We start from the raw sequence: 144,179 nt of genomic DNA, 5'->3' as shown, positions 1-144,179 counted from the left end.
TTTATGATCCAGCAGTGAGGACAGTGTTTTTAATCGTTCTCCATTAAACCGTTCTGCTGGAGGTTTCTTTCTGTTAAAACAGAGTTTTTCCTTCCCGCTGTCATCAAAGTTATTGCCCATAGACAGTCATGTGATTGTTGGGCTTTTCTCTGTATGTATTATTGTAGGGTCTACCTTACAAAATAAAGTGCCTTGAGGCAACTGTTCTTGTAATTTGGCATTGTATAAATAAAACTGAATTGAATTGAAACTGAAACAGTGTTTCCTGAAAACCCTCTCTTGTTTAGTGGGAAATAGATTTCATCAAAGTAGATGTCTTTTTGAAAGTGCTGTAATTAGGTTTAAGAATATAATTCACCCACTTTTATCATCTTCAATACCCTGTACCAGAAGAGAGAAGAGCAGGTACCTGAAGGCTACTCCAACAGAGGTCGATTATCTTGTTAATAGTTTTAACTTTTCACTATGTACGACTCTGGATACTGTAGCTCCTGTGAAAAAGAGAGCCTCAAATCAGAAGTACTTGACCTCCTGGTATAATTCTCAAACACGTAGCCTAAAGTAGATAACTCTTAAGCTGGAGAAGAAAAGGAATCCCAAATTTAGAAGATCCTCATTTAGCGTGGAGAAATCGTTTGGTGCTTTATACAGTGGCTTGCAAAAGTATTCGGCCCCCTTGAACTTTCCCACATTTTGTCACATTACAGCCACAAACATGAATCAATTTTATTGGAATTCCACATGACAGACCAATACAAAGTGATGTACACGTGAGAAATGGAACAAAAATCATACATGATTCCAAACATTTTCTACAAATAAATAACTGAAAAGTGGGGTGTGCGTAATTATTCAGCCCCCTGAGTCAATACTTTGTAGAACCACCTTTTGCTGCAATTACAGCTGCCAGTCTTTTAGGGTATGTCTCTACCAGCTTTGCACATCTAGAGACTGAAATTCTTGCCCATTCTTCTTTGCAAAACAGATCCACAACTGCTCTGTGACGGCCTCAGAGGTTGTCTAAGAGAATATTGGGAGCAACAACACCATGAAGTCCAAAGAACACACCGGACAGGTCAGGGATAAAGTTATTGAGAAATGTAAAGCAGGCTTAGGCTACAAAAAGATTTCCCAAGCCTTGAACATCCCACGGAGCACTGTTCAAGCCATCATTCAGAAATGGAAGGAGTATGGCACAACTGTAAACCTACCAAGACAAGGCCGTCCACCTAAACTCACAGGCCGAACAAGGAGAGCGCTGATCAGAAATGCAGCCAAGAGGCCCATGGTGACTCTGGACGAGCTGCAGAGATCTACAGCTCAGGTGGGGGAATCTGTCCATAGGACAACTATTAGTGGTGCACTGCACAAAGTTGGCCTTTATGGAAGAGTGGCAAGAAGAAAGCCATTGTTAACAGAAAACCATAAGAAGTCCCGTTTGCAGTTTGCCACAAGCCATGTGGGGGACACAGCAAACATGTGGAAGAAGGTGCTCTGGTCAGATGAGACCAAAATGGAACTTTTTGGCCAAAATGCAAAACGCTATGTGTGGCGGAAACTAACACTGCACATCAACCTGAACACACCATCCCCACTGTCAAATATGGTGGTGGCAGCATCATGCTCTGGGGGTGCTTCTCTTCAGCAGGGACAGGGAAGCTGGTCAGAGTTGATGGGAAGATGGATGGAGCCAAATACAGGGCAATCTTGGAAGAAAACCTCTTGGAGTCTGCAAAAGACTTGAGACTGGGGCGGAGGTTCACCTTCCAGCAGGACAACGACCCTAAACATAAAGCCAGGGCAACAATGGAATGGTTTCAAACAAAACATATCCATGTGTTAGAATGGCCCAGTCAAAGTCCAGATCTAAATCCAATCGAGAATCTGTGGCAAGATCTGAAAACTGCTGTTCACAAACGCTGTCCATCTAATCTGACTGAGCTGGAGCTGTTTTGCAAAGAAGAATGGGCAAGGATTTCAGTCTGTAGATGTGCAAAGCTGGTAGAGACATACCCTAAAAGACTGGCAGCTGGAATTGCAGCAAAAGGTGGTTCTACAAAGTATTGACTCAGGGGGCTGAATAATTACGCACACCCCACTTTGCAGTTATTTATTTGTAGAAAATGTTTGGAATCATGTATGATTTTCATTCCATTTCTCACGTGTACACCACTTTGTATTGGTCTTTCACGTGGAATTCCAATAAAATTGATTCATGTTTGTGGCTGTCATGTGACAAAATGTGGGAAAGTTCAAGGGGGCCGAATACTTTTGCAAGCCACTGTAAAAAAGCCCTCTGTAAAGCTAGAAGATCTTACTATTCATCACTGATTGAAGAAAATAAGAACAACCCCAGGTTTCTCTTCAGCACTGTAGCCAGGCTGACAAACAGTCAGAGCTCTGTTGAGCCAACCATCCCTTTAACGTTAAGTAGTAATGACTTCATGAACTTCTTCATAAATAAAATTGTAACCATTAGAGAAAAAATTACTCATGATCATCTCACAGATGTAACAATATGTACCGCTGCTTTCAGTACCATTTAGTCTTTTTCTCCAATTGATCTTTCTGAGTTAATTTCAGTAATGTCTTCCTCCAAACCATCAACGTGTCTTTTAGACCCCATTCCTACAAGACTGAGCAAAGAATTCCTGCCATTAATTAATGCTTCAATCTTAAATATGATCAACCTATCTATAATAATCGCTATGTGCCATCCCTTGACCCAGCTAATTATAGGCCAATCTCCAACGTTCCTTTTATCTCAGAGTAGCTGTCAAACAGCTAACTGATCATCTGCAGAGCAATGATTCAAGATTCTTTATTTGTCATGTGCATGGTTATACAGATATAACACGCAGTGAAATGTGACCTGATACGCTCCTCGACTGTGCAAAAAGGAGAGACAGAACTTTATGGCTTATTTGAAGAGTTTCAGTCAGGTTTCAGAGCTCATCACAGCACAGAAACAGCTTTAGTGAAGGTTACAAATGATCTTCTTATGGCCTCTGACAGTGGACTCATCTCTGTGCTTGTCCTGCTAGACCTCAGTGCAGCGTTCGATACTGTTGACCATAATATCCTATTAGAGCGATTAGAGCACACTGTAGGTATTACAGGTACTGCACTGCAGTGGTTTGTATCATATCTATCTTATCTAGTTCATGTAAATGGAGAGTCCTCTTCACACACTAAGGTTAATTATGGAATTCCACAGGCTTCCAAGTTAGGATGAATAACTTGGGTTATTGTACTTGGCCATGAAAATCTTAGAAATATGGTATCTAACTAGATTCTTACTCTGGATGGCATTACCTTGGCCTCCAGTAACACTGTGAGGAACCTTGGAGTCATTTTTGACCAGGACATGTCCTTCAATAATTATTTTTGATGTATTTTAATTAAACAAATATGTAGGACTGCTTTCATCCAATTGCACAATATCCTGTCTCAGAGAGATGCTGAAAAACTAGTTCATGCATTTATTAGTACTGACAGGGACTAGAAAGAGAGAGCATATTTCTCCTGTATTGGCTTCCCTTCACTGGCTTCCTGTTAAATCCAGAACTGAATTCAAAATCCTGCTCCTCACATACAAGGTCTTAAATAATCAGGCCCATCTTATCTTAATGACCTTGTAGTATCGTATCACCCATTAGAGCACTTCGCTCTCACACTGCAGGCTTACTTGTTGTTCCTAGAGTATTTAAAAGTAGAATGGGAGGCAGAGCCTTCAGTTTTCAGGCTGTGATTGTACTCATGGTCATTGATCAATGATCAATAGTTTTTGATTATTGTTTCTTGATCAATGGTCATGAAAATTTGTATATTTGTACATTTGTTTCATTCAGTCGGCTAATTTCACTTATTGTGCAAAGGTACAGTTTAAAAGGTTCCTGACCACCTCTCCAGCCGCTCTGTGCTGGGGGAGGTTTTATTGTAGATACATCTTATCTGAAAGATCTGTTTCTTGTGTTGTAAGCTTCCTGTTTTTATGATCCTTTTGGTGAGCAGGAGAACACACACACACACACACACACACACACACACACACACACACACACACACACACACACACACACACACACACACACACACAGTGCCTTGTCTTAGAACCATTGGGGGGTATTACGTTGGGAGGTGCTTGTGTTGTGTTGTATTGTGTAAACTGTAACTATCATGGGAATAAATAGCTGCGAGGAGACCAAGCTCTCCCTCGTTAGCGAGTAAAAGACCGGTTGAAGATGTTCTGTCTTGTTTTCGTTCTTCATGAGGAATAAGTCTCTAAACTAGTGGGGCCTGTGGAAACACAGACTCAACAGTTAGCCTGTTTGGCATTTTGTTTTATGTACAGGTTCTTTGGGATTATTAGATTGCATCATGTCATCATCATGTTTATTTGACAAGGTTTTAGCCGTTAAAATGATGTAGACTTGATTTAGTTATTAAATACATATAAAACCAAAAGCAACATCAATTTATTCAATACAAGTGTCGGGCCCCGGGCCACTTTGTAGTGGAAACGTTAGACCCTGAGGTAAAAAAGGTTAAGAACCCCTGATATAGAAAACACATTTTCTACACACATCTTTGCGTGGGAGTTACATTAAATCTCGCAGAGCGGTATAATTCTGTACTGCTTCATGTAAGTGGGAAGATGAGCTTTGTTGTAAAACATTTCAGGGTACATTTATTGCACAATTTAATATGAAAAAGTTGCTTACAAATGTAAATTATGTTTGGATAAGTGGAGTAGGATGGATGATTCTGTTTTGTTGTAGTCAATTTAGAGAAATGTAGATGACCCAGATTTGTTTTTTACATGTGGACAGAAGATAAGATGGTAAGAGTCATTCATGTTATTCTAGTACATTCATAAGATACTTTCACCTAGAGTACTTTCTCTAACTCTAAATTCTGGAGTATTTGTTGTTAAGATTAACATTTCTTTTACATTTATACTACAGGAACAGCAATACTGCTTCAAGCAGCAAGCATTAAGATGTAAGCTCTAAATCTTAAAAAAAAGGGAGAGAAAAGTTTAAGTTTAAGTTTGGTAAATTCACTTCTTCAAGAAAAACCTATGACAATACACTACCAGTCAAAAGTTTGGACACTCCTTCTCATTCAATGTTTTATATATTTTTACTACTTTCTACATTGTAGATATATATAAAGAAATATATATGGGGTTATACAGCAAAGAAAAATTTGATAAATAACTCTAAATATATCTTATATTATAGATTCCTCAAAGTAGAAGAAACCACTACTAAGGAAAAGCAACAAGCAGAAATTTGTTTGGGCAATCCGATCCGGTTAGTTGGACCATCATTTATTTTTTAACAGGACAATGACCACAAACACACCTCCAGGCTCTGTAAAGGCTATTTGACCAAGAGAGAGAGTAACAGAGTGCTGTGCCAGATGGCCGGGCCTCCACAGTCAGCATCTCTGGGAATTCCTTCAAGACTGTTGGAAAACCATTTCAGGTGATGACCTAATGAATCTCATCGAGAGAATGCCAAGAATGTGCAAAGCAGTAATCAAAGCAAACGGTGGCTATTTTGAAGAATCGAAAATATAAAACACGTTTTGAGTCATTTCACACTTTTTTGTTTACTACATAATTCCGTATGTGTTCATTCATAGTTTTGATGCCTTCAGTGAGAATTTAAAATGTAAATAGTCATGAAACTAAAGAAAAGCCATTAAATGAGGAAGTCTGTCCAAACTAATACCCGTTACAGTGGCTTGCAAAAGTATTCGGCCCCCTTGAACTTTCCCACATTTTGTCACATTACAGCCACAAACATGAATCAATTTTATTGGAATTCCACGTGAAAGACCAATACAAAGTGGTGTACACGTAAGAAGTGGAACAAAAATCATACATGATTCCAAACATTTTCTACAAATAAATAACTGCAAAGTGGGGTGTGCGTAATTATTCAGCCCCCTGAGTCAATACTTTGTAGAACCACCTTTTGCTGCAATTACAGCTGCCAGTCTTTTAGGGTATGTCTCTACCAGCTTTGCACATCTAGAGACTGAAATTCTTGCCCATTCTTCTTTGCAAAACAGATCCACAACTGCCCTGTGACGGCCTCAGAGGTTGTCTAAGAGAATATTGGGAGCAACAACACCATGAAGTCCAAAGAACACACCGGACAGGTCAGGGATAAAGTTATTGAGAAATTTAAAGCAGGCTTAGGCTACAAAAAGATTTCCCAAGCCTTGAACATCCCACGGAGCACTGTTCAAGCCATCATTCAGAAATGGAAGGAGTATGGCACAACTGTAAACCTACCAAGACAAGGCCGTCCACCTAAACTCACAGGCCGAACAAGGAGAGCGCTGATCAGAAATGCAGCCAAGAGGCCCATGGTGACTCTGGACGAGCTGCAGAGATCTACAGCTCAGGTGGGGGAATCTGTCCATAGGACAACTATTAGTGGTGCACTGCACAAAGTTGGCCTTTATGGAAGAGTGGCAAGAAGAAAGCCATTGTTAACAGAAAACCATAAGAAGTCCCGTTTGCAGTTTGCCACAAGCCATGTGGGGGACACAGCAAACATGTGGAAGAAGGTGCTCTGGTCAGATGAGACCAAAATGGAACTTTTTGGCCAAAATGCAAAACGCTATGTGTGGCGGAAACTAACACTGCACATCAACCTGAACACACCATCCCCACTGTCAAATATGGTGGTGGCAGCATCATGCTCTGGGGGTGCTTCTCTTCAGCAGGGACAGGGAAGCTGGTCAGAGTTGATGGGAAGATGGATGGAGCCAAATACAGGGCAATCTTGGAAGAAAACCTCTTGGAGTCTGCAAAAGACTTGAGACTGGGGCGGAGGTTCACCTTCCAGCAGGACAACGACCCTAAACATAAAGCCAGGGCAACAATGGAATGGTTTCAAACAAAACATATCCATGTGTTAGAATGGCCCAGTCAAAGTCCAGATCTAAATCCAATCGAGAATCTGTGGCAAGATCTGAAAACTGCTGTTCACAAACGCTGTCCATCTAATCTGACTGAGCTGGAGCTGTTTTGCAAAGAAGAATGGGCAAGGATTTCAGTCTGTAGATGTGCAAAGCTGGTAGAGACATACCCTAAAAGACTGGCAGCTGGAATTGCAGCAAAAGGTGGTTCTACAAAGTATTGACTCAGGGGGCTGAATAATTACGCACACCCCACTTTGCAGTTATTTATTTGTAGAAAATGTTTGGAATCATGTATGATTTTCGTTCCATTTCTTACGTGTACACCACTTTGTATTGGTCTGTCATGTGGAATTCCAATAAAATTGATTCATGTTTGTGGCTGTCATGTGACAAAATGTGGGAAAGTTCAAGGGGGCCGAATACTTTTGCAAGCCACTGTATATGTCAGGTCGGGTATCAGACGCCACCTCTCTAGGGACATCTCAGACCCTTCTAGGTATGGAGGCCTATCTCCCCCCACCACTCCCCCTGCCAGTGGCAGACGCCCTCAGACATCGGTGCGTTGGTGGTTCTTGGTGTCCGGGGATGCACCGGCTCACTCCCGGTGGCTGCTTGTCAGGGCCTGGCGCCTGTGGCTCGGTCGGGCCCCTTTGGGGAGTGGAGTGCCTTCGGCCTCTGGGCCTGGGGCTCGGTCCACTCTGGCACAGCTGGATGCCGGCGGAGCTCACGGGCACATCACTGCAACCCCCTCTGGCTTCTAGCTCCGCGGCTGCTGGGTGACCCCTCATCTGGGGCTCTCCTCAGCTCTTTCTGGGAGAGTGGCATGGTTGCCCCTCTGTTGGTCTTCCTTGGTCTCTTGTGCTCTGGGGGTCTCTGGATGTCTGGAGCCTGGATCTCCTCCATACCCGCTTCATGCCCTGGAGGACGGGGCTATGGCTCCCCGCACCCTCTAGCACAGTGGTTCCCAAACTTTTTTTGCTGGGCCCCCCTTTGTTTATAAGAAAAATGTTTGCGCCCCCCCCCCCCTCGCGCGCATGCGCACACGCACGCACGCGCACATCCTCCAACCACACACACCCATATTTTGCTCCATTGCGGTTTATTTCACACCTCAAACATTTAGTAAACAATTAAGCAAATACAAGTAATCTGCAATAAATTACAGGTAGTAAGAAAATAAACTACTAACTCTTTTATGCTACGTCCACACCTACACGGGTATTTTTGAAAACGCAGCTGTTTCGTCCACACATAAACGGCGTTTCAAATCACCGAAAACGGAGATTTTTTTAAATCACGCAACATCAAAGGTATGTGCCTTTTTTCACGTCACGCTGTGCACACGTTATTGTTTACATGAGATGAATTGCAGAATACCAGGTAGAGACAAAATACTGTTAATCTGACTATCTGCAGGTTTCACACGCTTACACACACGCAGTTACTGTCCCTCCATTTAGAAAGGCAGAGGCGTCACGGTGTGATTATTTTACATGTAGTTGTTTTTTTTCCTGTGTAATAATATTCAACATTGCTATCAATACATTTTTCAATCCCTCTGGAAAATGGGTTCAAAAACATAAACAACTGTTGGATGTTGTTTGCCCGTGATTTGAACCGGGGGAACAAATCGTGGCAGGATCAGCCTGATATTATTTGTATCCCACTGTAACTTTACTGTATAAAGAGCTAACATCTCCAAAATGTCAGGAGTAGTTAGTCATTACAAGAAGTGTTTGTGAACTAAAAATCAAGAATGTGGGATACTGTTTGTCCGTGATTTGAAGAACCCAGCGCGTGCTCCCGACGAAGGGAAAACCAATTCTGCAGGGGAGACCTACCTCAGCACTTGTGCAGGTGAAACCAAAGGGAAGATATGCTTCACCATATTTTCTAGTCTTTGGCTTAGAATGAAGTTAGTTTGGAAACATATTCAGCGATGCTTCATCAACTGATTTGCGTTTGTGGATGCGCCCCATGCTAGCAGTGTCCAAGCGTTTTGTTTTTTTTGTTTTGTTTTGTTTTTTCCTTTTCATGTCGCGCCCCCCCTGCAATGGCTTTGCGCCCCCCCTAGGGGGCGGGCCCCACACTTTGGGAAGGTCTGCTCTAGCAGATCATTAAATGAAGGAACCTTTTGAATACAAGCGCGCTCACGCTCACAGGTTTACACACGGGTGCTCACAGATACAAACTACACCCTTTTTGGCTGCTACCTCAAAGCACACTGTGTGCTGTCGATCTTACATGCTGCACAATAATATTCAATATTTAGTATTTACTGTTATATACACATAGATTATCGCGATAATGTTGTTTATTATTCAGTGTTGGGCAAGTTACTTTGAAAATGTAATTAATTATAGTTACTAGTTACTTCTTCAAAAAAGTAACTGAGTTAGTAACTGAGTTACAAGATTCTAAAAGTAATTAATAACTTGAAAAGTAACTATTGCGTTACTTAAAAAAAAAAAGTTTAACCCTCTGGGGTCCAGGGTGTAATTGGCCATTTTTAACTACTTTTGATTTTCCCTCTACATTTCACCTTTAAAAACTATTTACTTTGCCTTGTTTGGTAACATTGTTTTCAGCACAACCTCACGTGTCTGAATTTACAGTTATGTTTTCATTTTGACATACTGTATCAACACAATTGATCTAAAATCAGACAAAAAACATAAAATTCAAGTAGAAAAAAAGTTATATTTTTTACTGTAACAACCACAAACATGTTTAATGAATCATATTTCATAACTTTAAATGCAAATATAAATTGTCAATTTTAAAATCCTATGCACAAGTTATGCAAACAACAAGGTTTTTGCAGCCATTTACCTTTTACCCCCTTTTTTTTAATAACCATTTCAAACTATTTACAGAACAATCAGCTGTTCTGCATTCAATAAGATGCCACACAAATTATTTGTGCCACTCCAAATATTTCTGTCCACTATGAAGGAAAACATCACAGCCTGATACCTGCAGGTCTGACAGCAGCAGGTGTATCACTCCTGTTTCTACCTGGAGACAGCAGTCGCCTCATTGTTCTGACACACAACACAAAACTATCCACAACACTACACACTAACTACACAAGACAACACATTAACTACACACTCCAAACACGCTAAACGTCACAAATCTCTCACATCTCAAAACTCGCTCTCTCTCTTTTTCTGCTCTCTCTCTCTCTCTCTCTCTCGCCGTCACTCCTAAAACTTCCCCCTCTTCCTAAACAACCTAATGTCATGTTGCCATATCATTTTTTGATTGGTCGACATGCTGTATTTTCCCACCAACACGAAGGGGCAGGTTTTCTTTTTGTTTTTTTTGGGGTTTTTTTTTGGGGGGGGGGGGGGGGGGGGGGGGGTTGTCATAAGCAGAGAGTGCTTGCTGCGCTGTCCTTAGACAGTAAACGTGACGAAACTATTCAGGAAAAAAAACGCGTATATATTGTTTATCATGACTCTGGTTTTACGTGACCTATCAACACAATTTAAAAACTGGTATATATCACCTTGTTGCTTTGTCATCTTGAAGTGGTCATGTGATTGGCTTACCACAACTACTTTATTCTTCCTCAGTCAAACAGCAGCACTCGTGCGATTGTTTTGCTCCCTTAGCTCCAGGTGTTGTGCCAAAAAGCGATCGTCTTCCAGATAGCGATTGCCGCCCGAGGGAGCGCGCACAGCTGCTTAAAGCTGTAATGCCCAGATTACTTACAGCTACTTCCGTGCAACTGATATAAGATGCTGTAAGCTGAAGACAGCGTCAACCGTCTGTTTGTTGAAAAATAGTAACGCGACCGCACCGCATTTTCTTGTTAGTAACGGTAACGGCGTTGTAACGATAGCAATATAAATTAGTTAGATTACTCGTTACTGAAAAAAGTAACGCCGTTAGTAACGCCGTTATTCCCATCACTGACTATATTGCTCTCTTTTTTGCTTGTTTTCTCTTCCTTTTTTTTCTCTGTCAACAGGTGATCCAGGTGATTGATATATATGTATGTTTTGTCCCCCCCACCTCTTTCCACTTGGTAAAGTAAATCCGTTGGGCATCTTTCTTGGCCTTTAGACAATAATTCTGATGGCAAAAGAACCAAACGGGACAGGCGAAAAATAAATAAATAAAAATAAAAAACTGATACAGACCTTGAACTTAAATTTGCCAATGAACTGGTATCAGAGCCTCTTAGCCTAGCTACTAAATTAAATGATTTTTTCCAAAGTACCATTAATGAAATTGCACAATTATTTTCTAATTCTTATGACCCTCAACAAAATATTGGGAATACCGACACCAAAGAGGATGTTTCTTCTCCAGATTCAAAGTTCAATATTCAGAAAATTACAGAAAATGAAGTAGAAAATATAATCTCTAAATTAAGAAGTTCTAAAGCAAGGGATGAGTTTGGATTTGATACCAATTTCTTGAAGCATTATAAATCTTGTCTTTTGGTGCCTGTGACCCATCTTATTAATTTATCAATCACGCAGGCAGTCGTTCCTCTGAGTTGGAAGGTGGCAAAAGTTACACCAATTTATAAATCGGGTGATAAAACAGACCCTGCTAATTATCGACCTATTAGCATACTCCCTATCTTCTCAAAGATAGCAGAAAAGTGGGTTGCTAATTCTATCATCAAACATCTTAATGACTCCAATCCGGGTTTGCACCCTATGCAATTCAGATTTCGCACTCTTCATTCAACTGAAACGGCTGTCTGTGTTTTTGTTGAGAGAGTGAAATCTTACTTAGACAAGAGCAGTTGTGTTGCGGCTGTTTTTCTTGATTTCAAGCGTGCGTTTGACACTGTGAATCATCTTAAGCTCTTGTCTAGACTGTCGACATTTAACTTTAGTAATCACACTGTTAAATGGATAGAGTCTTATCTATCAGATAGAAAACAATGTGTGCAAATAAAGAATAGCAAGTCACCCTATCTTTACTGTACGCAAGGTGTCCCCCAGGGTTCAATTCTAGGCCCCCTGTTATTTTCACTTTATGTAAATGACTTGCCTAATGTGTGCAAAAATGTGGACACGATTATTCAATTCAATTCAATTCAATTCAATTTTATTTATATAGCGCCAAATCACAACAAAAGTCGCCTCAAGGCGCTTTATATTGTACAGTAGATAGCACAATAATAAATGTATGCTGATTATGTATGCTGATGATACGGTAATTTTTACGCAAGCCAAAACTGCTGATGATGCAGCCCATCAGCTTTCACTGGCATTACATGATTTACAAAAATGGCTGAATGACTCATGCCTGTGCCTTAATTTTAAAAAGACCGTATCAATGTTTTTTAGTAAACCTAAAACAACCGTGGCTGCAGTAAAAGTTTGCTTGGGTGCACAAGAATTAATTAATGTTGAGGAATTTAAGTATTTGGGAGTGCTACTAGACTCTAAATTATCCTTTAAAAAACACATTAGAAAAGTAGTGAAAACTGTAAATGTTAATATACAGAACTTTAGACATATCCGCACATCATTAACAGACACAGCAGCGATTACATTCCTGCATTCTATGATACTGGCTCATATTGAATATTGTATCACAAGTTGGTCCTATATGAGCTCTGCTGCTATTGGGCCAATCGAAGTATGCTACAAAAGAGCATTGAAAATATTAGATAAAAAACCTTTTTCATATCACCATTGTCAAATTTTAGATAAATACAAGTTTTTAAATTTTACTAATTTCAAATTATTTAAATCTGCCTGTCTAATATACAAAGTTATACATGGTCTGGCGCCTCCACCAATGAGTGATTTTATTAAACAAAAGTCTAGCAGTGTTGCCGGGTCTCGACTGACTCGAGCCACTGTTAGAGGTGATTGTGAACTGACATTCAGGCGGACCACCTTTTCACAGAATGCTCTGTCATACCAGGGAGTGAGCTTCTGGAATAGTCTTCCACTGTCAGTGAGGGAAAGTACAAGTCTACCCATCTTTAAGAGTCACTTAAAAGGGCGGCTGAGGGACACACAAACATGTGATCATGTTTAATAATCATGCTTTATATTGGACGGGAAAAAAGAGTTAGTGTATTACAAAAAGGGAAACAACTGTTAGTGTAATGGGTGAGCGCAATGTCACGACAGTCAGGGCATATGCAATACTGGGGTTTGTGCAATATAATTGATGTGTTTCCGTTATTGTTATCTGTACTGTCCTCTGTGTCCACTCTTCTTGTCATTTGTTTGTTCTAGTATAATGTGATGACTGTTTTTGTCCTTTTCACATGACCTGTAAATAGTGTCTCTGTATGTTTTTACTAACTTGTGTTTAACACCAACCTGCCAGAGGGTCTGCAGATGGAAATTAGCCCAAGGCTATAATCTGGCATATTTACATTTATTAAAATGTTCATTAATATGTATTGCCCCTCTTTCTAAAAAAAAATAATAAAAAAAAAAATAAAATAAAATAAAAAAATAAAACACAAATATTTTAATTCAATTCAGTTTTATTTATATAGGGCCAAATAACAACATCTGTTGCCTCAAGGAACTTTATATTGTTAGATAAAGATCCTACAATAATACAGAGAACACACGGAAAACCCAGTCGCTTGACCCCTATGAGCAACTACTTTGGTGAGAGTGGGAAGAAAACCCCCCGTTTTAACAGGAAGAAACCTCCAGCAGAACCAGGTTCAGGGAGGGCAGTCATCTGCTGCGACTGGTTGGGGGTAAGGGGACTTTATGACCCTTTTCTGTGTGCAAAATAAATACATACACCTTACATAAAAAGATAAAAATAGCAGTAAACTTATTTATTTTTATGCTTGTGGAGTAGATGCACACCACTTACACATCGGTTTCATGTCTGATGTAGCCTCTCTCACTGATTATACTGGAAATGTAATGTTGCTGCATCCACTCTGAAAATTGTCTGCAAACAATAAGGAGCCATGGTGTAAGACAAATGATGACACACCATCTACTGCAAAAATAGCAACTATTTGGAAATCCAGGAAAAATGGTTTGGAGAGATGTTCTTTGTTATGTGGATCTGGATCTTGTTTTGTTTTTTTTTTGTTGGTTATATACCTTTTTTAGTTCCACGTTACTTTTTGTGTTTATGTTAAAAATGCATAATTACATTGGCGAAAGTAAAGTTAATCATTTTACCATTTTAATGCTATAAAGTCTTTGCTGTGAAGCTGAATGCAAATCATTATGTAAAAAAGAAACACACCCCGGTTCCTGCAGCGTGGAGGACGTGTGCGTTTGGTGTGGATGCCCAGAGTCATCAGGAAGGTTGTGAGCTCAATGTGCGAGATGAAACACAGCTGTGTGAGGTCACGTGACGACAGGTCGCCTGCACAGCTAAGACCCTGAGAGGGAGAGATAGATGCAAACTGCACACACACACACACACACACACACACACACACACACACACACACACACACACACACACACACACACACTCTTTTTTGCATCCGCTAGCAGCCTCCTGTGTTCTAAGCAATCAGATTTGACTGGAAGACCTCTCTCAGTATGCAGCAGGTCAAACTCACCTGCAGCTCACTGTTGTTGTCTCTATGGAAACGTAAACAGTCCCAACAAGCCTTGCCCCTTTTGTGCTCAGCCACACCCTCTGAGTATGGAGAGTCCCGCAGCACCCAGTCAGGTTGCATCAATTGACTGACGGGGGGCGAGTGTGTGTGAGGAGGGGAAGAGGTATATTTGTGAGAGTCAGCGTGTGTTGGAGAATGTGTGTGTGTCAGAACATTTGTGTCGATGACATGTGTCGGAGAGCATTTGTTTCCTGGAGAGTTTGCGTGATGCAGAGAGTCTGTGTTTGAGGGGGGTGAGGGGTGCTCCGGTAGTCGATCTTCAACAGCCAACACGGGTAGAGTTGGTCGTACTGTAAAAAACACAAAGCATACAGCTCTCAGCAGGTGCAGAGAAAAAACAAACAAAATCTCTTGCAGAAATAGAATCCTGTTTCCGAAAACACTGGGATGCTCGGATGTCAAAAGCACATAAAAATAGCAAATTGCAAATCATTTAAAGCCTTTTTCAGATCTGTTCAATTCACACAGCTAGAGTTATTTATATAGTGCATTGACACAACAGCCATCTCGAGGATGATGAAGAGATGGTGAGAAGGAAGATTCTTTTTTAACAAGAACAACCAGGCTTAGTGACAGACAGCCATCTGCTGTGACCGACCGACCTGGGGCGTGTGAGGAAGAGGAGAGCATTGAAAGACGAGGACAGAACACATGCTATGTGAGAGAAGACAAAAGTTAATGACATGCAAAAGTGAAATGTAAACACAACAGAACACAAAAACAAAATGTTCACTGCATCATAGAAGGTCCCCCAGAAGCCCGTGGCAATAGCAGCATAACTAAGGGATGCTTTAGTCACCTGATCCAATGAAAGTTGAATGAAAGTTTCAATTGCCTGGTGGCAAGCATGAATGTAGAGTCCCACTTACTATGGAACTTCTTTTATAAATAATATAAAATTTGTTGAGGAAAACAAAGAATATATACATACAAAAAAATGAGTAGTCCTATTTTTCTTGACAGCTTTTTATACAGTAACAGACATGTTTCCATGCTAGACGACATCATACAATATATAAAATGACTCTTCCTGTCCAGCTTACATGCTATAATTCACGTGTGAATTATACCAGGGAGTCAAATGTCTCTGAAGTGTTTCACAGCACTATTAATGTAAGTGACCTCTGTGGGAGTAAGTGTAAGCAGCTACTCTGCATGTTGGGACTAGGCACTGAATGAAATAGTAGTGAAATTATAATTAGTTACATTAGTTACAGTTATTTTTCAGAGACACTCTGACGCAATGTCATCCATTATTGTAAATTTGCATGTAATTAAGAAACTGTGAGACAAAAGATGTTTTTCAGGAGATCTTCCTAAATATTCAGTTATATGACAGGATAAGAACAGGAGTCCATTTGTTTCTGACATCTATTTACATGAATGTAAATAATTATTTTATCTGAACTGTGCATTAGGGCCTAAGAGTCCAAATAAAAACTCATAGTAAGAGGCAGGTGGACAATAGATAATATATACATATATATATACATATATGTATATATATATATTGCATTTTTCAGTTAGAGTGTGAATGGGTAGGTCTTTGGCTAGTGTGAAATATTGCTGCCACTCAGCTTCTAAGATGGCTGCTTCAAGACGTCTCTTGCTGCAATCAGGTGTCTTTCTGCCACAACTGGTTGTGGAATAGAGCCAGAGATTAATAATAAGTATAATTCAATGCAGAGAGGTCTATTAACACATAGTGAGTGAGAAAGGTGACTGAAGAAGAAACACTGAATGCATCATGGGAATCCACCAGCAGCCTACACCTAGTGCAGCATAACTAAGGGAGGATTCAGGGTCACCTGATCCAGCCCTAACTATATGCTTTAGCAAAAAGGAAAGTTTTAAGTCTAATCTTAAAAGTAGAGATAGTGTCTGTCTCCTGAATCCAAACTGGAAGCTGGTTCCACAGAAGAGAGGCCTGAAAACTGAAAGCTCTGCCTCCCATTCTACTTTTAACCTAATGAACCTAACATTCTTCAGGTTGCTCTGTATTCATACTGTTTAGAAATGTGACTAAATAGACCAAACCCACACACAACAGTGCAGTGTCTATCAGAGGTACCAAGGACCATAAAACCATAAATCATCTGCATCAAGACTATGCCTAAAGGACCCTTAGCCTTTAACCTGGGTGGCATCTAGCATACATAAAGATATATAAAGAACCACCCTCTGCAAAGGACCACAGGAATCACTTATAGGTGAGCAGACACGCACCTCTGGAAGTATTTCGGCGAATGGTCTTGGTGGTGGTGTGGTATCGACTTGGTGGTGGTTCAGCATGATGGGAGTGGGGGTACACACATCTGTCTGCTGGGTCGTCAGGCTGGAACAAAAAGTTGGGGAAAAAATGCAGATCACAGCCTTTTTCTATTGCCCCTACATTTCCCAGGAATTATTTTAAGACACACAGCCTCTTACAATGACTATAATCTAAATTGCTGTGATATTCTAAAACATAATTTATTGTATGGTTGACTATACAATTTCATAAAATATCTCTACATCTGTGTTGCACATTTGTTTTGCATTTGTATACAATGCAAAATGCGTTTGTATGTTTGTGTCCGACCTCAGTGAAGATATCCCGGACATCTCTGATTGGCTGTCTGTTTCTCTTCTTCAGTGTCTCGTTATAGTTATCCAGCCTCTTCCTCACAGTGGTTGCTTGTTGATGTGTCAAAGTGGACAGCAGCACCTCAGCTGGCGGTGGCACCTCATCTGCCAATGGCAAGCCCGTCACCAGGGAAGCCAACCCTGCATCTGTCAGCCACGCCTCCTCAAGCTCCACCTCTAAAAGGAACAAATCAAGTAGGATCCGAACAGTAAGATGACATCTGACTCTGCTGTCAGTTTGACATACCATCCATACTCTTTCTCTCATCTTCCTCCTCTTCTTCTTCCCCATCCTTCTCCTCCTCAATGCTGTGTACTTCCCTCCAGTAGGTCTCCATGGCAACATGTTTGGGGTCAGAGGTGGTGGAGTTAGAGGTGGTAGATGAAGACAACATCTTGTAAAAAAAAAAGTGCCAGCCAGACAGAGATAATTTTTTATTTTACTACTATTAGAATTTCAGAATATGACATAAATAAAGTATTATCTTATTAAAAGCTTATGAAAGCTTTATCGCTCCAACTTTCCCACACTGTCAACAGAGAATTTATTGACATGTTCCAAAACCCAGTTTGAGATATTTTAAGTTTTGTGATTATGGTATGTTGTCCTGCTGAAAAGCAGTGATCAGAAGAACGCCACATAAAGGGATGGAAACAATGCTCAGATAGCCTGTGATCATTGTTGGTCAATTTACTTGAACATAGTAATTAGTTACTAATTACTGATTACTTCTCCAAGAAAGTAATCTTGTTACTTTACTGATTACTTATTTTCAAAAGTAATTAGTTGCTTTCTTACTTAGTTACTTTATAAAAACATGATACACAACCTGAACACGTAATAAAGCAATAGACCTTTCAGCCCAATTCTATTTTTTGAATTGAATCAAATGAAAAAGTTGCTTCTTAAAAATTGTTTTATTAGTTTTAATCTTTCAACTTTATGCACATTGCATCAAGCAAAAATTAAATTATATGCAGCAGTCTCTGACTTGAAGAAATTTGTTTAACATTTAACACTGAATTTTCTGTATATTCCAGCTATACAATAAAATATTCTTTTGTCTTTACACTCACTCTTTCAAATAGATGCAAGTAAAACAGAAAAAAATAAATAAAATCAAACAACAGCACTAAGTCCTGTCGCTCTTAGTCTATTTTCACCTGTTTAGCAGAAGTGGGGCTGTCGGAGTTTTGCCTGGTGCTGCAGCGGTCATGTCAGTCGGGGGGATCCGTGGGTTTCTCTGTGAATTTCACATTCCCATGTTGTGCCAAAAAGTGATCGTCTGCCAAAAACTGATTGCTTGTATTTAAGCTACTATAAATAAGTTGTTAGTCTATAATATGCGAAACATATGTCAAATGCATCCCTCATGAGTGATATTAAGTCGTATTGAGCTGCAAACAACATTCCTGTCACAAGGTAGAAACCGCAATCAAAACATCAACCAAGACATCTTGGCCAAATTCTAGAGTAATCTGGCCATGGGCCAGCAGAAAAAATGCAACAAATATAACAATAGTTTTGTTAACATATTTTAAGTGGCCAAAAACCCGACTGGTTATAATGTAGGTACAATAACACAGAGTTTTAAAGATACTTGGTAATTTTATATATTACCCTTTGTAAATCCTTTTTAAAGTCTATTTACCAATATGAGTAAAGACATTACACATAAAAAACACATGGAAATAGTGGAAATCAGTTTTTGGCAGATGACCGGCATGCTAGGTGCTTGCTCAGATTTGAAGTTTAATTTTTATGCTGTAAAAAGAAATTTTCTTCCCCAGTGGACACTAATGTTTGTCATTTTTTACGGACTCTACTCAAAGTAATGTCAGTACTTCCAAGCTTATTATATTATATTATCTATTGTTGATCTGCACACGTCTGTTGCTGCCACGGACGTCGCAAGCTCGTAAGTCATTGTCATGAGACACTCTCACAAACAAAATCACCGTTTAGTAACGCAGTAACGCAGCGTGCCTATGGGAAAGTAACAGTAATCAAATTACTTTTTTGCAATAGTAATCCCTTACTTTACTCATTACTTGAAAAAAGTAATCACATGGCGGGACATTTAAATCATACTTGATTCGACATCAAGTGTGCTCTGAAAATATTGCCCACAACATGACGCCACAATCACCAGCCTCAACTGTTGATACAAGGCAGGACGGATCAGTGCTTTCATGTGTTTTCACCAGATTCTTATCATATCATCTGAATGTCCCAGCGGAAATCAAGACTCATCCAGGCAACATTTCTCCAATCTTCTGATATTTGATTTTGGTGAGCCCGTGTTATGGCTGTCAGACGTCAGACAATGTGGCCTTCTGCTGCTGTACCCAGTCTGCTTTAAGGTTTGGCATGTTGTCCCCATTAACCCTAGAGATTGTGTGAAAAAAATCCTATAGCAGATCAGATGTATCTGAAGTTCTCAAATCAGTATATCCTGCACCGACAACCATTAAGTGACAATGAGAGCCACTTAAATCCCCTTTCTTCCTCATTTTGATCCTTAGTTTTTTATTTTCTGCAGGTTTTTCACGACTTTGTGACTAAATGCATTGAGCTACTGCCACGTGATTGATTGTTTAGTTATTTGCACTGAAGAACAGCTGAACAAGTATACTTGACAAAAAGACCTGTGACTGTATTTTCTCTCTATGTAACAGAATTTGTAACAACACACATTTTATAGTTTAGTAAGTTTATTTTAGTTAATTATAAGACATATATAACATAAGACAGTTATATATGTTATATCTCTATTTATATGATATCAGAGTTTGTGGCTGCTGGTGGAATGAAGCTGAGCTCACATTATATATTTATGAAGTGTATGAAGAAAGGAAGAAGGAAGTCAGCCTCTTTCCATATATTGATCTGTGTGTGTGTGTGTGTGTGTGTGTGTGTGTGTGTGTGTGTGTGTGTGTGTGTGTGTGTGTGTGTGTGTGCGTGCGTGTGATGGGGGTGGGGGGCCTTCATTGTGTGTCAGGGGAACCTTGGGCTAATGGTTTTGGTTCTCGAGGGACAACAGGGTGGGGTGCTAAAGCTAAAACTGTTGTGTGTCCATTAGGACAGAGGAAATGGATGCTGCTGGCCAATCACAGCATCAAGAACTAAGTGTTTTCACTCAGGTCATAAGACAATTTGACCTGATTACTCCCCGTGCAGAGTGATGAAAAATATGGACTTCGATGGGTTGAGTACAAGCTAGTGCAGTTTGCTGTCATTTGTTCTCAGTTTCGACTCAGTTTCGATTATGACTTCTGTCATAGCTTTGATGATAATAATAATATAAATAGGCCCAGAGTCCAAAACACTCACCAGAGTTCCACTTTCTATCTATTTCAATATTTCTAAATTTCAAGTGGCTCCAGAACTGAAGTGGAACTGTTCCTCAGACTGAATCTGTTTTATATCAGGCCGACTAGCTTTAATAACCAGTACATTTTCTATCAATAATCACACCATTCTCTATCACTGTCAGGCATCGAGAGCAAAAACAGGAAAAAAAGTGACTCACCTCGGATTAGTATGCTTGCCGATCCTCTCTGTGTGGAGACATGAGAAGAGGCGATAGGAGGGGCCACGCTGTGCTTGGTAAGAGCTTGGGAATATGGGCGGGCTGGAGCTTCCCAGTTTAGACCAGCTGCTGGACGCCAACTCGGACTATTATGATGGTATCACAACTTTATAGTACCGGTATAAGAGTAAATATGTTGATTTTTCTTTGTTATAAGAGACACTGGGCTGAGCTGTCCTGGGCTGACTAACTTATCACAGAATAGAATAGCCTTTATTAAAAGAAAACACGGTCAGCTAGTGAATTAGTACAGGGCGACCTGAAGGGTAATTTTATGCTATAATCTTTCACCAGAGGGTCTACATGGTTTTCTAATGCCAGCTAAATAATAATAACAAGCCATCTGTGCCTACAGGGTTACTAGAATTACCATTACTTTCTTATGACTGGTTGAAACTGGTTTTCAGTCATTCCTGTTATTGCAGCAATTCTTACATATATAAAAAGAGACATCTTATTTGGTAAACAAGAGGTAATAGCTTACTAAGTGTAGTAAGAAATAACATATGACATGTCCATTTTTCCAAGGGTGCAAAATAAAAGAACATTATATTCTGCTAGACAGATGTACTGCATTGTAGAGAGTCAGTGGATGAGATATGAGAGATTTTCTGTGTCTGTCCTTGTGACAGTGGGGCTGAATCAGTCTGTTAGAGAAGATCCTCAGAAGCTGCACCTTGCTGAGGCTTTTAAACTCCATCATTAAGCTGTTACCCTGTGTTTATTGCTGTTGCCAGTACAAGAGAAGTGAGCCACTGCAGTTGTGTGCAGCAAATATAAACCTCACTTCCATGGGATTTTGCGAAGAACTTGACCAGAGTCCACATTTAAATGTTATTGGGTTTGAGGCCTTTACACTGAGGCAACAAGGAATCTGATGAGTTATTCTTAAAATAACAAAACATTTCTCCTTATAACAATGATACAATAATACAATAAACATGAAATAAATAATGCTTATATATGTATAGCCAGTCCCACTGGAACCCCTGAAGTTTTTAACTCCTTCAGAGTGGTCATAGCTGTGTTGGTGGCCCTACCTCACCAATATTTTTCTTACTCTTCTCACTCAGTTTATGAGGATGGCCAGCTCTAGGTAGATTCAGACAAGTGCCGCAGTGCTTCCATTCCATTTTTTAATAATGGATTTACCTGAACTCTGTGGGATGTCCAGTGAGTTGGAAATCTTTTGTAGCCATCTGTTGACGTATATTTTTCATTGATCCGTTCTCTGTGATGCTTGGGATGTTCTTTTGTCGCCATGTTGCAATTGTGGCAGGAATACTGATGAACGAGAGACTGGACCTCACATACACGTGTTTTTATACTAAAATCATTTGACAAACATCAACTGCACTCAGGTGATCTCTTATTACTAATATGACACTGCAGGAATCAGCTATCTGGACCTCTGTTGAATTGTTGTTGTTGTTGTTGTTGAATTATGTCGTTGACTTTAAAGGGGGGGGGGGGATATTTATGCAAAGTGTGCCTGGTTACACAAACTCAATGTTTAATGTGTTTATTTCAAATTAAAAGCTCTCAACCAATTTCATGGACAAAACCCTTTGTTTCTTAATCATGTGCTTATACTGGAACATTCTTTCCTCCGTGGTGTAGAGGTTAACACATTTACCTTATATGCAAAACGTCCCTGGTTTGAGATCAGGAGAAGACACAAACCCAACCTCAGAGGGTCACAAGCTTGTGTATTTTTAGTGGTGGTCTTGGCCAAATCAAATGTGTAGAACTATCCACTGTGGCAGCTCCTTGGGGAAATAAAGAAGGAGCTAAAAGTACCTTGTAGGAACTTGTTGTGGAGAACACAAACTCAAAAAACACAAAACAACACATCTGGCTCTGGCATTCACCATCTGACAACCGTTTATTAATTCACACATTATTCTAGGTGGGAGAGAGAGAAGGCAACCCCACAGGGAGAGAACAGGAAAGAGAGTGAGATGACACATCAAAGAAGCAAAGTAGAAAAATATGAGGACTTTAACGAAGGGTCTAATGAAGATGTTCTGATCTGTGGTTGGCACCAGAACATATGAACCAGACAAGCACAACAAATGTAAAGGTAAGGAATGTAAAAGCTAAGCACTAGGCTAATACGTGTGTGTGTGTGTGTGTGTGTGTGTGTGTGCCTTGTATGTGTCTTGGTCACAAAGCAGCCCCCCAAGAGCCAGAGGCAGACAGAGAATCAAGGAGATCCCCGTTATCTGCAGCCCCCAAAAGTACTGACGACTCGAGACTACACATCTCAATGACAACTGTGTGCTCACCCCAGCAGAACAGGGAGGGAGGCCCCAGGTGTGTTTTCTAATTACAAGTAAAAACTAAACAAAGCGTACTTTTTTTCCACCACCACCAAGCGCCCACTCTTGGGAGTGATCATCTGATTGTTGGGGGTTTTCTGTCTATTAGTACTCCACAGATTGAGCTCTCTGCTCAGTTCAGCTACAATTCCCACACCGCTCTACAACGTCAGCAACCCAGCTGGTTCTCCATCCATTTGGTCACACACTTCCATGCTCTGCCCCGGCTCAACGATCCACCCGTGACCCATTCAGCCCTGCAAAAACTATTCATCTTTTATCTAACGACATATTTATCTGTCAATTACTTATCAATCTAGCTTGCTTTGGCTCGTGTTATAGCAGCCTCAATACCAAAATGTGAGTACTCACCTCTTTAAAACAAAAAGTACAAAATGCTTCACATTTTTAATAAAACTGCACATTAAAGATTAATGTACTGTATTTTAACATTCAGAGACATGTGGTCTTATAATGGGAAAAAGATTAAGGAAAAGTTAACCTATAAATTTTTTTTTCAGCTGTGGGTTAAAATAAACTGATTCAGTCGACCTAATAGATGGAGGAAGGCTGTTCCAAAGTTTAACACTTTAATCTCAAAAAGCCAGGTCGCCTCTGTATTTAAAATAAAAGCTTGGAACAGTTAAGAGACCCTGATCAGATAATCAGAAAGGCCAACAGTTGGTTAAAGGTTTCAATGGCTCTGTTCTACAGGCTGTACAGAGCCAGGCCAAGTTGAGCTTTATATGTTATTAATAAACTTTTAAAATGGATTCTGAAATTCACTGGAAGCCAACAAAGGGAAGCAAGAATGGGGTTGATGTGTGAAAGTCAGCTAGGTTTTATAAACAGCCTAGCTGTTGTGCTCTGGACCACCTGAATATGGGCTGAAAAGGACAGAGACATGCACATGAGAAGTGATTTACAATAATCAAGGCAGGAGAAAATTAAAGTGCATACTTAAACTTCCAAATTATTGGAAGACAATAAAGGTTTGACTTTTTGCAACGATTCTTAGATGAAAGAAATAAGACTGGCTTGAGTTTTGAGATTCAAACTTCAAGTGCTAATAATACCACGGTTCTTAGCAGAGCATATGATATTGCCAGCTGATATAATAACTGACCTCTTTACAGAAGCTGTAAGGGCTGAACAGAAGGATTGTGTAAGGAGTGGTAAGACAGGCTGTAATAGAAATACAAGTTACAGCTGTGTATCATCAGCATAGCAATGGAAGAAGGTAACTTTGAAGCTGTGAAGTAGATGACCCAGTGGTAACATGTAAAATGAAAACAGAATTAGTCCAAGGATTGAGCCCTGGAGGACTCCATGTACTTGTGGCACACATAAGGAGATATGAATTGCGAAATATCCATCAGATAAGTATGATGAAAACCATTTGAGAGTTCTTCCGGTGATGCCAGCCCAACTACCAAGGGGTCAAAAAGACCCCTTGGTAGTTCTCTAAGCAGCCAAAAATATTGGGCCAGTTTGTCCGCCATGGAAAACTAAACCTGTGCTGATGTTAATGTCAGAGGAGGTTTGGAACTTTAAACTATAAGTCTGGACTTAATTTAAGCTGTAGAAGTGTATCAGTAGAATTCAGCTGATGGGGCACAGTAACCACAGTAATGGGCTTGGACCCCCGAGACTCCATAACAATGATGCTGAGACAGATGAAAATGAAACTATTCACAGTTGGCTTTCTGATCCATTTATGAAATCTTTCTAATATTCGATCTTCTAATAATAGCTCTCTAATGTACTCAAACTGTCACTTTGGATACATTACATCACTTGTGTGATCAGTGTGATCAGTGTTTAAGCATAAATTAATAGCACTACACCTCTTACATGCATGAAATACTGCTGCTTGCTAATCAGTTTCTTCACTTCACTTCACTTCTTAACTTCCAGTTTTTATTCCCTTAATAATGCTATAGTGAGAAAAAGCAAAGCCAAAATTCCTTCCATCCTCTTAGCCCTCTGGGTTTGTTCAAAATCACCACCCTTTCAGCTTGTTTGTGGCCAAAAGTGTCCAACAACAGATTAGGTCTGTAATTTTTTTATTATCTTTATGTTTTTTTTGCCATTTTTTTTCTGCATAAAGCTTTTAACTAACTTCAGTTCTTTTCATAAATATAAAATAGTTATTACTTTTTACATTTTTAATCCTATAAACACCAGTTGGTTTGTCCACTGCACTAGCTAGAAGACAACCTCAAATCTCACAATTTTATATATTTGCAGTGCTACTGAAATTTCTTGTATTATTAATAGCAGAGTCTGGGACATGTAATTGATTCACATCAGCATTGATTATAATGCATTGTTATTTTTGTGCAGGGAGAGCAAAAACATAAAAACTCCCTCTCAGTTTGTTTGTGGAAAAAATGGCCATCCCTTGTTTATGTTTAAAAAATGCTTTGAAATTAATACATATTAAAAAAAATTCCACTTTCATTGACTTGATTTTTTTAAATTGGCATCAGTGCTGGTCATGAAAATCCAAATGTCATTCAAATTCAGAATTTTAACCCTTTAAATACCAGTTAGATCAGCGGTCCCCAACCTTTTTTGCGCCACGGACCGGTTTATGCCCGACAATATTTTCACGGACCGGTCTTTAAGGTGTTGCGGATAAATACAACAAAATAAAACTAGTACCGGTACCGAAAAAAGAAGGTTTATTCATAACACACGTGAAAAGACCCAGGAAAACCGAGTTAACGATAAAAACGATAACAAAATAACGCTGAAAACCGATAAAAACCCTGAAAACCATACATTTCACACCTGAGACTCAACTCTCGCGGCCCGGTACCAAACGACTCACGGACCGGTACCGGTCCGAGGCCCGGGGGTTGGGGACCGCTGAGTTAGATCACATAATCCTAAGAACTCATAATTGGAGAAAATCATAAAATTCCTTTTTTTTCCCCAAATAATACATGCCATCTGATTTATTTCCTAACCATGATGGAGGTTAGATGTATAGCAATAATTAACAGTATCAATGACTTTTATGCATCTTTGTTTTTTGTGCAGTGACAGAAAAACAAAAAAACTCCCTCTCAGCTTGTTCGTGGCCAAAAATGGCCACCTCCTGTTTACGTTCACAAAATGCTATAAAATTAATATATATTAAAACATTTTTCTACTTTCATTGACTTGATTTTTTAAATGAGCACCAGTCCTAGTCATGAAAACCAAAATATAATTCAAATTCAGAAATTATACCCTTTGAATACCAGTCAAATTATATATTACTACTACTTTTTGGGGGAAAATAAAGTTCTAATTTTTTCAGCATATGAATGATGAAACCCAATATTTTTTTAATCATCATTGCAGGTCAGTACCAGTACCAGTAACAATTATTTATTTTTACTTTACTTTATTTATTTATTAATTTTTTTGGATGAATGGCCAAAAAGAAAATCGCACATGGTGTGTTAGTGACCAGAAAGGCCATTTAATAACCAAATGACCACTAAAGTGATCAAAATTTATATTTCAGTGTGTGTGCCTTTGTGTCCATCCTCATTAGCAGCAGGATGTGCTAACCACAGTAGAGTGGTTTTTGTAGGCACACTTTCTACACTTGGTGCAAGGGGCTGCTGTTCCAATCCTGGAGGTGCGCCTTTTGCACCTTCTTCTCATTTCTGACCAGATCATATAGACAGTGCTTGAAGCAGTGATGCCCTTCTTGCCATATTGCCAGAAAAAATGATCTGGAAGCTGTTAGGCTTACTTACAGAAGTAGCACTGTCTGCACCTGCATAAACTCCAGGACACGTTTACAAACAGTGTTTGTTGTTGTTTATTTGAATTCTGCAAAATGTCCTATGATTGTTTCTTTTACTTTTTTGAGAGTTAATATTTTGGGTATGGTATCTTTTTTGGTTGTTGAAAAATACAAGAGTAAACGTGCTTTTAGCATGTGCTTCAAAGCTAAGTTTGACAGGGAGCCTCAAAGCTCAATAGCCTGCATCAACAGAAATTCACTGCAGCCTATGTAATATTTGATGCGTCATTATTTATTCCAGTCTATCTTGCAAATACATATTTGTGCTGCAATGTCATGCACAAACACAAACTAGTAGATCCTTAAGATCAAACCTATGTCAAAATAGTGTCATTCTTTTGGTCCATTGGTGTGTGGTAAGCCATCAAACGCCCCTATTGGAAACTAAGACTATAAGATGAAATTGCTTGTTTGGCCAAAAATGGGTAAATTATGTAATTTGGTAAAAAACCATTAAAAACTACAATTTTCATGTGCTGAGTTTAGAATAAAAGCAATTTTACCTAAATTGCATGATTTAGTACTGTCAATAACAAGAAATCAAAAAGGTCGTTATGGGTTTCAACTGGCCAAAAATGTCCACGATAGAGCCAAGAGGAACAATTTGATGTACAGTGTAGATTATTAATATATTTAAGGAGCTGAAGTTAAAAATTAAAAAATCTGAAAAAAATCTAGACCCTTGGGAAGTTTCATTCCATTTGCATTAACACGGTGAAAATGGCTGAAAAAGAACAGTGAAGTCGCCACAAATGGCCACTATAGAGCCCAGGACTCAAACTGTCACTGTGGATACATTACATCACTTGTGTGATCAGTGAGTTCTAGTGTTAAAGCACAAATTAATAGCACTACACCTCTTACACACATGAAATCATAATGCTGCTTGCTAATCAGTTTGACTTCACTACTTAAATTCCAGTTTTTATTCCCTTAATAATGCTATAGTGAGAAAAAACAAAGCCAAAATTCCTTCCATCCTCTTAGTTATGTTCCTGGGCTACTCGTGCTGACCACTGGCTGATAAAGGTGGGTCATCAGCTCACCTAGTTCACCTGGCCTTTCAAGCAATAAAAGCTGGCCCATGTGACTTGCTCAGCTCTGTTCCATTCTACCTGGCACCAAGCTCTTTCACTTTTTGTGTTTTGTTAGTTTGCGTCTAATAAATAATCTTTTACTTAACCCTTTTCAGAACTCCATTGCGACATAAATTTTGAAAAGAAAATCTGCTCGGTTCATTTGAACACTATTAGGTGTGTAGGGCTGTTCCTTTAGCATAATCTGGATAATCTTTTGAAAAAAAAAATTAGTTTTGAATGAAATGTACATTTACTGAAGTTCGGAATGCAGGGCTTTTGCCTGTACTAGAGTAATTTCCCACTGGGGAAGTAGGCTTTTTAAAAATGTATTTGTTATTATTTTACTAAACGTAAAGAACTAAGTAAGGAAAGACTCCAAATAATAAAGCGCTGCAAATTACATCAAAGTTTTTATTTCTTTAAATATTTGTGATAGGTGTTCTGACTACTGAGCAGTACAATGGGTGTTTGTGCCACAATCGAGATCAGTTACTGAATATTGACCCCTCTCTCTCTTTCGCTCGCTCTCTCACTCCTACACGAGCATGCGCAGAGGCTCCGTTTCTCGGCGTTTCCGTGTTGTTTCGTGTGTCAGCAGATTGAGACGGCTCATCGCGGTTGGTAAGTCTCATACTACGCTCCGGTACTTGGGTCGGTTCGCCTCGTCCCTCTCTGTCTGGCCCTGTAGCTACTTTAGCTGCCTATTTGTCGCTGTTGCTGCCGTTCACAGGGGCGCTCAGGGCGACGGGGAGAGACGCGGACCGCCGCCTCATTCCGCTGTTTGTTTCCTGAAAGAAGCTGTCGGGACATACTCATTTGGCGCGCTTCCGCTCGCGCCTTCATAATAAGAGCTTTTGCTGCCGAACAAGATCTTTCCAGACGTCTTTTTTTTGCAATGAAAGTCCAGAAACCACAATAGAGAGTGGGAAAAACCCGACAGGGGGACGTAATTAGACTTTATTTTTAAATTATGCTTTTCTTAAAAATAAAATTCAGAATTGAAAACAATCAAAATAAACTCCTAAAGTTTTTTGAGATCCAAACAATAATTATCAGTAAACCTAACGAGATCTGTGTAGATTTATAGAACAGGACAAGTACACCTCGAGTGCTTTCATAACTTTAACTTTACTTTGTATATTTTAAACAGAATGTATTATAAGCTGATTGGGTCACATATAACAATTTAATCATGTAATCGTGTATTATTAATAGGTACAGCGGCTACAGAGAGATTGTTTTACTCTGTATATTAAGAATAAATATAACTGAGTGTGCTCACTCAGTTATATTTACTCACTCAGTGTTTCAGTACTTTAACCATTTCAAACTGATGTATACATGAAAATACTCCCTGAGATGAAACATAATTAATATCTTATAATTATTATATAAGATTAATTAATGTCTTCAATATATTATCTGTCACATTTATATTTCTGACAGCCACAAATGTTTTTGAGAATCTGATGGATTTCATTTTCTCAGAGGTAATGCAGTTGCCCCCAAATACATGTAGGATTTTATTTTGAAGGTGAATGTGTTGACTTCCTGTGTGTTTTAATGGCGTTGCTTCCTGCCATGATAAAAATGATGACAAGTGTAGTCACAATGTTTTTGTCAAAAATCATTGACAATTTGCTCATTGGTGATTTAATTGATTCAGAGTCAAAATGCTGGTGTTGATGTTGAGGTTTTTGTAGTTGATGTTATAGCTGTTGTGACTAGAGTTTGGAGTTTAGATCACATGTTTGTCTCTGTGCTCCTTTAAAAGACTATTCTAATCTTAAATCTTTCACTTTTTATTTCCTGAAACTGAAATTCTAACGTGACTATGAAAAAGTTAATCCACTTGACAGTGCAAGTGGATTAACGTTCGTAAATATTAATGATTTTAGTTTTTTGGATGCAAGATATCTTTTGTTTTACTTTATACAGTACTGTGCAAAAGTCGTGAACCACACCTATTTACTTTATATTTTGCTGGGAAAATGGGGAAAAAGGTGCAGCAATTTATTCAGATGTGCAAACATAAATGGATATACAGTATATAAGGCAAACACAGAGTTTATACTTTTCTATGAGCTTTTCACCTTTATTCTTCAACACAGCTTGAACTGTCGTAGGCAGCTTTCTTTAGTAAGTCTTCAGGAATAGTATTTTAGGCTTCTTGAAGAACATTCCAAAGTTGTTATTTAGATTTTGACTGCTGTTTGCTCCCTATTGACACTGTTTCAACAATGTTTTCTGCAGCTTTAATCTCTTGTCCTTTTTGCACTTGCATCACATTTTTTAGTTAGATTTTTATGTTCTTTATAGATTTTTAATAACAATTTTATCATTGTCTGATAACGTCTCTGATTAGAATATGTGACCTATGACTTATGACATGCCCCTTTTTATGTGACTGTGCACAGAGCCTGAAGCAGAAACACTGGGTAACAGAGTAAAGTGGTACTGTGAAACATTTAGGTAGTCTTCAAAAACTGGAGACATCATATTTTATTGTTTATTTTGGAGAGCAGTTGTATCCTTCATGGTGTCCTTACCTTAATAGTTCATTAACGAATAGTAATTTTTTCAGATGTGTTGCTGTCACTCCTTTTCATCTCGTTGAGGATTATGTGTTGTGTTCTTGGTGTGATTTTTGCTGCACCCACTTGGATTATTAAGTATGTACTGAATGATTTATTCATTGATTACCTGACTGGTTCAGATAATAAACTGCTGGAACTTTATCCGAACAACATCAGTTTGAACTTTACTTCTGTGTTTGTTTTCTGTTTGAGCAGATAGGAACCAAAGAAGAGGACAAGAGATGAAGAGCAAAATCAGTAGCGCTCAAGGTAACACACTCAGCTCCTGACTCACCTGAGTAAACTCTTTCTGTAAAATCCACCGTTGTTAGAGTTAAGATTGTATTTTAGTCAGATGCTAAAGAGAAAAAGGTTTACTTTACAACTCCTGCAAAACCTGTGGACTTACTACACTTGAAGGATCCCAATTCAGCTTTTTTTTTTTTTTTACTGTACAGTAGATAAAAAAGCACAGATGTTAATAGTTGAACATTCTGGGTTCATGAAACATAACTCAAACAAGTTAGATTACTTTCTTGAATGTCACATTTTCAGATTGTGTAGAATATTATTATTATTATTATTAATATTGTTCATCAAGATGGTTCCAACTTTATTAACTAGTTGTTAGCAGATCAGCTTTGGAGCGTTTTCATTGATCTTTTTTCACTTTCCAGTTGATGTCACAGATGTAAGTCTTATCTAAAGAAAAGCTTTCACACTCTTTGCTGTGTAGCAAGATCACTTCTTATCCTGAAACTTAATCTTCACCAAACCTACTTTCTCCTAACCAATGAGAACATTTCTTTCAGGGTTTTTTACAATTCTGTTCCAGATATTCACTGTTGTTTGTGTCCACTTCTTTTTCATTTGTTTTGATGTGCATAATCTTTCCCTATTGTTTAAACTGACAGTTCACCTGCTAGGACCCTGATCCCTTTCAGTCTGCAAGGTGTAACAATTTGTGAATGTCTGCAAACTGTTTTGCGTATTTAGATTTGTGCAGGCATTTGTGATATATAACAGCTTGGTATACGATTGTGGTATATCATATATTCATCATCTTACTATAATACGTGTAGCTTATGTATTTATATATGTCTATATGTACATTTAATGTTTGTCGCCCATATTTAAATTAATATTCACTAGCATTTGTATACATTTATTTGTATCGATGTAGGCCTGACAAAAACTGCTCAAAAGGTGGCGTTTTGCTAGTAGTAAACAAAAACTGTATTGATGAGCATATGCAGGTTGCCATAGCTTCCTAGACTGTTAAAAGTTTAGCTTTTAATTAATAAGTAATTAACAGTTCTTATAAAAATGGATTACAGGTTATCTTTATAATAACGTTTGACTTTTGCACTAATAACTTATCAATGAAAATCTTGGCATTTTCATTAATATGTTATTGAGCTATTGAGAAAGCGTTCAACTTAACATTAAACATTAAAACAGTCACTGTCTGTGTGTGTTGCCCTTAAAGTAAATACCTCATTGCCATATATAGGATGTTAAACATTGTCATGTTTACAGAGCCACACAACCTTGTATTGGTCGTGTGTGTGTCTGTGTGTGTGTATATATATGTATATGTATATATATACACACACAGACACACGCGTACGCAGTGGTGTGAAAAAGGGTTTGTCACACTTAAATGCTCACCAAATAGATTTAAATATTAGACAAAAATAACACAAGGAAACATAAAATGCAGTATCTAAATGTAGGTGTTATATCTCTATATACATATATATAAATATACATGGTGGTATGAAAAAGTGTTTGCCCCCTTCCGGTTTTCCTATTTTTTGTATATTTGTCACACTTAAATGTTTCAGATCATCAAACAGATGTACTTTTAGACAAAAATAACACAAGTAAACACAAGATGCAGTTTCTTTAATGAAAGTGTTCATTTTCAAGGGGAAAAAATTCCAAACTTACATGGCCCTGTGTGAAAAGGTGATTGGGGCCTCAGGACCTGAAAGACTCGCTGTGGTAAATGAAACGATGATTTCTGCTGTCTATCAAAACAACATAAAGGAGAATGTTGGGACATCTGTTCATGACCTGAAGGTTAGACGCACTTGGGTACTGCAGCACAAATTAACCAAAACATACCAGCAAGTCCACCTCTGAATAGCTTAAGAAAAACAAAACGAGTGGCCTATCCTGACCCGAAGTCAGGCTCTGACCCAAATCCAATTGAGATGCTGTGGCGTGACCTTAAAAAGGTGGTTCATACTTGAAAAACCTCCAATGGGGCTGAAAAGATGAAATTCCTCTACAGTGCTGTAAAAGACTCATTGCCAGTTATCGCAAATGCTAGATTGCAGCTGTTGCTGCTAAGGGTTGCCCAACCAGTTATTAGGTTTAGGTGGCAATCACTTTTTCACACCACTGTTTATATGTAGCTATATATATATATATATATATATATATATATATATATATATATATATATGTGTGTGTGTGTATATATATATATATATATATATATATATATATATATATATATATATATATATATATATATATATATATATATATATACCTACATTTATTTTTGTGAGGTTACCTGCTTTTGGCCTTCAACGACTTCAGCAGGAATGTCACAGCTGTTACTGAAGCAGAAATGAAACAGAGTAATTGGAGCAGTGATGTGATTATCTGTGATCCTCAGTGAATGTGAAGAGGCGGTCCTGGTCCTGGCAGCAGTACCTAACTGAGCAGAAGGCTGAAGCTGCTCCGCTCACAATGTTTACCGAGGTAACTATCTACCTCACTCTCTGCCTCCTGTCCATTGCCAATTTAGAATCACTAATAAAGCTAATGTACATGTCTTTAGACTGTGAGAGGAAGCCAGAGAAAAGAGGAGGGAGAAAGAGGGAGAATGTGCTGTTTTTGGGACAGTAGCAACAACAGCGTCAGTTAGCTTGTGACTCTTGAATGAACCATTAACTCAGGCAATACTACACATAAAAACAATTAGAGAACACTGACAAATTAAATAGCACAGTGGTGAATTTAACAGACCGAGAGGATTTTATTGGCCACTACTAAAACAGATAAAATAACATTACAGAGCCAAAACATCTAAAACAATTGAAGCTGGATCTGTATACTTACACCAAGAACCTACAGACTGCTGAAACAGAAGTCAGTCTCTCAACAAGCATTGACAGAAAGCTGGATTTATTAATACTAATACATGAAAAATGCAAAGAATTCTGCAATAATCTAGAATTTCCATGGATCCAAATTCAAATTGTAGAAAATCCAAGTATTACTGTAGTCAACTGTTGAACCTTTAACTGAACAAACTGAAACTGTCAATAAGAAAACTTGCAAATTAAATAAACAGTGTTGTAATTCCTAATACACAGCATGAGAGACCAGCTGATAATTGCTAGAATACCTGAACGCAACCAGAAAATCCATCCATCCTTTTTCTTCTTCTTTTCCTCATCAGGGAGAGCCTGGAACCTATCCCAGCTAACATAGGGCAAGAAGCAGGGTACACCCTGGACAGATCGCAGGTCTGTGGCAGGGCTAACACAGAGAGAGAGGCTGTGGGAGGAAGCCAGGGAAAACACAGTGGTCTAGACTAACTTTTTGCCACTGTTGCACTGGTGCGCCTAACTTTTTTTCTTAGGAGCACCCAAATTTTTCAACTGCATCGCTTAACACCGCAGTTTTACATGTTCACTTTTTTTTGAACATTGCTGTCCATACAGACAATATTGATGTGTAAATGATTTACTAACAATCTTGTCAGCACAAAGTTCTTTATTTGGAGCACAGTTCTACAAGAGAGATAAGTTACTGAAAAAGTGCTTGTGCTTAAAGTGCTTCACTGAGCTGAAATTTAAACTTATAACATCAAAATATGTTAAATAAAAAGAAAATCTAAATTAGAAGTGCCTCAAAGTGTCTCAGTCTTCAAACCTAACCTCTGAATATCTGAACATCTGAACAGCTTGATATCTTATCTATAAACTGGGCATACACCACATCATTTCTGTACGTGGGGTTTACGTTCAAGCCATTTTTCTTGTGAAGAATTATTTCAGACTTGAACTTAGTGAACGGAACTTCTTCTTTGGGAATATCGTAGGCAATGTTAAACTTAATCATTATCTCGGTCTCCTCTGACGACCTGTTTGCTGCTGCCTGCAGTGCATTTATCGCGGCGTATAATGTGTTGTCTGGGTACACTGTGCTTTTTCAGCATTTCAATTTGAAACGTATTAGCACCAGTCACAAATGCAGTATTGCCAGCCATGGTCTTTCCACAATCACCACAGTAAATGCAGTGCATCATGTTGTCAGCTTTACTGTATCTCAGCCAGGGAAACTTGCTCTCTTCGGAGTCGATCGTATGGGGCTCGTTATCTGATGCTGTCTCCGGACCAGTGCTAGACATAACCTGAGAGGTTGATGGCTCTGTGTCAGAGCACTGGCTATGAATTTCGAACGGATCAGGCTTTAACTTAAAGAAAACGTTATCAATTGTTCAGCTACATCCACTTCTATTGGGCCTAGGCTGCTCAACTCTCTCTGTCTGCCTACACTTTCAAACGCACACACGTGTAGGCCTACAGGAATATCTGGACCACGGCCAATCAGAGAAGTCCTGCCCTTGACTATCTCTGATTGGTTTAGACCACGATATCAGCATAATGTGTGTCTGTTTTTGACCACACAGAGACACACATTTTTTTTTCCGAATGGCTGGTCGCACTAGTGTGACCTAGGATTTTCTTTTGTTGCACGATTGAGAGATTAGGTCGCATGTGCGACCAAATCGGTCGCACATGGCCCAGCCCAGGTGATGGAGGTGAACTGAAGACATTCTTGCTGTGAGGCAACACTGTTAACCACTGCACCACTGTGCTGCCAATCCCCAGCCAATACTTTAAATGACAACCTTTTTTCTCTTTGGCTCAAAGATCCACCAAATCCCCCACCACCCTCTAGCTACAAAAACACACTCAACCTTTTAGCCTTTTTTATAGACTTAACAGTTCCAAGGTGTTTGATTTGTTCAAATCCACAGTCTCACTGCACTCACATAAACATTTTCCCCTTTAACACACAAATCTAAAAGGGAGAATTATAAATATACGATGTGGTTATTAGTCTTTCAGGTATAGATAGGGTTCCAAAAATAGGGAAAATAAAAAGTAGAAAATGCATTTCCTGCTGAAAACCCAGTGTGATTTTGCACTGCAATCTGCATCACTGTAACTGCTGGAACTCAAACACAAAATGTTAAAGAACAATTGTTATCTTTAAATAATGGTTAGCAAGTTTGTTATGCTGTCTGAATTGTTGTGCAAGTTGTCTAGTTTTTTAAAAATATCTTTAAAATATTTAAAAGTAAAAAAAGAAAACATCTGTCTGATCTCTGCCTGACTCTCTCTGACCTGTTTCTGTCTCTTTTACCTGACTCTCAGTCCCAGACCTTTCCTAGTAGAAAAACTGGTTTTAAAGTTGGGATGAAGTTGGAAGGCATTGACCCAATGCACCCCTCCATGTTTTGTGTGGTGACCATAGCAGAGGTAAAATTGTCACTCACATCCACATACGCATTCCTGTTTGGATCTAGTCTCATTGCCCTCCTGTCTCTATCAGGCGATTGGCTGTCGGCTACGCCTTCATATTGATGGGTACTCAGAGTGTTATGACTTCTGGGTAAATGCAGATTCACCCAATATTAGACCGGCAGGCTGGTGTAAAGAGCACAACCACAAGCTTCATCCACCTAAAGGTAAAAAACAAGTGGACCAGTCCCTTCAGAGGTAACTACATGGCATGGGTTACCACACCTGTCTGTTTGTCTGCAGGTCACAGTGAGACAGAGTTTGACTGGCAGCAGTACCTTCAGTCCACAGACTCTCAGTCTGCACCAGCAGCCCTGTTCACATGTTGCACTGGAGTCAGTATACAGTCTGTCTGTCGAACCTTTCTGTTCACCTGTTGCACTGCAGTCAAGATACTCTTGTCTGTCTGACCACGTATCTGTCTATCCCCTGCCTGTCTTTTAGGGATGTGGGTTCAGGGTGGGGATGAAATTGGAGGCAGTCGACAGAAAGAATCCTGGACTTGTCTGTGTCGCCTCTGTTGCTGATGTCATCGATGACCGCTTCCTTGTTCACTTTGACAACTGGGATGACACATATGATTACTGGTGAGACAGAAGGACGACAGACTTTTTCTGTTTTCAGTATTTTTAGGTTGTAGTGTTGGAGCTGTTTCATGTCACCTGGTATTTATTATTTAACATGTTTTAAACCGGGTATATGGATTGATGGTTGTACTGATCCACCAGGTGTGACAGTAGCAGTCCATACATCCATCCGGTGGGCTGGTGTGAAGAACAGGGACGACCTCTTACTGCGCCACAGGGTATGCAGTCCTTCTGAACTCTATGCTTACGAACTTACATTACCATAGAATGACAGGCAAATAACAAACACACTCACACATCGATACCCAGCATCCAGACTGATGGCGAAACAACTAGTAGCTCAGTGTTCCAAAATTCGGAAGAAGGAACAGCTCTGACGGCTAGGGATTGACGAGGTGCAACACAAATGCTATGGCAAGGGGGAGCCCGGACGCCATGTCGGGTACCTGAGATTGGGTACTAAGCCCCAAGTGTGATGGAGGAAGGAAGCGATGAGTTCAGGAGGAACTGACCTGAAAGATAGGATCACGGTGAAGCTTGAAACCTGGACACGCCGTAGCCTGTTACCAAGATTACGTGAAGTACCCTCAGAACCCTCTGAAGATCTACTAGGTGATGTGAATGCAGCACTACGGACAATACCTACCCATTACTGAGACCAACCAGCTGATCTACACTCTGGTAGCAGTGATCAGTGAGATGCTAAGTTACCATTTGAATAGCCAAAAAAAGCAGTACCCTCAGTGGAGAAGGAGACTAGGGGCCAAGATCAAGGTAGCACGGAGCCAGGTTGACCAACTATCGGAGGCAGAACCATCCAAGGTGTACTCTCAGTGGCAGGGGAACAACATGAGAACAGCATCACCAAGGTTGGAGACTGAGCAATACTGGAAGAGCATATGGGAGAAGGACAAAGCACAAATGAACCAGCTGCTAATTGACGACACACCCTATACAGTAATTTAAGCACATAATAATTTTATATAGTATTCCTCTGTAAAACTCTGTAGTACTTTTTTTTTCAGGTCACCCCAACCCTGAAAACTTTGTGTGGGAGGAATACCTTCAGGAGACCGGTTCTACTGCTGCTCCTATTTCAGCCTTTACTCTGGTGAGGATTGAGGAGGCTCATGCAAACATGAAGCCAATCAGGAAGCCAATCAGAAAGCTGTTTCTGGTAACTTAGAGCTTTCCCTGTACTTTTGTCCAACAGAGAGCGCCACATCGTTTCCAGGTGAACCATAAGCTTGAGGCAGTTGACAGGAGAAACCCTATGCTAATACGCGTTGCCACAGTAACAGACACAGAGGACTACAGGGTGAAGGTAATGTGTACCTGTGTGTGTAATGTAGTGATAATCGTTAACTCGTCTACCATTTTGGACATGTGACAGAATATAGGTCAGAATATAGGACCTAGTGAATAAGGCTCCAGTCACAGAGACCAGACCAGACCAGAATGTCTGACAACAACCAGTCATGAGTTAGTGAGGAGAAAAATAAGTATTCCTTGACTTGTTGTAAGTGGTTGCTGGAGGTTGAATTACTTTGAAAACAGTTGCTAAATTCAAGTGAATCAGGCTTATAAACCAGTCATATAACCCCCTGTTGAAACACCTATTTTATCTTCTCCATTTCCAGTTTGTGTTGCATTTTTTCAAGTTGTACTATTGCTTGGCTAGCAGTTAATATTTGCATGAAAAACTACAGATAACCTTCCAGAAAAGTTTATGCATCAAGATGCAGGCAAACTGGCAATTTGCTAACACCTAGAGCAATCGCTATTAGGTTTTTGCTGCAGCACTTTCTTTGTACCCAATTTCACCCAGAAGTAGCCAGCAACCTCCCAGAACCACTGGCAGCCAGTCAGGGAATACACATTTTTCCCTAGCACACATCCAATACAGCAAGCAACTCTCACGCGCATAACATGACATGAGATACCTCAATAGTCAAGTGTGCACGTTTGATGCCAGGAAGTATTTAACGAGGTGTGTGTCTACAGATTCATTACGATGGGTGGTCGACACAGTTCGATGTGTGGTGTGACAGCGACCTCTGCGACCTGCATCCTGTTGGCTGGTGTCAGCGCACTGGACATCCACTGGAACCCCCCCCAGGTCAGACATACAGGTCAGAGAGAGACAGACTAGTCAGACAGACAGGTCAGAGAGTGTTACAGTTCAGAAGGAAAGTTATAGCAGGACAGATTCACTCATTGCTATCATGTGTGTGAGACAGGTTTGTCCCACCTGCCCTCCCCCTCTCAGGGAGTATGTCCTACTGCAGGCTGCAGAGGAGTCGGACACATCAAAGGAGCCAAATACACTGGACACCACAGGTACCTGTCTCATACAAAACACTACAGTTAATTCCCTTACAGGTACCTACCTCATACAACCATCACAGGAACATTTACCCTTTTAAGTGTGACAGAAACCGGTCTCACAAACCACAGATACCTGTTACACAAAGAAATCACAAGTACCTTTCTCACCCACCCCACAGATCCATGACCCAAAATTTGATAGATAATGATAGAACTCGTGCAATCAGACGGGAGTGTCGCAGAGCTGAACACAGGTCAAAGAAGGACAAGTTCCAGGTGTCAGTTCAAATCTTAAAAGACCATGACCATCTTTAACACTGCACTGCTTAAAGACTTTATCGAGAATTATTTCATCTGACTGTCATAACACACGTAAGACCATTGACTCCGTTCCTGATGCCTCACAGTCTTTCTGTTTGGACGCCTCGTCTGATATGTGCAATACATTTCTGTACTTTTTTCATTGATAAATTTGCCAATTTTAGACCCACTGCTTTTCTCACTTTATTTCCTTCTTTTGGGATCCATTTTTAGAAAGCATACCTTTAAGGAGAAGGATCTCAATTAAACCACTTATTGAATGTCTTGCTGAAAATTAAAGCTCAGATAGCCTTGAACTGTTTACATTTGAATGAAAAGAAGACTGAAATGTTGGGTTTTAGACCCAGCAGCTACTGTGACAGTAATACACGTGTCAGTTGGATTACTGTAACACACTTTTGTGTTGGACTTAGCCAGTTCTGTCACGCCTCCAGCTTGTTCAAAATACTGCGTACCTGCCTATGACTAAATACAGAGGAGTCATATTTCTGTAATGCTTGTGCTTGCTGACTTGTTTTGCTGAGTTGTTTCTGTTGTTGGTGATTCGTGTTTGCTTGGTTGTAATTTCTCGGTGTTTGTGTTTCTCTTTTGTTAAATGTTTGTCTAACTCTGTCACCTAGTGCCTTTGGCTGTCCATATTCTGACATTAACATGCGTAAGGAGATGGTGCTTCCTGATAGGCTGGGAGGAGAACGAGTCATAACCCTCATACCTGTCACCGTGCGCCAGCATGGCAACCAGTCAGACAGGTAACTGTAGACTGGTGGAGAAAATTCTTTTATTGTGGATCTTGTACTGTTAAATCTGAGAATAGAGCTTCTCCAAGCATGTAAACAAACATAGAATGGGAAATGACGTCTACAGTAAGAGGATCTCTGTTATTTCTATTATTCCAGAAGAATAACAGCTGGTCATTATTTTGTCCTGCAAATAATTCTGAAAAACAAGTGGTGTTTACATGGTATCTGTTTCTCTCTGTGTTAAACAGCACGAGCTTTCAGAAGGCTGAACCCAGAGACGAGGAGCTGCTGGTTCCTCTTGGCAAGAGAAGAAGGCTGACAGACAGGTGAGAGTGAGAAGATGAGGCAAGATTCTGTTTGCCTGTTAAGTGTTTGTAAGAGAAGTGGCCCTAAAATTAGCCCATAATCAGGGACATTACTCAGACATATCTCTATCTCCTACTGCCTGTCGCACTCTGTCACCTAACTGAGTGTGGCAAGGCTCATCAGATTTATTATTATTATTATTATTATTATTGAGTGTGCTAATAATTGTGTGTGTAATATAACTGATGCACACAACTATTTGTCAGGTTTATAATTATTGAATTTGCCAGTGCAGTAGCATTGAGGCACACTGTTTATTATTCGTCAGATTTATTATAGTTATTATAGTTTTGACACAATTTCTCTTCACATCTTTGTTTTTCCTTGCACATCTGTCCTGCAGTATGGTCCACGATTGGCTATCATGATGGAATAATGTTTTGCCCACCAGGGTAGCAAGTTGGTCACGTGACTGAAAACTATGAAAAGCACTGAGACACACTATATATTATTTGTCAGATTTCTTATTCTCATCATTAACTGTGCTAATAGAATAGCATCGAGCCACACAATTATAAATCAGGTTTATTAGACTATTCAGCCCCTATTTCCAGCTGTCTCTTTATCTGGCTTTTAAAATTTTCCGCAGATGAGTCTGTGCACTCACAAAATCAGGGAGGCACACAGACATCCGCACGGACTCTGATGCTCACTACGTGATAATGAAATTTATGTCACTCTAACCTGAGTGGACCCTAGCAGGGTTGCAGACATAGAAAGTATAATCCCAGTCTTATGATTGATACAAAGAGCCAGATTACCTAAATGAGGCGAAGTAGCATGTGAGTACATTCCCCAAATAGCACTGGTGTGAGTAGTTTTATGGGTGATTTACAAAAGTTTATTTGAGTTGGACATGCCCAATCTCACAAGAACCGTGTAATCTAGTGCTATTTCACAAACCAATAGATGCTGTTTAATTGCAGGTAATCTACTAAAAGGACAGGTGCAGTTTGTTACATTGTAGTCAGAAGAGCATGTACATGTATAAAGATTATACATGTGGACATTAAATGTAGGCCTACGGTGACAGTTTTGTTGGATTTGTTTAGTGAAAAAAGTGAATTTGAGAGATTTCATGAGGGAGTTGTGCGTGTGTACATTTGTGATCTATATATTATATATTGTCATAATGCATGCAGCTGAATTTGTGTAGGCCCGCAAATAAAAAATGTAGTGCAGCTCATGAGTTTAGAAACCTCACTTTCTTGTGGGATTCCTCAGGGGTCCATTCTTGGCCCAGTCCTTGTTTCAATTTATATGCTCCCAATGGGCTCAATAAAAAAAAAAAAGGCATCTCGTGTCATTGTTATGCAGACGACTCACAGATTTACCTGCCACTGAAATCTAAATCTGTGTGTCCTCTGAAGGTTTTATTAGATTGTTTGAAAGACATTAAGGCATGGATGGCTTTAAACTCTCTTAATTTTAATGAACAAAAAACAGAGGTCATTGCGTTTGGTCCCTGTGACCACTACGACTTTGGCCCTTTAGAAATTTATAAAAAAAGAAAACCTTTTGCAAGGAACCTAGGAGTGATTTTTGACACGAATTATAATAATAATAAACTTTATTTATAAAGCACACTTAAAAACCAAGGGTATACCAAGGTGCTTAACAAGTAACATAGAGAATAAAAGAAAGGTAAATAGAAATAGGACCAAAGCAAGTACCAGGTATGCAAGCAGATCACTGTCACAGATACATAGGAGAAACAGCAGATACATATCAAACAAAGAATTAAAATAAGCATAAAAGTACATAATGTGAACTCATAAGTGAAATGTTAACTAGAAGGAAAGGGAAGATTGAATAAGTGGGTCTTTAGTCGTGATTTAAACAGTGCAATAGAATCAGAGGCGCGGATAGCGAGGGGGAGGTTATTCCACAGTACCGGGGCAGCCAGAGCAAACGCACGGTCACCCCAAGACTTCAGCCGAGATCTAGGTTGTGTCAGAAGTAGTTGAGTAGCAGATCTAAGTGTTCTAGCAGGAGTATGTGGCCTAAGAAGTTCACTAAGATGACTCTGCGCTAATTTATTAATGGTTTTGAACATAAGCAGTAATATTTTAAATTGAATACGGTACTTAATGGGCAGCCAGTGCAAGCCAGCTAGAACAGGAGTAATAGAGCAGAATTTCCTGGTACCAGTCAGGAGGCGGGCCACCGCATTTTGGACTGTTTGCAGTCTAAGGAGAAGAGAAGAGGGAAGACCGAAGTACAGGGAATTAGAGCAGGGCGATATGACCAAAAATATTTATCACGATATACATTTGAAAATTTGCGATAACAATATAACTGACGATATAATTGACACTAGACAAATTACTTTACAACTCCACTTTATTCGTGCAAAAAAAAAAAAAAAAAAAATCAACGTATTTTCACTTAAACAAGCAGCTGTTTTTTATGTGCATTAAAGTTATATAAAAATTTAACAGTGCAAATGCAAAATCCTTGCTGACAGTTTAACCAAAAGGCATTTCCAGTGGAAATTGGCCGACATATCCTCAGCATAACCATGTATAATATCCACAAAACTTAAAAAGAGGAGGTTATATACACACAATATGGTAATATTTTGTTGAAGCACAGTACGTATCACTCCGCGAGGCTCCTGCCTACGGTGGCCGTAATGCTCCGATAATCCATCAAGCGGTGCAGCTTCGTAGCTTAGCAAAGTCGTACTAAAACATTTGACAGATTTTCCAGCGCCGTGTACCACATGAAATTGTTTTGAGGTCAGTAAACACAACCAGAATTCATACATAAGGCACACGGGATTATAAGGGGCACTGTCGATTTTCAGAAAAATCAAAGGATTGATTTTAAGTGTGCCGTATTTTCCAAAAAACACGGTAATAACGACAGCCCGCTAGCTTGCGCTACCAAAAATAGTGCTTTGTGTATCTGACGGATGAAAGCTAAACCAGTTCCACACCACTGAAGTTGCAGCATTTTTACAAACCAATTCTGGTTCATCCGTTTCATTCACCGATCCGCTTTCGCCCTTCTCATTCTCTGTCGCCAGCACGCTTTTTCCGCCATGTGCATATGAAAACAAAGGCACGGCACATGCGTGTTTTACCCATATTCTATCGCGATATTTCATTTTCTTATCATTGCCCCACATCATACCGGTATTACCGTGAACGGTATGATATGGCCCAGCCCTACAGGGAATTGCAATAATCCAACCTGGAGGTCACAAAAGCGTGAATAAGCTTCTCCAGGTCCTCATGTGGAACATAATGCCTAGCCTTAGAGATATGGCGCAGTTGGTGGAAGCTAGATCTCGGTACAGCAGACAGGGTATCGAGTTTGAGCGAGCTATCCAGCAATACACCTAACTGACATAGTCAAAAGAAGAGCTAGCAAAGGGACCCAAAGCCGCACAAAGTTGGACACGAGGGATATTACTGTCGAACACAATGATCTCAGTCTTCTTATCGTTTAAGACAAGGGAATTACTCAGGAACCATTCTTTGACTTCACGCATGCATTCTCGAAAGTAATGCAGAGACACAACAAGGTCAAAATAGATCTGTATGTAATCGGCGTAACAGTGAAAGGTGATATTGTATTTTCAAAGATTGCACCTAAAGGGAGCAAATACAATGAAAAAGAATAGGGCCTAAAACTGATCCTTGAGGCACACTGCAACAGGCCAGTGCAGAGGAAGAGAAAGTGCCCAAGTTAGCCAAAAAGGACCTGTTAGCGAGGTATGATTTAAACCAGTCAAGGGCAGTGCCTCTAATACCCACAGTGTGCTCAAGTCTTAATAATAAGATGTTATGGTTCACCATATCAAAAGCTGAAGAGAGGTCCAATAAAACTGGGACCATAGAGCGTCCAGTATCAGTAATTACAAGAATATTATTAAGAACATTACAGCATTGATAAACAGATCAATGCTGTAATCAAAACCAGTTTCTTTCATCTCCGGCTACTTACAAAAGTGAAGACATTCCTCTGTTCCAGAGACTTTGAGAGAGTTATTCGACTTTTTAATAGTCTTTACTCAGGTATTAGTCTGTCATCAGTTAGCTAACTTCAGCTGGTCCAAAAGGCTTCAGGCTTCAGGGTTACTAACTGGCACACACAAGCGAGACCACACATCCCCCATACTAGGATCCTTACACTGGCTGCCAGTTAGTTTTCGAATTGATTTTAAGATTTATTATTTGTTTTTAAGGTATTGCACAGGTTAGCACCCTCATACCTTTCTGATCTTTTGAACTGGTACAGTCCTGCAAGATCATTGAGGTCTGCAGATCAAATGCTCCAAATGCTCCAGATTAAAGCACAGAGGAGATCGAGCCTTTGCTGTGACTGCCCCTTCACATCAGGACCTCCCCAACATTAGACACTTTCAAATGCTGTCTGAAAACCCACTTTTATTCCTTCGCATTTAAATCAGAATGACTTTTTACTACTTTTATTTGTCTTATTTCTTACTCAAATCTTCCTATTTTATGCTTCTTTTTAAAATGTTGTCATGTCTTCCTATGCTTTTATCTCTTTTGATTATTTGAAATGTACAGCACTTTGGTCAACAGTTATTTTAAATGTGCTATATAAATAAAATTGACTTTGACTTTGACTTTGAAAATGGTGTGCACTGTCCATGGTCCTGAAATTATGACAATTTTTGCTATAACGTTATAAAATTTATTAACAAAACCAAACGGCACCTTCAAACTGTCAAATCAATTCCAAACATCAAAAGGAAAAATGTGCTGCTGTTCACACATCCCATGCCTGATGTCCACCAAGGCCTGATTACTTTCAGGATAGGTTCCTGTCTTCCCCCTGGTTTGTCCCTTCTTTAAGTACTTCACATCAGCCCCTTTAACAGTAACATTTTGGCCACAAAGGCTACAGTAAAAAACACCAAAAATGGAAACGTTTGAAGAAGCTTTGTTTATGCTGGAATTCCATGACTCCTTTTAGCTGGAAATTCTCTGAATTCTCTGAATTCACTGAGCAAATTTAGGATTAGGTGACTTCGTACGCTGTGTGTTTTTATCACATCTACATCTGGCATTGCAAATAAATTGTCACATGGTGTTCTCTCTGTGGTGCTACCTCTGCACATCAATAACTGCCACCATTCTAAAGATGCCATACTGCTTCTTTTATGAGTACTACTTTACAAACAGGAAGTGTTTAAATGTATTGACCTTTCAAAATAAAATTCAATATATAATAAAATAACATGTAACACTTATAGTTGCCTCTTTCACACTGAAACACAAAATCAGCTTTCAGATTATTTTAGCATACATATAATTACAGCCAGTGTTGGGAAGGTTACTTTTAAAATGTATTCCATTACAGAATACTGAATACATGCCCCAAAATGTATTCTGTAACGTATTCCGTTACGTTACTCAATGAGAGTAACGTATTCTGAATACTTTGGATTACTTAATATATTATCGTGCTGTTTACAACTACGTGAATGTACTATTGCTGTGATTTATTACTGTTACTGAAGGTCCGCGGCTCCGAACCGTAGTAAAGGGACCTCTGGTTAGTACGGTGGGTTCCGTGTCGGGCTGGTAGCCGAAAAATAGCTTTACTTTGTTGTCTGGGTCAACTTTGCTTGCCAGAGACAGAGAGAGGCGTTGAAAGGCTGCTCCAACGGAACTTATTTTTTCCGGAGGAAAACACGAACACAGTGTACAGTTGAGTCTTAATAGCTTACTTACAAATGGGCTCGTCAGGCACTCTTCTTGGTTGCTTAGGTTATTATTATATTTACATGCTTCCAGCTCCCGTTTTTGCTCCGTGACAGCTCGGACTTTTCCTTTTTCTTCCTCCCTCGCTCACAGACACATAACGTGTATGGTAGTCCATTCTCGCTGCAGCACGGACTACACTGCCCATGAGGCTACATTCTTTAGGGCCATGCCTGTAGCATTCTGCCTTTTAGCTTAGCACAACAACAACAACAACAAAAGCGCTCTCTCACCCAGGAAACATGCAGAGAGAGAGAGCGTCACCCTGTAACCATGGCAACCGTAACGCTTCCGCCTGGAACAACAGAGCGTAGCTGTCAAACAAACCCAAACAGTCCTGACCCGCCACAATATGAAACAGGAAAGTACCGCCGTGTAATCCATTTATTTCAACAAAGTAACTGTATTCTGAATACCACCTTTTTAAACGGTAACTGTAACGGAATACAGTTACTCATATTTTGTATTCTAAATACGTAACGGCGGTACATGTATTCCGTTACTCCCCAACACTGATTACAGCATACATATAATTATTTCAGCAAGTAATACTTGACTTTCAAAATAAAAGCTCAACAATATTACAGTTAATTATCAGGGTCCATGAAAGTTCATGATATTTTTTTCTCTTCAAATTATTGCCCTATGGCTGCCTCATTGACTTGATTTATGGTTATTGCTGTGTAAACAGGATGGCTGTAAATACTTTGGCCTTTTAAAATAATTTTGAGATTTCAAGCCTGAGTCACCTCTTTTTAGCTGGCTTTATTTGGGTTGTTTCAAAGTACCCACATTATGCTGCCAATACTTCTTCCAACCTCCAGAAAGGAATCCTTAGCTCCTGTTGGCTACTGATGATGCACTGGCATAATAAAATTTCTTCAGGAACTTTCTCATTTTCAGAATAAAGTTCATATTTTGCAGTGTGTGTGGGTGATAGTTGAGTAGATGTTATATAAGATAGATTATATAACCTAAAAACACACTTGACCACATTCAAACAGTAAGGCTGGACTACTGTTATTCGTTATTATCAGGATGTTTTTAAAACTCCCTGAAAAGCCTTCAGTTAATCCAAAATGCTGCAGCAAGAGTCCTGACAGGGACTAGAAAGAGAGAGCAGATTTCTCCTGTATTGGCTTCCCTTCATTGGCTCCCTGTTAAATTCAGAACTGACTTCAAAATCCTGCTCCTCACATACAAGGTATTAAATAATCAGGCCCCATCTTATCTTAATGACCTTATAGTACCATATCACCCCATTAGAGCTCTTAGCTTACGGACTGCAGGCTTACTTGTTGTTCCTAGAGTATTTAAAAGTAGAATGAGAGGCAGAGCCTTCAGTTTTCAGCCCCCTCTTTTATGGAACCAACTTCCAGTTTGGATTCAGGAGACAGACACTAGCTCTACTTTTAAGATTAGGCTTAAAACTTTCCTTTTTGGTAAAGCATATAGTTAGGGCTGGATCAGGTGACCCTGAATCCTCCCTTAGTTATGCTGCAATAGGTGTAGGGTGATGGTGGATTCCCATGATCCATTGAGTGTTTCTTCTTCAGTGACCTTTCTCACTTACTACAGTCAGGTCCATAAATATTGGGACATCGACACAATTCTAACATTTTTGGCTCTATACACAACCACAATGGATTCCAAATGAAACGAACAAGACATGCTTTAACTGCAGACTGTCAGCTTTTATTTGAGGGTATTTACATCCAAATCAGGTGAACAGTATAGGAATTATGACAGTTTGTATATGTGCCTCCCACTTCTTAAGGGACCAAAAGTAATGGGACAATTGGCTTCTCAGCTGTTCCATGGCCAGGTGTGTGTTATTCCCTCATTACCCCAATTACAATGAACAAATAAAAGGTCCAGAGTTCATTTCAAGTGTGCTGTTTGCTTTTTGAACCTGTTGCTGTCAACTGCCAGGATGAGATCCAAAGAGCTGTCACTACCAGTGAAGCAAGCCATCATTAGGCTGAAAAAAACAAAACAAACCCATCAGAGAGATTGCAAAAACATCAGGCGTGGCCAAAACAACTGTTTAGAACATTCCCAAAAAGAAGGAACGCACTGGTGAGCTCAGCAACACCAAAAGACTAGGAAGACCACGGGACACAACTGTGGTGGATGACCAAAGAATCCTTTCCCTGGTGAAGAAAATACCCTTCACAACAGTTGGCCAGATCAAGAACACTCTCTAGGAGGTAGGTGTATGTGCGTCAGAGTCAACAATCAAGAGAAGACTCCACCAGTGTGAATACAGAGGGTTCACCACAAGATGTAAACCTTTGGTGAGCCCCAAAAACAGGCAGGCCAGATTAGAGTTTGCCAAACAACATCTGAAAAAGCCGTCGCAGTTCTGGAACAACATCCTATGGACAGATGAGACCAACATCAACTTGTACCAGAGTGATGGGAAGAGAAGAGTATGGAGAAGGAAAGGAACTGCTCATGATCCTAAGCATACCACCTCATCAGTGAAGCATTGGGGTGGAAGTGTCATGGCGTGGGCATGTATGGCTGCCAGTGGAACTGGTTCTCTTGTATTTATTGATGATGTGACTGCTGACAAAAGCAGCACAATGAATTCTGAAGTGTTTCGGGCAATATTATCTGCTCATATTCAGACAAATGCTTCAAAACTCACTGGACGGCGCTTCACAGTGCAGGTGGACAACGACCCAAAGCATACTGCAAAAGCAACCAAAGAGTTTTTGAAGGGAAAGAAGTGGACTGTTTTGCAATGGCCAAGTCAATCACCTGACCTGAATCCGATTGAGCATGCATTTCACTTGCTGAAGACAAAACTGAAGGGAAAATGCCCCAAGAACAAGCAGGAACTGAAGACTGTTGCAGTAGAGGCCTGGCAGAGCATCACCAGGGATGAAACCCGGCGTCTGGTGATGTCTATGTGTTCCAGACTTAAGGCTGTGATTGACTGTAAAGGATTTGCAACCAAGTATTAAAAAATGAATGTTTGATTTATGGTTCTTATTCTGTCCCATTACTTTTGGTCCCTCAAGAAGTGGGAGGCACATTTGCAAACTGTTGTAATTCCTACACCGTTCACCTGATTTGGATGTAAATACCCTCAAATAAAAGCTGACACTCTGCAGTTAAAGCATGTCTTGTTCGTTTCATTTGGAATCCATTGTGGTGGTGTATAGAGCCAGAAATGTTAGAATTGTGTCGATGTCCCAATATTTATGGACCTGACTGTATGTGTTAATAGACCTCTCTGCATTGAATCATACTTGTAATTCAAATTTCAAGCTTCCACAGCATGTCTTTTGTCCTGTCATCCTCCCCTCACCCCAACAGGTCGCGGCTTATGGCCGCCCCTCCCTGAGCCTGGTTCTGCTGGAGGTTTCTTCCTGTTAAAAGGGAGTTTTTCCTTCCCACTGTCGCCAAAGTGCTTGCTCATATTGGCTCATATGATTGTTGGGTTTTTCTCTGTATGTATTATTGTAGGGTCTACCTTAGAATATAAAACACCTTGAGGTGACCCTTGTTGTGATTTGGCGCTGTATAAATAAGATTGAATTGAATTGAAGGTTTCCATCACTTTAGATGACTTAGAATAATTGGCTTAATAAGTTCTGTCTTGAGAACAGGGTGAGGTCCCACAGTGAGTAAAACCTGTTCAAATACACAAGTGATTCTGAATATTTAAGTTCAATATAGACTCACAGTAGAGTGAAAATACAGTGGACTCACAGTAGAATGCTGTTTTATTTTCTTTGTTTTTTTCCACTCATAATGGTTGTCTTTTATTCTACTTTATGGCTAGAACCACCCGAATGCCCCAGCCAACCACATTCATTCGTGTGAAACAGGAAGAGGAGGAGCCTCATCTCAGAGTCCTCAGCCCAGGTACTAAGTTGGGAGAGAGGGGAGGGTGGTGGTGGGTTGTTTAAAGTGGAGAGTTGCTCCTTCACTGTTCACTGTTCTGCATTATGCTGCAGAATTCACCAAACCACTGACGTCAGGTTTCAGGGAGACAACAGCAGCTAAACTACTGAATACAAACACAGATATTCATGTTTGAACTGCTGTATGCAGAAACATACTACAGACATAAGCAGTTTAAAGTGTAGCAGTACTCTAACATGTTCTGCAGTGCAACCTATCCATTTCTCCCTACACCCACAGTTGGTGTACCCCTAAAATTAGCCTCATATTATTATTATTATTATCATTATTATTATTATTATTATTATTATTATTGTTATAAATCTTAAAATGAGCCTGAAATTAGTATAAAATCAGCCTAAGCCTGTATAAAATGCAATCTGTCATTGATAATACATGATTTTTATGTGTTGAACTTCTTCAGGTCAGGGTCAGTTAGCACACAGCTTCAGATGCATCAGCACCTCTTTTTGAATGGGAGTTTACATATAAGACAGAAAGCAGATACATATGTTTCAGAAATAAAAGTGAGGTGTGACATATCTGCAGCTGCAGCATCACAGGATGTGTCCCAGCTGTTTTGTGGCATAAAAAAGGTGAAACTACAACGCTGCTGTTTATGATGGTGGAAACGGTCACTGACATATAAACTCATCCACACTCTGGAAACAACATTGCTCTCTTCACTGTTTCCATGGAAACAGCAGGCAGATAAGGTGGCTGTTTCTATGGAAACATTTCACCATGGTAGCTGCAGTTTTAGTTGTTCTCTGTGTGCTTAATCCTGTAAAGGACATCCGAGTCTTTCCAATTACCAATCGGCTGATTGATCAGGATCACGTGATGCCCATCTTAGTGTTTAGTGGTGAGACTTGCTGAATCTCCACATATTAAATAAGTTCATATTTAGTATGTGGCAGGTCTCTGCGGGGTTTCTGCTGGTCTCTCAGTGTCTTACTGTGAAAAACAGTGTTTCTGGATGACGTCACACCACATTAACATTTCATATTGTAAATCAATGTTGCTGTTCACTCCCCTGTTGGTTGCTTTCACCACTGAATAGAAATTTCTATATTTGGGGAGTTTAAAATTGTTCTCACTGTTATCGGTTGTGTTTGTTTATGAAGCCACTGCTGTTTGGTACTAAGGTGTTGTCATTTTTGTTGTTGAGGTTTTGCCATGTGGTTGTCATTGACTGGTGTTTCTGACCTCTAGAATCCAGTCTGCAGGCCGCCCTCCACCAGTCTGTCTTCCTCTCAGCCATGTCAGCACAGCCCAGCCGCGACCTGTCACTATGCTGGGAGCAACACCGCAAATTGTTGCCAGGTGTCGCAGGAGTCCACGCTGAGACTGTCCAACACTGGAGCGTCCAACAGGTCAGAGAGCAAAAGAGATGGAGAGATGCTGCAGCTATGTAGTTCACTAATTGATGTGGTGACAGTAAATAAGAGTGCTCATTCAATTTATTTGTATTAACGTACATTGCGTTGCAAACATTTTACTGGCTGTCTGTATGACAAATGGATTTTTTTTCTTTCTTTCCCTCTAAGGTGTCAGATTTCATAGAGTCTCTCCCCGGCTGTGAGGAACAGGCAAAACAGTTCAGAGACGAGGTGAGATGACCGGACGAGATGATCTGGTGGTGTAGAGCTAATGACGTGATAGTGGCAATGATCTGATCTGTTCCTGCTTCTGTTCTAGCAAATTGATGGACGGGCCTTCCTCCTGCTCACCCAGCGGGACATCATCCGGATTATGTCAATCAAACTCGGTCCTGCCCTCAAGATCTACAATTCCATCCTGATGTTCAAACATGCTGAGGACAGAAGCCGATCACATGCTAAGGATAGGAGCCAATCACATGTTGAGCATACCAATACTTGACATTTGCAGCTCGTAACTGACCAAATCCAAACCTGATAGACCCCATTACCATGGCATCTACCCCTTATTCTCTGATCCGGACGAGCCATGTTTTCCATCCTGTTGTCACCTGAATTTGTTTGACGTTACAGTGACCTTTCTGTTGGCAGGTCCTGTGGTGTCATTTCGACATTCAGTTACTGTCATCATTATCACTTCATGTGAAAACAACCAACCGTCACTTAGAGAACCTGCCCTTTGGATGGGGCACAGCTTTATTCAGGTGAACTAAAAACTGGAGGCAAAGCTTTAAGTGGGACTTACAACTTGTATGATCAGCAGTGGCAGTTCTGCCAGGAAACATGGCTGTGCTCAGTTGATTGTCTGAGATGTTCAAAAAAAAAAATCTGCATCAAAACATCTTGAGATAGATTTCTCCGTTTTGTTATATTATCTGTAAATCAGTCCTGGGAAGTAGTTTCACCGTTGTCTGATCCAAGTTGCTTTATTTGATCATATTTACTTGTAATGTTAAGATATCAGGGAAAAAAATCATAACACACATGTCAAATTAAAAAAGGCCCCTTCAGAACATTAAACAGACCCAGAGTCAAGTCCTTTTATTTGTCCTCTAATGTAAACTTAAGTTATCAACAGATTTTTATTGTAAGAAAAGGGTTCTGTGAACAAAAAATGTTGCATTGATTTTAGTAAAGCAGTGGTTCCACGAAAGAGAGAGTTAAAAACATGACAGAAATTATTCCTCGCATGAAGAAAAGAAAAATTCAGACATTTATTTGAAACATTCACAACTGCATTTCGGTCTCACAGTGACAAAAGTCACTGAAAAGGTTTCCATAATTAAGAAAATGAGTCTCATCATTGTGTTGAGTGTGTATAAATCAAAAACTGTAATTCCTAGAAAATCTTAAAAATCATTACGGTGTTATGAGAAAACTCTCCTAATTACAGAATGGCATTAGAATTTCAAAAAAGAGAAAAATGAACATTCTAAAATAGTATTACACAAAATACATCAAATACGTCATCAAAAGTCCCAAAATTACATAAACTTGTAAAACAGATGAACAGATATTATTCATGGACATGTTTGCATAGGTCTCCAAAACTGGGTAAGTTGCATCTGCGTGCACACATAGCCCTAGAGACCAAAGGTCCATGTCCATCTGATTTTGGGGTGAACTTTATTAGACTTCTTCTTGACTTAGCAGTGTCTTGATGAGATGCAACGCCATGCTGAGATGAACAAAACCATCGTCTTCTGTCATGTCAGTGTTTCAGTTTTCATTCAGGCCTCATCAGTCACCAGATTTCTACCATGATCACAGTACTATGTGCTCTCTCCTCATTACATTACTAATCTTGTTAACTTTTAACATCATCCTGCCACCTCTGCTGGGATCTGTCAGGTTGTGGAAATGTGTAATTGGCTGCGTCTCTTAAACAATCAATAAAATAACTGTTCAATAACTCTGAATTTTCAGAAGAAATTTTTTAACTTTGGAATAATTGCAAAGTCTATATTTATAATTTTATTCTCTCGTGTTACAGTCTGTTTTGTTATCTACTGTGTTTGTATAGAGTTTTATTTTAGAGTAACCATAGATCTATAGATTTGTACTTCAGTTCGTCTCGCTTCTCTCTGACCTCTGTGATGGCGCAGCAGGGGCAGGAGCTGAGCTGTAGACCTTAACTCAGATCAGCATATCCTGGCCTGCAGTGGTCTGTTGCACACTTTGAGTTTGCAAATTCTAGTTTACACAACAGCTTTCCTCAGGTTTTCACTGTAACAGGTCCAGCGGGTATTTTCATGTTTCCAACAGTGGGCTGATATTAGGGCCTTTGTCTAACTTCTCTTTGCTGTTTGTCAGTATTTGTTGAGACCAATAAAGCTTCTGATCTGGTCTGTGTGCTGTGATCTCTCATTTGCACAAGGAAGAACCCATAAAGTATATATTTCAGCAATACAATGCCAAGTTGTGTTTTCGTCATCTTTCACTGATTGACTTTGTAGGAGCAGAGCTCCTTAAATCCTGTATCCAGCAAGAACAGGAAAACACTAGGCTTCCAAAAGACATTTTTCTTCAGGATCATGTGTGATGCAATTTTCCCATTATACCAAATATCAAAGGTGCTTTATTGGATTGAGATCTGGTTACTATGGAGATCATGAATTGATTTGAGGTTTGTGATATGATGCATTATCTTCTGACAGCTGGAGGGATGGGCATGGTCAGCAACGGTACCCAAGTAGGCTGTGATGTTTAAACTGTGCCCAATGTGCCCGAAGTGTGTGGTTCATGCTTTCATATTTATGCCAAATTCTGACCCGACCATTCCAATATCGCAGCAGGAATCAAGACTCTTCAGACCAGCCAATGTTTTTATGTGTTATAGACAGTGTGTGTGATGTGTGCCTCTCTGCACACACTATCATAAATACGCATAACTAAAGAAAAATACAATATATAGTGTAAGAAAGAAGAGGTTAATAAGATCAAGATCCATCAAAAAAATGATAAAGTATGAATAACTGTGGGTTTATTGTATCATTAATTATATGACTGCAGCTCTGATTTACTTTTAACATATTTCTGACCTTTTCATAAAAAGTTGGGAAAAGCAGTGTGGCAAATCTCACAGGCATTATAACCCATTTTATTTACATAGTGCCAAATCACATTGACAGTCCCATCAAAGCATGCTACATCGAAATTTTCAATTTTTTGGACCATTCTCTGCCAACCTTGTAGATGGTTTAGGAAACTCTCAGTAGATCGGCATCTTCCTAAATACTCATACAAGCGTCTGTGAAGGTTCTCAGTCATCCAGGTCATCATAGTCTAAGGAGCTGGGAAAGAAAAGCGTCTGGACTGGCTTATGACTTGGTGTCATAAGCCACCGCCTCTGTTCAAAGATGGTTGCTCACAGTGGACATAGATGGGGGTCCATGAAGTCTGTGGTTACTGCAGCAGTAACCAGAGACTTCACAGGCAATTTGTTATATATACAGTAAATATGGGTGTAGCCATAATGACATGGTTTGTGTGCTACAAACATAGAGGCATAGAGGAAGGTAGAGCAAGACAAAGAGACAGGAAAATACCAAATGTCGAGCAGGATGGGCCAGATTAATAATAACCAGCATTCAAAATAGAAAATCATAAATCATAAATCCAACCCCCAAAACCTCTATCCCATCTATCCAAACTAAAAAGGCTTTATGAAGAAGAGAGTATCCAGAGTATCCAAAGTTGTAGGTATGTTCTAACCATAAACCCCTCTGAAAGTCTGTGCCATAATCTCTCTGACCTCTTCTCCTCAGTGAAGGTGCAGAAGGAGCAAGAACTGAGCTGTGAACTCAGGGCAGTGTATTCTTGGCCTGCAGTGGTCTATTGCACACTTTGAGTTTGCAAATTCTAGTTTACTTGACCGCTTTCCTAAGATTTAACACTATAACAGGTCCAGGTGGGTATTTTCATGTTTCCAACAGTGGGCTGATATTAATGCCACTACTGTATGTAGCTGTAGGTTCAGATATATGGATATATTTGAGCTGTATGTATAGTTTGACCATGATAAAAACAAATCAAATGTTAAGACTTTGCTTCCTGGGTTCCCATTCTTTGTTGTCGTCATTTTTAATTCTTTAAAACCTTAATGTGTTCGGGTGCCACATCATTTGAAATTAAAAATAATTAACCGATAGAGGGCTGACACCCCAAAATGTAAAGAAAAAAAATGATATGGCAGGTTAGCCCATTTTGCCAAATTTTTATTGCTGAAACTCAAAATAATACAGAATAATTTGTATGTCCACCATGTGCTTGTATGCCTGCCTAACAGCGTTGGGGTGTGCTCCTATTGAGACGGCAGATGGTGCCCTGTGCGATCTCCTCTCAGATCTGGACCAGGGCATCACTGCACTCCTGGACAGTCTGAGGTACAACCTGACAACTTCAGCCGAACTGAAACATAATGTCCCAGAGGTCAGGAGAGTATAAGAGCCAGTCAGCAGTATCAATTTCTTCATCCTCCTAACTGCCTTCATACTCTCAGCCCACAAGGCTAGGCATTGTCGTACACCAGGAGGAACCGAGACCCACTTGGCCAGTGTAGGGTCTCACAATGGGTCCAAGTATTCCCTCTTGATACACAGTGGGACTCTGGGTGCCAATACCTAGCCTGTGGGTGGCTCCATGGCTTCTCCAGACTCTTACAAGTCTGTAACATGTGCTCTAGGTGAACCTGCCCTTATGTGTGAAAAGCACAGGGTGCCAGGTGTGGGCCTGTCAATTCTGCCAATCAGCCTCCACAGTACCCTCATGAATCTGTTTCTGATTTTTTGTTCAGAGGTCATCTTGTAGCTCTGGCAATGCTTGTCCTTTTCCTCCTTGCACAAAAAGCAGATACTGGTTTAGTTGATGGGTTAAGGCCTTTGTACAGTCCAGTCCAGCTCTCCTAGAACTGCCCGTCTCCTGCAATCTCCTCTTGAGAGCGTGCTAGGAGACACAGCAAGTCTTCTGGCAATGGTACGTATTGATGTGCCACCCTGGAGGAGTTGGATGAACTTCCATCTTGTTGTTCTTTGTAGGGTCCACATATCGCCTCATGTTGCCAGTAGTGACACTGGCCTTAGCCAAATGCAAAACTAGTGAAAACTTATTGCCCCTCTAGTGCACCTGTTGATGCCAAACACCAAAGGTGCTAAAACTGATGAAAAAAGTGTTCCTTTACTTTTTTAAAAAAGTAGTATAATTTAAGAACGTAATTTCCTCTTGACAGAGAACATCTGAAGCAGAGACAGATTCTAATCAAGAACCAATGACCATAAACTGAAAAAATACCCAACAGAAAACAAACCATGGTTTGTGCTGAAGCAATGAGACTCTAGTAGTGTAATATTATCAGCACATAAGGATCATTTATTGTAACAAATAATTTAAGTACTGATTTGATAGAATTTGCATATACACAGGACATGCATTCATCCAGGCACAGCAACATATGTTGTTATTGTAATTACTGTATAAAATTATACAATTATAATTGGCTGTAATGATATTTAATCAAGTTTCATGCCATGAAAGACTTATGGACTGAATTACAGCAGCAGGAGAGAGAGTGAGCGAGAGACGAAGGGAGGGCAGTGACACACTGAAACTCGTTTCTCTGGTGCTCTCTCGCTCACTCTCACTGTGCCTGTCTTACCCGGTGCCTTTCGTTCTTTGGGGGAGGAGATTCAACGACTCTTAGCATCACTGCAGAAACAGAGAGAGGGCGGAGCAGAGGGAGAGAGAGAAAAGAGCTGGAGAGATGATAGCAGGAGGCGATGAGACAAGGAGAGATTTAGAGACTGCAGCAGCACGAAGCGCAGGAGAACAGAACCGACAGCAGCGGTGTCTGTGAGAACAAACACACCTTACGCTTTATTTTATGTGTATCTAAGTGTTTGCACAGTGTTTCTGATCAGTACTTATCTCTGTCGGTTTTGCTCTGATGACTGATTTAAGTGAACTAACCAACCCTGATCAGTACTGACAGGTAGTGCTCAATTGATATTCAACACCAGTGATCCATACTGTAGGGCTATGCTGTGTGTGAGTTCTCCTTTTGTGTATATGTGTGTTTTGTTATTGATTAGTAACAACTAGCAGTGATTCATTAAGGCTTGAGCAGTGTGATCAGATCAGTCAGAATATTAAATAATATGTATCAGTGTTATATTTACTGATTGATTATTGATTTGTATTTTTGAAGTGGTGACTGATTTGCTGCAGTAGTGATCATATGTCACAGTAGTAGTGATTACAAAGAACAGTGTTCATGATTTTTACCTTCAACAATAGATTCATTTATTAAGAACAAATTGTTTTGATTACTGATTGGTGTTGAACAGTACTGATTTGATAGCACTCATCAGTAGGTATCATTCATATTGATCTGTATCAGTCATTATTAGACAGTAACATGTACCAGCCAGTATTTGCCTTCAGTATTAGTATGGCTGGGTGTAGGAGTCAGAATTAGGAGAGTCAATCACACGGTGTAAAGGTTCTGCTATGAAGCAGTAGTGCATGCTGGGAGGTGTAGTTCCTGCACTCTTAGATAAAAAATTGAACAGGCAAATGGGTTTAATATCCATCACGTGTCTGTCACTATGAGAATATTAGTGGTGAAAACTCACTTAAGAATACCAAACTTTGTACTGTTTGCTGAGTTTCAGTATCGATTGTGCACAGATGAATCAATTAGCAGAACTGATATTAAACTAGTTTATGTCTGTCCCTCCAAACAACACAGGCAGCGTGTGATATTATAACACATCTCTTTATCTGACACTCTGTGTCTCTCTGACAAGAACTTGGTGTGACACAGTCCAGCTGAGATAGAGGTCAGCGGGGCTTAACCTGCTGGGCCACCATCTGATTGGTGGGTGGTGATGATCGCAACAGGTGGATTGTTGAGAATCAACGCACGCCGACAGGACTCGCTATCCAGACCACATAAACCACACGCACAGAAGAAGAAGAAGAAGAAGAGGTAATGCACACTCACAAATAGACACGCATTCAGAGGTGATGTAACCTGGCTGCGTGTGTTTTTCGACACACCTGGGGGTTAGTGATACAATGACACAATTAACCAATGTCCCCGCCTCCCAAACCCTAGGAGGAGCGAGGTAGTGGTGGTAAAGGGGAAGCTGAAGTTGTGTTCAGTCTCGGGTCTCGTGGCTGCACTTGGCATTCTGGTTCTGGTTGTGGGTGTGGTCATGGCAGCTCTGGGCTATTGGCCTCGTGATGGATTGTTCTTCAGCTCTCAGCCACAGGAGGGCACCGCCATGGCTTCTGTCTCCTCAGACACCCCAACAACTGCACCTGCTGATGCCCAAGTGAGACACTACACCACTGACACTGTGTGTATTTTACTGGGCAAAGTTGGTTTTCATATTTTGACTGTTGTAATGCAGTCATTTTTCACATTTTGTCATAAAGTGTTTCTTATCTTAAGCCAAGTTGAACATCTGTCTGACTGTTTCCAGCGAGAAGTGAGAGAAGGTGTACTGGAATCAGATGACGTGGGAGATAATGGAGGAAGCGATGATGGTTTTAACCAGACAGAAACCATAAATGGGACGACCAGACATCTTTCACAAGGTTTTCTACAGGACTTTCTGGACAGGTAAACAAACTAGCCTGTCTGCTTTAGCCGAGGCTGCCAGAACAGCTGTAAAGGCCCTCTGGGAAGTTCTGGACTTGCAGGGGAAATATCTCTTCATATTGTGGATGAGATAGTAGGGTAACATTCATATCATGTCACTGCAATCAGTTAGACCAGGGGTCCGCAATCCCAGTCCACGAGGGCCGGTGTCCCTGCAGGTTTTAGATGTGTCCTTGATCCATCACAGCTGATTTAAATGGATAAATAACCATCTTGAAGTTCTCCAGAGGGCCGGTAATGAACTAATCATGCGATTCAGGTGTGTTGACCCAGGGTTAGATCTAAAACCTGCAGGGACACCGGCCCTCGTGGACTGGGATTGGGGACCCCTGAGTTAGACTCTATTACACAGTTCAAGCCACAGCTCAAAACCCACTTGTTCACATTATGGTTTTTAAATCCTACAGCGGTTTTAATTAATCTTGTTGTTAATTTTGTGCTGTAAGGTGACCATAGATGTTTTAAAAGGAAACAAAAAAATAAAAATTATTATTTTTATTACTATTAATGGTTAACAGAGAGGTTCTTTTTTGAAGGCTGTTTTGCCTCTAAAAGTTCTTGGGTGATTCTAAAAGTGACTAAGGGTTTTAACAGGACTTTACGTGGTTCTACACATCTTTGAGGAGGTGACATAGAGATGCCCGTTATAATCTCGTCAGAGTCTCCGTAGGAAATTGAAATTGCTTTGAAAGAAGTTTAGTTTCTACTCTAAAGCCCTGTGCAAATATGAAACAATTCACTGCCTCACGACTGCTTTGCAGATTGTGGTTGCATATAGAGAAGATGTGGCCCCAAACCTTTAAATTCAGGTGTTGTCAGTCCCAATGCCACAAGTATTGAAAATTTAAGCACCCAGCAATCTTCTTTGTGAAAAAAGGGGACATTGTTTCTGAAATTTACTGGATTCAAGCATAGTATAGTAAGAAGATAAAACATTTGCAACAGGTCAGTTGGGGAAATTCCTTCAATTCCGTCCTCCAACATATTCCACAATCAATGGCATTATTGCAATGTGGAAGTGCTCAGGAACCACAAGCACCCAGCCACCGAGTGGCAGTCCACATAAAGTTACATAATGCAAGTGCCAAGTGCTGTGGTGCATAGTTCATAAAGGTTGCCAATATTCTGTTGACTCAAATAACTGCAAAATTCAAAACTTCCTCAGCACAAACTGTGCTATAAGCTTCAAGGAATGGGTTTTCTGTAGATATCCACATACAGTGGCTTGCAAAAGTATTCGGCCCCCTTGAACTTTTCCACATTTTGTCACATTACAGCCACAAACATGAATCAACTTTATTGGAATTCCATGTGAAAGACCAATACAAAGTGGTGTACACGTGAGAAGTGGAACGAAAATCATACATGATTCCAAACATTTTTTACAAATAAATAACTGCAAAGTGGGGTGTGCGTAATTATTCAGCCCCCTTTGGTCTGAGTGCAGTCAGTTGCCCATAGACATTGCCTGATGAGTACTAATGACTAAATAGAGTGCACCTGTGTGTAATCTAATGTCAGTACAAATACAGCTGCTCTGTGACAGCCTCAGAGGTTGTCTAAGAGAATATTGGGAGCAACAACACCATGAAGTCCAAAGAACACACCAGACAGGTCAGGGATAAAGTTATTGAGAAATTTAAAGCAGGCTTAGGCTACAAAAAGATTTCCCAAGCCTTGAACATCCCACGGAGCACTGTTCAAGCGATCATTCAGAAATGGAAGGAGTATGGCACAACTGTAAACCTACCAAGACAAGGCCGTCCACCTAAACTCACAGGCCGAACAAGGAGAGCGCTGATCAGAAATGCAGCCAAGAGGCCCATGGTGACTCTGGACGAACTGCAGAGATCTACAGCTCAGGTGGGGGAATCTGTCCATAGGACAACTATTAGTCATGCACTGCACAAAGTTGGCCTTTATGGAAGAGTGGCAAGAAGAAAGCCATTGTTAACAGAAAACCATAAGAAGTCCCGTTTGCAGTTTGCCACAAGCCATGTGGGGGACACAGCAAACATGTGGAAGAAGGTGCTCTGGTCAGATGAGACCAAAATGGAACTTTTTGGCCAAAATGCAAAACGCTATGTGTGGCGGAAAACTAACACTGCACATCAACCTGAACACAGCATCCCCACTGTCAAATATGGTGGTGGCAGCATCATGCTCTGGGGGTGCTTCTCTTCAGCAGGGACAGGGAAGCTGGTCAGAGTTGATGGGAAGATGGATGGAGCCAAATACAGGGCAATCTTGGAAGAAAACCTCTTGGAGTCTGCAAAAGACTTGAAACTGGGGCGGAGGTTCACCTTCCAGCAGGACAACGACCCTAAACATAAAGCCAGGGCAACAATGGAATGGTTTAAAACAAAACATATCCATGTGTTAGAATGGCCCAGTCAAAGTCCAGATCTAAATCCAATCGAGAATCTGTGGCAAGATCTGAAAACTGCTGTTCACAAACGCTGTCCATCTAATCTGACTGAGCTGGAGCTGTTTTGCAAAGAAGAATGGGCAAGGATTTCAGTCTGTAGATGTGCAAAGCTGGTAGAGACATACCCTAAAAGACTGGCAGCTGGAATTGCAGCAAAAGGTGGTTCTACAAAGTATTGACTCAGGGGGCTGAATAATTACGCACATCCCACTTTGCAGTTATTTATTTGTAAAAAATGTTTGGAATCATGTATGATTTTCGTTCCACTTCTCACGTGTACACCACTTTGTATTGGTCTTTCACGTGGAATTCCAATACAATTGATTCATGTTTGTGGCTGTCATGTGACAAAATGTGAAAAAGTTCAAGGGGGCCGAATACTTTTGCAAGCCACTGTAGTGTATAGTCTGCTGTTATGTTCATACATTTCTTTAACATCCTCGATAGGTTTTTCATCCCCGCTCAATACTGTAATCAGTACTGCACACATGCCACCAATGGCTATTTCAGTCATCATAAACATTTCATTGTCTCGGATCAATTGCTAATTTCTTCTTGTATGAATGCTTCTTGACTGTGCTGTAGGAGATTAAAGTTGATACTAGTGAGCTTTAGCAGTCTATTTGGAATTTCTAAAACTCAGCATGGTCCTAAAAGTACTTCAGGGTGTTTAAGTAGCTCTCCTAAGGATTGGTCTGTTTTCTGATTGTCTCTTCAGGTATTTGTACTCTGATAGACTGAAGGTCTTTGGCCCACTCATCATGGGGATTGGCATTTTCCTCTTCATCTGTGCCAATGCTGTTCTGCATGAAAACCGTGACAAGAAGACAAAAGTCATAAACCTGAGGGACATTTATTCCACTGTTATCGACCTCCACAGCCTCCGGAAACCCAACACTTCCTCCTGCTGCTCAGCCAATCCCCCCAACAGCATTGTTAACTATATCCAATCAAAGAGCCTGGAGGCTAAACCCAGGGCATACCCTGACTCCCTGATAAACAGAAAGGGGGGAGGAGAAGGTGTGGGAGACAGTGGTGTGGGAGGTGGGCTGTTAACCATGCAACCTGGCAGCAGTAAAGGAGCAGGGGAAGGTTGGGGCAATGATGGAGGAGGACACGCAGTCTTCAGTATATACCAGGAACAAACAGATGCTCCTCCTCCCTCCTCTTCGCAGAGATTTTCCCTCCCCCAAAGTTTTAGCCCCACCCACCTCTCCACCTGCTGGACCACAAAGAATATGCTAAGCTCTTTCACCTTACCTCTGCGCCGCCCCAAACCCCCTGTGCTGCAGAGAAGGCACTCAGCTCGAGCCAGGACCAACCAGGGCTGGAGAGGGGACAAAGGAGAAGAGGAACAGCAGAGGAGGGACAGAGGAGATGACAAACCAGGGGAGGAGGGTTATGGATGCCCCCCACCTCCTCAGCGCTACTCTAGTCCCCCCCCAAATAGACCCCTTCAGGATTCATTAACAGCTTCTTGCAGCTCCTCCGGCCTCTACAAGGAAGCACCGGGAGGCTCCCAGGCCCTGCTCCTCCTCTCCTCTTCCTCCCTCACCCCCTCCCACCTGTCTCTCTCCTCATTTTCATCCACACCACTGCCGCCCTGCAGGAGACACAGCCTGTCAACCAGCATCATCATCACAGGTTATACCAAATTAAAACACAGAGACAACGATTCATGTTCCCCATCATCACACAAAGTGATATCACAGGGTAGGCATCAAATGTCAGAGGAAGTGACATCACAAAGAAAGTACTCTAACAAGGAGAAGTTGAGGATGATCTCACAGAAATATTCTGGTCTGACGCAGAAGAAAGACCAATCAGGACTTGACTCAGAGACTGACAGCACAACTCAGTATATGACCGAGAAACATTAGGGTCACATTCAAGGACTGTGTAAACACTGATTGTGCGAAGACGTCGAAATGGTGTGCGAATGTGGCTCTGCTGGTTTCTGAATTAGCAATAAGGAGTCTTCCAGAGAAGCAACAGCACAATATTCAAGAACGTGCTGTTTAGCTTTGTTGATCAGCTCTCTAAACTCTCACTGGAAAAGTTTGTATGGAATCTTTTGCCGGCAGAGTATGTGCAACAAAATGTTTCTGTGTTAATGTGGTAGCTCTCAAATAAGGGGATATTAGCCATCATCTGGAAAATGAATGGAATGACTTTCAATGTACGGTATTCTGGGTTCCAAATGAAAAAGTGCAGACTCATCCATCACTTTAGTCTTCTGCATTAGTACATGACCAAATAACTACAGAAGAGCACTGTATCCACCAAAGTGTTTTGTGCCTCAGCCTTTTCATGCTGGTTATTATTATGGATGTCACAGGTAATGATATCCTGAGGAATCTGAAGTCAAGCTGAATGTAATTGTTTTGTGTATGAAGTTCGATGTTATTTCCAGAAGACATGTATTATTTTTATTTTTGTGAATGCAGTGCACTTCTGTAAAATAGCTTCAGTTTTTGTCAGTATTATGGAAAATTGCTTGAAGTAAATAATAAAATGTACAGGTAACACATACCTGTTGTTCATATAAGTTACTCACTGTAATTAGGATTTCACATTTTGTTTCTATGACCTTTGCTGTGAGTTAGTTTTGACTGCATATCAAAATGAATCAGGATAAGTCAGCATTAAGCAATCTCACTACAAAACCTTAATTTAAATTGTTGGGAGGATGCCCAATGTCTTTAGTTATTTCTATTAGTTTATCATTTGTACCCTGGAATACATGTAAGCTGGGTCACATTACTTTCTATCAAGTGTACATGTTAACCTAAAAAGAAATGTACTCACTTTTTCCAGTTGTTGTTGACTTGCAGAGACGAAGCATGACTTCTTAGATTTGACTGATTCTAAACTACAAAGTTGTAGCTTCATGGAGTCTTCCACTGAAAATCTAACCTACTTAACCTAAGTTTAATCTAAGCACAATATCACTGAAAATAAAGCACATTGTGGTTAAACTTTTTTCATCTTTGTCTTATTCTGAATGTATTTATTGCTAATTTTTTTAAACTTGGGATTACCAGTCACTTGTGTTGTTCAGCAGGTAGAACCAAAGACAATGAGCCCCAAATTTCCAGCTCTGGTCTGTCAACATGTTGGTGTTTGCCAGTTCAAAATAAAACAACTAAAGTTGTTTCATTTCTCTGTTTGGATTTTTTTTTTGTTAAGGACAAATAACTGTAAAGACTAAGATATTTTTCTGGATATGATGCATATTTTTTAGCCATTTAGCTCTAGTATAGTTCATTTCTATTTACAGAGGACTAGATGCAAGTTCTCCCTTCTGCACATCCACCTCAACTGCAGCCAGTTTCTCCACAATGTGAAATGGAATAGACGGCTAATGGTGAGCAATAGATAAACATCTATCTGGCAGAAGATAAACCTTAATGCTTAAGGCTAACATTGAGCTAACATGTATAGCTCAATGTTAGATGTACATAACGTATGTTTGAGGTACACCCTGGCTACAAAACCGAATATCACAGCAAAGCATATATTACACACGTCAGTCCAACTTGTTCCTTTCATGGTTTGGAGAGGCAAAGTGTGAAATTGATATGCATGTAGAAGTTGTAGTACCAGCCAGGGGAGATAATATATTTAAAAGTGAGAAGTTGCTAGTGAGCAAGAAAGTGTCCTTAATCTCCAGAAACAGTTAAGCTAAGTGGCTAATATGTATTTACATGTAAATGTGCTAATAATGTCTGTTTAAACACTTTCCTGTGATTATTTTCATGTTGGCTTGAAATAAAATATCCCCCTCTGCTGGTACTGCAATTTACTGCAACTTTTTCTTGTATATAAATGGACCCAGTGGAGCAGCATATCAATGTTTTGCCATGATACTGGGTAAAATAATGTAAAATAAGCTGAATATTTTTTCTCTCCTGGGCATACACAGGAGAGAAAAAAAAGAAGAGCCTAGAGAAAACAAGGACAAAATACAAACTATGGAACACTGATGAAGAAAATGAATGGTATGCAAATTCAACTGTAGAGAAAAAAAAGAAGTGAAGTTAAAATGTTTGCTCATTGCATGAAATAAGGCAGAGAAACCTGAGCCTATAATAGCTCAACAAGCTTAAAAAATGGATCATTCACGGACCAGCCCTAACAATAAGCTTTATCACAAGGAAACTTAAGCATGAAAGTCAAGAGTGTCTGTCTTCCAGCCTGGAACTGGGAACTGGTTCCACAAGAGAGGGGCCTGATAAGTGAAGATCTTCCTCCAGTCTACTTTTAGAAACTCTAGGTATCACAATTACTGCATTTTGAGAATGCTCTATTTGGATAAAATGGTTCTATTATATCTTCATTGGAATAATCATTGAGAGCTTTGTATGTGAGAAGAAGGATTTAAAATTCAACCTCATTCAGGCCCTTATGTCTTAAAGCCTTAAAAAAAAAAACAATTCATCACCAAGGTTGGCAATGAATTCTCCTGCTGTATATATCATTCCCAGGAGCTGAGACATTTCTTCCCTGGAGGAAATGGTTGAATTTCTTTCCAAAATTGCAATAAAATTCGATGGTATTATTTCAGGTGATTTCAATATTCAAATTGACAACAGCAACAACTCAGACTCTGATAAACAGATGAAAAACAACAAGATTACACAGTTGATCTGATTTAAATCTGGGTCCAAATTAACATTACAAGTGTAAATGGACTGATCTACTCTCCCGGAGTACTCAAAGCGCTCTATACAACATGCCACATTCACCCAATCACACCCATTCTCACAAGCATTAGAGCTTTTACTAACTACATTCACACTCCAATGGATGCATCGGAGAGCAACTTGGATGTCTGCGTGTCAAAGATACTTGACATGCAGACTGGAGAAACCAGCGATCAAACCACCAATCTTCCGATTAGTAGGTGACCTGCTCTACCTCCTGCGCTACAGCCACCCCTACGTGTCAGACAGGTTCGTCCTTGAAGTTGGAAGACTGGATTGCTGAATAGCAGCAATGGAAAAGACAATTTGGGAAACAGTTTGTACGATTAAATTATGTATTCCAAAATGTTTTAGAGTTCTTCACCCATGTTAACTGCATCCACCTCAAAAGCAGTCTGAATAAACTTCAGACCTTGGTGATGTTGTGAAAATTATGAGTTTTCACCCAACAGCACACTGTGAAACAGAAACTTACTTTTCAGGGGCTTGGAAAGCTTTAAAAACCATGAGACTTGGCACACACCTTCAAGGTGAACAGGCTTTAAATTTTTATGGGACTTATTTATTAGTGTTGCAAACTGGCTCTGTAGCACCATCTATAAATTTTCTACAGAAGCAGCTCTGACACTATGCTTCATCTATGTGTCTCATATTGTGCGGTGTCATGTAATGTTATGAGACATGCAAACAAGTCTCTGGGAGCCATATAAACCCAACACTTACGGCGCCACCCAGTGGTAACAGGGAATATACAGTAGGTGACAATTATTATTCTATGAAAATCATATTTTCATTGGTGGGCCCATTAATAATATTTAACACCGTGACATATCGGTACCCAGTAGCCAAGTAGCTAATTTACAGAACACCCAATTAGCATCCTGGGCTGAAAACATCCGCTTGAGCAAATGACATTCCTCACTTACAGCATGCCACAGCTTGCTTGAACATGTGGTGAGTGTGCAAGGACTCTCACTGTCACTGCTGCTTGCAGTCTCCCCCCTCCCTTCTGCCCTCTGTTGTTAATAAGTGCAGAAAAGAGCTTTGAAATGTTCACTTTCAGTTGCCACTATCTAACATCCTCTATTTCACCTTATCACTTGCACCTTCTTCCATCACATTAACCTTCTGCATGTGCTCCTTCACTACATCCGTAAAGTTTAACCGTGGTCTTCCTGTTTTCCTCCTGCCTGGCAAGGAAAAGGTTGGTATTGGCAGCACCTGACTGGTAACTGTACTGTCAGCATAAAGGCTTATTTTAGAAAGGAAGTTAAAAGTGTACTATACAGACTGAGCTCTAGGTAGCCATTAGTAGTTACCTCCAGAAAAGACAGTGAACCTTGTGTGTGTGTGTGTCTGAAGATAAGCATGAATTCCGTTTAAAAGTACTGTATAAGTGTGCTTTTACCTGACCTGTCCCAGAGCAGGTTAGGTTCATAGTACAAGTTACCATGGTGATAAGGCAAGAAATGAATCAACATTTGTAGTACAGAAAACCCAGAGTTAGCCTGAAGTTACCTGAATATCCTGCTTTGTAGTACAGTCCTCTGCACCACCCTCAGTTATTTCTCTGTCATCTCCTCATACAGTACTACAGTTCCTCTCTTGGCTCTCATTATAACCACAAAGACACAGTGCAGCTCCTTCTCCCTGGCTCTATACTATCAACACTCTAATAGCAATATGTGATTCACCAAGAATAAGATCTCTGGGATTTTCTTCCCAGTACACCTTCATAATAAAAGAAACTATTCTGAGGGGCATTTCTGCTGGCTTTGGTTTGCTTTTTTGTTTGCTTGTACAGTACATGCTGTTACACTTTTCATAACCCTTGACAGACAAAAGCTCTCGTGCAGTGTTCGAAAATAACCTTTTCTGTGATTTAAAAAAAATCAGTCATCCTGGGATACTACTATTCCCAGGATGCATTCTACACACAACAAATCCCCAATCTCACAGGAGCCCATCACGATGGGTAAATCCAAAACAGCTGTAAGCCTTTCCCCCCATTCCCGAGGTTGACAGCTGTAAGGAGGCGGAGGGGGGTTAATCTGTGTGGGCGTGGCCTGATGTATCAGAGTAAAAACCAATAATCCATCCAAACAACAGACAGTTTGAAAGAGCAAGAGAAAGAAGAAAACAATCTACAAAAACCATTTAAAGGAATTTTATCTTCACCAGCTTCATTAATAGGACCTACCTGCACAGGTAAAACACATGTTGTTCTTATTTACTGTATGATACAACCCACAAAAGTATAGAAGTCATCTATTTCATGAGTGATCTGTTTTTCTTTGCCACTATCATCTGTGATATCAAGAGTATGTATTCACTGAAATGATTAAATATTCCACAACTTGCTCTATAATTTGCTCTATAATGCCTCCTGTTTTTTAAATGCAGTGTAACAAAAAAAACAAAAATAGGACATTTTAAAGATGTGTGTGTGTGTGTGGGGGGGGGGGGGGGGGGGGATATGTTTTTACAGTGTTTTTATTCAGTTTATTAGGAAAGGAGCATTTAAATGCTGCTTTTGAATCTGAATGTCTGAATGAACCACCTTAGAAGCCTTAAGCTGACATATTGGTGATAATGTTTAGCCATATTTATTTCTTTAAGCACTGACTTACTGGCTTTATTAGGTAATCATGAGTGAAAACCTTACTTTAACCACAAACAGTAGAATTGTATATGTTTTTTTCATTGTTCTCCTAAGTCTTGACAATCACAGAACAAAAATGTCTTGCTTTTAATAATAATAATAATAATAATAATAATAATAATAATAATAATAACAATAATACATTTTATTTATAGGCACTTTTAAAGAGGCTCAAGGTCACCTCACATTAGTACAACAAAATAAAAACCAACTATAAAAGCTAATCATGGTAAAAAATAGACCAAACCTAAGTCATGATGAAGGGAATGCAATTCTGAATAGATGGGTTTTAAGACATGATTTAAAAGTGGAGAGAGTTTGTAGTCTGGTGATGAGGTGGAAGTGCATTCCAAAGTCTCAGGGCAGAACAACTAGAGGCTCTGAGTCCTGTGTTAGTCAGGTGAGCAGGTGCTTTCTCCAAGATACAGGGTTAGCGTAGCGTTACGGTTACTACCAACGATGGCTTAGACCTCAGAGAGTTAAGTGCATCTTCAAACCATGACAGAGCCTCAACTTTGGGTTACAGTAGACACAGTTTCAACAGGTCACATACTCTTGCAACAGCAATGAGCACATTTATGATTTTCAATCCAGTTCTAGTGAAATTTGACAAACTTCAGCCTTTTCCCAAGGGAATCATTTTCAGCTATAGTTCATCTGCTGCAAACTGATTTAGTACTTTTTCAGTTTTTAGGTTCCTCAAAGCTTTAAGGACACACTGCGCACCATGCAGAGATATGCCAGGGTTAGTAACTCCATGGAAATCTCCTCGTTGATACAAAACTAGCAGAGTGGCTTCAGGAAATTCCAGGCACAACATCCATGGTCTCTGTCTAGAAACAGCTAACACACTGAGCAGAACCCTCAAAGCTTCTGGTAACAAAAATCCTGTTTGGTGTTTCTAGGACAAAAATTTGCTAGGAGTAAATCAATATGTCAATTACAGACACTCCTATTTGAAATTTTCACCTACTGTACTTCCAATCTTTTTTTAGTGCTCTGTTTAGCGCATTGCCTGCTAAATGTGTTGTGTTACAGTATCCCCAAAACAGTTTATTAATTCACATATTTCTGTTGAAGTTCTCAGTCATCCAGATCATGATTCAATTCAGTTCAATTCAATTTTATTTATACAGCGCCAAATCACAACAACAGTCGCCTCAAGGCACTTTATATTGTAAGGCAGACCCTACAACAGGGGTCTCCAACTCCAGGCCTCGAGGGCCGGTGTCCTGCAGGTTTTAGATATAACCCTGGGTCAACACACCTGAATCAAATGATTAGTTCATTACCAGCCTCTGGAGAACTTCAACACAAGCTGAGGAGGTAATTTAGCCATTTGAATCAGCTGTGCTGGATCAAGGACACATCTAAAACCTGCAGGACACTGGCCCTCAAGGCCTGGAGTTGGAGACCCCTGCCCTACAATAATACATACAGAGAAAAACCCAACACTCACATGACCCCCTATGAGCAAGCACTTTGACGACAGTGGGGAGGAAAAACTCCCTTTTAACAGGAAGAACCAGTAGAACCAGGCTCAGGAAAGGGAGGGGGGCAGCTGCCGTGACCAGTTGGGGTGAGAGAAGGAAGACAGGATAAAGACATGCTGTGGAAGAGAGCCAGAGATTAATAACAGGTATGATTCAATGCAGAGAGGTCTATTAACACATAGTGAGTGAGACAGGTGATTGAAGAAGAAACACTCAGTGCATTATAGGAATCCCCCAGCAGCCCACACCTATTGCAGCATAACTAAGGGAGGGTGATAGTCTTAAGAGCTGGACAGAAGACAGCTGGACTTCTTTACAGTTTTTTATAACTTGTTTCTCTCATCCAAAAGGCAGAAAGTTCCAGGTATTTAAAAAAGGTTGTGGGTCATTACAACCTGAGGTTTTGGGTGAAACTGCTATGAGACCTTATCCAACCCTACGTTGTAACCTACTGAATTTCATCTGACAGAAAGTCCAAATGGGAGTTGAGGTGTCTGGTAAGAGATCTCAAGACTGCATTGTAGATGGCAGACAGTGGTTGTTGAAAGGCACCACTTGTGTTCTTTCTAACCATCTGCTGTGTTAGTCCAAGGTGTAAATGGTAAATGGATTGGCTCTTATATAGTGCTTTTCTACTCTTCCTGAGCACTCAAAGTGCTTTATGCAACATGCCCCATTCACACGTTCACACCAGCACCTTTTTTATGCTTATGTGCTCTCTATCTAACATTCACGCTCTGATGGATGTGTCAGTGAGCAACTTGGGGTTAGTATCTTGCCCAAGGATATTTGCCATGTTGACTAGAGCAGCCAGGAATCAAACCAAAAAGCAGATGGTCATCTAGGAAGACGGAATCCAGTTTGGCTAAACGAAGTATCCAGTGGCATTGAGGAGCTAAACAAACTGGATTAGTATAAGCAGAATCGTTTAGGAGACTTTCAAGGAATGGCAGAAACATTGAAATGTTCAGCAAGAGTTGAACATGATTCAGAAGTGAGACTGTAAGCACAGGTAAGATAGGCCAGTACAAGGGAAGGTTGAGTAAACCATTCTCTTGTACTAAGAATGAAAAATGTAATGAGACTGAAAAATGTTTGCATAGAAATGTGTAGGAGAATTTCATATTGATAGTAATTCTCCTGTCCCCAAAAGTCAAACAGCAGCTCAACCAGGAAACATTCTGCTGTTGAATCAGTGAACTGACACAACAGAGGTTCATGACATTTAAATCTGTACAGTTCATCTTTGTAGCTGTACCCATAATATGAAATGAGATTTGTGTGTTCTGGTGGGACGAATCACTGATTGCCATTATAATGGGTAGGTGACTATGTAAATACATGAATATATTAGTCTACCCTAGCTGATTATATTCACAACTTTCTCACTGTGTTTTGGACAATTATGTTAAATCGTGTCATGACAAGGTTTTTACACACCTCTTTGATGCATAACTGAGTAACTAGTGATTTTTTTAAATGTTTACCATATATCAAATTGTCTCATTTACATATTGTTATGGGAACACATTTCAGGATGGTGCTGAACTGAAGCAGCGTATTATTTATGTGTTTTTATTCTGTCTTGGAATTCAGCAGTGTGGTTTCAGAGGAATGGTTTTGCGACACATTATATTTGTTTTTTTTCTGAATTTACTTTAAAGTTTGCACGTAACTATGATATGATGTTTTACTGATAAATACTCTATAATATAATTTTTTTTCCTTTTCTTTTTTCTGGATGGATCACCTTCTGTTTCAACTGTATTGGTAAGTAAACACACACACACACACACACACACACACACACACACACACACATGTCTGGTTTGCTATCCTCGTGGGGACATCCCATTGACATAATGCTTTCCCTAGCCCCTTACCCTAACCCTAACCATTAAAAATGAATGCCTAACCCTAACCCTTACCCTAAACCTAACCATAACCTAATTGTAACCCTGACAGTAAAACCGCATTTTGAGTGTGAAAACTGCTTTCAACCCCGAGGGGACCTGGATTTTGGTCCCCACGGTGCAGAAAGTCCCCACCAGGATAGTAAAAGTCAGATTTTGGTCCCCACCAGGATAGTACGAACCCGTACACACACACACACACACACACACACACACACACACACACAGAGATATAATAAAGATGCAGTAAAGCTTTCACCCATGGCAGCTGTGCAGACAGATCTGCGCGTTACACGCATGAGGATTATTTATTTTTTAAAAACTATTCTAACCTATTATCTCGTTTTAATTTATAGATTATTTTACATATTCAGATTTTATTGAATTAAGATTTGGACAGATATAAAGTAGTACATGCACATTTGAATTCTTGCAAACATCTTGCAGAGCCAAGCTTTGTATAAATAAAATGTTTATTTTAAAAATCAATAGTAATAAATGGACCAGCATTTGCATTGTTTTCTCATCAAGTTCTATACAACCACACATTTTGCGATGAGACGAGAAAGAATGCAGGTTTCAGGGACTGAATTTTCCAGACCTGTAAGCTAAGGCTGTCTTTTATTTACAGTCTATGCACAGAACACATGGAGTTGTTAAATCATTCATTACATAGTTTATTAATTATAAATTTATAAATTTTATATAACTCCTCCTGTTTAAATGCAACATACAAAAGCATAATTAAATAATTAATTAAATGTGTTGTTGTGTTAATTACAATTACAGTAGGAATATTATTTTTAATAAAATGTTATTTATGTTATTTATTTATTATAAATAACATTTTATTAAAAACATAATTTTTAAGTTTAGCATTAACTTATTAAACGATCAACTTATTTTAAGGCATATTTGATTATTACGCTATTTGAATTGTTTCATGCTTCCTGTGCTTCAGTCCATCATGAAATTATTTGAACTGTCACTGCAGCACAGACCCTACCATCTGACTGTCTGACTGGCAATAATGTGTATTGACTGCCTGCTCTCCTCTACCCCAACTGCCACGATAATGCAACTCACCAATCCCTCCACACAATCAGGTGGAACTGTGCCGTTGGCCCCCTGCGTCTCTAACTCTTTTACTCTTGCTGTTCGCTTCCCAGTCCTTATGGGGGTTGGACCTCTGTGGGTGTTGGGGGTGGGGGCTGGCCTGGTGTGCCTCCTGGTGTCTCCATGAGGGTTAGCTTGCTGTGGTTGGATAGGTGATGTGGCAGCTATGCAGGGGCTCCATATTTGCATCTGCTGTGTCGTCTCTTGGTTCTAGGTGGGGCGGATGTGGTGCTGGGTGTTGGCAGCGGTGCAACCGGGGAATGACTGGGGGCTGGTGGGTGCTGCCAGCTTGGCTTTGTGGGGCTTTGGAAAACTTTAAATAACTAGTAAAGCACACAGTAAAGCTGAGCTGATATCCTCTACTACTGTCTCACAGTCCCCCTATAATCAGATGTCTGCACTCCTGAGTGCACTTTCCAAGCAGGAAGTAGCGAGTACAAACTCTTTGTAGCTGGTATTGAGAAACACCCAAGGAAGAGCAACTCCAGAGCGATGGGTGAGGTTGTTAGATAAAAATAAATCCATGAAGCACTGCAGCACGGGGACCATAAGAATTAAAAAGCGAAATAATTTTACATCTTTTTAAAATAAATATGATGCTTTTAATCAATTAGTTATTCATTTTCAATTTTAATTAATTAACAACACGTTTAACCATTTTCTTAACCTTTTATTTACCATTTCGGGCTATATAGAAAATTAAAATGGTTAAAATGGATGATATTAGGATTGTATGAATCTTGGAAAATAAAGGGCTAATGATGTATTTAGTCATTTTATTTTGGCACTCTTGGGGGTCCGTACTCTTCAGGGTAACATTGTTTTTATCTTTATTATTATTATTTTTTAATTACATCTGAAAGCACCGTGCGTCCTGACGTCAGCGATTCGCCACGGCGACACGGTGTGTCGTAGTGAGAGATGACGTGATCAGAAAAAAAGCTGTCCGTTACCGGGAGGAAGAGGGCAAGCGTCCTGCTCAGGACAGGTAAAGATGACGGGATGATTTACTTAAGAGAGGGAGAAAGAATAGCGATTACTGTTCAGTGATCAGTGATTGAAGCCATGAGCAGTTTGTTATCGATGATAAGAGAGACAGCGCGAAGGAGCATCATTAGTACTTCATCACACTGCAGCTCAGGGTGTGTGTTTGTTTCCTGCTGCAGGACCACAAAGACTCAAACACGCCGGGACAGTCTCGTCCACCGGAAAAACCGCCGTAGGATATAAAAAATCTTTTTTATATGAAATTACACCAGTAATTGATCCAGAATGAATGTGATATATTAAACAAACCCGGTTTAGGCTCTGTGTCTGTGGGTCTGTGGATGCTGGCAGCAGATTCGATGAATCAGCTGATATTGTGAAAATCTGTCACTTTATTAGGTACACCGGTCTGTGTAAACTATTCCAATTTAGTGCAACAGTTCTGCTATAAATGTGACCTCTAATGAACCCTTAAACTAAATGATGTATTCATTTGCGAGGTCATAGTTAATGACTATGTTGGACTGAAGTGCTTTAAAAAAAATTCTCTTCGTGTCAGGGGCCAACGTCAATATTAAAGACAGTTGTCACTATAGAGCGCAGTACAATAGCATTACTGCTACACCCCCCAACTCTGCAATTTAGATAAGGTGTGCAGGTATGCATTATAAAGTAAATCATTATACTCGAGACTGTTTAGTTTTTCTAATGTGTCATGGGGAAAAAAATGTATCCCGCCAAGATGAACCAAAACAATGAGCCTTGCTCATTAGCTTCAGAAACTATTTTATTTATTAACTAATGTTACTTAGTTATGGCTGCAAAGTTTTATCATGACATTCAGGTAAATTTGATGTAATGATATTTTTGATAATATGGAAAAAGAAAAACTGAAACATGTCTTATCAGTGAGTGCAGGCAGCAGGATCAGTGCAAACAAAAAGAAGGGCATTTTCTGTCTTTCTTTTCCAATAAGTTCACTGATGACAGACTCGATGAGTAAATTTGTCAGGATGCAGGTGCAATAAAGTGCAGGTCAAATGTAAGCACTAAAGTATCCCAGGTGCTGGAAAATTTAAGTAAAAATGTACCATAACTATTTTAACACATTAACAATACATAAAGTAACTTAACTCTTCAGAACCTGCATAAAATTGTAACATAATAAAACATAATAAAAACATAATAAAATTGAAAAATATTTTCTACCTGAGATGTTGCATCTAGGTTTATTTTATTTTATTTTATTTTTTAAACGGTTACTTAAAAACCACCTTTCCCACTATGTAACCTTGTTCTTGCATAGCATTTTTAGACCAACCCCTTTTTTTTGGTGGGGGGCTGTCATGTACTGACCCTGATCGCTGGTTGCTTCAGTCTCCATGCCAAAGTACCCTTGGGCACGATACTGAACCTTAAGGTGCTCTCTTATGTAGACGAAGTATAGAGAAAAGTGCAGAAAAGCTTTGTATGAAAAACATTACTAACATGACCTTTTTACCTTGAGTGCTGCTGCTCTTGCTCTCAGACATGTTTGGGCTTATGTCATTGTTGTGCATACGAGGGGCCCGTGGCAATGTTTTGCATACTAATGCAAAACTAACAAGCACCTCTGATTGTAAGGCGATAGGAGGCAACCTCTCAGCTGCAGTCTGACTGACAGACTGCACTCACTCTCAGAGAGATTGTTGAAGGTTTGGAAACAACTGCTATCTAATTTGTAAATGCAGACAGATTTCCAACATGTTTTTATTAGACCGAATGAGTCTTTGTCATTTAGCACAACTCGAATTGAGTCAACTCAAATCAATTTACTGACCTTCCAACTAGTAGATGACTCACTATCATCTAATCCACAGCCTCCCAAAGATCCCTGAGGTAGTTAAACAACTCCTTAGTGGCAGTGCCTGTGGTTGGATGAGATTTCGTCCTGAGTTTTTCAAGGGTCTGGTTTAGTGGCCTCAGGATCTCATCTCTGTTTTTTGCCAATGATGTGGTTTTGTTGGCTTCATCAAGCAATAACCTCCAGCTTGCACTTGGGTCATTTGCATCTAAATTAGAAGTGACTTGGGTGATTATTAGGGAGACGTCTTTGGCAATGTTTCTCAGTTGGAAAAGGGTAGAGAAGTTTGGCCACGAGTGTGGGGAGAATTGAGCGCCAGATGACAGGAGACTGATGCGCAGTGGTGAAGAGCGAGCTAGGTACAAAAGTGAGACTGTCAATTTACCCGTTGATCTACATTCTTACTCTCAACAAGCTCTGTGTAGTAATCAAAATAATGAGAAGGGCTGAAAGAGTGCCTGGGCTCAGGATTAGAGGTAACGTGAGGAGCTTGGTCATTTGGGAGCTGCTTCCCAGATAAACAGCAGAAAGCGAATATGTGAACATATATACGGGCCTAAATGACCAGTACTTGGAGCTAGCTTTATATACTCACTCAATGTTCAGACTTGCATTTTTGTATTTTTACTGTCCTTATGCATGTGTGGTAATATTCACAAATGATCCAAAGTAGTTGGTGCATCATTGCACAAACTGATGCATTTCTGTCTGTCTCTGTTTTTTTCCTCTGTAGAAGTTTAGTTTTTTGTGCTACCTGTTTACCAACGTCAGAGGTCTATAATATAAAGGACAGCTGTCAATCTGGAACCTGGTTTGGATAGTTTTTTAGCTTCAGAAATGTTTATCATTGTATTTAATTAATACTCACGTTTTAATACATGCTGCTGATCATTTCTCATGGACTTGCACACACTTTGATGTATTCTTGCACCTTTGCTTGTGCCACTGATCACAACATTTCTAACGTCCAAGTATTTGCACATCATCAGGGGCCAAATGTTTTGACCATGGAACAAAGTTAGTTTTTCATGTAATTACATTCAAATATTATTTTCTACATTTGTGTGATATAGTGAAGAGCATCCACAAGGACTTCACAAGATGCAAAAACAGACATTTTGTTTAGAAACTGATTCCATGAGCCAAATTTAATATCAAAACATAGAAATAGAAACTAAAAAAAAATCTGTGTCACAAAAAAGGCACTTATGAAATAAGAGGCCAAAAGGGCAGGAGCTTGAGCGGTGCCTGGAGTGTATTTGTGCGCTCCCAGTGCAGAATACAGAGTACCTACAGGAAACATGATGTGTGTTATTTCTGTTATCATATTGAAGAACAACTTGACCAACCAATCCAGTCTGAACTAATTCTGGTTTAGTTTGGTTCAAGTTATTATTAAGTTTGAATACTGATTTAGGATACAGTTTCATGCACTCTGTGCAAGCCAGTTAACACAGTAATTTATGGACTCTATAGATTTGATAAAAGCAATGAATAAAAAAAACAACAACAACATCATCGCCATTGTCTGTCAGGCTCCAAACCACATTACATCAGCTTGTATTTCAGCCTTAATCCCTCTCTCCGCTCCCTCATGTTGCCATGGCAAACCATCACCTGACAGCTGGATGGGGGTCAGGCTGTTCAGTTTGATGAGACAGAATAATCGGGTATTATTCAATCAAATTCAAACTTTGTGTTTGAATCAGGTTTACTTGTTTCTCTTGTGACTGTAAATGAAATATCTTTGGTGAAAACACTGACTGGTTATCCTACATCACCAATATTTGAACTTGTGACATTTTGACCGGCAGTGACTGATGTTTTATTGTTAAAGTGTGAAAATTATACTACTTACTGCTAAATGCAGTGTGTCGCATACACAGCTTATCATTTACCTTTTTTTTTAAAAAATGTCGAAATGAGCCAGCAGTTATTTGGTCCTTTTCTACTCCTTTCAACCACTCTTAGACATAAAACATTAGAATGTTTATTACTACTATATCTGAACCCAGCGTTTATGTGACATTCAGACAGTGTTTTCTCGTGCTTTAACACCACAGAACTCTATGGTAACCATGTTATTAATATATGGCAGGTGACTCACCATGACGACAGAGCTAGGTGAAGCCCAGCCCACAGAGGCGGAGTCTTTCCCTGAAGCTGCCAACCACTCCACACCGAAACAGGTAAAAACACAAAGGATAGAAGGATCAGTAAACATCATGAGATCAATACTGCTGTGATATCACTTCCTACTTCCTCAGGGTGAGAAGGGTGGGGTGTCCCAAGCTCAGAGCTCCTTGGCAGAGGACTCAGCCAGTAACCTGTCGTCAAGCAGCTGGATTGCTCGCTCTCCTGCTAGAAACCCACTGAGCTTTAGAACAATGCAGGCCAGAGTGACCCTGCTAGATGGCTCCATGTTCACCTGCACCGTGGAGGTGAGATGGCTTGTTCATGTAAAGGGGGATGGAGATGAGGAAAAAGTGAAGACAGATGGAGTACCGATAAAAGATATAAATCACAACAGAAATAACAATCAGGAGGGAGATAGCCCAAAATGACGAACAGTAAAATTACTGACCCATTTCTGTCTGTGCTTAGAAACGAGCTCGAGGTCTGCAGCTGTTTGAGAAGGTTTGTGAACACATAAACCTGCTAGAGAGAGACTACTTCGCTTTGTCCTTCAGAGATGCTGACAATAACAAGGTACCTGTCCACCCGTCCGTGTGTTTACTGTCTTCCACCTGTCTTTCTAACCTCTGACCTTTTCATTGTAGAACTGGTTGGATCCAGCAAAGGAGATGAAGAAGCAGGTCAGAGGTCAGTATGGTCCCACAGCAAGTTCAGCAGGTTAACCCTGTGTGTTATACAACTCATCGCTGTCTGTCTCACAGGTGTTCCCTGGAACTTCTCTTTTAATATAAAGTTTTACCCTCCTGATCCTGCACAGCTGTCTGAGGACATCACCAGGTAGAATCACACACCTGTCAATCAAGCTTTATAATGCATGTCTCGCTTGTTTCCATGTATGATGACGCTGATTATTTTTTTCTGCCTTCAGGTACTTCCTGTGTCTCCAGCTCAGACAGGATATAGTTTCTGGTCGTCTTCCTTGTTCGTTTGCAACTCACACCATCCTCGGCTCCTACACAGTCCAATCAGAGCTTGGAGACTATGATCCCGGTACTCAGTCTGCCCTATTATACTACTGTGCCCTCTCTGTCCACATTTCTGTCTTACTCTGACCACTCGTTCGTCTGTTTACATATTTCAGATGACTGTGGTGCAGACTACATCAGTGAATTGTGCTTTGCTCCGAATCAAACTAAAGAAATGGAAGAGAAGATCATAGAGCTGCACAAAACCTACAGGTTTTTCACCGCACATATTTTTTTCTAAACGGTGTCAATATTCAGAGCAGCAAAAATTTTTAAGTGTATGACTGTGTTTTTAGAGGAATGACTCCAGCTGAAGCAGAGATGCATTTCCTGGAAAATGTAAAGAAACTTTCCATGTATGGAGTCGACCTCCATCATGCAAAGGTAAAGACACTCTGTTGATAGTAAGCCCTGTTATTTAAAAAATAGCAACAACTTAGTTTCTACCCTAAATCATCACAATAGTGATTGGTAATCTATACTGAACCTGCATGTTTCCACCTGCACACTGATAAAATAGAGGCATTATAAATACTTAGAAATATTGTAAGTCATAGATAATTCAGGCAGCTACCAGTTATTTAGTATTTGTGTGACAAGGACTAGCTATGCATCATGAAGCATTTACAAATGAAATGGAATGACTCCAGCAGTTCATAAATACACAAGTGTCAACATTATATTCTTAATAGATGTTGTAGTGATACAGCAATTCATGATTAGTTCAGGTCTTTAGAAAGCATTTTCTTAAAGGGTGAGGCTGTCACGAGGGCGGCCCGACGTCCTCTAGTCCTCACTGCCCAGTACCATGGAGTCCGACTGGCATTTCCCACAGAATACCAGAACTGGCGGGGCCATCGCTGGTATTAGCTTTTCACAGATGAGAGCTAGTTCATCCTGAGCTTATGTGACAGAATTTGATTTTCCTGGTGTCTTTGAATTCAGGCCTCTGCAGGCTGATCCTTTCATTCCCAACACATTACCCAGGCCTTATCAGTAACTGACAACCAACATGCTTTATTTTTTCATTGAGATTTGATGTGTTTTCAAAGTGGTTATTTAATGTTTTAAGCAGTGTAGAATCAGCTGATTCCCAGGTCAGGTGCAAAGCACTTATTGATTTCTCTGAACAAAACATGTTAATGTGAAAGAAAATGACAGATTTAACTACTGGTAGCCAAGCTAGGATCCAGAGGCTTTGACCGTTAATTTTAACTGATGTCAGTTGTCAGATTCAACTAGATTGAAGCACTGTTCGTCTTCTTTATCCTGACCCCCACAATTATTAAATGTGGTCAGACTGTGTTCGTCCTTGAATGAACATATGAAAGCACACAGTGTGTTTTGGTTTCTGGACCCAACAATCTGATCAATATGGATGGCCCAGTTCCTGTCAAGAGTCAATTACATGTGAGTGTGTTTCCCTGTGTTTGTATGCATGTGTGTGCATATTTGTTGACAGTAATGGTTTTTCCATCAAGGCTGTTTTCCACTGATTCACTCTGTATGAAACACACATCACAGAATGACATTTTCGAAGAATGGATTTCATTCTCTGCATTTTGTGTCATTGTGTGTGTGTGTGTGTGTGTGTGTGTGTGTGTGTGTGTGTGTGTGTGTGTGTGTGTGTGTGTGTGTGTGTGTGTGTGTGTGTGTGTGTGTGTGTGTGTGTGTCTTACCATTCAGTGCAGCTACAGTTTTGGAGGATTTTGAAGATGACCTCTATGTCCAGTTGATGGAGGAATCTAACCAGTATATTGATTCAAACTGAATTCAAACAGCCAGAGCAATGACAGGAGAAAATTCCCACAGCAAGTAATATGGCTGCATCCTACAGCTAGCAGTTCAATATTCAGGCCACAGAGTAATCACTTTGCCGCACTTGTCTGGAATTATACCACATTTATCTGCTAGTGCCATCCCTCCACATTTCTTCAGATTAAAAAAAAAAGGTCACACCATGGTGCAGGAAATGTGAGTGTACATTAGCACAATCCCCATGATGATATATGCTCCTCTTAGCTCTCCATTTAGCTCCAGCTTTTGTCTCCCCCATAGCTCCTTTGGGACAACAGGCCTTGCTCCAGGCAGAACAACTGTCAGCCTGTGCAGATTTTTCATCACTTTGTATGTGTAAAGGAAAAACACAAGCCAACTTCATATGAAAACAAAAAAAAAATCAGGTGCTTGTGCTGTAATATCCTCACCATGGTATCTTTCAGCAGTTTATACTTGTGCTATAGAGGAAAATGCCATTAAATTTAGTTAATTTCAGTTATATAATGACTACGTTTTCATCTTATTTGTCACTTTTTGTCACCCCAATTTTCTTGTTTTTGCCTTTGTTTTTTATACCACCTTTAGCATGATTTATCCTATTTCCCATGGAGCTTGTGCTCTGCTGAGGCAAAGCTCAAATCCTGCAATCACAGAATTGTTGATCATGGTTTCCAGGATTTATTATAAGACACGAGCATGTGCACTTATCTTGGATGATTGAATCCATCTCGACTTACTTAGTTCTCCCGAGTCATTCATACATCAATCCATTTTCATAGTTGCTTATCTATTTCAGGATTGCAGAGGGGCTGGGACCTATTCCACTTAATGGGTGTCCAGCCTCGGCCAATCTTGATGCAAGAACAACAGGCCTTTTTTTCCTTCACTTTACACTTTGTTTTTTATTTACATTATTTTATTTTATTTTATTTTTTACATGTTTCTTTGATATAATGAAGAACGATAACAAGGATCTCATATGTGGCAAACACTTTTATAGGAAAATAAATAAAAATTTAGTAGCCAATGACTGCTAAACACGGACAATCTGCCTAATATTGCATAGAAGTAAAGGTAGAGCATCTGAACAAGAGCACACTTCTGAAGCTGAGGGTGGAGAATTAGTGGATTCAAATATGAAGATGAGGCAGATGTGCACAACCACAGATCCAATAAAAACTGCAAAATGACTGGACATACTGGCCCAGGTCTATGGCTCAAATGTACCTGTGTACACAAACATTCAAAGAATCTTCTCAGAGAGTTTTAGTCTATACATTTCTAACAAAAACTTAAGGAAACTCTCCCAGTAACTCTACTGTGGAAGGGCCTTTAGGCTTAGTACGTTGTTTGGTAAGTTAAGTAAGAAAATGTGTGACTGGTTGTTAATAAAAACGTGTTGCAGAGTGGATGTGAATTTGCACAGAAGTCCATGCACATGCTGATAATTCATTTTACCTTTTTGCTATATTCAGTTATTAACTATTTGACAAACAGAGAGAACCACTTAATTTATAACGTGTAAAATGAAATGACCTGCTTCACAAAATCAGAATTTTGTGGGCTGTAAAAGAAAGTCGTCACTCCCGCGCTGTTGTATTTTTCCAGTTGTTAAATATCATTGAAGTCATTACTTAAATTTTTGCTGCCATGGTGTTATTATGTTCGGTAGGAGATAAGTGCACCTGTCTAAGATATCCTGTTTGATGGAAACATGCTATAAGTGGTGCATGTACATGTGATCAGTGAGCAGCTTCATTTAAACAAAGAGCACCACAAAGATGAAGAAACTTGCTTGCACTGAATGACAGTAAGCTAAACACTGATGGTTAGCGCTTGCAGGGACGGTAGCATTACCCTTTAATGTTTTTATGTACAATGGTGTTATCACTCTAAAACTGGTATAACTTTAGACCAGCTGTTCTGTTGTTGCTCGGTTTTTTGGTTTGTTTGTTTTGCTTTTTTTATTTGTTTGTCATCTGTCTGTCTGTCTGAATGGAGTAGATGATAGGAAGCGGCTTTGTTTGCCTGTCTTCAGCTAAGTCAGAGGTAAGACTCTTTCCTGTGTGTAGGCGTGTTTATATGTGGTTGTATTTTAAATGTCTATGTGTGTGTTAATCCAAACATTTCCGTCTGGATGTTACTGTTTTTTTGTAGAGTTAGTTACTCATAAACAGCTCCTGACTTCACAGTAAGCCCTAAATCCACCCCCATGCTCCCACCCATTTTAAGCATCAAGTAGTGCTGATTAAAAGACAACTGAGAAAACTGAGGCTGCTTGTCTAATGTAACACTTGATATTCTGATTCTCTCAGAGCTGTGATCACAGTTTAAATCTCTCATGTGTCCAGAATAGAACTGCAGTCTAAAGATGTTTTGAGCGCTATAGTTTCAACAGAAACTGAGAACCACAGATTTCAACAGCTCAACTCAGATTCAGACCTGCACCGAAAAGGAAAATACCAGCGGCATTATAAGAACCTCTAAAAACATTTTAAAAAAACCAAATAAGCAAATTTTCTAAGCTTTGTTGTTGTTGTTGTTGTTTTTTTTTAATCAAACTGGTAATGCTGCATCTTCATGTAATACAGACTGCTGGAATTGACTTAGAAAGATGTTTTAGCTACTGCTTCAAATAGCTTCCCAGATAAACACGATTCATTTCTCCCAAAAGTGTTATTTCAATCCCAATTTAAGTGCCCGAAAATATTTTAAAACACTTTCTTGGTTTTAGGGGATCCATCTACAATGATAAACATGACTGGAGAGTTCGGTGTTAGTTTGGGAACCATGGTGTTTTTGTGTATTTGTGCAGGACTCAGAGGGTGTGGCTATTATGCTGGGTGTGTGCAATAGTGGTCTGCTGGTCTACAGAGATAGACTGAGGATCAACAGGTTCTCGTGGCCAAAGATCCTGAAGATTTCATACAAAAGAAACAACTTCTACATCAAGATCCGACCAGGAGAGGTAAGAACACACATCATAAAATGTGACACATTATTCACATCAGCTGACGACTGGCCACAAGGTGGCTTTATTTCACTCACTGTTAAACAGAGTATTATGATACATCTATGTTGATATATCTATGTTACACTGACCCTTATGCTGTACTTCAGCAGCGTAATGTTTCTGTAATGTTACTTAGTCCCCGCAAAATGCTCAAGCATAGTTTGACAACTGAATGATAAGCCATTTCATATCCAGGTGTAGACTGTTTCCTCGTTATTTTACAACAGTTTTCTAAAATAAATGGTCTTGAGTTGATAGCATTTGGTTATGTCTCATAATTAGCAAAAAACATAATTTTCAAAGACTGAAAAAATTCAGGGAGTAGCAAAAATAAACATGCTGCTTATTCCTGCTTAAAAAGAATTAGGTCATTCGTGAACTTCTCTAGTGCTGTTTCTGTATTACAGTGGACTCTAAATCCTGAGTGGAACTGTTTGCCCAGTGCGCAATGTGGGAGTCACTTTTAACCTGGTTACAAATAAACAAGTGTGGCTGAGCTGCTCATCCTATTGCTAAGCACAGACACACTTCAAAGAAACTTGTTTACATTGCTTGTATCAGCTTATTGGCTTGTCACCATAGGTGAACACTGGAATGTAGATCAACCAGTAAATCAAAAACTTTGCCTTAACACCGCGCTCACACACCACAACAGCAGATAAGAGTGTTCACATTACTGCAGATCCTTCTGTCTGTCAATACCGCCCTCCACTCTTCCCACCTCACAAAAAAGAGCTGAAAATGATAAAACTCTTCCACTCACTCCAAACCCAGAGTGGGCGTGGAACCGTTTTCTATCTGAGGACCAGGGCCTTAATCTTGGATGTTTCAAATTCTCACCAGTGTGGTTTATATTCAGATACACACCACTTCACTGCTAATTGAAGTTCATCATATGATGACAAGACCACAGACTATGGTTAAGACCATCCTCTGCTGCTTGGCTGGACACAGAAATTGATAGGTTTGTAGCTTGAACCTATTCGCTGGAACGTTGAAGACAATTCAATTACACAGCAAGCAAGACACGAAGTAGGCAAAGTTCTTTATGTTTCACGTGCACGGGAGAGAACCGGACAAACGCCGTTCCTTCGCTTGACCCCAGTTGCTCTCGTCCTCTCTCCCGCAACACTGCTCTTTTATTGTGGTTACATGAATATGCATAGGTTCATTACCATATGACATCTTACATAGGTATGCATGTGAACAAAGAATACCTTGTGTGTGTGTGTGTGTGTGTGTGTGTGTGTGTGTGTGTGTGTGTGTGTGTGTGTGTGTGTGTGTGTGTGTGTGTGTGTCTCTCTCTCTGTCTAGGGTCAAGCCATCCATCTAAACAACAGGCACTTAGACTAAAACACGTTTATCCTACCATAAAACAATAAAACAAGGTACGACCTCTTCCCATGCTCCCAGGATGTAGGTGTGCATTCCAGAGGACTCTGGAATGCACCCCAAGCCTTTGCAGCCTGCTAAAGATCACACATCCTATCACTACACAATTAATTATATACCTCTAAGCATATATGGTTAAATATTTCTAAGCATAAATGACAATCACAATACAAAAGCCTAACAGAAATTCTTTCCATAAAAATTACAAAGAGAATCTTTGACAAAGAGCAGCTCTGGCAGAGTCCATCAGCCACCGCTGAACTCCCGTGCACACTTGAGTAAGGTCAAGAGCTGGTCCACACCCATTGCTCTTAATCACTACAACTGATGGACGGACACTCCTCTCTGAGACCCTGGCACAGATTATTCCAGGGAGACTAAGAAGTATGATCCCCTGAAATTTGGAACACATTCTCTGGGCCTCTTTCCTGAAAAGAGGAACCCCGCCTCCAGTCTCCCCGTCCAGAGTTACTGCTCCAGACCTGCAAGAATGTTGGAGGCTTGTAAACCAGAAACACCCCACCTTATTCAGACATCACATTCAAAATGTGCCTGAATTTAGTTTAGTGATATTGGTATAGGATGTGCGAGAGTGACACCTACTGATGGGTTTATTTTAAAGCTAAGATGTTGATAAATAATCTGTCTCTCTTCAGTTCGAGCAGTTTGAGTCCACCATTGGTTTTAAGCTGTTCAACCATAGAGCTGCTAAGAGACTCTGGAAGGTGTGTGTGGAACATCACTCCTTTTTCAGGTCAGTCATGTCACAACGTGTGGTTTGTTTCAGAAATCATGTGATCAGTTTTGTGACAGCTATCTTTTGTCTCCTTACTTCTCTCTGGTCTGCCCTCCTGCCCTCCACCCTGTCTGTGTGCTTGTTTTTCAAATTCTCCTCATCTCATCTCCCCTTGCTCATCTCCATCTTATTCTCTTCCCTGTGTGTCTCTCCTCTCTCAGGCTATTATCACCAGAAGAAACTCCTAAGAAGTTCCTGACTCTGGGTTCAAAGTTTCGTTACAGCGGTCGGACTCAGATTCAGAGTCGCAGAGCCAGTGCTCAGATATCCAGACCAGCACCGCATTTCCCACGATGTATCAGCAAGAGGAGCATGTTGAGCCGCAGTTTAGATGGAGGTACTCGTGAATTCTGCATCAGTTATGTTTCCCAGCGTGCTAACAGGGTTAATATGGGTTATTAGTATTGCGCATTGTAAACAGTTTGCAATGAGAGAACTGGTCACTATAGTTGTATCATACTGGTCCAAGTAGTAATACTAGTGGCAATAGCGCATCCAACTGTACCAAGTTTGGAAGTCAAATTTTTCCTTGTATTTACTGGAATATTCTGAGTACTAGACCTGTACTACAAAGGAGGAATGGGGAATTTGAGCTATGAGTTTGTTTTTCAAACAAGGTCAGTCCATATTTTTTAATGTTGTACCAACATTGTCCATTTATATGAATATGGTACTCGCTGTTTTATAAGTATTAATTGTAATCTTGGTTACTGGATTTTTGTGAAGCCACATAACAAAAACATATGGATATGGCCCAAGGGAAGTGTTTTAAAACGCAAAGCTGACATAGCCAGGCTTTTGTGTTAGCTAGCTCAGCAAACTCAAAATCCCCAGTCGGAGATGATCAGTATTATGAAAGTTCTGTGTGGACTCGCATAAAAAGCAGTATGCACTGTGCTGACAGCTGGTTAAGTAACTGAACCAAGGTTTGTGTCTATGTTTTCTATGTGTGTATGCTCCATGTCATTCTTTCTTTCCAATTGTCGCACAAATGCAGTGAGCCACAGTGAAATTTCACCATGTAAATACTGGTAAGGCCACATGCTTTGCTCAATCCAGTAGCAAACTGCTCATGACCAGCACAAGTCATTTGGAATAATGGGTTTCATTGTTGCATTGTATTGTGAGTTTGTCTTCTCTCTACCATAAACTCTGTTTTATGCTTACTACCTATACTCCCCCCCCCCCTTCTCTTTCCCCTTACCGCACAACTGTTTGTGACAAATGGCTGCCCTTCCTGGTTCGGACAGAGGTTTTTTCCTGTTAAAAGGGAGTTCGTCCTCCACACTGTCACCAAGTACTTGCTCACATAGGATTGTCTGTTCTTTGGAGTTTTCTCTCCAGTATTGTGGGACACTGAGTCAACAGCTGTTGTGAATTGGCGCTCTTTCAATCAGACTGAAATGAATTATATGAAGAAGACTGTTAGGTACTGGCTCTATGCCTACTGCATAATTTTAAAAGTGTAATTTGTATGTACAGTCCAGGAGAAAATCTTCTTTGCTTTTTTTGGTTTAAATGGGGGTATATTATTGTATTTATATCCTGTTTTTGTTTCCTATATACTCCCAACAAAAAAAAAAAAAAAAAAGAGCCATTATAAACCTGCGTAAAGATACACTTGTTCAGCATAAGTTACTCTAGAGTTCTAGCCAGGTTGAAAACAAGCAACCATCCTGACGCTAAAAACTCTGACTCTAGGTTTAGCATACCTCACTAACCCATTAGCCTTATGTTTAGGTTCAGCACTGACTGATTAGTTCATTCTTCCTCAATATTTGACCAGTTTGTGATTGGTTCTCAGCTTCACAGACTGGACCTACCTCCTCTCCGATTGTCTCTCAAGCCATCACAGCTTCCCCAAAAGTCAATGGTGGTACTCACACAGGTAGTGCTCAATACTGCAGTTGCACTGCTACTGGCTGCTGTGGTACTGCTCTGTGACTGGGCTCCGATCGCTTCATTCAGCTTGTTCAGGAATGCCGTGTACTTGGTTATTCTGCTTCACTCTGATACACCTGATAACAGCTGTACATTTCTGTTCAAAAAGCGCTCCTCTTTCTGCTCACATGCCCTCAGACTTGCATCCTGTTTTCAGCAGAATGCAAAAGTATTACATGTTTGTCACATGTAAGGTAAAACAACCATATTGCTCAAATAAACCTGTTGCCAATATTTTGATGTCCAGATAATTATCTGACAGAATTTATCAATCTCAGTGCACGGTTATGTTGACACTACTTATTAGCCCCATTAACCACACAGCTAACAGAGCTCAATGAGCCATGATATTCAAAATAATATCCGGTCATGGCTTGGTGGTGGTTCTGAATGCTGATTGGCCCAGGCTACTGTGCATGCACCCTGAGCTGTTAATTGGCTGAGTGTGCCATTACTCTGACAGAGAAGTCGTGATGCTTTGCTGCTGATGAGAACAAACACAGCTTGAATGAGCATCATAGTGGTTGCTGTCTTTACTGTTGTACCTGTTGATGTTATTGTGATGACATTACAGCTGGTGCACTTCTCTGTGTGTGTATATAGATATGGGTTCTGGGCTGTATGGAGCATCTAAAGCCATCGCCATCAGTGACCTCATCACAACAGTAACACCTGAGAAGAGAATGGAAGAGAGCAGTGAAGGTAAGAAACAATTTCTGTGGTTGATCTTGAACCAGATACTTAATCTGTCAAATTATCTAAGACCTTGCACAAACTTCTCTTTTTTTCCTATGTCACCCTAGTTGAGGAGGTGCAGGAAGTGGAGAATGTGAATGAAAAGGAGCAAGAGGAAGAGGAAGAGGAAACCAAAGAAACAGAGATTTCACAGCAGAGTACTCTCACTCCTCAGAAAATAGACACCAAAGTAATTGTCTCACCTGTCAACCCAATCTGACCAGTTTTCTATTGCTGCGTGAAAAACTAGATTTTGGGCCCCATGTTTCATGCTGTGCTGTGTGGCAGGCAGGGGGTAGGACCCACCTACACCCTGATCCACCTTAAACTTAAAACAGCTTAAAACAGCTTTAATCCTGGGAAAACAAACTCTTCATGGGAAATAAACTTTACAAAATAAACTAAAACCTTCAAACACAAAACTAGAAACTAAACTGGGGACAGGAACTTAAAAACTGGGAAACAAACAGAAACACGAAACAATAATGTGAGTACAACGCGACACAGGGCAAGGAAAACACAGGGCTTAAATACAGCTGGGAGAAATCAAACTTAACGAGACAAGGGAAGCAAAACTAGACACACTGACATGAGACACGGACTTTCAAAGTAAAACAGGAAACACAACAGGCACAGACACTGAACAAAACCTACACTAAACTCTTAACCAGAATTAAACTGAAACATAGGATACAGAATAGTAACAAAATACAAGAAACTAAAAATGCTGGGTCAAAATCACCCAGAACCATGAAAGGCCACAAACATTTAAAATGGTGTGTTAACCCCATACAGGTGCCATCCTTCTCATTAAATCAAGTTTGTGTTACTCCCAGCAGCTGGTAAAATGAGAAAAATACATATACATATAATACAAACGTAATAATAATCTGACATTCCTACTGAAGTTCTCTATGTGCTCAACTTCATATTTAGTTTTTACAAAAGTAGATGTTTTTACCATTTGAATCCTCAGTTAAAGAGCAGCTTGCAGGTAAAAGATTCTCTTTATTTGCATATAATATTTGTTAGGAATAAATTTGGGAGTGAACACATGCATTTTACATGGTTTGCAAGAGAGTTATTTGGTGGTTTGTGCAGGGGAAGAAAGGACTTTGCTGCTGTTTCAGTCATGAAAGAAATACATGCACGGTTAATTTAAGTTCCTGGATGTATGAAGCCTTGATTAGAATTTAGAAGCCAGAACTGTATGATACTAATAGCTGGTGTAGTTCTTTCACTAGTGTCATGGGTGGGTGAGAGACACAGTTTAACAAAAACCCATTTCCTATTGCTGATATCGACCTCATCAGCTACTCTCTCTCCTGTTGCAGTCAAGCTGATTTTAGAGGTGGACAGAAACTCTGCTACAAAAACAACTTTAAAAGGGTTATTTCAATATGTGCATTTTTGCCTCATTGCTTAATTTTCCCTCTGAGGTCCCAAACCTGCAAGTTGCTCTTTGAAACTATTTCAGATTCTACCACACTTCATTTCACAGCAGAAGGCGAACTAACTGGTTTTGATCTGGAGGTTATATTTGCACTGATAATTCAACTTAAACGTTTGTTTTGCTTACTTACTTTTTCTTGTTCAGACTGAGCTAACTGATACTGCTGTGGACGAAGACCTGACAGCTACTGAGGTACACAACTGTGATCGTATGGTTAATAATTCCATTGTGGAAAGACTTGTTAACATAACCTGTCTCTCTGCCTACCTATCTATCTGACAGTCTGACCAAGATGAAGATTTGAAAACTCAGGTAACACCTGAACTATTTTTTTCTTCATATTACCATGTGTTGATTCCTCTTCTGTCCTCACTTATGTCTTCTGTCTCATCTTACATCTCCCCTTCTCTCTCTGCCCTGTCTTTAGGGAACATTGGGTACTCCTGAGGAGATGCAGAAACCTCAGAGCACCATCAGCGCCCTCAGACGCTCCTTTTTAGAGGGAGGAGAAGGAGAAGGAGGAGGAATGACAGAGTGGGAGAAGCGTCTGGCCTCGTCACCTCTCCGAAGGGTCGATGACTCCCCAATGATTGAACCTCTGGAGCCCGATGAGGTGAGACAGTCATGAATGGGTTATCTTGTGGCATTGGGTTCACAGACACCTGCAGTTGGTAAATGTTGTTTCAGTGCTGTGACTTGGAATTTTTTCCATTAATTGTGATGTAGTACATTGCCTCAGTTTGTGGCATTACCTTTTTTTTGGTAATGTGTGTGTAAAGCTGTGCTCACTTGCATAAAAGTGTTGCACTACAGGAGCCGGTGCCATTATCCCAATTTGCTGTTAGCATGTTGATAAGAAAACTAATCCCAATCTTATCTTTCAGATGTCGGGGTTGCAGACATTTAGACTGTCTCAATAGTTTTGAAAATTCTTCATGGGCCCAAGTTAACCAGCCCCGAGGAAAACAGAGAAACTTTCAACCCCCAATAGCAGGAGGTGAAAATAGATCTACAGGTCACATGTCTATGTGCTTGTTGTTACCTCCTGTTGCCAGTTATAAACGGGAAATATTGATCTGTATCTCAAAGCTGATTGATTTATGACCCTTACGATCAGTAGAAACTTCCTAGAAGTTTAGTTGATCTTCAGCTCAACAACAGTAGAATTTAAGCTGAAACTCGTGGAACTTGAATAAAACCTCAATGTTACTCCCCTCGAGTCTTAATAAAGTTCAACTTGTTCTTTGCGTTTAAACTGACATTTATTTCGGACAGGAGGATTCTTCGACATGCCTTAACATGTAATGATGTCCAACCACAGCCGATACAATGCCGTCAGAACTAAAAAGAAATACAAACTTAAATGAATATTCTTAATAAAGTCCTTAAGCATTCTATATGACGAAACATTCCAACAAAACAATCAATAAGGTACACATTACACCTCACACTGCGCACTGGAATATCACGCAACACTAGCGTATTTACATACAACGATAATAAACAAAATAAACATTTACCTCATTGGCCTCACTCAAAGGGAATAAAACTTTCATCTTTACGTTGTGGGGAGGTCCAAAAAAGGCACTCTTTTATTTATCTTTCTGTAGACGTGCAAACCTCGTGGCTTGTCTCTTAATTAGCTTGCTGAGTGTGACAGCCAAAAAATGCCCTCTTAGCAACAACAGACGGAACTATAGAAAAGGTTCCTATCTAATTGCACAGTTAGCACAAATAACACATTTAAACATATAAATCTAATCAACAAACATGAATTACTATTTATTTATTATTTCTTAATATTTCAACTACTAATTGTTTCAACCTTAAATATCTAATAAAATGAACTTAAATGCGAGAGTTGCCTATGACGGCAGCTACACTCAATGTAATATCAAATAAACTTTGGATAAGCCTTGGTGAGAAAGATGGCGTTCAGTAACTTGCCCACCAACACTTCAACATTCACACAGGCAGACAGAGCTGATCTGCATCTGTCTGGCTTCACCGCTGCTACTTTGAGTCATTAAACTGGGCCTTCCTACTGTATTTATGTATTGTGTTACGGCCCAACCAGTTTTACTATAGTTTTAGAGAGTGAAATTCTACTGTTTTATTAGTCTGTAATTTAGCACTAGTTAGCCAATAGCACTCATACCATTTACAGTATGTATGAAGCTTGTATTGTTTGTATCATTTGTTTATAACACTACATCTGACCACTACATCCTCTCAACAAAACATAGTAACTTTTAGCAACAATCAAACAAAGGAAAAACAAAGAAATATGGCAGCAACCAAATCAGGTGTTATGCTTTAAAGTCCAAAATGACTGGATTATTGATGTCATGATGGCTATATCTTTCTTTTACACCATCTATGCTCAGGAAACTGGTCTCGTATGTCACATGATTTCTTGCTAAGTCTGTGCTTATTTAATATTGCTTACCTGTGCGCTCCAGGAGGGCGGGTTCATGACAAACCAAGCTCCTCCTCAGCCATTCAAAAAGAAGAGCTACACAGTGGGGCAGACTTACTGCACAGTCTCTGGCAGGGTTTTTACCATGACGATCATGGATGACAGCTCTGATGCTACCATAACAACAGCAAGTGTCAAACCCTGCCAACAAGTTCAACACATTTCACAGCTCACTGCTGACAATGACATCACAGAGGGACCACTGATTGCCATCCCTGAGGTAAAGACTCCGACTTCACCTTCGGACCTGCCACCTGTTGACAACAGACAAATGATTAGTGTGGCTGAAGGTCTCGACTTCTGTGGGGCCAGAGTCTCTGTGAAGTCTTTCCCTGCCACCCCTACATCCTCACTGGACAAGCTAAGCCCCATCTCTGGCAGGAAATCACCTTTCATGGCAGCAGTGGTATGCTGATTGGTTGGTTGGTGGTCAGCATGAAAACAAGCATGAAAACAACAACCTGGCAGCAAAATATTAACCTCTGCAGCACTGACACAGGAAGCGTGGCTTAACACTGGCTCGTCTGAGCTAGTTCAAACTGAATGTCTTGAGCTCCAAAAGACTGTAGATATCTGAGGGACCAGAGTATCAGGAGACCAGGATCTCCACCTGGTGAACTAGGTCTCCTGGTGGTCTGAAAAGGAGATGCTGCAGAAAAGTTGATTTTCCATCAGAAAAAATTGATTACAGGATTTTAATCACAATTGATGCTGGATTAGATAATAATGGATGTTCTGCTCTGTTGTGATTGGTTGTTTTGCATCTTTTGTGGCATTAGCTTATTTCCACGTAATGTGTGTCTTAGACTGTCTTGCTGCTGACAGGTAGTTTTAAAAAACCAAAACATTTTTCTTATTTAAAGATTACATGATTCCAGCAGGTTCCTCTACCCATCTAAAAGAAATGTGCGACGGTGTCCTGATGTTGACAAATCTTCTAAATTATAAAACTTAAATGGAAAAGTGTGACATGTTGACATTAATGTTTTTATAGTACTTTCATCCTATTTCATTGTATGCCATAGATGGTCAGTGAGTATGTAGCAATCAGTCACAACAGAGCTTATCCAATCTAGTGGTGCTGGTCCTTCTAGCTCTCCGTTTTTGATTGGGTTTCCTTCTTCTCCAGTAAGCGGCACCTGTGAGCTGCAGTGTTCAGTTTAAACTCTGCCCAGCTTCTTGCTTCACCTCCTCCCGGAAACCATTTTGTGTCTTCTCCTTTGATCAAAATGGAACACAGGAAGCTGATCTTTCTAGTTGTTTTCTTCTGTTTGTTGTTGTTTATTTATGCTTAGTGAGCTTGGGGGTGTGGCTTAACTCCATTTTACTGCTATTTTTCACTTCTGTTTTGGTTGGTTACTTTGACTTTGTAATGCTTTTTTACTTTGTTGGAAGCTGCTGCCTTTTTATTAACATTCCTGTCCATGCGAGGTGTAAGCAAAGAGACAACAGGTCACAAATCCACCACAATGAGAGATTTCATAATAAGTTGTCTCAGTACTTCATGAGGTCTGCACCACAAAGCAGGATTAGACGTTTAGCAAGGTAAATTCAAGTTTAACCTTGTCACCAAAGTGGTTCAGTTCCACTGATGTTACCATGGCACACTTTAGATAAGAGAACCACTACTGATCAATTAATTCTGTTGGAACAAAAACAGTGTCCAACTCTGAGCCAAAGACACTTTTCTCTTAGAGCAAATTGGATTTATTCTTAAAGCAAACTTAGGGATTCTGAAGTTACCCGTAATCCTTTATTTAAAAGTCCAAACTAATTGTTAATCCTGTAACTTTTAACTCAGATGTTGTTGTTTAAGAAGCCTCATGAGGAGTGCTTAAAACTGAGGGGAGATTATGAAGACTGGAAGAGAAAGAACTAGTTAGGTGGGGATTGTCTTGTTTTTGTTTCATTGTAAATAAGGATTGGACTGGTTGTTATGCAGCTCTTTTCTACTCTATCTGAGCACTCAAAGCACTTTGTACAACATCCATCATTCACCCATTCACAACAGCATTTGTTTTTTATGTATAAGTTCTAACATTTACATTTACATTTACAAATTCACACTTTAATGGATGAATAAGAGCAACTTGGTGTTATTAACTTACCCAAGGATGTTTCCCACCAGCCTTTCAATTAATAGATGGCTTGCTCTACATCTGAGCTACACCACCCCAGTGTCCAGTTGACATTACAGTTTACTATATTGTGAACTGAAAGACAGTCCACTTCATGGATATTGTTGTCAACCTCGATTTTCAAGAGGATGTAAAGTTTTAGTCTTTCCCAAATTAGCATCATTAAGAAATATAGATCCTCAGGACAAACTCTGTTTCATGTTCTTTTAAAGGTAGTTTAATATTTTCTATAAGCCTTAATATAGCAACCACAAGTAAGCCAGTCTGTTTTCTAGTCCCTGTCAGTTTTCTTGCTGAAGTTTTTTGGATCAACTGAAGACTTTTTAAGGATGTTTTAAGAAATCCTGTTAATAATCAATTACAGCAGTCTAGCCAAAAAGACTGCCTAACATCACTCTGACACAGGATGTTTCTAATTTCAGAGATATTCGCTAAATGGAAAAAAGCAGTCCTATACAGTTGTTTAATGTTTACACTGAAAGACATATCATAGTCAAAACAACACCAAGGTTCCTCACAGTGTTACTGGAGGCCAAGGTAATGCTATCCAGAATCAGTATCTGGTTAGATGCCATTTTTATAAGATTTTTAGGGCTGAGTACAATATCCCCAGTCTGAATTTAAAAGCTGAAAATTTAAGGCCATCCGGGTCTTTATGTCTTTAAGACATAAAGAGTTATGCAGTTTAACTAATTGGTGTGTGTTATCCGGCATCATGGATAGATAAAGTTGGCATAGCAGTGAAAATGTATGCTATGCCTTCTGATGATACTGCCTAAGGGAAGCATGTATAATCTAAACAATTGGTCCTAGCACTGAATCCTGCGGAACTCCATAATTAACCTTAGTGTCTGAGGAGGACTCCATTTACATGAACAAATTGGAGTCTTTTCGATAGATATGATACAAACCACCTTTAATACCTATAGTATGCTCTAATCGCTGTAATAATATTCTGTGCTGTGATGAGCTCTGAAACTTAACTGGAATTCTTCAAATAAGCGATTCCTCTGCAGATGATCAGTTAGCTGTTTTACATGAATTAAGGCTAAAGGAATGCTTGGCTCAGCAGAGTTCTGACATTGTGTCAGCCTGGCTTCTAAAAGGGATTTCCACAAGATTTAGGAATGTGTTTATGGGAATTTCTCACCATTATTCCAAAAGTGCATTTGTGAGGTCAGACATTGATGCTGGATGAGAAAGACTGTCTTGTAGTCTCCATTCTAATTCATGTTGTTCTATCGTGTTGAGGTCAGGACTTTGTGCAGGCCATTCAAGTCCCTCCACACCAAAATCACTCATCCATGTCTCTGTGAGCCTTGCATTGTTTACTGGTACACAATCATGTTGGAACAAGCCATCCAAAAACTGTTCCCACAAAAGTGGGAACATGAAATTGTCCAAAATGTCTGAAGAGTTACTTAAGAAGAGGGGTCGAGCCCAACACCTGAAAAACAACCCCACACCATACCCGCATTCTTCTGGCAAACGCCAAACTCAGACTCATCAGTTGGAATTGTCAGATGGAGAAGTGTTCTTGAGCTAATCTGAAGGCCACATAAAGTTTGGAAGTCTGTACTAGTTGTCTCTGCAGAAAGTTGGCGACCTCTGTGCACTATGAGAATCTCTGATTTTGCTTTAAAACAGAGTTGCTGTCATTGCCAGTTGCTTCCACTTTGTTATAATACCACTAACAGTGGTATTATAACTAACAAAGACATACTTGTACATTCTTATCCATAGCTCCTCCATCAAGGTCCTCTCCTCCGGATGCATTTTGGAAACTGAGGCAGGTTGAGACACAGGCAGGAAGACAAGGACGCTTTAGATAGGAAAATATCAACATAATTCAAGGCTATTTTAAATAAGCCCACCATGGCTCCACAGTGTCCCCTGCATGGCTGGAGTTTCAAGTGACCTTTTATTTTGAGACTTTTGATTACATGTTTCTTCTTTGTTTGCCTATTTTCACTGTAACTGTTGTATTTTGTGTGTTTGATATGTGCAGCCTAAACCTACATTTGATGATATGTCTCCTGAGCTGACGGCTCTGCTGAAATCAGCCAGAGAGCAACAAACCTTCAGAGAACACGACCTGCTGAAGGTGCCTTTTTCATTAGCTGTCTTCCTTATTGTCCAGTTGTATTTTTGTCTGTCTCTCTTTAACTCCTCTTTCAGGTATTTTCTTGCCTGCCTTCTGTGAGTTAATAAGTCTCTTTTCTCTGTGGTTTTAATCTCAATGTTCTTATGTATGAGAACCAGCACCGCATCTTGTCAAACCTACAATCAGTTCTCCTCACTGCAGCTTCTCTCAGCCAGTAAAAGAAATCCAGCATCCCATCTCAATGCTTTACAATTTCAAAAGCTAGTCTCAGTCTCCAGGTTTGTGTATTCTGAGCAACAAATCATCTCAGCTTCTCAAGAACCCTCCATTGCTGCAATTGGTCCGAGTTCTAACACTAAGGACATAAGCAGAGCATGGGTTCTCCTTGCCCCTTCACCAACAATACTGATCTGATTCATGTCCTCCAGGCTGTTATGACATCCCTGCAAGACATCCACACTCCCCTGCATCCTCTAGCAAGATCATAAAGAACAACCCTGATACTGATCTGCTCCATGACCCTGTAGCAGCTGCTTCACCCTCTTCATACTCACCTCAGTGGTTTCTGGTTATTCTAAGCTGTCCTTTCATTTTCAAGGCTACATATTCACAAAAATATTACAAGTAAAATAAATTAATTTAAAATCCTCAGATCCTGAAGTGCACAGTTTAACTAGTTCGAGCTTAACACATAACTAGCACTGATTAAGAGTCTAATTATAAAGAATTCAAGAATACATTTTTCATCTCAGTGTTCACGTTCCAGCAAATGAATTAAAAGATCACCTCTGTAGTTCTTTTGATATGTGGACTATGACAAAGGTTTGTTGTTATTAGACCATGCATGACTTATTTTTATGTAAGAATTTTAATTGTGCTGTTAAAGAGCATAAATTGGTCTCACAGCTCTGGGAAAGAAATACGTAAATTGAGGTGACCATTTTTGTGATTTGGGGCTATGTAAATAAAACTGAATTTAATTTCATTTTAAAAAATAACGGTGACTGCCAGTGTTACCCCTCAGCCTCCTCCGTTATTCCAGTCACAAGATTTTCAGAAAACTTGACCCCTGAATTTTAACAAGTTCACCAGGATTTGAACTGGTCTAAGATTTCTAGTGCATGTACCTGAATGAATGTGACCTTCACCATGAGGTCGAGGTCACTAAAATTCGAATTCATCTGAGATTTTTAGAAGATGGACCTATGTTGTAAATTTCAAAATCCTACATCGCCTCATTCTCTGACCTCACTTTCACAAACTTGTGTTTCCACACTGCAAACAACAACCCTGTTTAACAGGTCATCTTTTCCAGCTTGCCCATATTCAGATTTTTACTGCATCACACTTTAGTGTACAGTCCATGTCGCTGATAAAAATTAGCTGGCAGTGGCGCGTGGTTGTTCAAAACTAATATCAGAGGCACATAATTTAAATGTAAGCAAGTAAAGTCATGTGTGTCACTTACTCAGTTGAGGCTCCTCACTACCCAATCTGCTGGTCACAGTTTCATTTGAAAAAGGTTTATGCACAGATTTAAAGTTCTGGTCCTTGCTGTTCTATAACTGGTGAATTTCTACACACATATAGTGCTATGGACAAGTTTTGAGGGGTACTGGAGTAACTGGCAGGCAGTTGGTTACCAAACCTTCATCGTAGGCTTTCTGTTCTATTTCCTGGCCTTCAACAGCTTTCCGCCCTTTTCACACCATACTCCTTTCAGTTAGTTATGTCAATACTCTTTTTGTATATTATGCCATAGCTAACCTGTTATGTCCATGTCATGCCACCTCCAGCACCACCAGCATTTGGACTCTGGTGGGGGCATTTCCATTTCCTACTCTATGAATAATCACCAAATATTGCTTAACCTCTGTATTTTGAGAAGTTCAGTTCAATTCACAAAGAACTGCCATTTACATCAGTCCTTCAAATTGGTTTGCAGCAGAATGACACACATGTGCAGCACTATCATCAAGGAAACATCACTTGTTAAAATAATCACCTAATGTTCTGTGATTTCACTTCGTTTTTCAGACTTCAGAGAAGGTGGAGACAATAATGCTGGTGACAGAGCCACATGACCAGGATGAGGCAATGGTGGACCAGCAAAAGGTAGCAAAAGAAAGTCATGTGGGCATGCCCTTTAGTAATCTACCAGCCAATCCAGCAGGTGTTGGTGTAACAAGTGTTGATGATAGCACACAGCAATGGGCCTGTGACAGTTTTAATGATGGTCGGGCTAATAGTCCAACAAGTAAACATAATGTAGGTGATGATGATGATGATGATGATATTAGCTACGAGCCTAGCAGCCAGGCTAGCGATGACAATGCTAGTGAGATTAGTGAGGATGCCGTCAGTGTGCTGGTACAGGCAGCAGTGGAGGAGGCCATCGAAGCTGCAGTCAGAGAGACTCAGACCCCCAACGCTAATGACACTAATCAGGATAACATTAACAACAAGATAGCAGTTAGCTTTTGTGAACAGGAGCAAGCTAGCTCTGTCCTGGACTCTCAAACACCTGGGACTCTGCATTACACTGACAACGAAGACTCAGACGACTCACAGGAAGATGAAGGAGGGTGGCAATTTGAAGAAAACTCCCCTCCGCCCTCTTTACTCCATCCCACATCCAGGCACTTGGCCCATCAGAAGCAACCATCTGCCCACAGGGATGACGATGAGTTCAAACCACTACAGGAGGTAACACCTGAGACACTTGCCTAAATGGCATCTGCGACTCCTATACTAGTTACCCTTGCCCCATTTCACCACCCAGAAACTGCACCTACCCCACCTGATCCAGTGACCTTTGGCCCATTTCTTCCTTAAAATCTAATCTACCCTCTGTTCACATGAATACATCGAAATATTATGTCAGTCAGACGAGAGTTTGATATATTTTCATATAGTCCGACTTTCCTGTTTTTCCTAATTTTGCTTGTTTAAAACATAGATTGTATATGGGCATAGCTACTGAGTCTTGAAAGGGAAGTCAATTTGGAGAACAAGCAACATCTCATTCGGCTGCAAAAAGGTTTACGAGTGGTTTTAAAGAGGTTTGTGGGAAAACCTCCCTTGGCTCTCTTGCTTCCTAATGTTAGTAATTTTATTTATTCCTGGTGACTTTATGGGCTCAGTGGCTAGTTTGTGAAGAGAAAATTGATTCATTTGTAAACTAGAGCATGACCATTGGCTAAGAACTAGACCCCCTTTTAGCTCAGCATTTCCTGTTTCAGAATATTAAAATGATAAAGGCAAGAACACTCAGTTTGAGACCTCAGAATGTCTTCATTAACCAGTGCTGGTGCTGGCTGTAAAGGGTTCAATTTTGCCTCTTTTAAGAGGTAACATTGATGAGGAAGATATAACACACTGGGAATGAGGAAGACGAAGTGTTTAGTTTAAGAGGGCAGTTTGTACTATTTAATTAGGTGAAAAGAATTCAGAGAATTACTTTGAAGTGATGTAAAAGTTTACTGCGTAGTTTAATCAATCAAAAGATGTGTAGTTAATATGAGTAGTACCAAAAATAGATGAATGCATAAATATTTTTCCCCTGACTGACATCTTGTGTTTTATCCTCAACATCTTTTGTTTCATCAGTACAAAAATGTGCTGGTATTTGGTTATTACTCTTCCTCATGGACTGATGTTCATACTTGTTTCAGAGCCAAGTAGAATCTGATACTCCTGCTGGTCTGCTGCTCAGCTCACAGACCTACACTACCGAGACCTCCAACACCACTACCACCACTCACATCACCAAGGTAACACAGGACCAAGGTACCACCATAATACGCAAGATTTACATTACTGCCATGGCAATACCACCACACACCCATCAACAAAATGACATGATAACTATGGGAGCACTACTGCTACTACATGAGCCCCACACGTGTCACCAAGGTAAAACCATAACCTAAGAAATACCACTGCAGACCATGGTAATATTGTCATTGCTGAAAAGGTTTGTTAAAACTACCGACAATTAAGGGTTTACAAACAGCATTAAAAACCCGAGAAAAGGTAGGACATAGAAGACATATATGAAAGATAAAGACGCTTGGCTGAATTCGGATGTTTCTCTCTGTTTCTTCTTCAGATGGCAAAAGGGGGGATTTCTGAAACCAGAATAGAGAAGAGGATTGTGATTTCTGGAGATACAGAAGTTGATCACAACCAGGTAACTTGAATGTTGTTGTTTCTGTAATGGTGTGTTCAAGGGATAAGGACAGAAGGGTTGTTAAAAAGTGACGGATAACTCCTGGGCAGATCTGTGGATATAGCCAGACCTTATTCTAGAACTGGTTTTTAGAGGCATCCCAGGCTCTGACACTTGTGTATCTCTTGAAGGCCTTTGAGGTTGCGCTCATTGAGATGTGGTGGCAGCATCCTGAGCCTTTCATCACGTGGTTTGTTGTCCATAAAGAGACCAAGGTCTCCTGATGATGAAAACCTTGATGAACTTACTGTACTGAAAGGCGAGAAAACATAGAAATGAATAAACTCAGCTAATCACTCAGGTGATCGTGTTGTTGTCAGGACACACCATCCTCTAAAATGAAATAATTGACCATCAGTACTAATGTGAATACCAATGTTCCCTCTAATTTTTCATGTGTCTGAGCGAACACACAAACTCCCTGAGCGATCCCTTGGACCACTGTGAGCGACATTAGATGTGTGCACTGTGGTCACGCCAGCGTCGAATCCATCCAAGTTACATGTTTATTAAAATAATCAAATTACAGCATTTACATTTATGTTAGACTACTTTTAATTAACTGCTTTAGCCCACTTACAATGAAAATTTAAAAAATCTAGTCATTGTCCTGTGTAGTACGTTAACGCTATTGGAAGTAAAAATAACTTGAACTCCAATTTTGAAAACACAACTTTCTTTTTTTTAAATTTTTTTTTATAAAGCTCTGACTTGTATTATGAGTCTGTGGTCTGGGAGAGAGTCCTGTTACTCTCTGTCTGCAAAATACAGTATATAATGACCAATGCTGGGCAATTAATTATATAGTTACTCCTCAAAAAAGTAACTCAGTTTGGCAAACAACAAAGTTTTTTGCAGCTATTTTTTTAAATGCAGTCAATGCATTTTTAAATAAACATTTCAAACTATTTACAGAACAATCAGCTGTTCTGCATCAAATCTGATGCCACACAAATTATTTGTGCCACTCCAAAAAATAATTTCTGTCCACTATGAGATAAAGGAGAACAACAGCCTGATACCTGCAGGCCTGACAACAGGAGATGTATCACTGCTGTAACACCTGTAACATTCAGCAGTCGCCTCATTGTTCTGACACACACAACAAAACTATTGACTACACTACACACTAACTACACAAGATTTGCGCTAAACGTCTCAAATCTCTCACATCTCAAAACACCGCCGTCACTCCTAAAACTTCCCCCCGTTTCTTAACAACTAGATGCCACGTTGCCATATCATTTTTTTGATTGGTCGACATGGTACTTTTTTGGACGAACAGGAAAGGGAGAGGGGGTGGGGTTTGTTTTTGCTCACAGGCTTTCGAGCCTTTTTTCTTATAAAACGCCGTTTTTACCGTTTCTTCCCGCAGTAAATACAAACAACGACAGTATTCAGGAAGAAAACCAAACATTGCATATATTTTTTATCATAACTCTGGTTTTACGTGGCCTATCAACACAATTTAAAAACTGGTATAAAGTCCACACTTTTTCCATCAATTGTTCCATCTGTCCTGCTCACATCTCCACATTGTCATTAACGTGGCTTCACTCCACATCAGCGACGCCGCTTTGCTAGCTCAAACACCGGTGTCGGCACATAAGGACGCTGTCATAGCCTGTCAACGACGTTGATTGGCTGCGCATATACGAATGTGAATCGCATCATTGGCTGGACTATGGGATAAGGTGGCATCGTTCTAATCCCATATGGGAGCAGCCAGTCACTTACTGACTAACACTGCAAAACAGAATTGTTAAAGTATTAATTTTAATTTCAATTCAGGTTAGATTTTTTTTGTGCGCAACGCAGATTTTCTGTGCGCAGAGACCGTGCCAGCAGTGCGCAATTGCGCACGTGCGCAGCTTAGAGGGAACATTGGTGAATACTAATGTTATTTATTGTTCTTTTCTCTGTGATATAATTATAATGTATGAAATGTACATTCATTTGACAGTTTTCTACTCCTGTTGCCCAATCAAAGCACCTTAAACTACAAGCTTCATTCACTCATACACAGAGCATTTTATTCTATGCACTTTAAGCAATTAACCGCAACATTTGCAACCAATTTGGAATCACCTAACATGCATGTCTTACATTGAAAAAAATATAAACGCAACACTTTTGTTTTTGCTGCCATTTTTCATGAGCTTAACTTAAAGATCTGAAACATTTTCTACATACACAAAAGGACCCATTACTATCAAATATGTCTAAATCTGTGTTGGTGAGAACTTCTCGTTTGCCGAGATAATCCATCCCACCTCACAGGTGTGGCATGTCAAGGTGCTGATTAGACAGCATGAATATTGTGTGCCTTAGACTGCCCACAATAAAAGGCCACTCTGAAATATGCAGTTTGATCACACAGCACAATGCTACAGATGTCGCAAAACCAGTCAGTATCTGGTGTGGCCACCATTTGCCTCACACAGTGCAACACATCTAATGGAGATGTGTTGCATTGTGTGAGGCAAATGGTGTGCAATGGGCATAGAGTTGATCAGGTTGTTGTTTGTGGGCTGTGGAATGTTGGTCCACTCCTCTTCAATACTTGTGCAAAGTTGTTGAATATTGGCCGAGCCGAGCATCCCAAACATACTCAATGTCCGGTGAGTATGCTGGCCATGCAAGAACTGGGATGTTTTCAGCTTCCAGGTGTACAGATCCTTGCAATATGGGGCCATGCATTATCATGCTGTAACATGAGGTTATGGTCATGGATAAATGGCACAACAATGGTCCTCAGGATCTCAACACGGTATCTCTGTGCATTCAAAATGCCAACAATAAAATGCACTCGTATCCATAAACCCACCGCCACCATGGACCACTCAATCCACAACGTTGACGTCAGCAAACTGCTCATCCACACGATGCAACACAAGCTGTCTACCATCTGCCCTGAACAGTAAAAACATCTGTCAACAGAACACCTCTCCAACATGGCAGACGCCATCGAATGTGAGCATTTGACCTCTCAAGTTGGTTAAAGTGACGAACTGCAGTCAGGTCCAGACCTGGATGAGGACCACGAGCATGCAGATAAGCTTCCCTGAGACGGTTTCTGACAGTTTTTGCAGAAATTCTTTGGTTTTGCAAACCGATTGTTGCTGCAGCTGTCCGGGTGGCTGGTCTCCACCTGGTCGACCATCCTGGAGGTGAACATGCTGGATGTGGAGGTCCTGGGCTGGTGTGGTTACATGTGGTCTGCAATTGTGAGGCCGGTTGGATGTACAGCCAAATTCTCTGAAATGCCTTTGAAGATGGTTTATGGCGGAGAAATGAACATTCATTTCACAGGCAACAGTTCTGGTAGACATTCCTGGAGTCAGCATGCCAATTGCACGCTCCCTCAAAAGCTGTGACATCTGTAGCATTGTGCTGTGTGATCAAACTGCATATTTCAGAGTGGCCTTTTATTGTGGGCAGTCTAAGGCACACCTGTGCAATAATCATGCTGTCTAATCAGCACCTTGACATGCCACACTTGTGAGGTGGGATGGATTATCTCGTCAAACGAGAAGTTTTCACTAACACAGATTTAGACAGATTTGTGAACAATATTTGATAGTAATGGGTCCTTTGTGTATGTAGAAAATGTTTCAGATCTTTAAGTTAAGCTCATGAAAAATGGGAGAAAAAACAAAAGTGTTGCGTTTATATTTTTGTTCAGTGTATATATAAATGGCTCCTGTTAACCTGGCTCTATGTGTCTGTGAAGGTTCTCAGTCATCCAGGTCATCGTAGTCAAAGTAGCTTGGAAAGAAAAGTGTCTGGACTCCTAAACACAAACTTAACAATGTAGTACATGCTGTAAAGTGTAGCGAGGAATGCTCAGACCTCTACATTGGAGAGACCAAACAGCCACTTCATAAGCGCATGGCACAACATAGAAGAGCCACCTCCATGGGACAAGACTCGGCTGTACATGTGCATCTAAAGGTCAAAGGTCACTCTTTCGAGGATGCAAATGTTCACATTTTGGACAGAGAAGACAGATGGATTGAAAGAGGCTTGAAAGAAGCCATCTATGTCCACTGTGAACGACCATCTTTGAACAGAGGCGGTGGTTTACGACACCAACTGTCTGCCATCTATAAGCCAGTTTTGAGATCCTTCCTAGACGCCTTAATGCCCACTCACATCCTGGGCCATTTGACCTCAGTAAATCACATGATAGGGTGATAGGCTAGGATTCACAATGGGTTCACCCGAAACCTTGGCTGGTTGTGACCACACTGTTTTCACACCTTGGCTCATGTGATTAGGTAGAGGGGTCCATGATCCTCTTGGTGGGACTCTCCACCAATTGCTCTTAGAACTGAAGAAGCTTCTTGGATGAAGCGTTTTCAAGGAAACTTGAAGAAGTCCAGACGCTTTTCTTTCCAAGCTCCTTAGACTGGCTCTAGGTGGTCTTCACCTTTATGACCACTCCACTGTTGACAGTGCAGTGATCACATTAGCAAGCTACACTTTTCTAACATACTAAGCTATGCTAGCATGCACTTAACATCAGTCTGCTCTTTTCTTAACTAGCTTAACATAGACATTATCAGACTGATAAGCTAAGAATAAAAATGTCTCCACACTGTAAATATCAGTCTCAGGGTCTGTTCTGAGAATAATGCCATGGAATCTTTGAACTACAGTGTGTCTCACTGCTCCTTCTGTCTCATTTTCAGGACTGAATCTGGACGCCCAAGGGGTTTTTAGTGTAGAGTGCATTGCCAGAAACAAAACTGTTCGCTGCAGCATCCACCGAGCATGGATGAACTGAGGATTTGGACACACATTCATGCATGGACACTCACACGCATATATACAGCATCGCCTGCCTATCTCACAGGGGGTGGGACCAATGGCTGAGTTAGCATTAGTTCGATAGTGTGACTAGATGAGTAGATTTAACTGAAAGTTCCACATGGAACGCAGAGATGGGAGAGAAAGACGTGTTTCCATAGCAACAGACAACCTTCACTGGACCTTCACTATGAATCAGCCTTCTGATGCATTTACTTATATAAGCCTTCCCCCACACCTCATTCCCCAACACTCTAAGGTGGGCATCTGATTGGCTAGCTGACTCAGGTGTGCTTGCTCCTCCATTGTTGGGAGACAGCAGCTTTTCAAAACATTTAGCCTCACATCTGAAAGATAGTGCTTCGAGCTTTACCTGGTGAGAAACTTGATGTGTACTATCACCAGCTGATCAAAACAGTTTCCTGTCTAACAAGAAAAAACAGCTAAAACTCTGCTTTGAATTTACCCATAATGCAATAGTAATGTGCCATTCGCTAAACCTTCCACGAAAATGATGATGAATGATTCATCTGTGTGTGTTTTTGATTTCTGTATCCATTTATTTATTAAATTACAAACTGATCACAGCCCCTGATTACCGACTACTTTCTCTGTTATATTAGAGACTTCTGCTTCCCTGGTATCACACTGACCATCACCTCTTTGTGAAAGTTTACCAATGTATAAGAGACAGACGTGTCCCAATTCAGCGGCTAAATCCTTCAAATGATACTGTATACAAAGGATGCAGTCGTCATAGATCAGAAATGGTGAACCAAAGAAAGGTTTTCTATTGCATCGTTTAAAAGTTGTGAAAGCTAAGGTCGGACAATGGCACTGCTCATGCTGTGAAACTTGTTATAGCTTGTTATAGCTTATACTGTAAAACGTTGAAAATGAGCTCAATATTAAATATTGTAATACAGTCAAATGCCAAAGACGTACATAATGTGAATCTACAAACATCAGGTATAACAGCAAAACCATAACATGGCTCCGTGTAGTCATTTTCTTCAAACCAGACAACACTATTGCAAAGCAGGGAAATTTCACCGATTTTCAGCTGCGTATTGAGGTCTGGCGTCTGTACCTTGTCAACCAGAAATAAAGACGCAAATGAGGGACCACAATGGAGACACAAGTGTCTCTTTTATGACATACACTATGTTGCCAAAACAAGCCATTCACTTTTTTTCCTTTTTTTATATAGCACTAAATCAGTTGCCTCAATGACCTTGTCTTCCACAGGTAGGTAAAGACCCTACAATAATAGAAAACAGAGAAAATCCTAACAACCAGCTGACCCCCTATGAGCAATTGCATTGGCAACAGTGGGAAGGAAAAAACCCCATTTAACAACATGAAACATCTGGCAGAACCAGGGTCAACAGTAGCGGTTTTTGATACGGGCGACACGGGCGGTTACCCGGGGCGGCATCGTGGTGGGGGGCGGCATCACGGGCATCGGCAAAAAAATAAATAAATTTGCTCGTACTCATGCTGCCCGACATCATGCCAGCGCATATTGTTAGTGGCATAGGTACCGATCGGTTTTCTATCGCCCATTTGCTGGGAGTAAGGGCGCCCTCCGTTTGCGAGATGCGCCTGCTGCTTGCGGCACAGGGAGGAGAGGGCGGGGCGGCGGGGGATTCTCTGGCTGGCTGGAGCAGCATCTAATAACCAACTCGCAAAATAAAACAAAATAAAAACAAACCAACAAACACGAAAACACCAGACATCATGATACAGACTTATAATTTGCACCGATGTTTTTTTTCGAAATTCTATACGCGAAAAGTGAGCGCGAGAGCCCTCGGTGCGCCTGCTCGCTGCTGAAGTCAAAGTAAACTTTATTGTCATCTCCGCTACATACAGTCCAGTATATAGAGAGACCAGACGACGAGGCTCCAGTTACAGCAGTGCAAGTAAACAAACAATAAACATAAGAAGAGTAAGAAAATAAATATACACTTTAGGACTAGGGGTAAAGGGATCAATAACAATTTAAAATTTATAATTTACAGTTTGATGATTTAAAGTCTCACACACAACCTGTCGAAAGGGGAGGGGGGCCGGCTGCTTCCAAATAGAGCACATTTCATTCATAATGTTGTAAATCCAAGTCCATTATGTATTCATGATTTGAATCCTGGGTTGTGTGAAATCTCAGAAATACACCTTAGACAAAGTGAATCTGTGAACTAAGGTGTAGGTCTATTAGGTTATGTTGTGGTGATCCTCGAGTTGGGGGATGGGTGTTCATACTGGAGTGCAAAATTAAAACCAATGGAAGATGGACAAGAAAAGTTCAAAGCCATCAGGTGCTCAGTTTAGAAAAAACAGAAAAGAAGAGGAGGAGAAACGAGCAAAGGATACAGGTAAGCAGATGTGTCATTGGATAATGGCAGGTCATCCTGAAACAATCAGAATCAGATTACTTTATTAATCCCTAAGGAAATAATGTGGGTTACAGTTGCTCCAAGAAGAAATGGTAAAAATAGTAACAGTAAGAGACTAAACTCCAAACAATACATTATGTTACAGATTTTAATATTAATTAGTCATTGTCAATTGTTGATTTGTCCTGTTCTAATTGTATGATGAATTATGATGACTGTTTGGTAGCCGTTTGCATACAATGCATACTCTCTCTCTTTTCATATGTGTGTGTGTGTGTGTGTTTCTCTGGTGAAATTCACTACGGTTCCTACAACAGTTTTATGTTAATGTACAATCCTTAATATGTTTTATGTGTGTGGGTGGGTGGGGGGCACCAGAGGGAGTGTTCGCCCAGGGCGCCAAACAGGCTAGGACCGCCACTGAGGGTCAAGGAGGGGTGGCAATCTGCTGCAACTGGGTGGGGATGAGGGGAGGAACACAGGCCAAAGACACACTGTGGAAGAGAGCCAAAGATTACAAATAACTAATGATTAAATGCAGAGAGGTGTATAAGGATGACATAGTGAGTGAGAAAGGTAAAGAAGTGAAGAAGAAACAGAGGCTAACAGAGTATCTTTTGTAACCTTCACAAGTGCTGTTTTTGTACTGTGATGAATTTGGAATTCAGATTGAAACTCGTCAAAAAAAACTTTCCTTTCCAGGTGATCAGTGTTTTTCGACTACTCTGTCAAGAATGTCTGAGATAAAAGAAAGGTTGGAGATTGGCCTAAGACAGCTGATGGCTTTTTCAGGAATGTTTTCAACTAAAGCCACCCTAAAGGCCTGGGATACATAGGTTTTTGATCATATTTAATATTAAAGCATTAATTGATTGTCGGACGTTTTGGTCTAATAGAACTTGAACAGCTTGAATGGCTTGAATGAAGCAGTAACTGAAATTACTCAGAAAGATCAACTGTAGAGAACAGTTTAAATAAATATCAATAGGATTTAAAGTAGCTGTACATAATGACATGTCTTTGGGATGTTATACAGTTTTCTGTAATGGGTAAACTTTTATTTATGAAGAAATTCATGATTATTAATGTTAAAGGAATGCTTGGCTCAACAGAGTTCTAACTTTGTCTGCCTGGCTGCAGTGATTAAAAAAACCTGCAGTATTTTTCATTTTCTTAGTCAGATTTTCCAACTGGAATCTTGCTTCAGGATGGTAGCAGTGCACATAAACAGGAGTAAAACTGTAAAACTTTTACTCTGTACTACCACTGTTGTCTTGCACAGAGAGCTGACTCTACAAATAAAAATAAACCAACAACAGGTGTTATGCAAGATTGCTTACCAAGAGCAAAACAAATTCTATCTTTCCTCACTTTTCCAATTTTACTACTGGAGCAGCTTCCAAGCCCTGTCGACTCAGGAGTGGTGTCACTCTTGGCTCCGACATCCCTGACCTGTTGTGGGTACATTGAAGTACCCACAACAGGTCAGGGATGAGTTGTTGCCCCAAGTGGAGGAATTAAAGTATCTTTGGGTCCCGTTCATGAGTAAGGAGCGAATGGAGGAAGACTGATAGACTGATTGGTGCAGCAATGGAGAAGTTTGACAAATTCATTGCTAACCGGGTCAGGGCAGAACCAGGACATGTGAGATTCACCCATGTGAATCTGGCATTACAGAAATACCATACTGAGAGATCCCCACTGATCATTCCTTCTGGGTCATTATTCTCTTTGTTTCGTGTTATATACAGATCACTCCCCCTGATATGCAGTCTTGCATTAGTCCTGTGCAGAGCCTACATTTTGCAGAATATTGTTTACATGTTGTAGCTGTTTGCTGTCAGCAGTGTTGCCAACTCCTCAGTAAGAAAAATTCCTATTGGCTGTCCTAAAAGTTGCTAGAAATCGCTAAATGACGTCATCCCCAAGTTGCCTAATTGGTCATGCTTATGTAATTGTAACCTACTGTTGGATACAGAAATAACATCGTGAAAGAGACATGAAGTGAGTTAAAAAAAAAAAAAACACTCTAAATGCATTTAGAATATATTTAGAACTACAAATTAAATTTATTTTAGCAATTATTGTTTTTTTTAATGTCACAATTCCAACCGTCTTCCTTTGTCCGGGCTTGGGACCGGCAAAAGTGACCCGAAATAGTTACTTTTGTGTGTGTGTGTGTATTTTAAGTAGTTTTAAAGTATGTGAGCCACAAAAAGTAACAGTAAAAGAAGAACTAACTGCGTTACAGTCAGGGCGGGAGCAGCGGCTTCGCTCATGCGCGATTCATTTGCCAGTTTGGACGCGTAGGTGTGAACATCTCCTCCTGCTCTGACAGCACCTGTGGGGGGACTATCTGCCGCCTGTGAGCGCTTTGGCGAGGTGCCCACGGCAGCACCCGCTGCTTGTTGAGAGTAAGAGCGATACGTGGTTTCACGTCAAAAAGTCGTCATAAGTCTTGGAACGTGTTGTCCTCCACATTGGATAATGGCTGAAAATAAAAACAGGTATCACTTTAGCCTGCTCCTAGTTTTATCAATTCTGCACTCCGCTTTGCAGTCTCCGATATCACTGAAATGAGGCAGATGCTGCTAATTTTACGTTTTTGTTCGCTTCTTCACTTTTTCCCGACAGGCTCCCCCGTCTCTCTGTGTACCTGGTCTGTACCACTACACTTGCTATTTTAAAACATCTGCCGCCCTTTCTTCTTTCACATAATGGTACGATCGCAGTCTGTCTTTGCATGCGATTGACCGCATGGTTGTGCCCATCAAAGTAAAGTGCCGTCAACTGGATTCTCAGCAGGGCTGAAGAATCAGCTCCAACATACCGATGGGACATTAATAGCTGAGATATGAAATTTGTTTGACACCCCTTTAATAGAATAAACTAGAATTACTCTCAAATTACTCTCCCATCAACCTTCCCCGAGTCGTACCCCCACCGATCACTTTGTTATCTCTGGGATAGATTGGACCCTCCACCTAAGTGAATTAGATAAGTATTTACAAAAATGGGTAGATGGAAAAGGATGGCCTCAGCAGATGTCTAAACATAAAATGCTACTTAGGTTACAGACAGATGACTCATCCTTTTTAATGATGAGCTTAAATATAAAATGTGCACTTACTCAAAAACTCAAACTGATCGGTCCTCTCTGTAATATTCTAAAATTTATTATAACTGTAACAATCTGTCAGTGTGTGCAATAAAGAGCCTGGAAGTCATTTCTGCTGTGAGTCCTCTCTTTATACAATAGAACTGTTGAAAGATGGCGAGGCAGCAGAGGGAGAAAGTGCCTCTACGCTCAGATATTGACTGATGTTCTCTGCAGTGTTAGACATAATAATCTGCTGCCGTGTTTTTCCTAATACAGCATGTATTAAAAGTCAGAAATAGCTCATGGAACAGAATATTTACTCGATCTACTGCACTCTGACAAAACTACTGAAAAGCCTTGCTGCAGAGGAGCTAAGAGAGCTCACAGCATCTGCTATTTGTGTGTGTTCTTTTGCGTTTATGTGTGTGTGTGTGTGTGTGTTTGTATAGTAGGGACTAAGTTAAATGATAAATGTGTCTTATTTCCTCACTCCACTCCGCTCTACGTCTGCTGAGTCAATAAACCAAATGACTGCAAACTGCCAGAAGAGCCAGACTTAACACACTCAGCTCTTTATTAGAGCTAGATCTCTCTGCAGGAGTCCAAGTCAGACCCTCACAGAGAGCCTGGAACCCTCGAACCCCATCAAAAAATTTTGAGACACCCCAGAGGCCTGCTGCTGATCATTCGGAATAATCATCGCTAAAGTGAAGATACCACCGGTACTGCTGTCCAAAGTAAAGATGAAACACTAGTGCACTGATACCTGACATTTTTTTCCAAGTTAAACTAAGTATCAGAAATCTAAAGCTGTTAATGTGTTTGGAATTAGAAGGAACATTTAACACTCAAGGACTGCAAATTGTTCAAGGTTTTCGTTGGTTGAATTGATAGCAATTTGAACAAACCTGACAAAACATGCAAAAAAAACAAACAAAAATGCAGCACAAAGATGGAATTTAGTGTTCTGATTGAACACACTTCAGGTAGGTTAAAGACTGAACTGAGGGTTCACAACCTTGTTTTTAAAAGCTTTTAGCTAAACTGCATTGATAAGAGATTTATGAAGTTCAAAGTACGGCTCCAAAACAACATATTAAATCTGCTTAACGTCGTTATTTTGCTTTTCCTCCCTGGGGAAGTGTAATTTATTGCCCAAATGCAGATGTTTTCCCACTGAGAAGCAAACTGAGAAGCAAACTGATTGATCTGATAGCATCTGCCAGTTTCCAGTGAAGGCCTATGTTTAAATGAGAGCTGCTCATTGCTGAAATGATCACCCGGGCTACACCGAGCATCAGATGTGGCGACAATGCCTGTTGTCATGCTGTGCTCTGTTTTTGTACATTAAAAAAAAGCAAAAGGGAGACATGCTGGTGACACAAGAGGATCAGGCAAATACAAAGCTGCAGCTGTCCACGTGAAGATCAAATGTCCATGTGAGAGAGGAAGAAACCTTTCACTGAGCAAGTGGCTTTGTCACCAGAAGCAGGAGCATCAATTTCCTTGTTCTCAAGTTTGTTACATTTTTCTGTTCTTCTACACTTTAGACAACAACTTAGGAGACAAGCACTCCACCGAAAACAGAAAAAAAAAGAAAAAAAAAGAAAAAAAAACTCAAACTGATCACCAGGAATGTGTTTCTTCTGTGGTTTAATTACTGTTCATGTTTACAGACAGAAGTTACTGAAGTTTCTCTGCTTAGAAAATAAAAAGTATGAATATGTTAGTTTTAAGATGAACTTTAATCATTCAAGTTTGGACTACAGAGACTCAAAATCCACAGGAATAATCAGCAGAGACATTCACACTACACAGCCCATCAATCAATGATATTGTTCTGTGACATAATCCAGCATGTTTTCTGGCCACTGTTAGGAAGCGGGGCATGAGTTAGGGGTTACTCCCAACAGGAAGTGAGCAGAACTGAGATCAAGGGTCTTGGTCAGGTGAGACTTCAAGAGCTGCAGGTTCCTTAGACAACCTCTGAAGCTGGAGCTCATTGACAGGCAGTTCTGCTTGACACCAGCTGCAGCAGAGAGATGGACAGGTTAGAATTATTATTAGGTGTGTTCATCTTTTTTTAAAATTCTGTTTATGTTCAAAGGGTCTTACCTGGATATCCTCCCAGGAAGACAGGGTTATTAGTTTCAGCAGAGGTGGATTGTGGGTAAGGGTTTGCAGTGGTGTAAGTTCGCTCATCTACAGTTAGGCTGAGGGCATGTTTGGTTTTTTGGGCCAGCAGGCGGTGCCACTGTCCATCACATAGCATCTGGCCAACAGAACGCACTGACACTCGACCTGCCCCATTATTCACGTTGAAAACCACCTGAGGAGAAAAACAGATACACCTTTATTTACACAAATAAAACTTCATTTGCATATTTAAAACTTAGTTTGCACAATCCTTTTCTATACATCTATTACTTTAGTCAAAAACCAAGAATAACAGAAGCTCTGATGTTACTGCAGCTATTAGAAAGATACCGTGAAAACGTGGCAACTCGCTCAGTTAGATCATTAAATCCCTGGGGTGTAGGCCTATTACTGTTTACATAATGCATAGAATGGAATGTCTCTGCTCACCTGTCCATTGATTATCTCCAGTCCCACAGCATCGACTTTTGGACTGCTGATTCCCAGAAGCACTCCTTCTGGTTGACTTGTTTGAAACTCCAGAGAGACTGTCATGTCAGAGCCAACCTTATAGCCATCATGCACTGCAGATGGAAACAGCATGTAATCAGATCATAGCTTAATCACGGTTAGAGACAGCTACCCAACACCTGTCTAGTATGTGATGTGCAGCTAGCTCCACATGTTTTTGGACAATGCCACTTTTTTTCAGTTTTGCCTCTGTACACAAAAATAGTGGACTTTAAAGTAATCAAACAGGAAGTAACTAAAAGGCAGACTTTCAATTTAATGTTTTTGACAAAAGCATTGCACAAACTGTTAAGTAATTACAGCCACTTGCACTATAAACGGCTTATTTCAGTCCATTGCCGGAGGAGGAGAATAGTGTAGAGCATGATGTTAAAGTGCAAACTGCATTATGCTGCTAACACAACCTCAGTCCTAGCATGTCATCTGTGCAAAACCCACCCCAGCAGCCACACCATGAACTTCAACAGGTAACAAAACGCAGTGATGAGCAGTCAGGCGGCAGCCCGTTTCTACCTGTTCAGGTTTCTGAAGTAGAAACAATGTGGTGACTGCTTTAAAGTCTCTTTGTTCTGGTTTTTGTCTTTACTTTCTACTGTCAGCTTTGAGTTTATACCCCAAAAATAAGTCATGTGTGTCCTCATTAGAATAGGGATTTGTGTTGGCCTCAGGTTCATATTGGTTATTTACCAATATAAACAATGCGTTTCAGGTCGTTTTACGGAAAAACACAAAAGTAATGTAACCCGTAACAATGCTTTTGATATGCTTCTTAGCGATGATGAAGCTAATGAGAACCCAATTAAAACTGATAAGAAATTGAATCGATAAGTGATATTTACAGTGGAATCGGAATCACTAAATACTTATCAATTGCCATCCATAGACAGAAGTCAACAAAAATGAATGCTAGTTCTCAAGTGGACCTCTGTGTTTTTGCAGTTGGTGGATTGCTGTAACTTGACAACAATTAGCAACGGTCTGTGCACTCCACCTATACAGTTTATGAATGCAGTTTGTTAATGAAAATGTGCTTTCATTTGTTCATATCTCGGTACGCCCATCATCCAAACATTATAACTCTTGCTCCAACTACCTAAAAAACAGGCTTTCAAAATTGTGGCCCAATAAGGAAGCAGCCAAAAGTAACTTCTCATATGAACTATAGGCAAAAGCTGTACAGACTATAGGCTGTCAAAAGTCCTTCTATACTAATCAGACTGCATCTCATCTTCAGTGCAGATGATTTTGTCTACAAGTTTGACTTACTCATTTCAGCGTATCCGCTTCCATTAAAATAACTTCCTATCTGGTCTCTGGTGAAACAGGATGTGACACCATGTTGTGACGCCGGCTTAGACACATCCAACATGACACCATTCAGACTGATGGACCCAACACAGCCTGGAAAACTGCTGGTATGCTGAGAACCAAACAGGAAGAAAGACAGGGGGAGACACATGGGAGCAGAAAGGGGGAGAGATTTCCGATAGAGTCAGAATACCTGTGAGTTTCAAAAATGTGCGTAAAGAAAATCTGTCTACATATTAATTCTTAGCGCAAAAATTCTTCCTGTGAAATCAGGACACTCGTGCAAAAGATGTTCAATACCTCAAGAGCTTCTCTTCTAGGTACATAAAATGCTTTTTTAAAACATCAGATAAAATTATTTGATGTATTTGGGGTAATAATGTTTGTGTCTTTTGTGTTTAACGGTGAAAAAATGAAAAACAATCATACTCCGATTCTCCTGCTGGTCATAGTGTGAGGTGTTCCTCCTAGGAAAACTTTATTGTCCACATCCAGCTGATTTCCTTTGACTGAGATGGATTCAGTTTTCAAACTGTTGACAGACACTGACATCAACCGCCGGCCCACCTCTGCAACCACCTGAGACATGGTGAACACCACAGCATTCAAACAAAGCTATTTTTGTCTTAACACCAAAACCTCAAACATAGGTTGAAATTTACAGAGTTTGACATTGATGCGTCTACAGTGCCTCATGTCCAGTTAACTCACAGTGTGCCACTCTCCATTGTTAACAGCTACAGATGAGGTGATGGAGGCCGGGCCTTTCCCCAGATCAGCCGACATCATCAGCCTGCCCCCCTTTAGGCTGAGGACAACAAAGTCCATCTGCTTGGAGTCGGAGAGAAGGAGGATCAACCCGTCCAGGGCCCAGCTTCGAAATAACAACCTCACCGACACACTGAGGAAGGGAACAGACACAGTAGTGAAGACAAGAGTGAGACAGAAACACACCACAGCAGAGTCAGAGATGGAGTGTTATACAAAGATGAAGTGACCTGTCCCCTCTGTGACCCGAGAGTTGCCTCTGTTGCTATGGAAACTCACCTCTTTCTGACTGTGCTTGGGTTGATAATGAAGGTCATGTGACTGTTTCTGGACAAGCCAAACTGAACTGCTGACAGCACAAAGGTTAACTCCCCATCTGATGCACACTGCATCACACACATAAATCAAAAACCAATAATCAATAAAAACAGACATATTGATTAAATTAATCAATTAAAATGAATGCACTGAGAATAGGTAATAATGAATATAGTAATTACCGTTAGACCTTCAGGTGACAGGGCACCAAATTGTGTGGGCTGAGGTACAGGTAAATGAGTAGGGTCTGGAGTTACGTTTACATCCTGGTCATCAGGAAGGAGCACATCCCCAAGCTTCTCCTCCAAGACGCATTTGTCAAACTTCACCCCCTCATATCTCAGAGCTCCTGAAAGGTCAACAAGCCTGCACAGAGCCAGAAAATCAAAACTGTTGTTGTCCGAACTCCTTTGGAGAACACAGTCTATGAAGGCTCTTACATGAGATGGTCTAGTCCAAGGAGACCTTAGTACTTATAATGCAAAGCACCGCACCTGACTCCTAGGTAACACTGACAGCAGCAGATAACAATCAGGAACCGCCCTAAAATAATTTTACATTTTTTTTGGCCGAGATCCATAAATCCCATTTATTCTTTTTTGACTTAAGGAAAGTTGCTTCTGCTGCTGGTGTCTGATGTACAATACTATGCAAAAGTCTTGGGCCAATCCCCATTTCTTTATATTTGGTATGAAAAATTACTGAAACTTGCAAACAATTAAGGAAATACAGTATAAAAGGTCAAAAAAGAATTTTAAAGTCAGTATTTAGTATGACCAGCTTTATTCTTTAGCACATCCTAAACTCTCTTTGGCATGATTTCCTGTAAGTTCTTTAAGTAGCCTTCAAGAAAAGCTGTCCAGGCTTTTTGAAGGACATTCTTGGCAAAACAACCTCTTCTGAAGGTCGCAAATTGTAGATCTAATAGTCAGGGGAAACTGCCTGACATTTCAACTACCCAACTGGTTTTAAAAGGTTTGGGAACAGATCTAAATCAGCCTTTGAATATCTTAAGTTTGGAAATGAACGCTTTGATTTCTTTGATTGAAAAAGCAGTGGTGTCAGAAAATAGGGACACATCTGTAAACTGCATTTTCAGGAGCCTTCAGATGGGTGCATTCAAAGAAGCTTTTGGCAGGCATTGGAATTATGCAGTCGTTGAATTGGGACACAACTTGGATGTGTAAAACACTTACGCTCTGCCAACTGCCAAGTGTTGGATGCAGCCTTTGAACAACCTAGATAATTTCTGCAATCTGATTGGTAGACGGGCCTCATCGCCTGAAGGCAGCCCACCAATAAATAGAGAGGCTGGAGACAGTCGAGAAAATACACCCGGCAACAGGGACACAAGCTTCTTGTGTTCCTCATCAATCTGCACCGAGAGCGACCTGAAAGACAGTTAAGAAAGGCCAGACAGGTGAGATGTGAGGAAAAGCATAGAAGTTAGCATGTTATGCTAATACTTACTTTTTGTTGATGGTAATGATCACAGAATGTTTCATTCTGTCACTGAAGGATCCTCCATCAGGCTTTATCACAGTTACCTTACGTGTGGCTCCGCCCACCTCTCCAAGCTCCACCTCCAATGCTCCTGAGACTAGGTGAACAGATAGGAAGTGCTGCACATACAGACACATAGAAAAATTCAGGTTACAGTGTCACCCACATAGCTTTGTTAGTTCAAATAGACTTGGTATACATGTGACCTAAATCAGTCTCACCTGTTTGTGTGAGCGGTCATTACTGAAAGCAGCCAGCAGGACCCCTGATTGGTTGTTGGAGGAGAAGGAGAAGAGCAACTCTGCTTCTTGACCAAACGATGGTGGAGTGATCTGAACATAGCCTCCGGCCAATAGGGACACACTTCGCACCGCCTGGTCAGTACATTAATCAATCAAACAACTAACCTGTAAATCAATCAAGCTGTTATCCTACGAGTGTGATCAGTGTTCATTAAAAATTAACAAAAGTGACCTCAAAGCACTTTAAAATCTAAGATAGTATCGATGGTACAATATTAGAGAGAAAACCCCAAAAATTAGACAATACCCTACGAACAGTACTTGGCAACAGTTAAAGGGCAGCAAGAACTCGCTTTTAACAGGACGTGACCTCTGAGAGAACCAGGCTCAGGGTAGGGGGAGCATTTTACAACAACTGGTTGAGGGATTTAGGGGAAAGAGAAGAGAGAAGAGAAAAAAGAGCACAGAGACACAAGGGCAAAACACCAACCATGGAGGGGAGGAATACGAATTTAATGTCGCAGTAGTTGTATGTAAATGGTTCAGGAGTGAAATGAGGAGAGTAGAAACAAATGCCCAGTGCATCATCAGTAGTTTGAGCCTGAATGGTTCAAGGATACCTGTTCCAGTGTTAACTAATAGTTATTTCAAAATGGAAATTCCACAGTCTAATCCTATGGAGGGAGTCCGTGTCCTGAATCTAAACTTGGATTTTGTTCTACAGGAGAGGGCTCTGACAGGTGAAGGCTCTACTTCCCTGCATACTGAGAGCCAAGTACTAAAGTACTCTATCTGGATAATATGATACTAAAAAGGTCTTTAAGATATGATGAGGTCTGATCAAGACTTCATATGTGAGAAATATATATGCTAAAATAAATATGAGCTTTCTCTCACTGCTTTGTCCAACCTCAAAGTAACAAAGGCAGTGGATTTGTAACCAGTCAAATGGACCCCTTTGAGCAAATACTTCAGGATAGTGGGAAGGAAACACTCAGGAACAAACCTCCTGCAGAACCAGGCTCGAGGAGGGGCAGCCATCTGCCATGACCTGCTGGGGGTGATAGAAAGTTCTACATATTTGTTTTATATGTGTATTGAAGGACAAAAACAACTCCAAGGTTCTTCACAGTAGTACTGGAAGCCAATGAAATAACTGTTGGACAGTAAACTTCAGAAAAATTAACATCAGTTTTGTCTAAATTTACAAGCTGAAAATTACTTGTCATCCAAGGACTTTAAGTCAGTGGATTATTGTGCATTATTATATGTATCAGTACATGCATTTATTAAAACATGTGTATATTAGTATATTATTAGCTTGGATCTCAAAAGAGACTTGAGATGAATAGAGATGGAGTCAGGCAGGGCGACAGATATAGTCAATATAGTATTATGTGCAGCCTTGAGGAAAATAGAATAGAATAGTGACTTGACTAATAGAATGTAGAAACAATTTTAGCAACAATAACTAATAAATAAAAAATAATCATTTTCTTTTTCAGTCTCTTGCGTGATTGTGGATTAATTTTGCCCCATTATTCCTTCAGTTCATGGAGGTTTGTGGGTTTGTTTAAGGTTCTGCCATAGTGTTTCAATCAGGTTCTGGAGTTACACTGGTCACTTAGTTATGCTGCTGTATGCAGCGGATGACTATATGTTTTCTGACTATGTAGGGGCTTGTCTGATTCTTGGGGATTCTTTCAAAAATGTGAGATAAAGACCCTGCAATAGCACTTTGAGGCCACTATTGTTGTGAATTGTTTGGACCAAGCTTAACTGTTGTGGAAACGGCCTCATATTTGACTCAAGAATACAGAGGAGTTCATGATAGACTTGATGACTGGAAGGTGCCCAGGTCTTCTTACTGCAAAAACAAGCGCCACTAATCACTCCTATGCTACCATGCTTGACAGTTGCTATGAGTTGTGTGTCCTGATTTTCTGTGTTGGTCTTTACCAAACGTACTGTGAATTATTGGCAAACATCTCCACTTTGGTCTTGTCTGTCCAAATTTTTAATTCAGTTTTAATTATTTAGCACAAAAATCACAACAGGTGCATCGAGGTGCTTTATATTCTAATATAAAGACCCCGCAATAATCCTGAGAAAACCCCAACAATCAGATGATTCCCTGTTAGTGAGCAAGAAAAACTCTTTCAACAGGTAGAAGTGGGCTAACTGGGGCTTGTATAGTCTGAGTTTACCTTGAGTATGCAGCCTTTCCTGACGCCATGTGCATCCCTTAGCAGGTCAAAGTTGGACCGAGCAATCTCCACATTTTTTATACACCCCACGTAAGACCGGGATGCTACTTGTCGCCTAGCAACCAGAAAGATGGCATTCACAGGTGATAACACAGTTAACACAATCCGGTCTGGCTATATTATAATCACCTTTGTCTTCAAAAACTCACCTGATTGGTCTGGAAGCAGGAAATCCACCAATGAAGATAGGGTCGAGATCAGAGCGGTTCAGATCAGAGGCCTTTCCAGGAGAGTCCGCTTCCAACACTTCCTTCTCCGATGACTGGTCAGCTGCCATTATGGACAAGTAACCTGGCCACACAGAAAAATGTGAAATAACATTTAGCAGTGTGGACACAGAAGCAGCAGCAGGAGTATTACTAGGAGTAATAGTAGTACCTTTGCGTTTGTTCCTCTGCAGTGTGATTTTGTACCACACTCCAGTGTTGTACTTCCTGTTGGAGGTCAGCATCAGAGCACCAGAGCCGAGGTCAAAGGTCAAATGAATACGCCCCTCCACCAACTCCATGGACAGGAAGTCTCTCTGTCGGTGACAGAAAGTGAGGTTTGTGTATGTCTCCTTAAAAATAAGAAGCCCAGCAAAGACTGTAAATGTGTGTGTCGTACAGTGTTGTTGGAGGCCAGGTACAGCAACAATCCGACTGGAGACAGAGTTTTAAACTGCAAAACGATTAACGTGGAAGTAGACCGCAGGGACTTCTGGACCACTGAATAGCCAGATCCATCGAAGTGAAAGGAAGTTTCCTCTGCTTGGGGACTGTGAGTGACACAAAATACAAGTCAGAATTTGCATAGGGAATGTGCAGATTTAGCAAACTGTGTGTGTAACACGTGTTTGTGTTGCATCCATGTAAGTGCTGTGTACACGTAAATATGTTAAAACTTGTGTGAGTACCTGCTGAAGCAGCCGCCACACTCTCCCTCTCTATGGTCATAGTTCCAGAGTCCAATGTTCTGCTCATTCAGTGAAACTTCACCCAGGCAGCCCTGGAAGGTGGTCGATTGCAGTGCCGCAGGCCGCTGAAATCAAACACACCGAGTTAGCCCTTCTTCACCTGCACACAGACTTAGATACCTGATATGTCCCAATATTACCTGTGTATGAGCTCCCAGCCCTGCGATGTAAACAAAGCTGTTTTCGTCGATGTCTAAAACTTGGAAGGTTCCTGGTGATGTTGTTGTTACTGCTGGGAACACAGCTGACTCAGAATCCAGCTGATGGACTGACAGTGCAACATGTGGTCCAAATCTGCCGGGATCATGACATTGTGGCATACACAAACACAGCTGTAAACCTTCACCTGCATCTTCAATCGTGTGATTAGTTTAGATCGTTTAGTTTAGTTTAGTGTTTTTTTACCGTGTAGCATTGATCTTTGTCCATTTATTGTTGGTGATATCCAGTCCAGGAAACTCAAGCCGGGTGCTGCCCGAGCCTACATCCCACAGTAGAGAAACCTGTCCATTACGCATCTCAGCAGCCAAGAAGTCCATCTGAAACAACAGCTTCAGTTAGAATGCAGAACGAAACCATTTCTGTTACTACTCATTAACAGCAAGTTATTGTCTTTACCGTAGTGTTGCTGCCCAGGTAAAAGAGCAGGTTATCTGGAGTGGTCGTCTTCACGATCAGATTCAGAGTGTTGAAATTACTGGACTGAATCGATGGTCTGTAGGAACGAACACAGCCTCTGTCCGCTTGCAGTGCCACCTTAATCTGATGATGTTACACCACAACACCATCATTATCAAGAGAAATTGTGAGGTCTTTACCTTACAATGTAAAGTGCCTTGAAATAGCTGTTGTTGTGGATAATCATAGTCACAGATGTCCTAATATAGAATTCTCTGGTTTAGGCTGGCTTATCTACACTGTTTGCTGTTCATTTCATTTTTGCTGTTTAAACCCTTTATTGACCATGGGCCCGCCGGCGGGCCCATTTTACAGGTAAATATAAAGGGTTGGTCAATAAAGGGTTAAGAAGTTTTGTAGACATCTATGCTCATTTTGGGACAGTGATAGAAGCCATTGAGTGACTGTTTATTTACCGATGCTGCCTGTCTGCGGGCCTGATAGATCAGCTCCCGGATGTCAGACAAGTTTCTGCTCAATGTTTCTCCTAACATTCTCATTGGTTTTATTCTGTCCATCAGATGCTGTGTACGAAATTCCGCCTCCTCCATCTTATGCTGCATCTCATTGGCTGAGCACACAGGAAACAGGAAGAGTTAGGCTAAAGATTTGGATTTTTATGAAACCAATTCATTTGCGTAAAATCTTAATGACAAACCTGCAGTCCGTGTAAGAGTCACCAGCTGACTGGTCTCCCTCAATGTATTGTTAGCGTTTTCCACCAAAGAAGAAGAATCCTTCAGCTGTGCTCTGAGTCTCTGCAGCCGCTGCATCGCCTCCTGCAACTTGGAGTGCGCTGCTGCAGCCTGAATCTGGGTCTGCTGCAATGCCTCAGAAGAACCTGATGGACACGAGTATTAGTATTGTATTAGTATCACTGTTTCAATACATCAGTGCATTCGTACATCATGTATATCAGTCCTCTTACCATTTGAAAGGCTCTGTAACGCTTTGACGGGCTGACGGAGAAGGAAGCTGGAGTTATGAACACTGTCTCTGACAAGTCCAAGTCTGATAGTTACCATGGAAACATTCAGCTGCAGGTCTAAATAAAATAAAGAGGAAAAAGTTTCATCTAAAAGTAGCTGTAATTCAGTCCACACATGGCTGATGTGCAATGATAGTCCATGTCATTGTTTCATAAACAAACATTATCACACCTTCAGCCGCACTGCTGATTCTTCGGCTTTCTTCCAAAATAGCAGAGGAAACGTCCACCTTTGCTCTGCCTTCTTCTGACAGTGGCTGCTCCGATTGGACACTCTGAAATACAAATACATGTAGGTGTTATACATTTGCATACCAACAGCCTCTCATTTACCTTATTGCACTGCTGTCTCAGGGCAAATACAGACTTACCATGTTTAGAGCTAAGGAGGCAGACACTAGGGCAACTGAAGACATCTGATGGGCAGAGTCAACTCGTTCTGTGATGCCAGTGTCAAACTGAGCCAGCTGACTGCCATTCTGAGACACGTTACACACTGATGACAGAGAACTGAGAGAGAAGAGTTTTTATTTCAGTGAGAAAAAAACAGCAGGAGCACACAAACAGAGGAAGAGGAACACAAAATACCTGTGCAAGGAGTGAGCATAGCTCTGCAGCAAGTGGGCATGTTTCTCTGCACGGTAAACATTCTCCAGAGCATCGTTTTTCTTCAGCCCCATTACCAAACCATTCACCTGTTTCCTCAGGAGGGGGCGCCACTGATCCAGCTCAGCAGCTAACATCTCAACCTGCTGATCAGTGTAACATAATTATTATAGCAAGCGTCTGCTGGAAAGCTTTATTATTAACTACTATAGTTTCTCTTACTCTGGTGTGGTTTGTTAACTCCTCCGTCAAACTGACAGCATTTTCAAGCAGCAGCTGGCTGTCCTCCATTTGTGAGTCCAAAGACAGACATGCCACACTTAGGTTCTGATGGCCAGACTGACAGAAAAAGTAGCAATTTGAATTTCAGAAGAATGCTGAGACAATGTCACGCGTGTTTTATAAAGCAGAAAAACAGCAAAAAAAAAAAAAACTTGAGCTCTGCTCTAGTCTTACTGACCTCTCAATGCTTTTGACTACAAGGCTATTTTGAACATAACAAACACAACAAACTCCACACAGATTGGCCCTAGCCAACAGGAGATTAGTGATGCTCAAAAACTAGTTAATTCATTTACTTCTTTTATTTTATGTCGAGGTTATATTATCAGGCTATTCTAAAAGTTTCCTGAAAGGCCTTCAGGTGATCCAAACTGCACCGGGGAGAGACTACAGGGACTAGACTATGATCCTCATCCATGCGGATCCTCTGGTCTGCACTTCCAGTTTGACGTCAGGAACATTTTTTAAGAGCAATCCAGTAATTTCACTTCAGCCTGTGGTCTGTATATGTGGACTTACCTGATATAGCTGCAGCAATGTGTGTGCAGTGTCCAGCAGAATGTTTGTTTCTATGTTGTGCTTCACTGCGTCATTCAGCATTGTGTTTGCATGTTGCAGTGTTTTAATGTCAGCAGTAAGTGAAGTAGAGAGACGGCCAAGCTTGTCGCTAGTGGCCACCCTGCTGGACAGGAAGTCGATCTGCACCGATTGAAAGAGAGACTCCGAAAGGCTGGAGAGAGCGAGAGAGCATGTTACCGCTGTCCTTGTGTGTTTGTGTATCAACTCTATTGCTGTGTTGATCAAACAGACCTGAGCTCCTGATTGGCTACAACCTCTGCAGCTGTTAGGTTTACATCTTTGATGCTGTTTAATATGGACTCTACGTCCTCCAGCACATGCGTCTGATTGGCTGAACCCAGTTCTTCCTCTGCAGTCTGATTCAGGTGTGCTGCTTCCCTCTGAAGCACTACATCAATTACAGTTTTCACGTTTTATTAAAATGAACTTGTTTGCTGTTGGTAATGGTATCTTTGTTGTTTCATTAATTAATGTGTCATTAATCATTCATTATTCATCATTCTGATATTCTGTTGTTATTTACCTTGAATGTTGTTTTGAAGTCTGGTGATGCCCTCCAATAGGAGCGCGCCTCGGGAAAAGCTGTTGTTTGTGGACACGTCCACTATCTGGACATCGTTAGACAGACTGTTGACCTAGCCAATCAGGAGTTGGGAAAATTTTTCGGATGGGATGGGAAAGAAGTTTTAAAGGACCAGTCAGTTATCAGATGTGGAGAGTACGAAAGTGTGGAGAGTACAAAAGTGTTCAGAGCTAGCTAGCAGCTAACTCTAGAATTACTGCAAATGTTATCCACTGTTCCAGGACCCAGTACCTTCGTCTTGTATTTTACATTTGTTGCACTTGCCTTACCAAAAATCAGACTGAACATTCTCACATTGTTTGCAATGTGCAATGTATTATAGTAAAAACTAAAGGGGTGAAAACACTTTGAGTGACACACAGAAAGTGGTGTAATGAACCTTTAGCAGACAGGCGGGTGTGCCTACCTGCTGCAGTAGAGAGCCGAGCTCAGAGGTCAAATAATTTAGACCTTCTTCCACTCTGGACATGGACACCATAACAGAGTTGTTCTGTGAAGACACCACCTGGGGAGACATGTCGTTATTATTTCAGTTTGTCGTACATCTCGACATGAGCAACAACTTAATCACATTTTTGTACCTGCATTTCTCTGGTCTGATTCTCCAGCAGCCACAACTGCCGGTATGATGACATGGCAATGGTACTCAGGTTAAAAAACAGGAAGTGATTGTGCAACTCATCCAGGTCATCCAACAAGATGCCAGTACATTTGTCATCACATGCTGGAAATAAAAAAGAACATGTTAGTCGCATGTCTCATGTTAGTGTGTGTCTGTTTGTGTGTGGTGTGTGTGTGTGTCTAATGTATTTACTCACACACGCACTCGCCTTCCTGGAAGATGCTCCTCTCTTCACACTCATTACATGACTGACCTTTGACCCCATCCTTACATTCACACTTTCCAGTCAGCACGTCACACAGCAAGTGGAGGGAGCCCCATGCACTGCAGCTACACTGTGAACACACACCGCCTGGTACTGATGGGTTACCATAGTAACCAACAGAACACCTGGAGGATGGCAGTGTGAAAACACAGCAAGCAAATTTTCACAATAAAAGTTGCATTAATTAGATGACGACTTCAGTATGTAACAAAGGGTCTAAAGACAGATGTGACGTAATGATCTCACCTCTCACAGTATCTCCCTTCATAGCCTGGCTGGCAGGCGGTGCAGCGGAAATCACCTGCTGCTCCTTCCAAAATGCAGGTGGGACTAAAGCTGCACACACACATACAAAAAGAACAACATGCCAAAGTTAAATCAACCCAGATGAACTTCTTCAAGTTTACAACTAGTGCTCAATAACAAATGTTAATACTGATCAATACCAAAATTCTGCATTATATCCAGGCATTAATAAACATTTAAATATAGCAAGTATGTTTGTATTTTGGACTGTTTGTCAGTTGAAACAAGTTTTTTAAAGTTAGTTTGTTATAAGGTTTTTGCTGTTTAGGAGCTGGGCCTAAAAAACACATGCTTAACTTAGCTCATGTATCTTAATAGTCTGTTATATAATAAGCATCATAGGCCTAATTAGGTTTATTTTATATAATAGCCATGCTAACATATCTAATTCCTCCAGCATTAATTTTAAAACTGTGACATTTTAAAACAATTTTACACAATTTAAGAATCATTAAGAAATGAGGCGCAAGACGCTCGATGAGGGTGTGCACCTGTTGTTCAGCAGGGGGCATGCACATGGTGAGCAGTCGCCGATGGATCCTTTGACATTTCCATAATAACCTGAGGCACATTTCTCACAGCTCTGTCCACTGGTGTGATGCTTACAGTCCTGTGTGAAAAAATACAGACTCTACTAAATTCTGCAGTCTCTTGATATTCTGCGCTGACTGTGGTTCTTTCTTTAGTTTGCAATCTCCTCTAAAATGCATGTATGAATCAGTGTTAGTGCGTTACCTGACACTCTCCCGTCTCAGCGTCGCACTTTTCACTGTGGTTGTTGCAGCGACACTGAACACAGGGGCGAACAAACATCGACTTCTTGCTCTGCGGTGACAACTCAGACTGAGGTTGACGGAAATATCCTACGTCACAATCCTGCAGAAGGATACATGAGAGAGGCAGAGATGTGTCAGGAAATTTCTTTGGTGATGGTAGACGTAGTTAAGTGAACTGGGCCTCACTCTGCTTAGTGTAGGAGAGAGGTGCACATTTCCTGCCAGCCAAATTCAGCTGTGGGCATTTCGTCTCCCTTCTTACTGCAAAGAGAGAACTGCATGCAGGGATTTCTCTCTGCCTTTAGCACATTCTGTCTGTTCATGTCCATCTCCAACCTCTTCTACTTCTACATACTTGCCTGTCCCATTCTATGTGAGTCCTTCCTTGGACTGGAAAGATCTTTACAGTACAAACAGTCTTTATTTTATATCTGTTTTATTTTTAACTTCTGCTTTATCTACCTCACATCCATACTTATGACATGATCTAATTTTAATTAACAGAAATGTCTACAGCCTATGCAAGGACACTGGAACTTCTGGAGAAACCCGGACCAGTAGAAATCCACACAGGAAGCTCCCAAACATGTTTGACCCCAGAACCTTCCTGCTGTAATACAACAGTCCAAACCACTAACAATACAAATACAAATACAAATATAAAAATACAAACAGTTCCAGAAAAACATGTATACTGTGTAATATATATATATTTTTAATGTGCAATGCTTTGCAAATCTCATACACCCAAACACAGAACACAGAAAGCATATCAAATGATTAAACTGGGAAAATATTTCAAAAAACTTTAAATACGCCTATGTTTACCATGTTCAGCCATGAACATCTGGGAGAATGCCAGTTCTGGACTTTTGGGAGGGCTGCTGTCCCATTCTTGTCTCATAGAAGATACTACTTCAACAGTCTTGGGCCTTCGTTGCCAGATTTTTGTTTTCAGTTGTTGAAAAGTCTGGACTGCAGGCAGGCCTGTTCAGCACCCAGACTTGTCTACTGTGAAGCATTGCTGTTGCAATAGATGCGGTGTGCAGTTTAGCTTTGGCTTGCTTAAATATAAACAAGGCTTTTCATGAAAACAATGTAATCTGTATATGACGTATATGTTGCTGTAAAACCTTACTACACCTTTTAGCATTGATGTTGCCTGTCCTGTGTAAGCTACCAATTCCACTATTAGAACAGTTTCCACTTTGTCTCACTCCATTTTGAATTTGGCCCAGAGACGATGGCAGATGTTCTTTTATAATGAGTATGTATGGCTTTTTCTTTGTATGACACAGCTCAAACATGAACTTAAGGATTGCAGAGCGAGCATGTACAGTGATTTCTATGACATGCTTATTTGTAATGCAGTGGCACCTGAGGGCCCAATGAGTTTTCAGTCTTATCCTTGCACACGCGTGATTCTTGGAGTCATTTGATGATTTCATATACTGTAAATGACGAGATATTCAAGGCTGACGGTCATTATTCTGAAATTACTCAACAATTAGTAGAGTTGGATGTATTGAGACTGGCCTTGGTCTTGAGACCGGTCTCGAGACCACTTTTACGTGGTCTTGGTCTTGTCTTGGTCTCGGATCCCTCGGTCTTGTCTTTGTCTCTCTGTTTCGGTCTTGCTGTATCAGATCGACATAGTGGTCGGGAGATTTGGAGTCAACAGTATCCATGACACACAACGTAACGTTCGATAATGTGTCATGCGCAAGAGCATCAGCCCTAAGGCCGTGCTTAGAGAGTGCTTTGTAGTGAATCAGAAGAGTCGACTCCCATTGAGCGAGAGGCGGCTCCTCACTTAATTTTCTTTTGCTGCTCAACTCTCACACAGTGGCTCAGCTATGCTCCAATCCCTCCATATTGTGACCAATCACATGCGAGGATATAGGATAATATCATTATGTGAAAAACAGAGAGGGTGAGAGACGCGACAGTCAAGTGGAGCGTGCATCTGTCCTCTCAGTAAGTGAGTGAGACAGTAGACAGCGATAGAGGGCTGTGCGAGTGCATCGCAAAAACACATAAATATGCCTGACACCCGTAAACGAAGCAGCATCTGGCTGCAGTTTAAAGACTTTTTTGTCTCGTCTCGACTTTGTCTTGGTCTTGACTCGGTCTGTCTTGGTCTTGGTCTTGTCTTGGTCATTAGATATGTTTTTACTGTTAATAAAATTGATTGATTGACTGTTTTTATTTATATTTCACACAACAACCAAACTTTTTTGGAACTGGGGGTAAGTTACTCTTTCCACAAACTGGATAGAAAAGGGTTTCGGCTTTTAGTTAAATTTGACTAGCTAGCTTAATTCACTTGATTAAGTCCAGGTGCAGACCTAGTTAGCCTTGGTAGCCACACCCATGGAAAGGAAGAAAGGGTGCTTTACATAATGCCCCACCAGGTATACAGTTGTACCAGCACATGGTGAGTACCTGACATGAGAGTCCAGTGTACCCAGGTGGGCAGACACACGACTCAATCAGTCTGGCTACATTTCCGACTTCTGACTTCTCCGCCTCCACTGCCATTTCCATGGTAATGTTAGAGATCCTTAAAAAAACAGCACAAGCACAAGAAAGCTGGTGATCTCACAGCTACCATGACTTGTGGTCACAGACATGTAAAAAATACATTTCCTGTGGAAGAAGCCCCCAATTTAGATTCTTCTTGGTTTTCTTTCTGCTGCTTCTTTTAGAAGTCAAAGTCAAAGTTTATTTCTATAGCACATTTAAAAGACTAGTGTACATCAAAGTGCTTCACAATAAAACTGCAATGCGGGCGAAACAAGGAACAAATAATACAAATATAATTAAGACTACATTTAGTGATTTGAACGATTGAATTGATTCCGATGTATGGATATCGACCGGGAGATTATTCCAATCACTACAGCGGATCATCTGCATCGTCCTCTGTCACACCAACCCTATTCTTGGTTTCCCTCTCCACATCCATCCTCTGAGATCTTCCTCTTTTTCTTCTGCCTGGCAGCTCCGTCTTCAACATCCTTTGATGAATACGTCATATGTCCAAGCCATCTCAGCCTTGCCTTTCTTACTTTGTCTCTCATCCTGAGCTGTCTGTCAGATATAGTCCTGTCCTCTCTGGCCACTTCTAATGAAAATCTTTAACTCTGCCACCTCCAGCTTTGGCTGTCGTTTTGTCAGCACCACCGTCTCCAAATCATAGATCATAGCAGGTCTCACTGCCATGTTGTGAAACCCTTTCACACTTGCTGCTGTCCCTCTGTCACAGATCACTCCTGACACTTGTACTCTTTTCTTCACCTCTTCAGCTCCTCTTTGTCTGTTGCTTTGGGTGGGTGACTCCAGGTATTTAAACATAACCACCTTCACTATCTCTAATCCTTGCATAGTCACCTTTACCTCTGCATCCCTATCATTCACACGTAAGTATTCTGTCTCGTTTCTACTCACTTTAATTCCTTTTCTCTCCAGCGCATACCTCCACCTGCTCCTTGATTTAGCTACAGATCAAAATGTTATCCCACCACTGGGAAAGACACAGTATCTACTTTTAAGGTTAGGGGCTTGGGGCTTGATCAGCCCGAATTATATACTGGATGAGTACTTCTTCTCCATTCCCACCTTTTACTCTCCATGTGCGTATACATGACTACTGCATTTTATTTCGCCCACAGTTTATTTTTAACCATAATCAGTTGTTATTTTAATACAATGTGTAGTACAGTGTTTACAAATACCTGCTCTGCTGCAGTCTGGTACCATAAGACGCTTTGATGATGATGTACTCAATATTACTGAGGACAGACATGAAGTCAGCGTGACTCACCGCCCTCTGTGATACCGAGTTAAAATACTTCCACTTGTGCTGTAACACACACAGACCACACATAAACACACAGTGAGCAGGTTTTCTTTCTAAATATCTCTGTCTTTATTTTAGCATGATGCTGTACAGCTGTACCTCTGTCAGCCTGATGTCATGCTGAGTCGTGATACCATTGCTTGGAGCAACCATGTCAGTGTATATGGCAAGCTTCCTCAGAGTCCCGCCCCTCATTAGCACCTGAGGCTCCTGATTAGAAAGTCCTGAGCCATCCTCAGCGTAAAAGGTGACAGTGTAAGAAAGCAGTCCGCCATATGATAGTAGCTGGAAAGTGCAAACAACGTAAATGCACCATTAAGCACATACAGCAGTTTACGCTACTACTATAATGAAGTGAAAATTGTAAAGTCTAAACCAACACATTTAAAGGTTGCAAGACTAAATCATTCTGTGAATATTTAAATGAGGATTTAAACAACCAAAGCACATATTTAAACAGTGTGGACAACAGCAGTTGTCAGTTAGCAGATTGGGCTGAAGGTACAGCGGAAGCAATGAGACAGTATCAGGCATCAATTTGGAAAATAGTACCTGGTTTCCTTCAAACTGAGCAGGGAGCCTCCAGTAGAGTGGGCCTGTCAGCCCGCTCGTGTTGAGCTGACGGGTGTCGAGCAGCATTTCACTGCCCTGACGGTACACTCCAGATACAGTACCCTGCAGGTTTGACTGACTGACCAATGACAGGAATGGAAGAGTGGAGGAGTAAGCCAGGTACACCTGTGAGAAGGGACAGCATGAGGGAGAACTCTTTGGAGCCTTTACTGTGAATGTCGTGATGCATAAACTACAATGATTATGCAAAAGATGTACTCACTGGTACTCTGGTCAGTCCTCCCTGTTCCTCGCAGTCTTGGCTCAGTCCTGAACAGAAACACTGCAAACAACCGTCTAGATTTTCAGCTGACAGACCGAACCAACCAGAAACACACTCTTCACATCGCCGACCTGAGACCCCAGGCTGAAAAAATAGACACACACATAGAGGACAAACTCATATTATACCATGCAGAAACATGTGAGCAACATAAAAAGAATTTGAGATTAACAGCAAAGTTTATTAACTTTCCCAGAGCAATCAAACAGTTCAAGCTGTGCGGGAAGCAGTGCAGCACTTGATGCTACTGATGAAGGAAAATCTGTCCAAATGTTCAGTTTTTGAGACTGTTTTGCATGTATATGATTTTGGAATATGGAACTTCATGAGGGTCTTTTTATTATCTTAAACAGGACCATCACTGATTTGATGAGATCTCTAAACCAGAACGTATATATAAAAAAACACAACTCACACATTACCTTGCACACACAATTTCCAGTGTTTTGGCAGGAACACACCCCCAAGGTAGTGTTGCAAAAGGTCTCCTCTGTGCCTGCCATGTCACAGCCACAGGCTGAGCATGCTGGGTACCCATAGTAACCAGGTGCACACTGGTCGCATGACCTGCCAAAGAACCCCTCTTTGCACAGACATTGTCCATTGGTCAGGTCACATTGAGGGGAGGAGCTTCCTGCTTCACTGCAGCTGCAAGGCTAAACAGACACTACAGAGTTAACCTATCTCACAAGCGTAAGTTGCCTTCTGATGTGTGTGTGTGTGTGTGTGTGTTACCTTGCAGCCTGTGGTGGGGTTATGGCCCCAGTAATTTTTTACACACTTATTGCAGGTCTCTCCCTCTGTGTGGGCGGGGCAGATGCACTCTCCATTCTCAGGGTTACAGTTCCCACCAGTGTGATCACAGGAGCATGCTGGGAGGAGAAAATAACAGCCAATTAGAGACAGAAATGTCAACAAATCAGCACGAAGACTTGTAGCTTACAGTTTATTACCTATGCAGCCTTTGTCATGGAAACCATAGTAACCCCTACTGCAGCGGTCACATTTGTGTCCAGTCACACCCTCTACACACTGGCACTGCCCCTCCTTATCACATGATTCAAACAGAGATCCTGATTTGTTGCAGCCACATGGCATACAGCCATGGCCACTTTGCAGCCCATAGAATCCTGACTGAAAAACAAGTTTTACACAAAGTATAAATGAAAATAACAAACACAAAACAAAAACAGTGTATGCCACACATGCGTGTCTCTCACCTTGCAGTGGTCACAGGTGCGTCCCGTCACATTCTCTCTGCAGATACACTGGCCTGTTGTGACATTACATTGACTGGAAAGGGCCCCGTTGACATCACAGTCACATTCTGAAAGAAAGCCCCACTCGCTGTCAAACATTACGTGAAACCTCCTACCCGTTAACAGCCCAGGTCAAGTGACACCTCCTCTACAACAGTTTCTTAAAGTTGTTTGCTGTTTACTGACAAACAGTACAGCTTCTAAGAGCTTTTGTGCTTTTGATTGTTTTCATCTCTCTATGCTTTCTATTCCATCTTCTTTCCCCTCACTCCCAACTATTTGCAGCAGCCCTGTGTATGTTTCTCCTTATAGGGGAGTTCTTCCTCTCTACCACAAAGGTAACAGTGCTGCAATATGCAGTTCCTTGAGAAATGCTAATTAAATAAAACTGAATTTGGCTAAATTTTTGTATCTGGAAATTCAAGTTTGATTTACAACAGTTGTGCAGACGAGAATTACTGTGAATCTCAACTCTTTTCATAGTCTGGGAAACAAGGAAAAATGTACTGCTATAAATTATCAACAGAGTGCAGTTTGATTATGTCACCACTAGATAGTAGTATATGCAATCACAAGTACTGATACACACTCACACGTAGTCACAGACAGTCATGTGACAGCAGAACAAAGAGTCCATAGGTCGAATCTAATCTGGATTTGAAAAGATCAACATTTCAAACAAAGGCAGTGAGTGTTTCTCTGTGTAAGCAATTCTGAGTGTGCCTGGGTGTGCGTTTCTGTGAGTTAGTTTTTTCCACACTGACTTCACTTTCCAGACTGGGAGCCTATTTTATTTCGCTATGACCCATTATGCTTATTTAAACTATTCATGTATGTTGTGGTTAACATATTTAGTGTTTTGCTATGATGGTGATGGTTGAAAGGTCTTGCTTTTTCCTTGCCTGCTAGTCTGCTAGGGTCTGAGGGACATAAATTTCATTATTGTATGGTGAGTGCGAGCGTCCATGCAGAGGTCTGTGTGACAGCCAGTTTTTCTTGACTGTGGACTAATCCATGGAGACTTTAAATCACAATGCACAACTGTGCGTTGGCCTGTATAACAGGAATGACTCAACAGACTGTGTCCATGTCCATGACAGAGTATAATCAAGGCTTAAGACCCCTCTTTCAGCAGAATGAAACCTCAGGCAGAGCCAGGCTCAGGGAGGGGGAGTGATCTACCATGACTGGTTGGGGGCCGAGAAGACAAAAAATGCTGCTTTTATTGCAGGGATATTGGAAAATGTGGTACTATGAAGTCTTTAAGAAACAATGAGGCCTGATTATCAGGACTGCATATGTGAGAAAATGATTTTAAATTCAATTCTGGATTTAACAAGAAGCAGGTAACTAGAAGGTGATTTGGGAGAAATATGATCTCTTCTTCTAGTTTCTGTTAACACTCTCAATGTGGTGTGGTAGATCAACTGAAGATGAACGAAAGCATAAGAGAACATTATATTTATTTACACATATCCATATCCTGGTCAATAATGATTCCAAAATTTCCCAAGTGTTACTGGAGGCCACAGTAATGCTGTCTCTAATAAGTATACAATTAGACAGCGTGATTAATTTTTTCCTGAATTTAGAAGTGGAAAATTCTATCTCATCCAGACTTTTATGTATTTAAGACATAGCTGCGTGGATATTATTCACACAGACTATGTGAATGGTCACAGTGGAAGTCATCGATCACTAACCTTTCAGTGTGAGAAAAACTCACATTAACAAATTGTAATCAATCATGTATCTAAAATGGTAAAATGGCCCATTTAGTCATTAAGTGTGTATCATTACTGATGTCAAAGCAGATATGTGTAACGTACCCCGACAGTCTTTGGTGTGCACGGCATCTCCATAGTACCCAGGCCGACACAACTCGCAGTGTCCCCCTGCTGTGTTTCCGAGGCAACGCAAGCATTCCCCGGTGACAGTATCGCAGTGTCCTGCCTCACTGATGTCCACATTACCATTACACTCACAGCGAACGCAGGTCCCACCCACTACCTGTGGGTTCCCATAGAAACCACTAGCACACCTGAAGACACAAACCCATGTGTTATACTGGGTTCATCAATTTATCATTGGGTTGATCAGCTTCTCAATCATACTTACTTCTCACAGTTGGTTCCAGTGTACCCATCCTGACACTGGTCACACAGTACCTGTCCAGATGCATCCAACACACAAGTGGGACTGAACCTAGGGCACAGAGGTATTCTTACATACTGTCTGTACTAATAAACTTTAATTAGTTTGAATGAGGTCCAATGACAAAGACAAACCTGTTGGACGGCTCCGTTAGAGGACATGGACACAACTGACAGTCATCTGTTGTTCCCTCTGTAGCATCACCATAGAAGCCCAGAAGACACTGATCACAGTGAGGACCAGTGGTGTTGTGGGTACAACCCTGAGAAAAGTTAGACGGACGAATCAGTAAAAGGTCAGAGAGAGAGAGATGACCACACAATGGACAGGGAATGAACCATGTGTCAGAACAGCAGGTGAGAAAACTGTTTCTGATTGTGACGTGACTCACCACACAAACTCCATTGATGTCACACTCAGTGGCATGATCATTGCATTCACACTGCATACAGTTTCCTCCAAAGAAGATTCCACCCACTCTGTAGAAACCTGGTAGGCACGACTAAAACACAAAAATGCACAAACAATTAGGTATTGAACTGATATTACTAAGGATGCACTCCAATTTCACTTTGTCACATACACAGTACAACATGTAATGAAATGCTTGTGTCCCAGCTGCGCATAGGCTGCAGACGTAGCCGCGCCATTCCAGGGCTTGGTTTTAGCATGGGGGGTCTAGCCACGACCCTTATTGGATGCCGGTGGGAACTCCCACTCCAAAGGTGTGTAGTCTTACCACTACACTACCCAGCTACTGCACTTCAAACTTATTCTGGGCTTAACTGATTAGCAAACAATAAAAACATAGCCCTCACCTGTCCTTGAATTGAGAATTTCATTTGAAGGAAGGGGCTGAGTCTAAAATAGTGCAAACTACTCTGTGGTAAGATACTATTTTTTTTTTTAAATTCTGTCCCTTGAATGTTGAAAGTCTGCACTTCAATAGCATCCAAAATTATGAAAAATAGTTTCAGTCTTAAATAAATTACCTCACAGGAAGTGCCACTGTAACCCCACGGGCATTCACATCTCTCCACAGCAAGTGCTTGAACCTCAGAATGCGAGCTAGGGTCACCGATGTCCAGAGAGACGGAGCTGAGGCTGTGATAGACAGAGACAGTCAATATTCCATCTTCAGCAGACTGCAGCAGTGTTTATACTGATGTTGGGCTCCTCCTGCAGAATTGTGCTGGGGAGATGACTCGATAGGTTCAGGTTAAGTGAATCTCAGCCTTGCTATCTGAGTCTTTTTAATCTCCAACTCAGCCTTAGATAAGTGATTTGACCATATGTTATCATTTACTTTTCCTCACCGTATCGTTCCGGTGGCGGAGGTATTCAGGTAAACTCTGACAACCAGTGATGTCACATCGGCAAGAACCAATAGCAGGTCATCTCGGGAAACATGCTTGCCTGTTTGGTAATACGCAAATTGCTGCCAGACCATTGGCACGTTAACCAATTGCTCAGCCAGTGTAGAGAGGGATAGTGGGAGAGGACGTGAAAGACGAAGAGCCAAACCATTACCCTGAAAATGAGAGAGTTTCTTCAGTCTGGATGTTGAAGCCCTTCAAGAGACCACTGCTACATTTTCAATATAAAACATGCACTATGAAAATGTAGATGGTGTCTGATAACAACACAACATACCAATCTAGAGAAATCAAAATAGTGATCTAATCACATGTTTGTTCTCACCTTGATAATGATGTCACAGTGGGCGGACAGGGTGGGGTTTTCAAAGTCAAGTGGAGCATCATAAACCACAAAGTAGTTCAGGAAACCTCCATAAGACAACAGCTACGGACACAGACAGAAAGAAGTCAGAAACAGTAGATGGAGAGACTGGCATGTGTTTGGCATAATGAGCAAATATGGAAATGGTAGCTTACCTTGTTGCCAAGGAAACTTTGGGGTGCTGCCCACCACAGCATTTGTTGGTGGGTGGCACCAGAGGAGATGTTGCTATGAATGGGTATCTCATTGCTGTGAAAAACAGTGGTGGTGGTGATTGTTTCAGAGGGGAAGAGCAAAGCTTCTGCAGTAACCACCTGAAAAAAACAACCTCAACATAATTAGAGGTTCTTCATGATGTAGGCACGCAATATGGTGCTGTTACCTGAACACAGGTATTTTTACCTGCCCTATGGACAAGCCAGAGCTCTCGCAGACATCAGACACACCAAAGCAGAAGCAGCTGGTACATCCGAGAGGATTGCTCTCCTGGAGGTTAAAAAAACCTGGCTTGCACAGATCACAGTGAGCTCCCATCACATTCTCCTGAGGATGAGAGAACAGGTAAGGTTAGGGACCAGGTGAAACACCAGAAAGCAGGTCAGATATTGAAGAGCAGGTGGTGTTTACCTTGCAGATGCAGGGGCTGCATGGGTCAGTGTTGATGCTGCCTGACAGGCTACACTCACAGCGAACACACTGAGGAAAATCTCTGTATCCAAACGCACAACGGTCACACTGTTGACCTGCAAACCCCTCCTTACACATGCACTGACCTGCAAGCAAACCTAAACGCACACACATCCAAGAAATATAGTTATACTACAAAAAACTGCTGCAGAACAACAATACTACTGCTAATACTACTACTACTAATAAAATTATACTAACCTGGCTGTGTGTTGTCTCTGGCGCAGACTGAAGACTTTGAGCCTCTCAGATCACATTTACATTCAACACATGGAAAGTCAGAATATGGAGAAACCTACACACACACACACATACAGATCATGCAGAGAGACATTCTGAGTCAGGATCTCCAGATATAGTTTTACTTGTGTCAATACTTTAGCAACTCTGTGGTATTAATTGCTGCATTATGTCAATAACCTTAGCCAGTTTGTAATATTGTGTCAGTACCTCAGCAGGTCTGTAGTATCCATCTTTGCAGGTCTCACAGTTGATGCCAGCTGTGTTTTGCTGACAGTTAAAACAAACTCCACCTCCCTGACGAACACCGTGAGTGTTTAAACTCAAAGAGAGTTCAGAGATGGTTTGATTGTAGTAACAGTCGTCTGCTTTATTGTGACAGTTACATTCTGAGAGACAGAGACAGGTTAACAAATAGCACACAGAAGTTGACGGAAATGGTACTCAGTGTGTTCAAGGGGGGTTTCTTTCTTTCTGTCTGGTGTTTCTTACTTTCACACGTGTTTCCATCGGAGATGGTCCCTGGTTGCCATGGCTGCTGATGGTAACCTGGGCAACATTCGTTACAGCTTTCTCCACAAGTATTGTGCTCACATACACAATGAAGCTTCTGTACTCACCCACACACACACACACACACACACATACATATATATTTCACCTGGTGAAACACTGTACATATGTTCCAATATACAGATGCTCGGGCGTTTGCTGTTACCTTGGTAACAGGGTCAAGTGGGCAGCTCTGAGCATGTCCATAGCAGATACACATCCCACCCACAGAGATGTCTTTGATGGAATAATAATACTGAGAAACACGATAACACAAAAGGTATCAGAAAGTACAAGTCAGTTTATTGGTCAAAGATCACTTTGCAACTTTTTGCAGCCTATCTCACCCTCCGAGTGACAATAGGGTCAATATCTCGAGGATCGCGAGCACTCAGGGTCATCAGGTCGGCATTCAGTGTTCGGATTCGCTGAAGTCTCAGTCTGATGTAACGCGCAGACGTAAAATTCAGCAGATCTGAGGTTAAATCATCGGCTCCAGGTCGGCCATTAATTAGGGAGGTATGGATCTGAGAGACAGAAAGAGGCACAATGAGAAGAAGAAAGGTCAAAGAGGGACAGACGTTAAACAGAAAGGGAGACAGATAACATGAGCAGAGCAAGTGCAAGCCTCACCTCTCCATGCTCTAGTGGGTTTAATCTGGAATAATAAGATGTACAGATGACCTCTGTATCACTCTTATAGGTTGGTGGTCCCAGTCGTGGTGTGATGTTGTAGCGATATAAACACTCAGAGTCACTGATGGCATAGAATTGCCAGGGCTCAAAGGAAACTCCATCCAGAGACTGCTCAAGGATCCAATTACCTGAGAAACAGACAGATCAGAATAGCAAACATGGAACGATGTCTTAAATATTTACTCTGTGACTGTGTCTGAGGTACAAAGGCAGATAAACAGGCAGTACATGGGCCAGTCTCACCTGGTCGAGGAGAATTAGCAGCCTTAATAATGATGTACGCGATCTGAAAAACCTGGACAGCAAAAAAGTTCAAAGTTACTCAAAGACTTTGAGTAAAGAACAGAGGATACTGGCACTGTTCATCTGGTTAATGTGTTCCTCTGTACTTTTATTGTCCCCTCTGGTCATGAAAAGAAAAACAAAACTTTCCTTTTTTCAAATTTTATTCATAAAGCACCATTTGACATCAACAGTCGCCTTAAGGTGCTCTATTTTACAAGGTGAATATTAGAAAGAAAGAAAAAACCCTATAAGCAAGCACTTGGTGACAGTAGGAAGGAAAAACTCCCTGTTCACAGGAAGAACCAGGCTCAGGGAGGGGCAGCCATCAGCCACAACCAGTTAGGAGTAAGGGGAAAGAGAAGATGATGCCATAAAGTAAATACAAAATGCAGCTGTTAAAGCCATATAAAGCTATCCAAAGCTCCCTCCCTCCCCCACCTGTACGACTTGCCCTAATTGATGGAAGAACACATTTTGCTCTCTACCAGAAAATCCTGAAGGGACATGTCAAGTGTGCATGGCTTACACTGATGATGACGAGTCAACTGTTTGCCTCCTTCAAAAATTTTTGAAAGTAAAGAAAGGTCATAAATTGGTCTATAGTTGGTGAATTAAGCGATAGCTTTTTAAGTAATGCTTTAATTACTGACACCTTAAAACCCCTTTGTATGGAGCTCGTTAATAAAGATATATTAATCATATTTAAAACTGAGGTATTAATTAATGGGGTCTCAACGGCACACTGATTGTTTAGGAAAATACATTATTGAAGTTAACTCGGAAAGATTGATTGGACAGAAGGAGTCTAAGTAAATATCAGTAGATATTAGAGTTGCTGTACTTGATATTTTTCCTCTAATGGTTGCATTTTTATCTGTGATCATTCTTTATGTTTTAGTCTGTGTGGGTCTTACTTGTGTTTGTGTTACCTGTTTCAAATCCAGTGTGATGGTAATCCAGTGAAACTGTTGTCCATTCTTGATACTTGGACTTTGCCACCACCGATTGGTTCCATCAATAGCATTTGTGATTGGATGACGTTCTGCACACAGAGATGAATACTGTAGTAGTACACTGGAATTTTATAGCTAAGTGCAAATGGTACTTTACTGATGCTGCAAAATGTTTAATTTGAAGGTAAAATGTGAATTAATTTGGATAATTTGAAGTGATCTGTGTGATTCTGGTTCTGGATTAAAGCAAACTGGACCTTTGATGTAAAAAAGAATCTGGAGTCTTGTCTCGTACCTCTGGACAGAACGGAGTTGGCATCACATTTGAGACAGTGTGGGTTCTTTATCCTCCGTCCTGGAACGTGCTCCACCAGCTTGCAGTAGACTTCAGGTTCTGGGTCTCCACATGTTGCATTACTGCTGATTACTGCATTACTGGCCAGATTCAATATGGCAGGGAACAGACCTGTAGTACAGTTACATTAGAATGATATAAGGGGAGACATTAGTGAACTGATGAATGAATGAATGAATAGATTAGTTCAGGTCTTTTTACAGGTATGCTCTCAGATGAGTCACTGTCTAAAACCTCGGTGTTACTCTTGTGAGATCATGACTTGTTTTTGTAATAAAAAGACAATTCTGAATGTTTACTCTATAACCTTTATTTTGAAACCTCCTCACATAAGAGCAGAAAAAATATTTGCATCTTTAGGTGAGCGGTTTCAATGGATATTCAGTGATTACATCTCCAGGCCTCGAAGCCTAAATATATTGGAGCCATAAACAAGTAAAGTCTCTCAGACACTACTGAAACTCCTAGTGGTTCATAAAAACCCATCTACCCCCACAGCCTACCACCTCACCAATCACACAGACACACACAGTCTATTGACTCAGCTGCAGTTTCCAACTGAGATTCTCACTGTGTTGGTTAAAAATCTGAATTTTAGAACCATGGGACTCTGAAACAGTGTGCATAGGTTTTTAGTATTGAACAAAACAAAGACACATGAACCAACATGTGTTTGTTTTTTGAAAATCAATCTGGGTCAAAGGTTGATCTGCTTCTTTTCTGACTGACTCATTCTTCAATATCTTTTAGTATATACATAAAAAAAAAAAATATATATATATATATACATATATATATATATATATATATATATATGTATATATATATATATATATATATATAAAAGCTTTTTTTTAATTGAGAATGTTCACATAGGTAGCGAGGAATAGAGATGTTATATCCTCAGGGTTCAAATACGAGGAACCAAAGTCTGATTGGAGCAAATCATTTAAGGCGAGAGAGAATCGAACAACAGTGGAAGGGTTAATAAAATATGCGATCTATATGAGTCCACTGTGTGTGATGCTTTGTCACTATTATTATGCTATAATGCTGGTGCTGCTGGTACCTTGCAGTGAAATGTTGTTCAGTACTTAGTTTATATATTTTACATACAAACCATTACATCTGACTGTTTGTGTGTTGGGATGTGTTAAGTCCGCCATTTTAGGTTCAGGATGACCTGTCACCCTTCCCCCAACACACACACACACACACACACACACACACACACACACGCACGCACACACACACACACACACACACACACACACACAGAGGTATTTAGGTTGTAGAGATTTGTCTATATATGTGTTGTGTGTGTTTGGGGGTGGTGATCTCTGGGGAGCGAGGAAGGAGAGAAGAGTGTGACTGTAAACACTAATTCTTGATCTTTCTCCCTCTCCTTGTCTTTTGTCAGACACACACACACACACACACACACACACACACACACACACACACACACACACACACACACACACACACTGTTCCACTGATTCATTCATGAGCCAGTGATAAGAGAAGTAAAAGTGCATGCTTAAACAGATTCGGGGTAATGAATATGATGATAAAGATAACATCACAGGTGCTCAAGCTTTAATCCAGATCAGATTTCCAGATATTTGACCTCTGATGGAAAAGTGGAGCTTAATCCCAAAGTTATTTGTCTCGAGTCTGCTGACTGAAACTTTTACAGAAAGAGGTCAGTGTGCATGAAATGTTCCTTAAATCAGAACAAACTGACCCTGACCGAAGACAAAACAAAGATAACAGTAGCATGTTCACTACATTACACTATTCAAAATACCTACAGTGCATGAAGACTCAAGGACTCAAAGATGCACATGTGATTTGTTTTAACAGTAACACACACACAGCTGAAAGGGAAACATACTTTAAACTATAGCAGAATACTACCTTCAAACTACTTTGGGAAACAAGAATAAAAGTACATTCTGCTTAAATCATCGACATTAGAGCCAGCTCTAATCACACTGATCAGGCTGCAGAGCTGAGATGGGTTCAACAGTGCTTAAACAGATGTGTAATGGAAACCCTGAAAATAAAAACTTTTTCAGTGTTCCTCTCTGAGATTTTTTGAATCTGTGAAGGTACTTGAGAATAAGAATTCAAAGCAGCTGTTAGAACTCAGCAAAGTTTTTAAAAAGGTGTCTCACCTCTCTGCTGAGCAGCGGCTTGCCCCATCAACAACAAAAGCAGCAGCACTTTCATCCTTGCTCACACCCTTGAGTCAAATCTGAGTGTCGCTGTTATTTCGCGAGTGTTTGCTCCATGCAGCAGAACTAGAATTAACTGGTAGAATCAATGTGGCTCATAGGAATGCTTGCTGCAGAGTGCCTGAACACCACAGTGACTCCAACTCACACTACCCCTCCCCCTAACCCCTTTCTCATTCATTCAGCCCAAAAGGGCTCGTATGGGGTGGGGGGGATGTACCATTTGATCTTTGGGGGAGGGTGGTAAGGGCCTTTTTCTTTGTACACTTTTTTAAGCATTAATGTAAACAATAAAAGAGAAACTGTAAACACTCTTTGCTTCATTTATTTTGTATTTAATTTTGGCAGTTGTTTACACTGGCAGATGTTGTTGTTTACTGGGTCCTGCAGGATTTCATTTCTGTTACATAAATTAAACAGAATCAAAGCAACACAGCTTCTTCAAAAAATCACTGATGTGAGATGAAAATCATGCAGTTTAGTATCAATGTGCACTTAGGTCATGAGACTGTAAAAGAGCAGCTACAATAATAGCATATTGGCCAACTATGTAAGTTAACACACTTAACAAAATCATAGCCCTACCATTAAGACAC

At 40.5% G+C, this 144,179-nt stretch overlaps 5 protein-coding genes across 8 annotated transcripts in view; 3 read left to right on the top strand and 2 right to left on the bottom strand.

The window, feature by feature from the left end:
* arhgap28 (Rho GTPase activating protein 28) overlaps window positions 1-17,565 on the bottom strand; it is a 25,310-nt gene extending 7,745 nt beyond the window's left edge. Inside the window, exons 1-6 of the mRNA XM_063483248.1 lie at window positions 17,418-17,565; window positions 17,127-17,347; window positions 16,772-16,880; window positions 14,761-14,835; window positions 14,486-14,631; window positions 14,161-14,323 (exon numbers count right to left, since the gene is read on the bottom strand). Of these exons, the coding sequence (XP_063339318.1) occupies window positions 14,161-14,323; window positions 14,486-14,631; window positions 14,761-14,835; window positions 16,772-16,880; window positions 17,127-17,347; window positions 17,418-17,565 (862 nt within the window). The remainder of the gene's footprint in view (window positions 1-14,160; window positions 14,324-14,485; window positions 14,632-14,760; window positions 14,836-16,771; window positions 16,881-17,126; window positions 17,348-17,417) is intronic.
* A 10,964-nt stretch (window positions 17,566-28,529) lies between these two features.
* Window positions 28,530-53,956, top strand: LOC134634857 (lethal(3)malignant brain tumor-like protein 4). Its single transcript, XM_063484276.1, has 18 exons — window positions 28,530-28,592; window positions 30,764-30,817; window positions 33,240-33,325; window positions 36,016-36,120; window positions 36,194-36,329; window positions 36,406-36,497; window positions 36,607-36,749; window positions 36,891-36,967; window positions 37,775-37,860; window positions 37,963-38,073; window positions 38,754-38,868; window positions 38,990-39,089; window positions 40,019-40,147; window positions 40,387-40,464; window positions 50,045-50,127; window positions 51,382-51,542; window positions 51,717-51,779; window positions 51,868-53,956. The coding sequence occupies exons 2-18, from the start codon at window positions 30,790-30,792 to the stop codon at window positions 52,048-52,050; spliced, it is 1,776 nt and encodes a 591-aa protein (XP_063340346.1). The 5' UTR covers window positions 28,530-28,592; window positions 30,764-30,789; the 3' UTR covers window positions 52,051-53,956.
* A 3,430-nt stretch (window positions 53,957-57,386) lies between these two features.
* On the top strand, window positions 57,387-64,170 carry tmem200ca (transmembrane protein 200C, genome duplicate a). Of its 2 annotated transcripts, none has more exons than XM_063484068.1 (5): window positions 57,387-57,455; window positions 58,412-58,593; window positions 58,723-58,942; window positions 59,093-59,232; window positions 62,418-64,170. In XM_063484068.1, exons 2-5 carry the CDS (start codon window positions 58,493-58,495, stop codon window positions 63,577-63,579), a joined length of 1,623 nt encoding a protein of 540 aa, XP_063340138.1. In that variant the 5' UTR covers window positions 57,387-57,455; window positions 58,412-58,492; the 3' UTR covers window positions 63,580-64,170. The 2 variants fall into 2 exon arrangements, with proteins under 2 accessions (XP_063340138.1, XP_063340137.1); XM_063484067.1 differs by having other exon boundaries at window positions 58,723-58,966.
* A 10,313-nt stretch (window positions 64,171-74,483) lies between these two features.
* On the top strand, window positions 74,484-107,041 carry epb41l3a (erythrocyte membrane protein band 4.1-like 3a). Of its 3 annotated transcripts, none has more exons than XM_063484275.1 (23): window positions 74,484-74,577; window positions 78,518-78,608; window positions 78,687-78,860; window positions 79,024-79,128; window positions 79,200-79,242; window positions 79,317-79,392; window positions 79,484-79,605; window positions 79,697-79,793; window positions 79,877-79,964; window positions 83,364-83,408; window positions 84,175-84,327; window positions 86,421-86,518; window positions 86,722-86,897; window positions 89,105-89,203; window positions 89,305-89,426; window positions 90,834-90,881; window positions 90,972-91,001; window positions 91,117-91,302; window positions 97,315-97,410; window positions 99,448-99,525; window positions 101,085-101,183; window positions 101,522-101,602; window positions 106,336-107,041. In XM_063484275.1, exons 2-23 carry the CDS (start codon window positions 78,528-78,530, stop codon window positions 106,339-106,341), a joined length of 2,103 nt encoding a protein of 700 aa, XP_063340345.1. In that variant the 5' UTR covers window positions 74,484-74,577; window positions 78,518-78,527; the 3' UTR covers window positions 106,342-107,041. The 3 variants fall into 3 exon arrangements, with proteins under 3 accessions (XP_063340345.1, XP_063340342.1, XP_063340344.1); XM_063484272.1 differs by having other exon boundaries at window positions 99,448-100,116; XM_063484274.1 differs by lacking the exon at window positions 83,364-83,408 and having other exon boundaries at window positions 99,448-100,116.
* Window positions 107,042-113,644: 6,603 nt separating this feature from the next.
* Window positions 113,645-143,664, bottom strand: lama1 (laminin, alpha 1). Its single transcript, XM_063483289.1, has 64 exons — window positions 143,524-143,664; window positions 141,284-141,454; window positions 140,965-141,077; window positions 139,994-140,045; window positions 139,688-139,878; window positions 139,402-139,581; window positions 139,221-139,310; window positions 138,995-139,112; window positions 138,713-138,891; window positions 138,464-138,557; window positions 138,203-138,360; window positions 137,978-138,118; window positions 137,731-137,889; window positions 137,537-137,638; window positions 137,152-137,366; window positions 136,828-136,939; window positions 136,227-136,337; window positions 135,970-136,097; window positions 135,800-135,886; window positions 135,511-135,722; window positions 133,643-133,749; window positions 133,376-133,556; window positions 133,158-133,294; window positions 132,845-133,078; window positions 132,363-132,506; window positions 132,080-132,265; window positions 131,627-131,812; window positions 131,403-131,530; window positions 130,111-130,228; window positions 127,625-127,765; window positions 127,381-127,499; window positions 126,830-126,919; window positions 126,515-126,708; window positions 126,278-126,420; window positions 126,103-126,201; window positions 125,637-125,748; window positions 125,345-125,501; window positions 125,054-125,264; window positions 124,475-124,591; window positions 124,235-124,398; window positions 124,018-124,156; window positions 123,819-123,921; window positions 123,587-123,703; window positions 123,317-123,499; window positions 123,075-123,229; window positions 122,599-122,742; window positions 122,386-122,519; window positions 122,121-122,274; window positions 121,921-122,045; window positions 121,632-121,782; window positions 121,404-121,548; window positions 121,175-121,316; window positions 120,966-121,080; window positions 118,738-118,890; window positions 118,484-118,635; window positions 118,210-118,404; window positions 117,196-117,379; window positions 116,975-117,081; window positions 116,639-116,828; window positions 116,357-116,506; window positions 115,886-116,039; window positions 114,539-114,672; window positions 114,068-114,281; window positions 113,645-113,981 (listed from the first exon to the last, which is right to left on the bottom strand). Exons 1-64 carry the CDS (start codon window positions 143,576-143,578, stop codon window positions 113,827-113,829), a joined length of 9,231 nt encoding a protein of 3,076 aa, XP_063339359.1. The 5' UTR covers window positions 143,579-143,664; the 3' UTR covers window positions 113,645-113,826.
* Window positions 143,665-144,179: the final 515 nt, after the last annotated feature.

The sequence above is a fragment of the Pelmatolapia mariae genome, linkage group LG9, assembly GCF_036321145.2.
Source record: "Pelmatolapia mariae isolate MD_Pm_ZW linkage group LG9, Pm_UMD_F_2, whole genome shotgun sequence".
Taxonomy (NCBI): Eukaryota; Metazoa; Chordata; class Actinopteri; order Cichliformes; family Cichlidae; genus Pelmatolapia; species Pelmatolapia mariae.
Note: the sequence above shows the minus strand (reverse complement) of the source record. Positions and strands in the feature narration are given on the sequence as shown.

What these genes read in the sequence shown, in the direction of transcription:
- LOC134634857 (XM_063484276.1), top strand. Translation starts at nt 30,790, where the DNA reads ATGAAGAGCAAAATCAGTAGCGCTCAAG. An exon ending in CGCTCACAATGTTTACCGAG is followed by an intron (nt 33,326 to 36,015) that starts GTAACTATCTAC and finishes CCTGACTCTCAG; the next exon opens with TCCCAGACCTTTCCTAGTAG. An exon ending in TCCACTGGAACCCCCCCCAG is followed by an intron (nt 38,869 to 38,989) that starts GTCAGACATACA and finishes TGTGTGAGACAG; the next exon opens with GTTTGTCCCACCTGCCCTCC.
- lama1 (XM_063483289.1), bottom strand. Translation starts at nt 143,578, where the DNA reads ATGAAAGTGCTGCTGCTTTTGTTGTTGATGGGGCAAGCCGCTGCTCAG. An exon ending in AAGCGGATACGCTGAAATGA is followed by an intron (nt 114,673 to 115,885) that starts GTAAGTCAAACT and finishes TTCCATCTGCAG; the next exon opens with TGCATGATGGCTATAAGGTT. An exon ending in TGGAGATAATCAATGGACAG is followed by an intron (nt 114,282 to 114,538) that starts GTGAGCAGAGAC and finishes TTTTCTCCTCAG; the next exon opens with GTGGTTTTCAACGTGAATAA.
- epb41l3a (XM_063484272.1), top strand. Translation starts at nt 78,528, where the DNA reads ATGACGACAGAGCTAGGTGAAGCCCAGCCCACAGAGGCGGAGTCTTTC. An exon ending in GAGCCGCAGTTTAGATGGAG is followed by an intron (nt 86,898 to 89,104) that starts GTACTCGTGAAT and finishes GTGTGTATATAG; the next exon opens with ATATGGGTTCTGGGCTGTAT. An exon ending in GAGAACACGACCTGCTGAAG is followed by an intron (nt 97,411 to 99,447) that starts GTGCCTTTTTCA and finishes TTCGTTTTTCAG; the next exon opens with ACTTCAGAGAAGGTGGAGAC.
- tmem200ca (XM_063484067.1), top strand. Translation starts at nt 58,493, where the DNA reads ATGATCGCAACAGGTGGATTGTTGAGAATCAACGCACGCCGACAGGAC. An exon ending in AAGAAGAAGAAGAAGAAGAG is followed by an intron (nt 58,594 to 58,722) that starts GTAATGCACACT and finishes CCCAAACCCTAG; the next exon opens with GAGGAGCGAGGTAGTGGTGG. An exon ending in CTACAGGACTTTCTGGACAG is followed by an intron (nt 59,233 to 62,417) that starts GTAAACAAACTA and finishes TTGTCTCTTCAG; the next exon opens with GTATTTGTACTCTGATAGAC.